This window comes from Artibeus jamaicensis, unplaced genomic scaffold (assembly GCF_021234435.1).
Source record: "Artibeus jamaicensis isolate MK-2021 breed Jamaican fruit bat unplaced genomic scaffold, CSHL_Jam_final contig_240, whole genome shotgun sequence".
NCBI lineage: Eukaryota > Metazoa > Chordata > Mammalia > Chiroptera > Phyllostomidae > Artibeus > Artibeus jamaicensis.
Genome location: NW_026521506.1, coordinates 9667295 through 9792845, shown reverse-complemented (window position 1 = coordinate 9792845; position 125551 = coordinate 9667295). Strand labels below are relative to the sequence as shown.

Sequence of the window (125551 nt, the reverse complement as noted above, 5' to 3'; positions counted from 1 at the left end):
GTTTCCTTGGATGAAAAAAGTCCTCAAAGGGAAATGTTTTGCTGATGCGGAAAGAGGTGAAACAAAAACCAGCAGAAGCACTGAAAGGCATCAATATCAAGTTCAAAAACTGTTTTGAGCAGTGGAAAAAACATATTTATAGGTGTATTGCTTGAAATGAAGAGTACTTTGATGGTGATTGAAGTTTAAACATGTAAGAATAAATACACAACTTTTAATAAATACATTTTGGGTTTTTTGGATTCCCCCTTATAGCTCTGACCATTCTTATCTATCAGATGGCATTTTGTCTTAACCAAATAAAGGTCTTGTGCCTTGTATTTACATGCAAGAGTCATCCAATGCATTAAACAAAACACAAATAAATAAAACTCTAGCTTCAAGAAAACACAAGGCTGCCCTGGCTGGTGTTGCTCAGTGGATTGAGTGCTGGCCTGTGAACAAAAGGGCCACTGGTTCAATTCCCAGTCAGGGCACATGCCTGGGTTGCAAGCCAGGTCCCTAGTAGGGGGTGCATGAAAGTCAACCACACATTGATGTTTCTCTTCTTCTTTCTCCTTTCTTTCCCCTCTCCCTAAAAATAAACAAATAATTTTTTTAAAGTATACTCTGGTTTCTCTTCAGATCATATAAATCTTTCACCTTTTTTTAAAAAGTAAAAAAATTACTTCTGCCCCAGATGGAGGCATAGGTAGACACACTGTGCCTCCTCACACAACCAAAAGAAGGACAACAAATTAAAAAAAACAAACAAACAGAACTGACAGAAAATTGAACTCTATGGAAGTCCAACAACCAAGGAGTTAAAGAAAAAACATCCATCCAGACCGGTAGGAGGAGTGAAGATGGGCAGCTGGGTTGAGAGGACTCTTGGCAAGACAGTAGCTGGTGAACCCAGTGAGGCATCGTATTGCGAACTGGGCGGTCCCACATTCCCGTGCAGATAAACTGGGAGGAACAACTAGGGAGCGAGACAGACCATACAACCCAGGGTCCCAGTGCGGGGAAATAAAGCCTTAAACCTCTGATTGAAAACACCTGTGGGGGTTGAGGCATCAGTAGGAGAAACTTCCAGCCTCACAGGAGAGTTTATTAAAAAGACCTACAGGGCCCTAGAATATACACAAACCCACCCACCCAGGAATCAGCACCAGAAGGGCCCAATTTGCTTGCGGGAAGCAGGGAAAGTGACTGAAAACCGGCAGAGAGCAGAGCAAGTAGCATTATTCCCTCTCAAACCCCTCCCCCATGAACAGTGTCACCACTGATGCAACGACGGGGGTTGCCCCGCCCTGGTGAATACCTAAGGCTCTGCCCCTTACTACATCACAGGTGCACCCAGAAAAAAAAATAGCCCAAATGAAAGAATAGACCAAAGCTCCAGAAAAAATACAACTAAGCAGCAAAGAGAAAGCCAACCTATCAAATGCACAGTTTGAAACATTAGTAATCAGGATGCTCACAGAATTGGTTAAACATGGTCACAAATTAGATGAAAAAATGAAGACTATGCTAAGTAAAATAAAGTAAAAGGTACAGGGAAGCAACAGTGATGGAAAGGAAACTGGGACTCAAATCAATGGTGTGGACCCGAAGGAAGAAAGAAACATTGAACCAGAACAGAATGAAGAAACAGGAATTCAAAAAAATGCCTTGGCTGGCATACCTCAGTGAATTGAGTGTGGGCCTGCTGAACCAAAGGATTGCAGTTCGATTCCCAGTCAGGGCACATGCCTGGGTTGCGGGCCAGTTCCCAGCAGGGGACGCATGAGAGGCGATCATACATTGATATTTCTCTCTCTAACCCTTCCCCTCTAAAGATGGAAAGTACATTTTTTTAAAAACCTCTTAAAAAGGGAATTCAAAAAATAAGGAGAGGCTTAGGAACTTCCAGGATATCTTTAAACATTCCAACATCTGAATCATAGGGGTGCCAGAAGGAGAAGAGGAAGAGCAAGAAATGGAAAACTTATTTGAAAATATAATGAAGGAGAATGTCCCCAATCTGACAAAGGAAATAGGCTTCCAGGAAGTCCAGGAAGCTCAGAGTCCCAAAGAAGTTGGACCCAAGGAGGAACACACCAAGGCACATCAAAATTATATTACTCAAGTTTAAAGATAAGGAGAGGATCTTAAAAGCAGCAAGAAAAAAGAAGACAGTTACCTACAAAAACTGTCAGCCTTTTTCTCAAAGGAAACCTTGCAGGCAAGAAGGGTCTGGAAAGAAGTATTTGAAGTCATGAAAAGCAAGGACTTACATACAAGACTACTCGATCCAGCAAAGCTTTCATTTAGAATGGAAGGGCAGATAAAGTGCTTCCTAGATAAGGTCAAGTTAAAAGAGTTCATCATCACGAAACCCTTATTATATGAAATAGTAAAGGGATTTATCTAAAGAAGATAAAAATAGGAACAGTAAAATGACAACAAACTCACAGTTATTAATAACTGAATGTAAAACAAACACAAACTAAGCAAACAATTAGAACAGAAACACAATCACAGAAATGGAGATGGCATGGAGGATAATCAGCAGGTAGTGGGAGGGGGAGAGAAGGGGAAAGGTACAGAGAATAAGTAGCAAAAATGGTAGATAGAAGATAGACAGGGGGAGGTTAAAAATAGTACAGGAGCCCTGGCTGGTGTAGCTCAGTGGATTGAGCACGGGCCTGCGAACCAGAGGATCACGGTTTGATTCCCAGTCAGAGCACATGCCTGGGTTGTAGGCCAGTTCCTGGCGGGGGACCCACGAGAGGCAACTATACATTGATATTCTCTCCCTCTCTCCTTCCCTTTTCCCCTCTAAAGATAAATAAATAAAATCTTAAAAAAATAGTATAGGAAATGTAGAAGCCAAAGATTGTATATGTATGACCCATGGACATGACCTAAAGTGGGGGAAATGTGTGTGGGAAGGAGTGTGCTGGGTGGAGGGGAATAGAGAGGGAAAATGGAATAACTGTAATAGCATAATCAATAAAACATATTTTTAAAGAAGTAAAAAGATAAGAATTTATAAAAAAACCCCTACAAGTCTCACCACTTTCACCATCACCCCCCAACACACACACACAGTTAAATAGGTGCTCAGTGCCTTCCTTTTATCCATTAGACAACTATAACTAAGTGCTTAGCATTTATGGGCTTTTTAGAGGCAAAATAAAAAATTGAGATCTTGGGGACTTCCGCCAAGATGGAGGCGTAGGTGGACACACTGTACCTTCTCGCACAACCAAGTTTAAAAACAATAAAGTTTTAGCAACAGACACACAGCCAAACCACACAAAAAACTGAACTATAGGGAAGTCTGACAACAACAAACCCTTCAGCCAAACTGGTAAGAGGAGCAGAGCCAGCAGCAGAGAAGGGTCAGGCAGGAAAGATCCACTGGACCGACTGGGGCTCGCAGGCAGTGGGCAGATCCCAGGTGTGGAGTAGCAGGCGGACCCACTGAGGGAGGACTGAGGTCACACATTCACTTGCAGATATACCATGAAGGAACGAGCAGTGAGACGGACCACACAGGCCCCAGCGGCGGGGAAGCGGCAGAGGGGACTGCTAGTGTGCCTCTATGACGCCGCCCCCATGTACAGCGTCACAAACCAGCGACCTGGGTGGCATCTTTCTGACCACGCCCCCACATATAGCGTCACAAACTAGCGACCTTGGTGGCCCCACCCTGGTGAACATCTAAGGCTCCACTTATCATATGTAACCCGCATGAACAGATCAAAACATGACTCAAGAACTCAGAGCCCCAGAGCCAATAAATCTAAGCAACCAAGAAATAGCCAAACTTTCAGATGCACAGTTCAAAACACTGGTGATCAGGATGCTCACAGAACTGGTTGATTTTAGTTACAAATTAGAGGAACATATGAAGGCTAAATTAATTGAAATGAAGGGAAATGCACAGGAAACCAATACTAGTGGAAAGGAAACTGGGACTCAAATCAAAGGAGTGGACCAGAAGGAGGGAAAAAAATGACCAAACAGAAAAGAATGTAGAAACAAGAATTCAAAAAAAATGAGGAGAGGCTTAGGAACCTCCAGGACGTCTTTAAACGTTCCAACATCCTAATTATAGGGGTACCAGAAGGGGAAGAGGAACAGCCACCAGTGGAAAACTTATTTGAACAAATAATAAAGGAGAATTTCCCCAATCTGGCAAAGGAAATAGACTTCCAGGAAATCCAGGAAGCTCAGAGAGTCCCAAAGAAGTTGGACCCAAGAAGGAACACACTAAGGCACATCAGAATTATATTAGCCAAGATTAAAATGAAGGAGAGAATCCTAGAAGCAGCAAGACATAAGGGGACAGTCACCTACAAAGGAGTTCCCATCAGACTGTCAGCGAATTTCTCAAAAGAGACCTTACAGGCAAGAAGGGGCTGGAAAGAAGTATTCCAAGTCATGAAATCCAAAGACCTACATCCAAGATTGCTCTGTCCAGCAAAGCTTTCACTTAGAATGGAAGGGCAGATAAAGTGCTTCTCAGATAAGATCAAATTCAAGGAGTTCCTCATCACCAAGCCCTTATTATGCGAAATGTTAAAGGGACTTATCTAAGAAAAAGAAGATAAAAAAGATGAACAGTGAAAGGACAGCAAACTCACATTTATTAACAACCACACCTAAAACAAAAGCAAACTAAGAGGACAGCTAGATCAGGAGCAGAACCACAGAAATGAAGATCACATGGAAGGTTAGCAACAGGGGAGTGGGAGAAGGAGAAGGGGGGAGGAGGTACAGAAAATAAGTAGCATAGATGGTAGGTAGAAAATAGATAGGGGAGGGCAAGAACAGTAGGGGAAATATAGAATCTAAAGAACTTGAGACACGTGGTCATAAACTAAAGGGGGGAATGGTGGGGGAGGGGGTGTGCAGGGTGGAGGGGAATGAAGGGGGAAATAGAACTGTAATGGCATATTCAATAAGATATATTTAAATTAAAAAAAAATTGAGATCTTACCCATGTCTGGTGTGGCTCAGTGAATTGACTGCCGGCCTGTGGACCAAAGGGTCACTGGTTCCGTTCCTTGTCAGGGCATATCATATGTCTTGGTTGCCAGCTGAGTACCTGGTTGGGCGCCTGCAAGAGGCAATCACAGACTGATGTTTCTCTCCCTCTCTTTCTCCCTTCCTTTCCCTATCTCTAAAAATAAATAAATAAAGTCTTTAAAAAATTGAGATCTTAAAAAGAGACTATAAAGTATTAAAAGAAAATGGAAAACCCCAAATAATGATTTAATTAAATGATTACAAAATATAACATTGTACCAAGTTAATTAACTATTAATTATGTATTTATTAAAAATCTATTCTTTGAAAATAATTTTTAGGTTGAATTGTTTCACTCTCCAAGAATTTCCAAGTATGCGTAATGATTATAGAGAAATCACAGCCAGTATCAAGTAAATTAGTTATGCACAAATAATTTCAAGGGCAAACTTTAAAAAGTCCTTTAAAAATTTATAGCAAAATATAAATATTTTTAATGCAGTATTTACATGCATTTTAATATGTTCAATTTAATGCTGGCTGAAGCTTTCACAAATAAGAGAGCTTTGGGCCTGCAAGGGCAAAAACAGGCCTGCCTAACACAGATGAGAGTGGGGAGGAAGATTTTGCGTAGGTGAGTCAGCAGCCAGAGGCTGGAAGGCAGGCCAGGCAGAGGCATAAATGATTCATTGATTTTTAAATCACCACTAGTTGAAAAGGCTTGCTTTTCATATGCACAAGTGCAATATAGATATTTCTTTCCATACAGAGAATCATAAAGAAGAGCTAATTTGTGTTTACATATTTCCATTTATGTTTTTTATTCCTATAGAATTTGGGGCAAGAAAGGCTCATTAGATGGTGACAGGCACCCTCCCCCTGCTATTTCATTTCTGCCCTGGCTAGTTCCTTAATTCCTTTTGTCCTATGTCATTCTCCTAGGCTAGGCTCTGCTATCTACGTCGTGAATCCCATAGCCAGGTATGTCATTACCCAGGCCTCCTTTCCTCTTTGCCTCAGAAATTGAAGATAAGAACTGAGAGACTACAGGGTTAGCTTGGCATTTAATGCTCCAAGAAGTCTGTCCTGAACAAACCATTTCAGAGTTGCCTCCCAAGACCACTCTTCACAACTCTTATGCCCTAATATTTCTTTCCCTTAGGAATTGAATATGTATAGTGGTTAGTGGCAATCAGATGTGTGTGCTCATGACTCAGATACTGGCTGACCAAGCAGCTGAGTGGTACTAACTTGCCATCTTGGTCTTGACCTTTATAAATTGCTAATTTTTTTTAAAAACCTGGTCATAAGTTGTTTAATATTTATGTGCAAAGAATGAAGGAAATGCTGGTTTTTAAGTATAGGCCATAAAATAATAAAAACTCTACAAATTCTCAAGATGCTCCTCACCAGACCCATAAGCTTCATTTATCTGATCAAAATTCTTACATAGCACATGAAGATTCCTCTAGTAATTTGAAAACCCTAAAATAGACAATAGAGTTATAGCTAAATTCAACTCGATTTTTCACTTATCGGGAATGAAAATTATCCACATCTGCCAAGTAAAACCATATCTTTAATCTCATCAATTAGAAACACAGAAATTATTAAAGTAAGCAAGCTTGTATTATTTAAAGCACAAAATTCAAACATTACAATCAGGTCTTAAAAACAGCTTTTGTCTATTTGTGACATTTAATCTACTGTGTGGATCCAGTGGGAAAATCCATGAAGATTAGCTGAGCTCCCTTAGAGCTTCCACACTGTGACCCTTATCAAGGAAGGCAGTGACACATGAGGCTGGCTCACCTGCATTGTAGTTGCCAGAAAGGAAAGGCAGAACACTCTTGATTTTAGGTTGTTTTCTGTTTCCATCCAGACCAGAGTGTAAGGCAGAAAAAATTAGTGAAGAATGCTTGCTGGGCAAAAGGTGTCAGGTTACTCACCCCATCCCTCCACCCTAAAAGGTAAGAATCTCTCAACTTAGAAGAAGGAAAGTAGAAAAAGAGAACTTAGAAGCCGGAGTCTTGTGGTCATGAAGAGGTGAAGCAGCATTGGGTGGCAGTAAGGACCAAGCCAGTAGAATCCTGATGAGGAGTTGGCCACCTTAATAGATGGCAGCATGGAGGGATGACAGGGTGACTACATTTCAGGGAAGGCCAGTACAGAATATATTAAGAGCCTAAGAAATGGACACCAGCTTCCCACTACTGCTATTTTAATCTTACTTAAACTCTGGAGTTCAAAATCAGTACAAGGGTCATGAAGGAGGGAGAGGATGATCCTAAATTTGATTACATTTAATCATGAAATCACCATACACACATACATAAGCAAACAACTTTGTGTGGATGAATCTAGATTGTTTTCTGCTCTCTGGAAGAATGGTGAAATTAAACCCAGATATAGGCAGTGTAATCTTTAGAACCTTGTCTGTCTTGTCAGGATGGCTGTATTCCCAAGCACCTAGCAGAATAATTATTCAATAGGTATCTGTGGAATTTGTAACTATTCTTTCGAGAAAATAATGTATGATTTAGAATTTTCCTAAGGGTGTTGAGCACCACAACAATTTGGGAGATGCTACTATAATGAATTTGATTGGTATTTAATTTCTTGATCGCATGCTACTTATTCATACTTCCATCTTGGTAGTGCTGTCTTTTCTTCCAACCTCCTCTGCAACTGTACCCACTGGAATTCCCTCTATTCTTCAACACTCACCTTAAATAGTCCTTCCTCAGTGAATCTTTTGTCCCGTCAACTAGGCAGCTGGAAATGAATGCCCCCTCTTCTGAACAACAGTGTCTCTGTGTACCTCTTGAAGGACTTCTACAAATTTCTCAAGGTTGGTTTGTCTTATTACCGTATTGTTACAGAATACATGAGCACATGATAGCTCTGATCATTATACTGTTCACTTCCCCACAATCTACTTGGGCTTTATAATTATACTTTTAAAATTAAAACATTTATTTATATTTTCCAATAGTATGTCTGTATTTTCCTTCTTTCAATGTGCATATTATATACATATCATATATGTATATGTGTGTTATATTATACATGTGTATTATATTATACACACATGTAAACAAATGATTTTATGTAAACAAATGATTATAAAGTGAATGTCCATGTAACTTTCACCCAAGTCCAGAAATGGAACATTGTTAGCATTTTGGAAATCTCCCTCTCACGCGCCTCTGTCTCTGACCACCTCTTCTTCCCCTACCCAGAATTAAACCAGAGCTGGTATTGAGCCAGCATACTCTGATGAAGTATAAAACTACTGTTTGTTTGGATTGGTCAGGATGCAAGTCATACTGCTTGTATAAAATTAATCACTGTGATAATCATTTAATTGCTTTTCTTTATAGTTTCACCATTTGTAAATACAAACATACTCTTACATGTTCTTGAGCTTTATATGAATGGCACCATGCAGTATGCACTCTTTTAAAAGGTTTTATTTATTTATTTTTAGAGAGAGGGGAAGGGAGGGAGAAAGAGAGAAACATCAATGTGTGGCTGCCTCTCACGTGACCCCCACTGGGGACCTAGCCTGTAACCCAGGCGTGTGCCCTGACTGGGAATCGAACTAGCGACCCTTTGGTTAGCAGCCTGCACTCAATCCACTGAGCTACCCCAGGCAGGGAACTATACACTCTTTTTATATTTCACTTATTTCACTCAATATTATGTCATGCATGTAGCTGTATATTGCTGCTGTTTTCATCTGTATATTATTTCATCATATGAATATATCATAGTTCATTTGTTCTCCCACTGATGGACATTTGGGCAGCTTCCTGTATTTGGATATTATAAACAAAAGCTGCTATGAACATACTTGTGCATACTTTTGGTGCACATATGAATTATTTTCTCTAGAGTATATTACCCTAGTGGAATTACTGAGTCAAAGATGTTGCATATTGGGCTCTCCAGAAGCAAAAGATGAGGTGGAGTGTTGAGTACAATATGCTTTCTAGGGACCAGAACCAATAAATGTAAGGCAGAGGAAGTATAATTGTGCAGAGGGAGAGGATGAACTATGACACAAATCTGACAAAGCTTGGGTAAACTTGACATGGAGCTGGAACAAGTAATGCCCACCAGTGTATTCTGCATCAGGCCTTGCTCATTTCCACTCCTACCTTGCTCATTCACCGTAAAAACAGAATGACCTTGGGCAAAGCAACTCTCGGCACCTCAATGTGCTGGCAGCTGGTGGCTATCTATTGCTGGAATTCTTCATACCTGTGAAGAATGGCCTTTCCTGCAGGAGAATATGGGTGGTACATCTCTGTTTCTCTACCACGATAGTATACAGATGTATTTGACTCTAGTAAATAATGCCAAACTGGTTTACAAAGTGATTGTGTAATTTACATTTTCACATGCGTTGTACAGGAGTTCCCACTTCTTCCCATCCTTACCAACTGTTGGTACTGGTAATCTTTTTTTTAAAAAAATTGGCCATTCTAGTGGATGTGTAGGAGTATCTCCCTGTGATTTTATTTTGTGATTATTTTTAATCCTCACCTAAGGATTTTTTATTGATTTGAGAGAGACAGAGAGAAAGAGAGTCAAAGATAGATAGAGATAGATAGATAGAGATAGAGATAGAGATAGAGATAGAGATAGATAGAGATAGAGATGATAGAGATGTGAGAAACATCAGTAGGTTGCCTTCCGTGAGTCCTAACCAGGGATTGAACCTGCAACCTAGTTAGGTGCCCTGACTGGGAATCTGGGAATTGAACCTGCAAACTTTTTGTGTGTGGAACGACACTTCAACCAGCTAAGCCACCTGGCCACGGCAGGTTGCGGTTTTAATTTGCAGTTCCCTGGTGACCATAAATGCTAAACATCTTCTGTTTATTGCTTTATGTCTTTTATTTTTCAAATTGTGTAAGGGTCAGCAAACACAGCCTGATGCCCATTTTTATATGCCCCTCAATATAAGAACTGTTCTTATATGAGGTCTTCCCAGAAGGTATCCAGCTATGTAATATGAAAAATAGAGACATTTATTGAAGAAAATATAAGATACAAGAAACATCTTCAGTCTCCTTCCAAGTAGGCACCTTGGGACCTCACACAGTTCTCCCAACCGCCATCAGCTGCCCCCTCGCAGTTTCCTGAATCTCATTGATGGTCTGAAATCTCTTCCCTTTCAAAGGTGATTTTAGTTTTGGGAAAAGCCAGAAATTGCAAGCTGCCAAATCTGGGCCATAGGGGGGCTGAGTCACCTGGGTGATTTGATTTTTTGCCACAAAACTCTGCACAAGACATGATGCATAAGTGGGTGTGTTGTGATGAAGCTGCCAATCACCAGTGGCCCATAGCTGCGGCTCTCTGAATCATCCAGAGAGTTTCTGTGGAGGAATATTCAAGTTTAACACTAAATTTGATGCAGATTCATTGCTCTACTCACTCAGTCATTTTTAATGTGACTGCCACACAGTACACATGCTCACTCAATGGTGTCTACCATCCCTTACTGACTAGTACCTTGAAATAGTCATTGTTCGCACACATGCATTCCAGTCCACTCTCTTTGGCTGCCAGGTCACACTGATGTTGCACAAACTGTTCTTGCTATACTAACAAAGGCCGAACTTTTTCTAGACAGACTTCACATTTTTAAGTTGTTGAAAAATCAAATGAGGAATAATATTTCACTATACAAGATTCAAATTTCAGTGTCCATAAGTAAAGTTTTATTGGAACCTGGCCATGCTCATGTGTTTACCTATTGTCTATGGTTACCTTCATCCTACAACAGCAGAGTTTAGTCATTGTGACAAAGACCTTACAGTCTGCAAAGCCTGAAATATTTACTATCTGGCCCTTTACAAGAGAAATTTGCTGATCCCTATTCTAGGTCACTGGTTCTAAAGTGGGGTCCCAGACCATCAGCATCAGAACTAGCATCATCTGGGGACTTGGTAGAAGGGTAATTCCTAGCCATACCCCAAACCTATCAATTCAGAAACTCTGGGAGTGGGGTTAGCCATGTGTGTTTTAACAAAGTCCTCCAGGTGATGCTAATGTGTTAAAGTTTGAGACCCCTGGTGTAGGCCCAGAACAAAGACTTAATCCATTTTCTTTGCAAATCATCATAGTCCTTGATATCTCGTTTTACATGCAGTGGGTAAGCTGTAAAGGAGTCTTACAAGGTGTTCTATAAATGTCTGATTATGCATGTGAAATCTGGCCAAAATGGACACCTAGGGCAAAATTAAAGAAGAAAAATGGGATAAGCCACAGAAGGCAAAATAAAATCTGAAGGGTATGTGTGCAGGGTGGACGACTCAATGTAGCTAGGGAACCAGCCCTCAGACCTCCTTCCATTCACCTCATTTTAAGTAGCTTTTTAACAAAGATGAATCAGATATGGTCCCTATCCTCAAGGAGGTCATAGTCTAAGTAGAGAAGCGTCCTGTCATCCCTCTTCTCCCTCACTTACTGCCTTTCTCCAGAACTGCCCTGTGAGGAAATGTAATCGCACCAAATTGCTGACCCTAGTAAACAAAAATGAACAGAAAAAATAACTTGGCAAACAACAGTTTTGCCTTATTCCACTTTAGTTTAGGACTGACTTCCAGAGTGGCTTTCTCATATCCTGGCTTTTTCCTTGGCTCACTCAATCTGAAATTCAGAGTATCATCATGGTTTTTTCTGTTTGTTGACTACCATCCATTGGTGCATATTACATGCCAAGGCCATGCTAAATGTTTTGCCTATACTTTTACATTAAATCCTCAAAAAGCCACTTTGAGTTAGGTATTATTATATATTTTTTTACAGATGCAAATCTGAGTCATAAAGAGATTAAATAACTTTGTAGAATTGGAACACCAAATCTTTTTGACTGTAGAGGTCAGACTGATAATAATTGTGCTATTGCGCCTCTAATAATATTCAACATTTGCAATATTGCAAGACAATGCAAATCAAACTCAGGTTACTTAGCATGTGCTTCATGTTTTAGGACATGCAGGGCTGTGTAGTATTTCATGTAGGGAAATATTTAAAAATCAATTGTATTCTTTTCCTGAGGTAGATTTGTGTGATAATTTTTGAAAGTAGAAAGTTCCTGCCAGCATGGCTCAGATGGATGAATGTCATCCAGTAAACTGAAAGGTCATGGGTTGGATTCCAGACCAAGGCAAATGCCTGGCATGTGGTTTCAGTCCCTTTTACATAAAACTTAAAATAATAATGTCATAAACAGTTCCTTAACCAGGTGACATTATTGTAAATAGCACAATGATTTATATTACTTTTGTTACAGTACACATTAAATAAGTACATTGTCTCTTTAGTATAAAATTGTTCCTTTTTTTGTTTTGGACTCATTCTACTTACACCTACTGTTTCCATGTTAGGGACTATTTCCATAGGTCCATTTTTGAGCAATAGTTTTCAAAACATCTTTTAAAATGTTATTTAGTTATTATATAAGTATATATAACTTCATCAAAGAAAATTAGAAGTATTATCAAAGCAAAAATAAAAAGGCACTTATAACCCCATTACCTTGTTGAAACTACTGTTAATATTTGCAGGAGAACTTTCCAGATATTTTCCTTTGTGGAAATTTATTTATGTAAATAGTTTCTTTCTTTCTCTTCTTTTCTTCTTCTTTTTTTAAAAATGGGACCATTCTATTTTCTTGCTTGCCTTTTTTCATGCAACAAAATATTAGGGCATATTTCCGTGTGTGTGTATATAATTCATATACGTATTCTACTTAGAAATAAACTGTATAATATTTTGCCAAATAATTCTTCTTGGACATCTTAGGTGTTTCTGTTATACTTTCCCCCTTCCTGCACTTTAACTGTCCTGAGTCCCCTTAGTGTTCCAATAATTTACTTTGGGTACATGCAAGAATCCCAAATTATTCTCCAACTTCCATGTTATAATACCTTTTATATAGACCTAAAGACACAATCTAGCTATACATTACTACCAGAGACTTAAGAGTGACAATGTTTTCTTTCTTTCTCTTTTTAAAGATATTTTATTTATCTATTTTAGAGAGAGGGGAAGGGAAGGAGAAAGAGAGGGAGAGAAATATCAATGTGTGGTTGCCTCTCATGTGTCCCCTACTAGGGAACTGGCCTGCAACCCAGGCATGTGTCCGGACTGGCAATTGAACTGGCGACCCTTTGGTCCGCAGCCCACGCTCAATCCACTGAGCTACACCAGCCAGGGCCAATGTCTTCTTATAAACCCAGAGGGAATGCCATAGAGATAATGCCAAAAATATTTCTCATTTTCTCAATATGATTTCTACTATCCAGGAGAAAGCCCTGTGAATGACAGAGAAATTAATAAAGGTGAAGTGAAAAGATAAGGTTTTCAGCAAAAAAAATCTGAGATTTGAATCTGACTTCAGTCACTCACTAGCTGTGGGACCTTAGGTAAATTATTTAGTCTCTCTAAATCTCTGTTTTCTGATATGTAAAATAGGGGTAACTACAGTTATTTCATAAAATTACCAGGAGGATTAGCAATATCATATGTGAAGAATCTAGCGCAGTGCCTGACACAATAGTGGGTGCTTAAAAAATTGTAGATGTACACAAGCTATTACCATTACCTTTTTCTTAATATACAGAGCATTGAGGAAATATCACCTTTTCAAAAATGCTACTATGACAAATATCTTCATGAGGAATAGTGAGAAATCCTACTGCTATGAACAGAATGGTTACTACAGCTCTAAGCAAGATACTGCTACCAGAATCTTTTGTACCACTTTCTGAAGAACACTGATTAGTGGGATCACAATGTGGTTTTAAGTTATAATGTGATTTCAACGATAAATTTCAGATTCAGGGTAAGAGAAGGGACACCAAGCCCTCGACTTTGCCTTTATGGACTTTATAAAATTATTTAACACCACCTTTGGATATGCATCCTGGTAGCTACCAAACAGGTCTGAGTATACAAAAATGACTACTGAATAATTTCTAGAATATTCACAATCTGACAAAATGGATATATTGTCCAATAGACTAGGATTCATTTTGAAGTTCCCAAGCATGGCCCCAAGGTTCTTTATAAAATTTTGCTTTGTTCTCTAACCTCAATTAAAGACCATTTCAAATGAAAAGACAATAAGGGAAAGTAGTAACAGATAGAGCAAGGTGTTGACAAGAATCAGAAACCAGGTGACTGTTGTTGAACAAAGTCTACAGATCATGAATTTTAGGCAGATTTGCAAATAAGGATAGCACATGCTCTGCAAATAGCAGTTGTTGCCACAAGCCAAAGGGCAATATTTACATGAATCCTGTGGCAAGGTCTATGGATCAAGCTTTGACCTTTCCAGTCAAGCTCATATACTTGGTAGCACTTTCAGCCATGTCATCTTGAAAAGAAAGAATCACATTATACATACATGGAAAATTGCCAATGTATAAATATGTTCTGTCCCCCAAATTATTTTCTAAATTCTTTTTTTGGAACTTGGAACACATGTTTGCACAGAAGAGGTGTTATAAAGGGATGTGACTTTCCCGAATTTCTTCACAAAAATGCATTTAGCCCATAACGTAACTGAAATATTGTATATTGGCCATGAGAAATACAATGAAACAAAGTACCTTTGCAAGCAGAAACACATCAATACACAACAGATATTTCTTGAGTCTTTCCCTTTGAAGCCCCAGGCAATGAAAGAGGAATTCTATCCTCCCATAGCTGCAGCTTGGTGAAAAAGAAATCCTCCACTGCTCTTGTCTGGAAGGGTCCTTCTCAAGACAGGTGGATGCATGCATTTCAGCATCTCTCTCTTTCAGTGCTCTTGAACTTTCTCACCAAAGAACCTGTAATGACTGAGATGACTGAATAGGTAGTGGGGAAGGGGTAGGATGTCTAACTGGAAGTCTCAAGCTTTTGTTTGGAGACATTTCAAAGTGGGCAGTTCATTCCTTAACACATATGCACATTTTAATAGAAAATATCATGCTTAAAATGATCAGTTAAGTGAGTTAATTCTGTCCTACTTTTTGACTAAAGTTGATGCTCCAGAAATAGAAATCATATTTATACTGATACTCCCTATACCTGATGGATAGTACACCTGTGTACTTCAGGATGAGAAACAAGGGCACCATGGAGAACATCTAAAGCAAATGAGAACATAATGAAAGAAAAATCAGAGCAAGGTTAGCTAGCACCACCAGCCCCTCCTTTCCCCTTTCAGTGACATATTCCTTCAATCACCAGTGTCTTGCTCTTTTAGGTTTTTTAAGACTTAAAAAAAAAGATTTTTATTGATTTATTATTTAGAGGTGAAGGGAGGGAGAAAGAGAGGGAGAGAAACATTAATGTGTGGTTGCTTCTCACATGACCCCCAGTGGGGACCTGGCCCACAACCCAGGCATGTGCCCTGACTGGGAATTGAACCAGCGACCCTTTGGTTAGCAGCCTGTACTCAGTCCACTGAGCTACACCAGCCAGGGCTTTGCCTCTTTTTCTGTGTTCAAAAGCAGTCCCCGACAGGATCTCACATTCTCACTCACTAAGGTGTAAATGACCAACAATGGCTAAAATGTTACAAGGTTTTTTAATATTAAGCATACAACTTTAAAACAAAAAAAAATTTAGGGTGTTATCCCCAGGAAAAAGGAACATATTGGGGGGACAATTGTATGCCTTCCTGGTTTTGCAGAATTTACACTTGATTTCAAATTGGTAATTTATGAAGATGTGTTGAGGGAAATTAATCATGATTTCTTTACACTTTGGAAAGTATTAGCTTCATTTAAGAAATTGTAGATTTTGTGATTGCTGTTTGCTATACGTTTTGCTATCTTTTGCCCCTGAAATTTAAAAAGTAGGAGGTAAATCTTCCCGTTATTAATCAAAATAAAGGGTGAGGAGAAAGAGAAAATATATTTGATAATAGACATTTGCACACTGTTGCACCCTTTACCAAATGCTTTTACATTCATGGTCATGTATATTGTTGATATTGAATTATTACTAAATAATAAGGATGATACAAATAGAACACACAGCAAAAAAATCACAGTAATTCAATTCAATTACCAATATTAGGTACTTACCACGAGTTACCCCGTTTGTGGGGACCTTGACCTTGCCCCCAAGGATTTTTACAATTCAGTCGTTGTAGCAAAAGAAAGGCTCCTTGCCCCTTGGCTATCTGAGAGGTAAGAGTTGAAAATAGAACATACGTAAAACCCAACAGTCATGCTTTGCCTTGTAAAAGAATGTTTGCAGCTGCAATCGAGATTCAAGGAATGCTTTTCGTTCCACAGAATTTATGAAGGTGGGAATAGCACCACCAACCCCCTGGGACCTGGGAAAGGGCAGTCCCTGGCAGAGGGTAGGGATTGGTGGTGGTGGTGGTGAGTGTGTCTGGGTTTTGCAAATGGTGAGAAAGACCTTCTATGGTACAGTTAAAAGCAGAGGAAAAGTTCTTTGTGCAAGAAGAGGAAAGCACCGATGTACAAAGAGCAGATTTAAGGGAAAGAGAATTCCTTGTGCATACATCTGCGAGGGGAGCTCAGGCTGACTGTTGGGGGCCTGTGGGGAAGCAGTTTAGCAGGGGGCTGGGGGCTCTGGCTTCCCGCCTCCACTCCAGTCCGCGCCCAACGCTCAGGCAACAGTTGGTCGTGCGGGGCCAGCTCGGGCTCTGAGTGGGGAGGGGGAGTCTCGCGATCGTTGGGGGGGGGTGGAGGAAGGGGGGAGCGTGACGGGGGAGGCCATGACGTAGGGTGGGTGGACGGAAGTGGGGCAGGGTGAGGGTTATTTAAAGAAGGGGGGCGAGCGAAGGGTTTGGAAACGGAGTGATTCCCCACCCAGCCCCATCCAGCTCTTTCCAGTGCAGCCGCTGCCGCCGCCCAGGAGCTCTCGTCCACTCCCTCACCCCTCTCCTTTTCCCGCTCCAACGCCATGGAGCAGGACACCGCCGCAGTGATAGCCACCGTGGCAGCGGCTGATGCGACCGCCACAATCGTGGTCATAGAGAACGAGCAGCCGGGGCCGGGGCCGTCCACCTCTAAGGAGGAGGGATCGGCCGCCACGGCCACCGAAGCCACCGTGGCCACAGAGAAGGGCGAGAAGGAGGTAAATCGGAAGGGGGTGTGTGTGGGGTGGACAAATCTTGTGCCGGGTCCCTCAGAGGGACCCAAACCCTGACCTTTTTGCGCCGACAGGTACCCGCGAGCGTGGCGGGGATGGGGGCTGTGGGCGCGCGGACTTGGGGGGCGGTGGAGCAGTCTGAACACTCACTCCCCTCCCCCTTTCCTTCTCGCCGCCTGGAGGGCGGGGGCGGGGCTCAAGCGCGGGCGCGGCGCGGGGTGCTGGGCGCCGTTATCCAGGGGCTTGAGAGTCTCTCGGCAGCCCCCAGCCCCCTTCACGTTCCCGGAACTGGGGTAACGCGCGGGGTGGGGGATGGGGCCGTGCAGGAATCAGCCTCCGCCTCTCCCTCTCCTCTCACTCCCTCTTCCCCTCTTCCCGTCGGCCTCTGCCTGGGAAATCTGGGCCCTTCAATCCCACACTCGAGCAAAAAGGGTTTTGCTGGGGCTTATTTTTCAAAATTGAATTTCAGGGTGCGGGTGGTGGGAAGGCGGAGGACGATGGGAGAGACTTTTACACCTTTGACTGGCAATGTGGCCTTTTGGGTGGCAGGGGGAAAAAAATCCCTTGTTCGTTGGGTCCCCGCCTGCTGAGGTGGGGGTGTCACCCCGAGAAAATGAACTCTCCGCGTCGTACTCTCTCCCCTCCCCCCAGTTCAAACCCCAAACTGAGGAACAGTAGGCGCTGGCTTAGGAAAATTTCCAACGTGTGCACCCTTACCCTCTGCCCCGCCCCCGACGGTATAGTGTTTCACTCCAGGGCCACCCAGATGGTCCCCCAATCCGGCCCCAAGCCTTTCAGGCTTCTTCCTTCCTCTCCTAGTAGGCGCTGCTGCCTCCTGGAAACAGGCAGGTTTAATTTTTTATTTTTTTTACCCTGCTTCACCAGGAGGACCTGCTGCTAATGTACATAAGGGGACCGCTCAGACACTTATTAAAGCCAAATCCAGAAAATATGTATTATCTCTATAGGGCACATTTCCTGTGGATCAAGACATGCTAATAAATTATGAAACACATTGAAAATTGAGATAAAAGTGGGATGGGGCATGCGGATTTTTGATATATAATAAAATTGTAGGATGGATAATTTATGCACGGATGGATTTTTCCCGTTTTTGAATAGACATATTACACTTTAAAAAAGGTAGGTAATTAAAATTATGCTTAAGAGATCTCAAGTGGCTTTGTCAGAATCATTATATGAAACTATACCACCAGATGAAAAGCTTTTGAAGGAACATCTTTTGCTGTGAATTAGAATAATTTAAAATTCAGCAGTTGCTTAAATGACATATTTCACTGTTACAAGGTTGACTAAACAAAAAGACAGTTGTAGTGTTAAATGGAAACCTTAGAAAACATACACATTTAAACACCCACATGATACTTGAATCAGTAAGACAATATTGATGATTAAAGCTGGGCCTAATACCAGGTGTTCATAGAAGTCAAATGTTGGGAAATTCAGAAATGCATCTAGGTGCCTTTTATTTCCTAGACTGGGTAAATGTAACTGCTAACCTGTCTTTTGTATGACAATAAAAGTTGTTGAATTTCCAGGTTGTATAAGTTTTTTGAATTGTGAAAAGACTGGGAATCAATAAAAAACCCTACATAATAAGCACTGAGTCGATACAAGTGCCTTAATAATTAGTATCTCATTTGTCTGCTCAGCATAGGGAAATGAGGTGCTGTGTGGCAGGAACTTTGTGGGTATCTGAAGCTTACTACTTTACTCATTACTTCTTTTTAATTTTTTTTCTTTTGAAATCTAAATAGCACCACAATGTCTACTTAAAGTTTTTTCATTTCTACCATTCCTTCAAATAAACTAATTTGGTCCCCACCCCCACAAAAAAACCCCAAACTACTCAATATATTGTATACTAGCTTGACTCCTTAAATGGTGTACTGAAAGTGCAGAGTAACCTTTCCTTAATATCAATTATTAAGGAAATACCATTAATTATTGTATCAGTTATTGTACTCTGACAGTGAGTGATACAGAGGCATTTGAGATCTAGGATGTTGTTTATCCTCAATTAAGTAACTACTTCCCAGACACTTCCAGTGTTGTGTTGGGTTTTTTTTTTAAGATTTTATTTATTTATTTATTTTTAGAGAGAAGGGAAGGGAGGGAGAAAGAGGGAGAAAAACATCAGTGTGTGTGTGTGGTTGTCTCCCCAGCACCTCCTACTGTTGACCTGGTCCACAACCAAGGCATGTGCCCTGGCTGGGAATAGAACTGGTGACTCCTTGGTTCCAAGGCTGGTGCTCAATCCACTCAGCCACACCAGCCAGGGCTAGTGTTGTGTTTAAGTAACTTCTCAGTCTCCTCCCTCAATTGTCAGGCTGTGCACTATCACTTTTAAAATATGTCATCTACTTTCATTAGAAAAATTTGTTTATGATAATGGACATAGATGAAACAAAACCGTGAAATCATTTGTTTATGATAATGGACATAGATGAAACAAAATGATGAAATCATTTAAAAAATGTAAAATACAAAAATACAAGTGATGCATACAAGAGGGAAATAATGCAGCAGGGAGAGGGAAATAGTTATACCAGAACATCAGGGAAAAGGGACTTGCTGTGGTGGAGCTCTCACATTCGGGGCTTGTGCCATCCCTTCTTGCTGTTGACACCGTGTCTTTTTCTAGTGGTCTTTCTCATGTCATTTGCTGCTGTTTTTATCCTGTGTAGTCTGGAAAGCCAGATTATTAAATTCGCCAAGAATTGTATATCATAAAAGACAATAGGCTCTGCGTGAGAGTACTTTCACAATGTGTAAAGTAGATGAGATTTGGTGAATTAACTTGTGATATTTAGCTACAGAAAAGTATTTTTGCTTACCTTCTGGTTCCTAAACTTATTTGGTTTAAGCGATAGGCATATAACTTCAGTGTTAGGTTATCTGTAAACTGGAGTTGGTGTTTTTGGGAGTTAAAAACATCAAGGAAAAGGTCATAGTCTTTAAGACAGAACATCTTGATGACTGCATTCTCATGGTATCTAGATTTCTAGATGATAAAACACACAAGAAATTTATTGGAATAGCATAGTCACCTTTTACCTTTTCTTGTATGAGAAGTATATTTTTGAAAACATACACATGCAAGTAAGAAGTTATGAGGGCAGATTTAAAATTTCTTGTGGAAGATAGCACCAATTATGTTAATTGCCTATAGCTTTTAATAGTACTGTTCAAGACTAGGGATTTTAATTAGCATATAATTAAAATTTTACAGCTTTTACTGCAAGGTAAACTAAAAAAGTAATGAATAAAATGTTTTTCTAATATTAAAGCTTTAGTTTTGTCTAGGTCCCACATTCTTAGATACATAGTTGTGTATATGGAATAAAGTAGTTTTCACTGTTTTGAAATTTGAAAATTATAGACTTCACATAGTATTTTAGGGAATAGTAAAGGTGTGGGGTTTGTTACCCAAATTTCCTTTTAATTATTGCTTTGAAAATAAAATAGGATTTATAGTATATGTGACATTTTAAAAGTGCGGGGTTGAACCCTGGCTGGGGTGGCATTGTCCAGGCCAGTAAACCAAAAGGTCATGGGTTCCATTCCAGTCAGGGCACATATGTAGGTTTCAGTTTGTTCCCAGTCCAGGTATGTGCGGAAGGCAGCCAATTGATGTCTGTCTGTCTGTCTCTCCCTCTCCCCTCTTCTTTCCCTCCCTCTCTAAAATCAATAAACATACTCTTGGGTGAGGATTTTAAAAAGTGTGGGATTGAGGGGATTTCAGCAGTTTTTTATTCTCACCCACCCAGGAATACATTCAAAACATCTGACATAGATGATACATACATAAGAGATTCTGCAAATCAAGATGGCTGTTATTTGGGTTAAGAATAACTGAACAATATCAGATCAGTACTCCAAAGTACAAATCTGGGACCAGGATCAAATTTCCTGATCTTAGTTTTGATTTCCTTAGAATAGAAATTTTAGTAAATCTTGGAAAGATACATTTACTATTGGAGCCATGTTTTTCTTATGTTTAAGATCACATTCTGTTTGTGATTTATGATTTAAGTTTTTCAGGAAAGGCTAACAAAACCCGTGATAAAATGAACATAATTTCTTCAGTTTTCACAAACAGATTTGTATTTTGAATTATATAGTCCTTGTTAAAATTGAAATACTCTCTCAGCTTTGGTACTAATGGGTACATTTGTTTTTACTCTTTTCTTTCTTGGTTTCTTACAGGGAAGGACTTGTATTCTATATACCTATTTGTACTTACAAGTACAAGCTTGTATTTATAAAGGATAGAATGTATGAGATTAGTGTTTCTAAGTAGGTGATTTTTAAAGTTTTAACTAAATTACAACTTTTTAATACCAAAGGTTAATAGTTATTAGCCCTGAGAAACTGCTTCTACAAAATATTTACATAATATAAATAGTTATAATAGTTTTCTTCCTGGTTGGAGAAATTAACATAAGGCAAAAGTTCGAAACTGTACTATTTCATTATTTTAAATATTAATGATCACACTACATAAAAAGCTTAAATGTTCTAATTAGAATATGGAAACAATAAAATATAGTGTCATTTCAGAAACAGAAATCACATTCTTTTCTTCCGAAACTCTGGCTTGTTTCAGTTACATAAAGTGTTATTATTAATATGTACCTTCCTTGAATTCTTTGTTTCGTGGTTGATAATATTAGTATATTCTAGATTTTAAATTTTTATTATATTTTAGTATATTTTAGATTTACAATCTCCTATGAATGGGCACACATTTTCTTATGCTTTAAATTAAAAAAATAGGCAAAAAGGCTCAGTATTTCTCCTTTTGGATTTTGTTTCAATTAATGTTCTTTTTCTGGCTTTCACAATTCTTTGGATTTTTTTATTGGACCTCAGGTGCACAGAACTGGATTAATCATAAGCCCTGCTTCATGACATGCTCTCATCATTGATCCATGCATGGCCCATGTTGATTTATTTATTTAGTATTTAATTATTTTTTACTTTCTTTACATGAGAATGTTGACCACTTTTAAGACTTTACTTTGCAATTTGATGATTGGTTTTCTTTGAAATTCTAGAAAAGCGTTTCTCCATTTCAACTCAAACTTGCTGCTAAAGCTTCTAAATCTGAAAAGGAAATGGACCCAGAATATGAAGAGAAAATGGTAAATATATTCTTGGGTAGGATAGTGAATATTGTAGTTGATTTTTATAGAGGAGATGTGAAAGATTAAAAAATACATGTGTATGGATAATGAGTACAGAATTATAAATTTTAGAATTAGAAAGTAATTTAATATTGTAACAGGTTTTTTTGGTTGAATAAATGAATCTCCTCATTTTCAGATGAGGAAATAAAAGAGCAGAGAAGCTATATATGGAATAGTTGGGACTAGAATCCACATCTCTTCGTTTTTGTTCGGTGCTCTTTACTCCATAAGAAGGTGTTTTGTGCTAGAAGTACTTTATCCACTAAGTGAAATACCTGTGACAATATCACTATGGCTGAAAGAAAGCAAGTCATGAAGCTAAACTCACGTGTTTTTCTCCCTCTTTCCTTACTTTGGATATATGAATGCATTGTGAAACATAATATGGTAATGCATTTTCTGGAGGGAAGGATATGTGCCCAGTGCATGAAAATACTACATGTTTAAGCAGTATAATCTTAGTTATGCCCACCTACTGCTTTGCTATGTACATTTAACTATTTAAATTTTAGCCTGTAAATCCGTATTTTAGATTTAATTTAACTATAGATTTTTATGCTTTGGATGTTTTAAAGACTAGTGAATTTGGTCAGTTCCAAAGAAAAATGAACAAGTAGTGGGAATATAGCTTTTTGTGGAGGGGTTTTTTTGTGGTGATATTATAAAAATAAATAGAGATAAAGTATATTTTTGGGTTGTTTGTAGTGATTTCACAAAACTCCATGCCTTAATGTTTAAGGCCACATCTAACATAGATAGTTAATGTTTTAACAACTCTAAAAACAGCATTCCAGTGAGGATAACATAAAATGAAAAGGTTTTGGTCTTCTTCCAGCTGCTGGTCTGAATATATTTGTCTAATTATTGAATTTATGTTAATAAATTCTTGTAAGTTTCTGGTGTCATTAATTACACATCCTTCATTAGCAATCAAATATCCTTTACACTGTGAATAAAAAATTTCTTTTCTTTATCTAGAATGGAGTAAATACATCTTTTGGTCTTTTAAAAATTTTTTTAGTGAAAAAATTTTATTACATTTATGTGGTACAAGTTGTATGACCTTTGATAATTTATTGAGGGGTTATAATACATACCAATTTTCAGTACTTAACATACTATTTCACATGTGTGTGCTTTCCTCCAAATTCCTGCTTACTTTGCAGAAAAACTTTGTATACTATTAGCATAAAATGTAATTTTCTAGATCACTATAATCGAAGAGATACATGTATTTTACATTGTTGCGCCATAACATTGAAAATATTTTGAGACAAGATGATACTGTATTCTAAGATTCCAATTATTTCTAAGTGCAGCTTGAAAATTCTTGAGAGTTCAGTTTATGATGTGTGTGTGTATATATATTTATATCATAATTCATTTATATTTCTATATTTGTGTTACATTATATATTATGAAACTTAATTTTGTTAACTGTTTAGGAAAAGAAAATTGTTGTGGTTTGGTAAGAGGGATTTACTTTTTGATCCCAACTCTTTAAGCAAGGTACTACTTATTGGGATATTTACTGAGTCTGGCAGATCATTTTGATTTTATTCAAACTGTCTGATTTGGCTACCTACTAGCTGTGGGAGCTTGAGCCAAGCTATTTACTCTCTCCGCACCTCAGTTTTATCTTCTGTAAAATGGGGACAATACTAGTAGCTATCTAACAGGTTTATTAAGAAAGTTAAATGGGTTAGTATGTTTAAAGCTTAGAACATAGTACAAATTAAGCACAATATAAGTGTTTTTTAAATAACTTTGAAGGAATGAAAAAGAAAATCATTACTTTTTATTTTGTTTTGTGATCTAGAAAGCAGACCGAGCGAAGAGATTTGAATTTTTACTGAAGCAGACAGAACTTTTTGCACATTTCGTTCAACCTTCAACACAGAAATCTCCAACATCTCCTCTAAATATGAAATTGGGACGTCCTCGAATAAAGAAAGATGACAAGCAGAGCTTAATTTCTGCTGGAGAGTATGTTGGCACCTCTCTTTCTTCCCTCCGTCTTCCTCCTGTCTCTCCTTCTCCCTCTCCTTTTACACTCTTTTATCATATATTAAGTACAATTTTATGTTCAAAAAATAAGGTTATTAGTGCAAGTATGTCTCATAGGCAATAATATATTTTCTTATTACCAGTTAATCAGTGAAACTGTAGGCTGATTCTACAAACTTCTGAACAAGACCCTAGATAACTCTTTTTTTTTTTTGCATAAAAGATAGTGGCAATGTATAGTGACTTAATTGGCACTTCAGCATTTGGGTTGAATATGATGGTGTTTCTTTTTTCATCTCAGCTACCGCCACAGGCGCACAGAACAAGAGGAGGATGAAGAGCTACTCTCCGAGATTCGGAAGACGTCTAATGTGTGTGTGAGATTTGAGGTGTCACCTTCATGTGAGTACTTTATCATGGTGGTGTTTTTTCAGTTTGGTTTTAGAAAAAGTTTAATTGAGTGTATTAATGGAAGTATGAGACATCATTGACATTGATTTTGTTTTTCAGATGTAAAAGGAGGACCACTGAGAGATTATCAGATTCGAGGACTGAACTGGTTGATTTCTTTGTATGAAAATGGAGTCAATGGTATTTTGGCTGATGAAATGGTAAGGAGTTGGTAGCCAAAAACACGTTCTTATTTTTCAGTAAATTTTTTGTAAATTAGAAATAACCATGCCGAACTGCCACTCTGAGGCTTGGAGGCTAATTTTACTTAATTATCGTAACATAAAAGTCATTTGTAAAATCTAGAATTATTTCTTTAAGTAATCTCTAGAACATATACTTTCAGTGGCCACAAAATTCTTTTTTTTATCCTCACTCAAGGACATTTTTTCATTGGTTTTATAGAGAGAAGAAGTAGGGCACAAGGGAGAGGGGTAGGGGATAGAGCGAGTGAGAGAGAGAGAGGGAGAATGAACATCGATGTGAGAGAGAAACATCGATTAGTTGTCTTCTCAGATGTACCCTGACTGGGGATCAAACTGCAACCTGGGCATGTGTCCTGACCAGAAATCGAACCAGTGACCTTTCTACAGGACAATGTTCCAACTAGCTGAGCCACACTGGCCAGGGCAAGCCACAAAATTATTACTGGGATTTCCTCAAATGGTATATTTTTTAAAACCTCGTAGTTTTGTTATTGTTTGCACTTTGGCTTGGAGGAAACGAAGAGTCAAAATGAATGACAAAAATGGAGCATTTGTGTTAACTTATTATTTTATTTATTTATTTATTTAGTTAGTTATTTATTTATTTATAGACAGAAAGGAAGGGAGGGAGAAAGAGGGAGAGAAACATCAAGGTGTGGTTGCCTCTCATGCGCCCCCTACTGGGACCTGAACTGAATCTCAGGCAATGTGCCCTGACTGGGAATCAAACTAGTGACCCTTTGGTTCATAGATGGGCGCTCAATCCACTGAGCCACACCAGCCAGGGCTGTGTTAACTTTTAATGATCTGTTTACTAAGTCCTTTGTGCCTTATCCTGTTAGTGTTACTTTCCTTGATCCCACTTTATTTCTGTTTTAGCATTAATTTTTGACCCATGTTTTCATCGTAGGCCACCTGAAATCGGTTTTCATTGTAGGCTACCTGAAATCCTTTTGGGAATGAGGCAGTATGTATAAACCAAACACTAAATGAATGAATAAAACAAATAAACAAACAAATGCATGCATGAATGAATGTAAATGCCTCTGTGTGTGAGCGAGCAGAAAGTGAACAGATAAAGAAAAAATAGTACAGTGTTGAGTCTTGACAGTTGAGTGCCAGGTGGGGATCAGGAAGTAAGCCAAGAAATTACGTAAGTAAAATGATCAAAGAGAAAAAGTAAGGTTATTTAAGATGATGTTTCAGCCTATCAGGAGAGTATCTGAAGGCTTTGATTGCTATTTTATGACCAGATAAATAAGATGGGGTTTGAGAGAGGTCAAGGGAGAGTTCCAGATCTATATGACCCAATGAGGCTCATTTATGTTGCTGCTCTTGGCTACAGCCTGTCTAAACATGAGGACTCCAAAGAGTTTTCATATTGAATATATGCTGACACAGAATATGACTTAATTACTAAAAAGGGAAAGATACTTTAAAGAATATAGAAAAATTGGGGAAAAAACGAAAAATGTTAAAAGTTAAGTTTAATTTTGCTACCTAAAATTAACATCATTTAACACTTTGGGTATATTTCTTTTTAGTCTTTTCCCTTCAGATATATTTATTTCGCATCATTAAGATCATACTGTATATATAACTGGGTATTTTGCCTTTTTTCACTTTCATACATATTTTCCCCATACTTTAAACATTTTAAAGAAATGATTGTTGGTTATTGCATAATAATTAATCCTAGGGAGGTACCATCATTTATTCACTTCCTTATTGCTGGTCATTTGGATCAGTTGATATATTGTGTGTATGTATATGTGTGGCATATAATAATATTATGAGAACCATTGTAATTTAGTTATTCTCTATTTCTCAAATTATTTTCATAGGATTCCTAGAAGTGGAGTTACTTGGTTGAGTATAAATATTTTAAGCTTTTGATGTGTAATATACATAAAACCCAAATATTAGGATAAACCCTATAAAATAGGTTTATGTTTAGAGTTTATAAAAGAAGCTAATGTACTTTGCATGGAGATAAGGCTAGAAATTGTTTTAAAAGGCCATGTAGCACAAGACTTTGTTCCCTTTCCCATGGGTTAGATGGTGGGTTCATAGGTGGTAAATATGTTGTTTTTAAAAGTCCACTGGACTGGGTAATCTTTAATGTCCTTTATGGCTTAAGAGTTCTGTTACATTCTGTTCTTTTATGGTTCTTTAGTTCTTCCAGGGAGTGATATACTCATACAGAGCCACATGCCCCTTGAAATGCATAGTCTGAATATTTCATGCCTATGTTGTAGTGTTGGGACAATAGGAAAGGAAGACTAGCATCTAAGGCTGGTAAAAGAAATGCGTGTTTGTGAAATACATACTCAAAATTCTTAATTTTGCAACTAGTAGAAAAAGTTACATAGTACAATAGATTGCTTGCTTTTTTAGAAGTAAAAATCTCCTAAATAGGGAGTTGCTTTGTTGAGCAACTTTCTAATTGCAAGTTCTTGGTGTTTTTTTTGTGCTCACAGTAACTATTGAATTGAGATGTTTATTCACTTTAGAAAAACAGTCTTTTAAGTTTTCCCTATGTGAGATAGTTGACAAATATTTTTTGCAATGTTGTTAATAACAATGTTTCATTAAATAAAAATGTTTATGGATTTTTTCATTGTGATGATAATGCAGGGTCTTGGTAAGACTCTACAAACGATTGCTCTGCTTGGTTACCTGAAGCATTACCGAAACATTCCTGGACCTCACATGGTTTTAGTTCCAAAATCTACTTTACACAACTGGATGAATGAATTTAAACGATGGGTCCCATCTCTCCGTGTTATTTGTTTCATTGGAGACAAGGATGCGAGAGTAAGTGAGAAACAAGTTTAAAAAGGCAATCAAGAATAATACTATTTCTGAAGTTAAGTTGTATGCTTTTGCCACAAGCCATTTAAATTTACTACTACTACTAAACAACACTTAATTTGTGCTTACTGTAAGTTAGGGTCTGTTTTAGTGCTTTTTGCATATTAATTTCACTCTCACAATACTCCTATGTTATGGATGTGTTACATATTAATAACAGACAATTCATTATTGTGCTTATCTGCATTGACTTTTAAGTAGCATGTTTGAGTTGCACTTTTAGGTGACTTTTTATTTAAAAAGTTATTTTCTTGACAGTGTATCTTACCAATAACTATAATTTGTGCTATTTTGACAGCAGAAATGTGTAAATTTGCATCACTTAAGGTTTTATGTTAAACTTTTTGACTTATGACTTTGACTTGTATACATGCACACACATGTGTGTACACACACATGAATAGAACCTTTTCTGTTTGTACAGAGAACCTTGTGTTTTGTGTTTATGCATAGACACAGCTTTCAGCTTTGGTCTTTGAGTAGAAAAACGTGTATGCATGCATTCTTAGGTAATATAAGAAACTCTGGACTCTTGTTTAAATTAGCCATTTGATGATCTAGTAGGTTATAGAAGGAACCATTCAACTGAATGTCACAGAACCAAACAATGATTAGGTGTTTTCAAGACTGAATGGGGTCTGGCACCTTGGTTTCCTTTATTTTTTGTCTCTAATTCCGTAGTGTCTTAATTATTTAATACCATTTCCCAGGGTGCAACTGAGATCTCTACAAAGACTTTTATTTTTCTTTTCCTCTACTTTAGTGCAGGCAATCCTTTTATACATAGTGGACACTTAGTGAATATTTGTTGAATGAGTTCAAAATGTGTTGGTACATAACTGAATTTGTGAAGTAAAGACTTCACAGTGAACAGTTAATTTTGTTTATGTACTACACTTTCAGATTTATAATACTAACCAGCCCCTCCTCGAATAGATATTGCTGCTCTCTGTTAACTTCTGTGATTTTATTTTGATCCATAGCATCTGGAATTCAGTTTATACAAGTTAAAAACTCTTATCAGTCCATTTGGCTACCACGTCGGCCACTGTCTGTGAAGATTTGAAAATAGTTTTAAATAGTCTCACAGTTTTGAATATTCTTGTTACTAGATAGAGCAAGTTCCATTTATAAAGATCACATTCATAGCCTCATAACAACATCAGGAAGTTCACAAAAACACGAATAGGCTTTTATGAGCCCTTTTAACAAAGTATATGACTTGTCTCTGCTAGAAACAAAGGAACATACAAGAGATCTCAAAAGGTTAAAATCACTCATGTATATTGAATTTTTTCTATTTGTTGAAACTGTATCATGTTGGTAATACTTAGATCGTGCTAAGCATATGGCATTCAGAAAGCAGTTATATTGCCCATGTCCTTTTGGACCCCTGTGATATGAAAAGAGAGCTTAATAATTTAGTCATCTTTTGGTGATATGAAATTCCCTAGCTCACCGAATATGCTGTAACCGTTTAAGGGAAACCTTTGCTTCTCTTTTGTTGGTGAATATATTAGTGTGTCATCCCAATAATTGACACTTGGTGCCTCACTTTTTCTATCTAAAATGCATGAGTCCAGATGATTACCAGGGTTTCATAGAATTCTTAATCTTCATGCATTAATTCTATGATAATCTTGTCAGCATACTCTAATATAAGGAATGTTATTTTGCATTAGGCTGCTTTTATTCGTGATGAAATGATGCCAGGAGAGTGGGATGTTTGTGTTACTTCTTATGAGGTGGTAATTAAAGAAAAATCTGTATTTAAAAAGTTTCATTGGCGTTACCTAGTCATTGATGAGGCTCATAGAATAAAGAATGAAAAATCTAAGGTAAGCCAGTTCTCAATATATTTATTAAATTTTCTTTTCAACTATTATGTTTGTTTGCTTCTCTGGAATGAAAATAAAAAACTGATGGGAGATTGTGATTTTATTCATGGATAATGAATGAAAATCACTTTTAAAAATGGTTTTAAAGTTTAAATTATTGAATACAAGATAAATGCAAAGAGAGCACAGTTTCTAATATAATGAAAATTGGGAGTTTATATGCTATATCTGTTGTAGCTGAACTCTGTTCTGCAACAGTATTTTGATATTTTGGTAATAGTTGGCGTGCAAATGTCATTTGCATTGATTAATTTTTATTGAGGAGTACTCGTATATTCATATGGAGTAGAAAAAAATCATTTCCTGGAATTACCTGACTTGTGTGAATTAGAGTGTGGTGTTAACCTTGAATAATATATTCTTGCCATCCAACTCCACTGACATTTGGAAAAGCATCAATTATTATGATGAACTTCTCTTTGGATTACTGGGCTACTTCAGGGGAAACAGGGACAGAACTGGAACTAAACCATCAGATGGATCATAGTAATTTCAAATTAGAACTAATGACCAGTAAATGAATATGTGCTAGAGAATAATTTTTTATTTGAGAGCATTATAAAAATGGGTATTTTCATTGATAGGATTACTGTTCTTTTATCCTTTTTGTGCTTTCATTTTTGTGGTCATGTATTTTGAGAGGTAATCCAAGATAGCAGGGAAATTGGATTCAACTCTGGTGCTTAAAATTTGTGACTGTCAAATTAGAACTCGGCTAGGCATGACATGATTGACATGGTGAAGATATTACTGTGTAAAGTGACTAGCCTGAATTCCACTGTTTCTGTGCACCCAAAATGTAGAAAATAAATTTTTTAAAGTGGGGAGAGGGTCTCAGGTATGATTATGATGTACATTCTTGAAAGTGTAGAAATGCCTAGAATATTTTGTTCAGTTTTGCTTTACTGCAGCAATGTCACCTAAATTAGGATATTTTCCATAGAAAAATGTTAAAGTTTTTTTATTAAAAAAAAGTATTGGTTGGATAAAACCCTGAATGTTGAGTATTCTAATAAATAGAGTAATGTTAACATAACTACTATTTTTCTAGCTTTCAGAGATTGTTCGTGAATTCAAGTCAACTAACCGCTTGCTCCTAACTGGAACACCTTTGCAGAATAACCTGCATGAACTCTGGGCATTGCTCAACTTTTTATTGCCTGATGTCTTTAATTCTGCAGATGTAAGTTTAAGTCATATGTTTTAAGTATAATTTTCTTATGTTCACAAGTATGTGTTTTCAAAGTATAGAATGTAGATGGAAATTTATAATTCTGCCCTGCCTGGTGTGGCTTAGTGGGTTGTGTGCTAGCCTTTGAACCAAAATCTCACCAGTTTGATTTCCGGTCAGGGTGTCTTCCTGGGTTGTAGGTCAGGTCCCCAGTTAGGGGCGAACAAGAGGCAGCCAGTTGATGTTTCTCTCATACATTGATGTTTCTCTTCCTCTCTATTTCTCTCCCTTTCTCTCTCTCTAAAAATAAATAAAATCTTCTTTAAAAGAAATTTATAATTCTTTTTCATTTGTGATTATTTATCTCTGTGTTTTGTTTTTTTCAGAAAAGGGCTCTTAGGTACAAATTTTTTTAAGTGGAAATATCTAGAGAAATAATGTGGTTTTTCTTTGAGATTATCCTGCTTGTTAAACTTTGCTTATATCACATTGCTACCACAACTTAGGAGATAGACTAACTTCTGAGCAGTGCATCCACAATTTTCTTTTAATTCATTTGGAAGGGTTTATGCAGACTGGTTTGACAGATGGAGTCTTTAAAATGATCTTTGGTTACTGCAGGATTAACATTTGGTGAGTGCTAAAGAGCTCAGTATGTGATTTGAAAACAATAAATTTTGTAAATATATGATCTATATTGTTTTTTGTCATTAATGCAAGATTATGAATTGAATGATTTAGGGACTTTGGAGCTTGATTTTCCTCATTACTGATATTAATTGATCATAAAAGTACCAAGGTCAGCTATCAGTTGGTTTGTATACCTTATCTTGGTTTTGTTTGGTTTTTTTATTGTTTAAGATTTTCATTGCCATTTTTGGGGGTCTGTATTCATACACCTACTGGATATAATGCTACTAAGGTATGGGAAGCCTAATAAAAGCGTTATAAGAAAAAATTGCTGCCTGAGTTCCTGTATAATTTGTTAACTACTCCAGTATTTTAGCTATTTTCAGAAGGAAATAATATTGGTCATCACAGTTAACATATTTTGAAAGTGCTTTTAAAATGAATTATTGTTATGTCAATTGTATACAAATTTATAGAATATTGAGTTTGTTTAGAAAACAAAACTGTACTTAATGCAGAATTTTCACCCCATACAGGATTTTGATTCTTGGTTTGACACTAAAAATTGTCTTGGTGATCAAAAACTTGTGGAAAGACTGCACACAGTAAGTAATAACAGATAAGAAAAATTAGTAATTCCATATATATTAGCAAGCTGAGATAAAAACTAATATAGAATCTGTTTAAACTGTGGGTTTGCCCCTTGGCTTAGTCTCATCACTTCTCCTTCTCAAACTTTCTGACAACTTTGGGAAACAAACTGCACTATTTCCTCAGCCTCTCTGTGGAATAGCTCTTTTGCTTCTACTTTCCCCAGTGGATAATGTGATCCTCTGCAGTAGAGGTTATTCACTCTACACACCACTCAGGTCTTCAAGAGCACATCAGTATTCTAGTTTTCCAATGCCACTTCTGAGCCACTGCTTCTCCACTGTCATGTATAGAACTCTTCCTTTGAGGCTCAAGTTATCTTGCAGATTTACCCTCCACCCATTCTCTTCTCTGCCATCTGCTTATCACCAGCTGACTTCCTCACATTTATTGAACATCAGTTTTACATTCTTTGCTAACTTTTCATATCCTTCTAACACTTTCACTCATGTAACTCCTTTTGTACTTATTCCGTTACCTTACAGAGAACACTAGTTCCTGGATCCTGGACTCCGGCTTTTTCTCCCCATCCATCAGCCTATTGCTGTCATTACTTTTTTCTATACCCAGTGATGAGCCCGTTTTCTATCACTTGAACCAATATTTTTGCCAATACTTCCAAACTCCCTTGCTCTCTTGATCTGCAATTTCTGCCATAAAAGCCCTACACTGGAATAATGTAACCATCTCTGTCCTCTGGGTTTAAATTAATTATTTTTAAAGTATATTTTTATTGATTATGCTATTACAGTTGTCCCATTTTTCTTCTCCCTTTTATCCCCTCCACCCTGCACCACCCCTCCCACCAGCATTCCTTCTCTTATGTCCATGGGTCGTATATATGTTCTTTGGCTTCTCCATTTCCTATACTATTCTTCCCTCTGTCTATTTGTACCTACCATTTATGCTTCTTATTCTCTGTACCTTTTCCCCCATCCTCCCCCCTCCCCTTCCCCACCGATAACCCTCCATGTGGTCTCCATTTCTGTGATTCTATTCCTGTTCCAGTTATTTGTTTAGTTTTTTTGTTTTTGTTTTAGGTTCAGTTGTTGCTGGTTGTTTGTTGCCATTTTACTGTTCACAGTTATGATCTTTTCTTAGATAAGTCCCTTTAACATTTCTTACACTAAGGGCTTGGTGATGACGAAGTCCTTTTACTTGCCCTTATCAGGGAAGCATTTTACCTGCCCTTACATTCTAAATGATAGCTTTGCTGGATAGAGTAATCTTGTATTTAAGTAAGTCCTTGCCTTTCATGACTTCAAATACTTCTTTCCAGCACCTTCTTGCCTGTAAGGTTTCTTTCGAGAAGTCAGCTGATAGTCTTCTGGGAACTCCTTTGTAGGTAACTGTCTCCTTTTCTCTTGCTGCTTTTAAGATTATCTCCTTATCTTTCATCTTGGGTAATGCAATTATGATGTGCCTTGATGTGTGTCCTTGAGTCCAACTTGTTTGGAACTCTCTGAGCCTCCTGGACTTCCTGGAAGTCTGTTTCCTTAGTCAGATTGTGGAAGTTCTCCTTCATTATGTTCTTGAATAAGTGTTTCATTTCTTGCTCTTTCTCTTCTCCTTCTGGCACCCCTATGATTTGAATGTTGGGATGTTTAAAGTTGTCCCCGAGGTTCCTAAGCCTCTCCTCATTTTTTTTTGAATTCTTGTTTCTTCATTCTGTTCTGGTTGAGTGTTTCTTTCTTCCTTCTGTTCCAAGTTTTTTATTTGAATCCCCATTTCCTTCCCTTCACTATTATTTTCCTGTGTATTTTTCATTTCACTTTGCATAGCCTTTACTTCTTGCTGTATTTTGCGACTGTACTTAACCATTTCTGTGAGCTTCCTGATTATCAATGTTTTGAGTTCTGCATCTGATAGGTTGGCTATCTCCTCATCTCATCACTTAGTTCTTTTTCTGGAGTTTTGATCTGTTCTTTCATTGAGGCCCTATTTCTTTGTCTTGGCATACCTGTTAATGTTGTATGGAATGGAGCCTTAGGTATTCACCAGGGAAGAACAACCCACTTTGCTGTGTTGTCAGGATGTATGTAGGGCAGAGATCAGAGAGGGAACAATGCTGTTTGCTTGGCTCTTGACCCACTTTCAGTCACTTCCCCCACTACCCACAAGTAAATTGGGCCCTTATGGTGCTGATTCCCAGGTGGGTGAGTTTATGTACATTCTAGGAACCCATGAGTCTCTCCAACAAACTCTCCTGTGAGGCTGGGAGTTTCTTCCATTGCTGCAACCCCCACAGGTTGTTAATAGCCAGGGGTTTTCAGGCTTTCTTTTCTTTAGCTGGAACACTGGGTTGCTTCTGTCTTGTTCTCCAGTTGTTCTTCCCAGTTTATCCACATGCAAATGTAGATTATCCTGGCCCACCAACCACCACCTCACCTACCTGGTCCTCCAGCTGCTGCCTTGCCACATGTCCTCTCCACCCCAGCTGTCCATCTCCACCCCTCCTATCAGTCTGGATGAATGTTTCTTCTTGAACTCCTTGGTTGTTGGACTTACATACAGTTCAGTTTTTGGTAGTTCTGGTTGTTTTTTTGTTTTTAAATTTGTTGTGTCCTTTTGGTTGTGCAAGGAGGTAACATGTATCTCCCTAAGCCTCCATCTTGGCCAGAAATCTGTTTCTCCCATTTACTAGCAAAGTGACCTGCTCTGTGCTGGGGCTGGTCAACAGGAGCTACTATGATTTAATGTTCCCTAGCATAAGCACAGCTATTTCATACCTTCCATAATTTCCCCAAGATTTTTGTCCCAGGTATTCTATACCCTCCTCCTTTCTCAGCAGGTAATAGTATTCCTTTCTCAAAGAGAAAATAGAAGTCATTAGGGTAGGAACTCCTTCAAGGATATCCATCTTCCAAGGATATATATGTGTGTTACCGTCTCTCTAAATGGAATATGTGTTCTTTCTGTGGGCAATGGCTGATTCTTCTAAATTGAACCAGGGATCTCATCTCTTTCTGTTTTCTTATGGACTTTGTCTCATAATTTATCCTTTTTACTAACTCAATTTTCTACCTTTCCCTCCATATTGCCTCACTTCCCTTAATGTGTAAACATTCTCAAGTATGAGGGGGATCCAAAAAACCCTAGAAAGTTTATAAAAAATTGTGTATTCTTACATGTTTAAACTTCAGTCACCTTCAAAGTACTCTGTGTTTGATACAATACACCAATTGAGATTTTTTTCCCACTGGTCAAACAGTTTTTGAACTCACCAATTTTGATGCCTTTTAGTGCTTCTGCCATTTTTTGTTCATGTCTTCCACATCAGCAAAACATTTCCCTTTGAGGACATTTTTCATCTGGAGAAACAAAAAAAAGTCATTCAGGTCAAGATGGAGTGAGTAGGGAGGATGGGGCATGGTAGACATGCTCTTTTTGGTCATAAACTGCTGAACACTCAGTGCAGTGCAGGTAGATGCACTCATAAATCTCCCATTATGAAAAAGGCAAATGCATTGAAAGAGTCTTCAAAAAAATTCACCGAATTTGAACGCAGCCTCTCACACAAGGCCATTTGGTAAACTGATGCACACGGGTTCCTAGAACACTCACATAGCGGGGGAAGCCTATACCATAAGGGACCTGCCCTCCAGAACATAATTCCAGTTTTTTGGGTCTCCCCCTGTAGCTCCCTTGTTAAGTCCAAACCCACACCCACACTCAACCTCTCTCACACATATACACACAGTAAGTACCCTGTCAACACTGTTTCTGTCGGTGATTATGCATTTTCCCCTTGATAACTACACTTCTTAAAAGATTAGTTATCCTCTCCATCCATACTACCTAAATTTCCTATTCACTTTTTAAATGTACACTTCTAAATTAAAAAAAGTCTTAGTGGAGTTTTATGAGGATGTGGGTACAAGTGCATGGATGCTGTTGTTTTGTCTGCTGTTTTTTTAAAGATTTTATTTATTTATTTTTAGAGAGGGCAAGGGAGGGAGAAAGAGAAACATCACTGTGTGGTTGCTTCTTGCACGCCCCCCACTAGGGTCCTACCTAGCCCGCAACCCAGGCATGTGCCCTAGACTGGGATTGAACCAGCAGCCCTTTGGTTCGCAGGCCGGCACCCATTCCATTGAGCCACAACAGCCAGAGCTTGTCTGCTGTTTTTAATGAGAATCTCAAGCTTTCTTTACAAATTACAAAATAAAAATAAAAATGTCCACCTCTCTTTCTCTCCCCTTACCCTGGCAAAATGTAAGCTTCATGTGGCAGAAACCCTGTTTCCTGCCACATTATGTCCTGTGTACCTGGTCTAGAATAACTGCTCATTAAATAGTCATTGACCTAAGTCCCCAACAGTCATCATGCTGTAAATATTTGTTCAGAGTTAAACAGAGCAAGTCAGAAAACAAATGACTTAAGTAATGAGGGCATTTATTGTAAGAACGCAGAAGAGGAGTTGAATACAAATCTTCAAAGAATCTTGTAATACAAGTTGTAGTACATCTGGGCCTCATATAGCAAACCTGGTTAGCTCTGGGGACTGGTTGTTCTGTCTCTAGTGGGTCTTATCAGTCCTGGATCCATTGACCTCTGGCTCGTATCCATTCCATACAACTGAAACTTACCTCACAAGACTTCAATGATTTTCATGTTGCTGTATTCAGGGTACACCATTTGGCCAGTATCCTGGCTTCCTGTAAAATTTAGCATAACTTACCACTGTTCTTGTTTGAAACTTTTTCTTGCTTGATTTCTGGGATACAGAATGGATTTTCTCTTCTCTTAACTCTTTGTTCCTCTCAGTCCTCTTTATTGGCTTTTATTTCTCTGTCCCTAAAAATTTAGTGTCTTGTAGAGTTTTGTCTCTGACTTTCTTGTTCATACATGCTCTTTCTGGGGATCCATTTCTATTTCAGCTACCACCTATATACTTATAACTCCCAAATGTCTCTCTCCATATCTCTATCCTAAGCTCTAGACTTCTATATCCCACTGCCTTCTTTGTCTTATGGCTAAATACCTCACAAACACTTGAAACTCTTAAAAATCTCCTTTAGACATATTCTTAAAACCAGAAACCAGAAGTCTGCTTTTACTTCTTCCTTTTCCTTGCCTCTCATAGATCTCTAATAATAGCCACAGTTTACTTAATGTCTACTATGATTAAATTCTATACGTGTACTACTACGAATTGTCACAGCAGCCTCAGAAATAGGTATCATTGTCCCCATTTAAATGTTTGGCATATAAATACTGTAAATATATATATATATATATTTTGGATGAATGGATCAGGAAACAGGCTTGGAAAAGTTACAAACTCCACCAATTCAAGACACAGCTAATCAGGGACTGAGCTGATTGTAGAATCAGCTTGATCGGGTTTGAATTCTGCTTCTACCCCTTACTAGCCAGGTAACTTTGGCGATGTTTTTAAAATTAAAATAATCACATTTCCCTAAAAGATTTATTGTAAGGATTCAATACTTGTTATGTGAAATTCATGGTGCAGTGTCTGGTACACTGCAGGTAGTCTGTAGATGGTAGCACTATGATTTTGTGATAGAATTTGCCTTGCAGGTATATACTAATATTTCATGTTTTTTCTCTGTTCAGAAATATTTTCCTTAACATTGAACTTTTTTCTCCTCAGTCATATATTTAACCATTTTGAAATTGCCTGAATTTTTATTTCACTTTTAGAGACTCTTTGATCCATATTCTGAATTCAGATTTCCTCTAAGGTTAAAAAATCCTATATGACAGCAGAGATTTGAAAGGCTCTTTTGTACTTAGTTCAGTAGTCAGTCATCTTGTTTTAATGTGTTTTGTGCTGTCATATTATGCATGTCTAATTTAGGTTTATGTTTTAAGTGTCTGATAAACTCATAAAAACTGTAATTTTTTAGGTTTTAAAACCATTTTTGTTACGTCGCATAAAAACTGATGTAGAGAAGAGCCTGCCTCCTAAAAAGGAAATAAAGATTTACTTGGGACTGAGTAAAATGCAGCGAGAATGGTGAGCTATTTTATTTTTATTGGAATTTACTTAATGTGTATGGAGTTATTAAAAATTAGATTTGTAGTGGTACAGTTATGCCTTTTATTGAGAAATTACATTTTATGTTTAAATGCCAAGTTAAATAGTTCAAATATTTCAACAGCAAATTGATATTTTATTTAACCATTGGGATATTGGCCTGTATTTGAATCCTGTGCTTTTCCTCTTAATGGCTTTTTAGCTTAGGCGAGTTATACAGTTTTTCTTCTGTAAAATGAGGGTAATATTACTTAGTTTATCAGATGATCTCAAGGTTAAAGGGGATAATGTCACTGACACATTTGTTAGTTTTTTTCCCATCAGTGAAAATAATAATAACCAGTAATAATGAGTGAAATATCAGTGACTGTGTATATTTCAAAAATAGAAGTTGGAATGGTTTAATAAATACAAGTAAAGCAGGAAGTTGATAAGGGGGGGCACAAGGAATCATAAATTAGGCATGTTAATAGTGTAATAATGCTGTGAAGAGAGGCAAAATATAGCTTATATAAAAACATTAGATCACTTATAATATGTAAATGACTTCTCTACTATTGAAACCAATATATGGTAGTGGCGAAATATGTATTTTTCTGGACTCAGACATAAGAGTGAACCTTGGCTTTGTCCTTTTCTGTGGCCCTGAGTAGGTTGTTTCACTTCTTTTAGCTGCCTGAATTTCTTATCTGTAAAAAGGGGGGTGATACTAGTACATATATTAGCGTTTTATGAAGCTTTAACGAGATGATTCATATAAACCCCTTGACATGCATGATACCTGGCAGTTGCACTCTGTACAGGTTAGCTCTTATTGTAATTAAATACTCTTACTGTTCAAGTGGATACATTGGTCTATTTTCATCTGGATGTATAGGTCTAGAAAAGATAATGAAAATGTTTATAGGATCAGGAAAAAATGAACTATGAAGACAAATATGAGAAATTGTGATTATTTTTAGCTCAAACAAGTAAAGGTTGCATGCTAATTTTCAGTAACCACTGTAGTTATTGAACAGTTATCAGATACTATCACCTGAATAGTTATCAGCTGATTATAATTTCTAGTACTGGAAAAAGCATGAGGAAACAGGTTTATAGATAACAGACAAGTTAAAATGTTTCCATCTTCACTGCTTTCTTGGTTTTGCTCACTGGATTTACTCTCAAATCTTACTCATCTTTAAACGGAAATTGAAACAGATCTCCAAAGATGCATTTCTTGATGGCATTAAACCTTTCTAATAATCAGTGGTTAATTAAAGTTTAAAATTTCAGGTATACGAAAATCCTGATGAAAGATATTGATGTTTTAAACTCTGCTGGCAAGATGGACAAGATGCGACTCTTAAACATTCTGATGCAGCTACGAAAGTGTTGTAATCATCCTTACCTGTTTGATGGTGCTGAACCTGGTCCACCTTATACTACTGATGAGCACATTGTCAGCAATAGTGGTAAAATGGTAGTTCTTGATAAACTGTTGGCCAAACTCAAGGAACAGGGTGAGTTACAAATCTTTCTATTAACATGAAAACAATATTATTGACTTGTATATGAATAAAATTTTGCATAATCAGTCATCATTCATTCACTTGTTCATTTGGCAAACATTGTTGAGTACTTAGTATTTGTCAGGAATTGTCCTACAGACTGGGTGTACAAAGGTGCATAAGACACATGGCAGTCTTTGCCTTGGAGAAGCTTACGATGTAGCGAGGAGGAATAGCTGCAGTGCATTGTGTTAAGTGCTATGATTTATTGAGAAACTTGGAGTTGGGGAAGTGGTTACAGAGATGACATTTGAGGTGACCCCTGGAGAATGTATAGGAGTAATCCTTGGGGAAAAAGAGGGGAAGGGTTTTCCAGAGTAATGGAGCAGGTGCGAAAGAAGGGAATGTGGAGCTTATGGTATTTGGGTACCATAAGAAGGGAATGTGGAGCTTATGGTACTGCCACTCTAGTGGCAGTAATGAATCTGGGAAGATGGATGGGGCCATATTACAAAAGACTTTTTAAATCATGCTTTGAGGAATTTGGGCTATTTTGAAGGCAGGGTGGGGAGCAGGGAAGTTCACAGAAGACTGGGCTATGGAAAGTGACACAGTTAGACTTGTATTTTCAGAAGAGAATGTTGGAAGCAGTATGGGGGAATCTACTAAGGATGAGAGACTAGAAAGAGGAGACTAGTTGGGAGACTGTTGGAGTAGTCCAGTGAAAGATTATGTGGACCCATTGCTCATCCTCAGGAGAGAGTAAAGGCAGACTTTAAATTATCTCAGTATGTGTGGAAGATTTTGAAGCCCTTCAGAATCCATAACTCAACAAATGTATCATTCTGTATAGCATTCCTTGAGGGTGTATGTGTGTGTGTTTAGTGAAGTGTTCATATGCTATATATTTATGTTGCATATGACGTTTACTTTTATTTTTGTAACTTTCCGGTTACTTTTACACAAGCTGAATAACTTGCTTTTTTGGATGAAATGTTTTAGGTTCAAGGGTTCTCATTTTTAGCCAGATGACTCGCCTGCTGGACATTTTGGAGGATTATTGTATGTGGCGTGGTTATGAGTATTGTCGACTAGATGGACAGACCCCACATGAAGAAAGAGAGGTGAGGATGAGAAAATAAAATAAGACTTCAAAAATTAGAGTTCAATTAAGCCATGTTTTCATCATTATGTAGTTTTGAACTTTGGCCTTTTCTTATAACGAGGTGCATTGAATTTCTCACTGCCACTCTTCTCTGAGATCTTCAATTTGGCTTCCGTTACACTGACTCTTTACCAGTCATTCTCTCCAAGGTCTTTAAAGACATTATCACTTATCCAAAGGATACTACAGCATTACATCCTTACCTCCTCTAACCACTGCTATCTCTGACCTTTTGATTACTAACTGTTTCTCAGTTAACTCTTTGACTTCTGATTTTATGTCATTTTCTTTTTATTTGCCTCCTACAGTAGACCCTCACTGTTCGTAGAGTTTAACTGTTGAGATTTCTCCACTTTATGAGCAACCCTAAAGACTTTTGAAACACATTAATTTGTAAAGGGAATAATCTCATCCTTATAGAGATTTTCTAAAAGTGAAATGGGATAACAGGTATAGGTGTTATATGTTTATATTGAATATAAATATATGCATTTGGATCTTGGAATATTAAAAGTTTCGTGTGCAGAAAAGAGTCATTTAGCTAGTAAGGAAGCCTACCTAGCACCCAGTATCTTTTTCAGATTTGGAAATTCTTCTGCATCTTAGATTTTTCCTCACGAATGTCATGGGTCTAATGTAGATTAAGCCCTTTAAAACACTTTTTGGGGAGGGCTTTGCTAATTTTTCTTCTCTTTTCTGTGATCCTTCAGGACTCTGTCTTTGGCCTCTGTTTTAAGTCTGTACTCATGCTCTGGGCAAAGATCGTGATTTCATGGTATAGTGGAAAATGCATTGAACTTGGTTTCAGAAGACCTGAATTTTAGCACCAACTCCACCACTTTGTAGTGTATGCAAGCCATTTAATTCTCTGAGCCTCAGTATCTTTAACTGTATTATAAGCGTAATATTAATTCCTAGGCTTTTTTCTGACAACGTTGTGGGGACCACTTGGTATAATAGGTAGGAATACAGTTTTTAAATTGTGTAGTGCGGTATATACCACATATCATAGAATTGCACACAGGTCTTTTTTCCACTCGGCTTTAACGTCCCTTCTCAGGCCACACAGACTCAGCCCATGGTACTCTCCTTCCATAGCTGCATTGGCCACTCTGTCCCTTGTGTGCCTCACTGAAGCCAGGCTAGAGCACAGGATAGTGTCCACAGCGAGCATATAGGCCATTTTCATGTTAAGGGTTTGTTTGCTACCCACTCTGGAGAACACTTGGATTAACACTTACAAATGTGGGACATTTCAGAGCTTACTCTGTCCTCTGCTCTATAGTATTTTAGTCTTTCTGAAATGGTAACTTGGCCTTTTGCTGATTTATTCCTGAGAATGGATTTCTCCAAATCCACTTTAAGCATAGGCCATATAGTAGCATTAGAGATGACCCTTCTTCATGGAGCAAAGATGATACCAAGGCAGAAGGATGCATGCTTTCTGACTTCAGCTAGCCAATTTGCATTTGATTGATTTCTCTGCTCATAAATAAATAACACGGACTTTACCTAATTATGCCCAAATTCTTGTTTTCTTAAAACTTCAAATAATGTTCTCCCTTCAGGGAATTTAAATTGCATGTATTGACTTTAGATACAGCAAAGTCAGAGCTGTTCATATTTTTTTTTGGAAATGTCCCCGCTTTCCCATTATGTGTTGTCCACACAATCATTTCAATCATTTGTTATTATTTTCTAAATAAGAAGGGGAAGACCATATTTGATTCCTTACTTTGTTTACTAGCTGTTAATAAACAATTCTTTCTCAACAACTCACAGATTTGCCCTTTCTCCATTGCTACAACTAAGTCTTTGGTTATCTTCTGATGCAGTTCCTATAATTTTCACTTAATTGGCATCCTCATTTTTATAGGGAAAGGAACTAACATTTGTCAAGCAACTGCTATAAGCTTACGCAACTTATAGTTCCAATTGAATTCTTCCGGCAGCCCAGTAAAGTATTGGTAGAATTTTCTCTACTTGAAACTGTGTCTCAGAGAGGTTAAATGCTTGCTCAGATTCACATATGTAATAAATGGTAGAGTTATGATTCACATCCAGGTTTTTGCTATTTCCTCTACACCAAATTGCCTCTCACTACACCATGCTGCTTTCTGTACTGCCCCCTCTACATGCTATACTGACTGTGGCAGTGGGAGTCACCTTTTCTGCCTGTAGCTTTTGACCATGCCATTCCATTCATTAAAAATCTAACTTCCTGTATTTTGTGATTATAACAGTAATTAATAGTCAATTGCTGAAGGAAATTTGGAATATACAGAAAAATATTTCTGGCCAATCTTTTAATGTATATATTAATGTACAAATTATATATATAAATATAAATGTATATATAAAATATCCATTAAAAGATTATAATTGATATACTATATACACTATGTACAAAGTTGAATATCCTGATACTTTTACTCAATGTCAAATTGTACTTTATCAGTAAAAAAATCACTGTAAAAATAATTTTAGTGTAGTATTTCATCTTAGGGATGTACTAGAAATAATTTACCCCCCTCTTGTTGATCATTTACATTGTTTCCAATTTTTTACTATTGTAAATAATGGTAAAGTGAAAATCCTTATACATAAATCTTTGTGCACATCTCTGATTATTTCCTTAGGATAAATTCCTAGAAGTGGAATTACTGGGTCAAAGGGTATGAACATTTTTAAGACTCTTGATGCATATTGCCAAATTGCTTTCCAGAAAGGTTGTACCAATTTACACTCCTAGCAGCAATGTATGAGAGTGCCCGTCTCACCGCCCCCCTCGTCAACATTGAGTATTATCATTTTTTAATCTTCAAAAAATGGTATTGTTTTAATTTGTATTTATTTGCTTACTAGTGGATTGAACATTATTCTTGTGTTTATTAGCCATTTGTGTTTGTTACTCTGTTATCGTCTTTTTTTTTTAGCTCATTTCTCTTTTGGGGTCTTAGTGGGTTTTTTTAAAACTAATTTGCATGAGATCTTTATATAGTGAGGAAATTATTATCCCATTAATTTTTAAGACTCTTTACTAAATATCCCCTAATTACCTTCCTAATTTTTTATTACTTTTATGTTTGCCCCTTTTCACCATATGGGAATAAATCTACTTACCTTACCCTTATCTCATTCCCAGTTCTAGACCTTTTTTTTTCCTCTCGATTGGTCTTGTAAACTGTACCTACTTTATTAATCCTTCATAAACTAATGGGAATGAAGTTAAGTTATTTGACATTTTTCCCCCTAGATATATATGTTAGCTCTCACTCAAAACACTTTCACTATTGTTTAAAATAATTGGAGTGATTTATTACTTGTTTAGTTAAGTTTGCTTATATGATTATTATAAGATTGTTTCTATTGATGTAAGCTTATAAAGATTAGGTACTTTGTGTAATATACTTTCTATAGCAATTCACACAGTACAGTATAGAGATAGATAAATGCTTAAATATTTTAGAAAGTGAAAGAATGTTATAAAGTGGGGTTTTAACCCTGCGTGTTAAAGTGTTTATTTTTTAAGGCTCTGGTAATATAATTTGATTTTTCCTTCTTTTTCTTCCATTTCCTATGTTAATTTAAAAAAGGAAGCTATAGAGGCCTTTAATGTTCCTAATAGCAGCAAATTCATCTTTATGCTGAGTACCAGGGCTGGAGGTCTCGGAATTAACTTGGCCAGTGCTGATGTGGTTATACTATATGATTCAGACTGGAATCCACAGGTTGATCTACAGGCTATGGTTAGTAATCTTTAATGATGTCAGAAACTTATCTTCGCTCACAATCCTATTGTTATTTATATAGCACAGAGGCAATTTATGATAAATGGATAACAATTTTTGGGAGGTTTTGTAGATGTTAAAATAGAGTATCCTGGGAAATAAACAATTTTGCAGTTGCTGTGCCAATTGCAAAAACAAACAAAATGAAAACAAATATACCCCAAATCCAATGATAGCATTTGTGTGTCCATTTTGGCTCTTTGTTATGAAACAGAAATGTCATTTTTCCCACTTCTAAATACTGAAGAGGGTTAAAAAGTCTCTCAATACTATTCTGCTTAACAATGAAATATATTAAAATTCCTAGTACTGAAATTGTGAGAGTTGGGATTTTAACTTTTGTAATTAAAATATTTGGGCCCTCACTGGTGTGGCTTAGTTGGTTGGGCATCCTCCCTCAAAAGCTAAAGGTTTCTGGTTCTGTTCCCATTCAGGGCACATGCCTTGGTTGCAGGCCAGGTTCCCAGTTGGGGTGTGTAGCAGAGGCAACCCGATGGATATTTCTCTCTTGCATCAATACTTCTTTCCCTCTATTTCTCCCTCTCTTCCCCTCTCTCTAAAAATAAATAAGTAAAGTCTTTAAAAAAACATTTGGGTTGAGAAGGTAAGAAAATAAGAAGGGAAAATATTCCAGGGGAACATTTATTTCCAAAAGACACAAATGAATGGAATCAGAAACTATTTTGCCATTAAAATTTTTTTCCACGGAGCTATTTCACTTACCTTTCATCATGATGTCATTTATTGAACCAGAGCTATTTTTGTTAATGTGACACATTTTAAGATAAATACAATTTCAGAAGTAAAAAGATTGAAAAGAGTTGTTTATTCAGAATTGCAAGAATTTATGGAACTGTCTTTGGAAGTCATATGCCCCTGAGGCATAGCTTAGAAGTCCTTCATTTTCTTTTATAATAGAGAGCTGAAAAATAGTGACCATGGGGACATTTAAAAATCACCGTGTATTGGCATAATTATTATTTTAGCTTGGTACTGAATTACCTATTTGATAGGACTAAGTAGAAGTAAGACCTGGTAAGTTACAGTGTTACTGTATTGGAAAAGTTACTGACAATAACTTTTATTTCCATAAAATTGTTAGCGAATAGCTGTTTCACGATTTCCTGATTTGAGTTTGAAATTTTAAATATGTGTAGGGATGTTGCATTGTCTTTCAGTGCTCTGGGTTGAAGGTGTCATTAGGCTCTAGTGTTTTTATATTTCATACGAGGGCTGTATTGAACCTTATTTCTTTGATTTTTTTCTTAACCACCTACCCTCCTCCTTTCACCTATTTGCTGTAGCAGCTTCTGTGTTTTAAAAAAACTCTACCCCTAGATATTTTTATATTATCACAACTTGCCACCTCTCACTTTTACCAATATAAACCAGAGGACCAATTCAGACCAATATATAGTAAGGCTATAGTATCCCATTAATTTTTATGACCCCTTACTACAGATTCCTGAATTGCTTCAGCAAGCAGAAGGAAGTGTTTGATGATGAGATAAAGCTGAATTTTGCTATTGTGGCAACCTTTGTTAAGTACTTTTTTCCCTTAACTTACAAAACCTGCTTGTGTGGAAGATGTTTGAATTTAGTGGCTTAAAGTTATTTAGTAACTTAATCTAGAAGCTTCCAGCTCCTTCTAGTCCTTATATTTTTCAAAAATTAAGTTTTAAATTATAGCTGACATACAGTATTATATTAGTCTTAAGTATACAACATAGTGATTCAATATCTGTATATCTTATGAAGTGATCACTATGATAAGTCTATAAAGTTATAATGAAAACTTTATTACCTTATGCTATACATTATACCCCTGTGATTTATTTTATAACTGAAAGTTTGTACCTCTGAATCCCCATCTTTTTTGCTCATCCCCTTCCCTATCAGCTGTTAGTTTGTTCTCTGTATCTATGAATCTATTTTTTTAGATTTCACATATAAGTGAAATTATGAAAATGTCTTTCTCTGTCCAACTCCTTTCATTTAGCTTTAATACCCTCTAGGTACATCTGTGTGTTGCAGGTGGCAAGAGTTCATTTTTAATGGCTGGGTAATATTTCATTGAATATATATGCCACATCTTTATCCATTCATCTATTGATGGGTACCTAGGTTGCTTCCATGTCTTGGCTATTGTTAATAATGATGCACTGAACATAGAGGTCCATATTTCTTTAAATTTTTGAAAAATCCTTACCCAAAGACATTTTTTCATTGCTTTTAGAGAGGGAGGGAGTGAAGTGGGGGAGAAAGAGAGAGAGAGAGAGAGAGAGAGAGATAAGCAAGCATCTATGTGATAGAGAAACATTGAAATTGAATGGCTGCCTCTGGTATGTGCTCTGACCAGGGACTGAACCCACAACTTAGGCATGTGCCCTGACCAGGAATCAAACCCATTACCTTTTTGGTGCACAGCATGGCACTTCAACCATCGAGCCAACTGACCAGGCCCATATTTCTTTTTAAATTTGTATTTTTGTGTTCTTTGGATAAATAATCCAGAAGTGGATTTCCCAGGTCATATGGTAGGGCTTTGCCTATTTTCCTTCTGTGAATTTTTCGTTAATGGTACACCAGAATATTTGTATATTTCTTTGTTCCTAGGGGTCTCTAGGTATTCTTTTAAATTTTTCTTACAGTTTACTTTTAACATTATTTTGGATTACTTTCAGGTGTACAGCATAGTAATTGGACAATCATATACTTTACAAAGTGATCCCCTTGATATTTCTAGTACCCACCTGGCACCCTGCATAGTTATCACAATATTATTGACTATATTCCCTATGCTGTGCTTCACAGCCCCATGACTGTTTTGTAACTACTAATTTGTACTTCTTAATCCCTTCATAGCCATTATCCTTTTTTCAAAAGTGGCAGGTATAGAGAGATCAGGAACTAATTTTATTTTCAGAACTTTATAGCATATGGTGGCTATACGAGTTTTATCTAGGATACCCAATATCTTACAATACATTGTTTTTCTAGGATCGAGCACATCGTATTGGTCAGAAGAAGCCAGTACGTGTGTTCCGTCTGATCACTGACAACACTGTTGAAGAAAGGATTGTAGAAAGAGCTGAGATAAAACTGAGACTTGACTCAATTGTTATACAACAAGGTATTTAAATGTATAAACCTAATTTAGGTTTTTTATTTTTGCAAAAACACAATTGTCTTCAAAGGAGATTACTTTTAATGAAAGTTGACCAAAATTTGCAAACTTAGAGAAAAATGGCAATTTTTAAAAACAAAATGCTAATTTAAATCTTAAACTAAAATCTTGCATTCATTATATGCTAGTTGAACATTAGTGGCTTGGAGCTGAATGTCAATGGTATGTCTTTTGAAGTACCTGAAGTACCTGATATTATTTAGCAAACAAAACGTTCAGTTAAAAAAATTAAACATGTACTCAAGGGTGTTTTTCCACACAGAGAAATTTGATAAAAAGTGAAGTTTGTAACCGAAAATATATTTTTGTCCTTGGTTTTAACTGAATCTTACAGAAGGAAATCTATACTGAAATGGAAGGTATGGTAGAAGAAAAACTTGCAGGGCTATTCATTGAAAATAACTTTAAAGCTCACTAATTTCCTGTACTCAGAAAGTTTTATTTATGGGTAAATGTAGTAGTGTCTTATTAGGACTGTTATGCCATGCTTTCTCTGGGATACAATAGAATATATAAAACTTTTATTTTTACTATTAGGAAGACTCATTGACCAACAGTCTAACAAGCTGGCAAAAGAAGAAATGTTGCAAATGATACGTCATGGAGCCACCCATGTTTTTGCTTCTAAAGAAAGTGAGCTGACAGATGAAGACATTACAACTCTTCTGGAAAGAGGGGAAAAAAAGGTTAGTTTAAATGGCATTTTGTTTTGATGATGAATTGTTTTGAAATCAATATGCTTTAGCATGCTTTCTGTATTTGCATTGTTCCAAATGCATGTTTTAAAACACATGCTTCAGTAGGCTCATGTTTTCTCTAAGAATTTGTAGATTTACATCCAAGGGTAGTTAGGTTTCTTTAGTTTAATTTTTGGTGAGAAAGACTAAGGGAGCTCATACCACATGCCTACTGAAAATAATGTTGGTATTTATTCTACGTAAAAAATCAAATTTTGTGTTTAATCACATGTGTCAGGACTGTATTTTTTGCACTGGTTTAAAAATTGTTTGCTGATGAGTTGTGTTACCTGAAAATGTTTTGTAAACATTTCATGAAATATTAAAGCATTATTTGTTATGGTATAATAAGTTGTTTCAGAATATTGTGGTTTTGTGTTGAATTTGCTTTTTATTACAACTTATTTTGGATAATTTCAAACATAAGCAAAAGTAGACAGATCTATCCATGCTGTTGCAAAAGGTAAGATTTCCTTGTTTTTTTATGGCTGAGTAGTATTCCATTATGTAAATGTACCACAGCTTTATGCTAAGTGAAATAAGCCACTCAGGGAAAGATAAGTATCTCATGATTTCACTTATATGTGAAATCTAATGAACAAAATAGAAACGGGCTAGATACAGAGAAGAGACTGACAGATCTCCAAGGGGAGGGGAGGGGAGTCGGGTGGCTGGATAAAAAAGGTGAAGGGATTAAGCAAAGAAAAAAAACCCTCATAGACACATTTAATAGTATGGTGATTACCAGAGGGGAAGTGGAATGGGTAGGGGGAGGTAGAAGAGGGTAAAGGGGGGATAAATGATGTTGGAAAGAGACTTGACTTGGAGTGGTGAACACACAATACAATATACAGATGATGTGTTACAGAATTGTACTGAAACCTATATAATTGTATTAACCAATGTGACCCCAATAAATTCAACAAATAAAAAACATTTAAAAAGATGTTTAAAAATATAAGAACTCTTTCTAAAAACGTAATCTTTATAGTATTGTCCCACATGAAAAACCACAACAATTTCTTTAATAATATCAAATATCTAGTCAGTATTCAAATTTCCATTTGTTTTATAAATAGCTAACTTTAAAAAAAACAGTTTTCTTAAGTTCAAGTGCATACAAGGTCCACAAGTTCAAGTGCATATAAGGTCCACATGTTGCAGTTGGTTGATGTGTAATCTGTATCTTTTTAAGTCTGTAGCTCTCCCTCCACTTATTTATTATTTCCTATATAGTTTATTTGGTGTAGAAACTGGGTTATTTCCCTTTTGTGTTGGTCACAGTTTGGATTTTGCTGATTCCATCTACAAGGGGTATTTTTCCATGTTGACTTATTTACTATATTTCTATATATATATTTTATATTTATGTTATATATTCAGGACTTATTTTATAACTGACCCCCCCAACCCTGACTCTGGCAACCACTTTTCTGTGTACAAGGTTATTTTATTTTTTAGATTATATATGCCAGTGAGATCATATGGTATTTTTTCTCTGTCTGACTTATTTCATTTAGCATAATACCCTCAAGGTTCTTTCATGTTGTTGGCACATAGCAGGATTTTCCTTTTTATGGCCAAATAATATTCCAACACACACACACACACAGACACCACAAATTCTTTTTTTTTAAATATTTTATTTATTTACCTTTAGAGGGGAAGGGAAGGAGAGAGGGAGAGAAACATCAATGTATGGTTGCCTTTTGTGCGTCCCCTGCTGGGAGCTGGCCTGCAGGGAACTGGTCTGCAACCCAGGCATGTGCCCTGACTGGGAATCGAACCTCGATTGTCTGGTTTGCAGGCCCGTGCTCAATCCACTGAGCTACACCAGCCAGGGCCACAAATTCTTTATCCATTCATTCATCAGTGAACACTTAGGTTGTTTCCACATCTTGGGTATTGTAAATAATGCTGCAGCGAATATGGGGGATGCAAACATCTTTTTGAGTTATTATCTTTGCTTCAGGTAAATACCCAGAAATGGAATTTCTGGGTTGTATGGTAGTTATATTTTTGATTTTTTGAGGAACCTCCAAATAGTGTTTTTCATAGTGGCTGCACCAGTCTACATTCCCACCAACAATGCACAAGGGTCACTTTTCTCCCACATCCTCACCAACACTCATTATCTCCTGTCTTTTTTTTATCATACCCATTCTGACAAGTATGAGGTGATATCTCATTGTGGTTTTGATTGGCATTTCCCAGATAATTGGTGATGTTGAACATCTTTTCATGTGTCTGAGGTCATATCTTGGATTTTGAGCAATCTTGTGTTAGTATGCAAAATGTATTGTTTAAACCACATTTTCCTTTATTTTAGTATTAGCTATTTGTCCCATTAAAGTTATGCAATAGAAAAAATAGTATGGCTATATCTTCAATGATAAAATATTTTTTTAAAAAACCTAAGTGGATAATATTATGAAGAACATCTAAGTATTTAAAACACTTGGGACATGTTAAATTTATATTCAAGTTTCATGTTAGCATTGCATCCTTACCTTATAATAAACGTATTGAGTATTTCATGTCAACACTTGACTTTTTCAGAAAAACAGAGAATACTCAGATTTTTTAAGTAATTCAGTGATAATTTTCTAATGTCAATGCATTGAAATTTAGACCGCAGAGATGAATGAACGCTTGCAGAAAATGGGAGAGTCTTCTCTGAGAAATTTCAGAATGGACACTGAACAAAGTTTGTACAAGTTTGAAGGAGAAGATTATAGAGAAAAGCAGAAGGTAACTTTTTATCCTTAACCATTAGCCTCTGAAATGAGCATTTCTTCCCATAACAATCATAAAATTCACTGGCACTTACCTATTATAATACTGTACAGAGAAATTTCATGTAGGTCAAAAGATCTCATGCAGGGCTATCTTTAATATATTTGCTGGCTTATTATTATTACCATTATTGTCATGATTTTTGCTGCTGTTGTTGGTAAGACTGTTACTTTTGTTTTTGAGAAGCACTGTAGGAGTGTAGTTGAGTTCCTGGATTCCGAAGCTAAAATCTCAACTCTGTCACTAAGTAACTTTGGGTACCCACTTTTCTCATACTAATTACATCTTTGAATGATTCTGAGGTTAAATGAGTTAATGTTCATAAAGTAATTAGGATAATGTGTGGCACTTAGTATTAAACATATTAGTGATAATATTAATGTACATAAGTGATACAGAGACTTTGTTAAAGGTGGTCTCATTTATGAAATAATGCCTTATATTATACTACATAGACAGCAAGAGTCCTTTTAAGAAATGGGAATTTTCTTTATTTTGTTTGTTTAATTGAATTGTGGTTGTAATTTTTAGAACTTTTTATTTTGAAATGACTTTAGAGTTTATTGCCAAAAAATAATGCTGAGTTCACATATGTCTTTCACTCAGCTTTCCCTGATGTAGACAACTTACATAATTACAGTATAGTAATCAAATCCAGGAAAAATTAACACATCTTCCCCTAATGTCCTTGCCCTGTTCCAGGGGATACAGCCCGGGATCCCACATTACAATTTTTAAAAATGGAGCTTTATGTTGTAACTACCAGTCTGTACTCCTCAATCCCTTTACCTTTTTCACCCAGCGCCCTCAGCCCTTCCGCTCTGGCAACCATCAGTCTTCTCTGTATTTGTGAGTTGGTTTCTGTTTTGTTTGTTCATTTATATTGTTCTTTAGATTCCACATATAAGTCAAATCATATGGTATTTGTCTTTCTGTGACTGACTTGTTTTGCTTAGCATAATACCCTCTAGGTCATGGAGCTATAAAGTATAGCATAGGAAATACAGTCAATAATATTGTAATAACTGTATAATGGTGCCAGATGGGTATACCAGAAATATCAGATGGAACATTTTGTAAAGTATGTGATTGTCTAACCACTATGCTGTATACCTGAAACTAATACAAAAATAATATTGAATGTAAACTGTAATTGAAGAAATAATGAATTGTAAACTGTAATGTTAGGTTCATACCAAAATTGAGCAGAAAACATATAGTTTCCATATTCCTCCTGTCCCCACACAAACCAGCATCATTCACTATCAACATTCCCCACCATAGTGGAATGTTTGATACTATCAAACCTACATTGACACATTTATGTTAGGGTTCACTTTTGATGTTCTACAGTCTATGGGTTTGGATAAATGAATAATGAATGACATGGATCCACCATTACAGTATCACACAGAATAGTTTTAGTGCCCTAAAAATCCTATGTGCTCTGCCTGTTTATCCCTCCCTCCTCTCAACCTCTGCAACAACTGATATTTGCACCTTCTCCATAGTTTTGTGTGAGTGCGTGCCTTTTCGGGAATGTCATATAGTTGGAATCGTATAATATGTAGCCTTTTTGGATTGGCATCTTTCACTGAGCAACATGCACTTAAGATCCCTCCAGGTCTTTTCATGGCTTGATAGCTAATTTCATTTTAGTGCTGAGTAATATTTCATTTTCTGGATGTACCACAGTTTATTTATCCATTCACCCAATGAAGGACATCCTGGTTACTTTCAAGTTTTGCCAATTATTGAACAAATATGCCATAAACATCCATGCGCAGGTTTTTGTGTGGGCACAGATTTTCAACACCTCTGGGTTAATACCAACCAGCATGATTGATGGATTGTATGGTAAGTATATGTTTAGTTTTAGAAGAAACTGCCAACCTGTCTTCCAAGTGGCTGTACCATTTTGAATTCTCATGAACAATGAATGAGAATTCCTGTTGCTATACTTCCTCACTAGCACTTGGTATTGTCAGTGTTCTGGACTTTTGCCATTCTGATATGTATGTAGTGGTACCTTGTTTTAATTTGCAATTCCCTGGTGACATATTATGTGGTGCATCTTTTCATTTGCTTATTTTCCATCTATATATCTTCTTCAGGGAGGTGGCTATTCAGGTCTGTTGCCCATTTTTGATCAGATTGGTTTTCTTATTGTTGAGTATTAAGAGTTCTTTGTATATTTTGGATAATAGTTCTTTATCAGATATATCTTTGCAATTATTTTCTTCCAGGCTGTGGCTTGTCTTCTCATTGTCTTAACCCACACTGCATTTTTTGTTTCTATGGCTCCTTAGTCTCTTCTAGTCTGTGATCTCAGTTTGTCTTTGTCTTTCATGAATTTTACACTTTTGAAGAGTATTAGTCACTTATTTTGTAGTTTGTCTCTCACTTTGGGTTTTTCTGACATTTTCTTGTGTTTTGATTGAAACTATCATTTTTGGCAAGAATACAATGGAAGGGATATGATGTCCTTCTCAGTACGTCATACCAGGGAACATGTGTCACTATATCTTGTTACTGGGGATGTTAATCTTTATCACTTAGTTGAGGTGGTGTCTGCTGGGCTTCTCCACTATAGGGTAAGTCTTTCTTCCTTTGTACAATACAATATCTTCAGGGAAGATAACTCCTCAAACTTCTATGCACTGATTTTAGCATCTCTTGTCAGAGTTTGCCTGCAAGTTATTATTGTGGTGTTTGCCTAATAGTAATTTTAAAAAATTTCTTCATTAACAAGTCTACATTTGTTAATTGGATTTTGTTGTAAGGAAGAGCTTTCCCTTATTCATGTTTATTTATATACTCATTTATTTATATCAACATGGACCCAAGGATAGTTATTTTATTTTTTGAGTTATAGTAAAATTCTCTCATTATTTTATTGCTCAAATTGTTTTATCAAGCATATATATATATATATATATATATATATATATATATATATATATTTAAACTGACAAGTGAACTTTATTTTTTAAAAAGCTTATTCTTGGGTATTGATTTTAATGAAAACAGTAAGAGTTGAGCCATTTTAGTTTGCAGTGCAACAAATATGCTGACAGTGCTTTGTGATACTATGACACTCATTATTTATGATAGTTTTTAGTGTCTTGACTTACATCTGTCTAGTTATATCTATAACCTTAATTCTGACTGTTTACTTTTTATTGTGATGAGATAGAGGTGATGACCTACATGCACAGGGTGGAAATTGCCTTCCTACTGTGCTTTTTAGATCTCATTATGTGATACGAATTTTATAAAATAGTTATTCCCGTGGGCTTACTGTTATTAAGAGTGTTTTACAAAGTGAAAAAATACTACACAGTGAAGAGACTAAATATCATTGGAGCTTATCTACATTTTTAGAGGTAAATTAGACTTAGTATAAGTACTATCTTTTTCTAATATAACCAGTTTTTTCTGTGTTTTCTAATTCTAACAAAATAATGACATACAGAGAAATTTTAATAATGATGGTGATATATATTTTATAATTGAATTCTGACTAATCAGTTTTTTTCTGAATATCTATGAGTTGAGATGATATTTTACTTGTTTTTTCATATTTCCTAAATAGATTCTTAAAATAGGTTCATACTATCCTTTGAAGGAATTGAAAATTTGCAAGAATATTGTTTATACATAAATCATGGGAGTTACACAGTGAAGTAGATTTTCATATATTATTTGTTGAACCACTTGCAATCCTTTACGACCATACCTGGTAGATTAAGTCAAAATGGTAGACATTGATACTGAGTAAATTAACCTGAATAAGTTTGTATTAATGTACTCTTCTCTAAAACAAACTAATTCAACATGATTTATTCTGATTTTGAAAGTTCAAGAATTGGTCTTTAATGCTTATTTCAAATTTGAATACCTAGACCTTCAACCAAGTAGGTTAAATGGCCAAATACTTTACCTTAAGAAAGTTATTTTAAATTATTGATTTATTTTTCACCCCAAATGAAACAAATAAAGTATTGATTATTTATGAAATATTACTATTATCCCACATTAACTCATTTGAGGAGGGGGCCAAAACTCACTGCTCTGCGTAGTTCTCATTTTATGTAAATGCACATTGCACTGTCCATATCTTGTAAGTCTAAATTTAAAAGAGAACTTAAAGCTTATTTACTCTAACGTTTTTTTGTAATTAAGAAGTCCCATTACAGTATCTAGGACAGTTATCCAGCCTCTGAATGTGGTCATGTTGGGAGTTCTACTCCTTTTAATATAGTTTATTTCATTTTTTATACTCTCTGGCTGTCAGAAGATTTCTTACTTGATTTATAAGTTCTTTTAAAAATTATTTATTTATTTCTAGAGAGAAGGGAAGGGTAGAAGAAACTAAGGGAGAGAAATATCAACGTGTGGTTGCCTCTCGCACGTACCCTACTGGGGACCTGGCCTGCAACCCAGACATGTGCCCTGACTGGGAATCAAACTGCTGACCCTTTGGTTTGCAGTCTGTGCTCAATCCACTAAGCTACACCAGCCAGGGCTATCATCCACTCTTTAAATATGATACAAAGATTGGAACTCAACCCTTAGATAAGATCAAATATATTGGGATTGTTAATTATAGATAATGGCCTGTGTTGTGTAAAGGCACTAGGCTAGGCACTATGAAATCAAGAAAAATGTCTGAGGAAAAAAACCATTTTTGTAGGCTCCATAAGTTTGTATTGTCAGTTTTATCTATTTATTTTTAATTGTATTTTTGGGGCGATACTAGGGTGAAGTTTTGTAAGGCTACCAAATCACTGTTCATCCTGCTTTGGATGTTTAATAATAACTTAACATTGAAGTCTTGGCACTTTACCTAATGTTTTCACATATATGGTCATAGGTAATCCTTAACATAGGTATTATTTATTCCCATTTTACAGATGTAAAAATAATTTCCCCAAAGTTAAACAACTGGTAAAGTTGGCAGAACCTGGTTTCAAATTCAGGTCATTCTTATTTCACTGGTTTTACCCATAGCTAGCTTACTAAGTTGTCTCATTTAAAAATTTACCTTGATTTTAAGGATGTCTGCCTGTCATATTGATATTCATCATTTACCCTTTTCATCTATTTTTAACACAGTCACCGGAATCAATGTTAATCATCTTTTTTTATTAGATAGTATTTATTGATTAGGCAAAAAACATTAGCCAGATTGTGAAGATTCTTCTGAAGTAGTAAGGAAGAACCAAGTTTTTAAACGTATTTCAAAAAAAGAAAAAGAAAGAAAAGAACACCATCCTTGTACATAAACTTGGTATGCAGGACAAGGCTTTAGCACTTGGGATGCTTAGTTGTGTGTTTTGATTCTTCCTAAAGGTTTTGGTTTTCTCATGCTTCTGCAACCTTATGTGCTTGGTTTTAATAAAACAGTTCAGAGTAATTAAACTTGTCCTTGTTCTTGTTTCTTGTGTATAGCTCGGGATGGTGGAATGGATTGAACCTCCTAAACGAGAACGCAAAGCAAACTATGCAGTGGATGCCTACTTTAGAGAGGCTTTACGTGTCAGTGAACCAAAGGTTCCAAAGGTAAAAAATAGTAAGAGGCCAATTTTTATGTCCTACAGCAGAATTCTTTTGTAACATGGTCTGTGATTCCGATTTACTTACATTAGTGCTAAATCATAGTCCCTAAAATATAACAGTAATACAGAAGAGTAGTATTTGATATGGCCCAGCCATATCAATGGATTTCATTGCATTTATTTTTCTGTATATTAAAGAAATAGCAAAATAGAAACATGTTCACTTTATGTACTGAAAACATATACATACACAGGTGTGTGTATGTGTGTGTATTTATATCTTTATCTGTGTGTGTGTGTGTGTGTGTGTATATATATATATATATATCATGTGTTTTTCCCCCACAGGCTCCACGACCTTCAAAACAGCCAAATGTTCAGGATTTTCAGTTTTTCCCACCACGTTTATTTGAGCTCCTGGAAAAGGAAATCCTTTATTACAGGAAGACGATAGGCTATAAGGTAACATTTCAATTTTTAGACTAGTGTAATGCAGTCTTTTAAGGTAATATAATCTATTGAGCTAGACTAGAAGGTGTTCATTTTAATTTGAGAGGATGTAAGAGTAAGTCAAAATAATGGTGTTTTTTAAATCAAAGAGGTTTAACTAGAAGTAAAGTATTACACTGCCAAAACACTAGTAGGGTCGTCACTACATAAGATCAATGGAGAATTATTCATTGTTAGTGTTCAAGTGATTAAAGAATGTGTAGAAAGAACAATAAGTATGTGTTTAGTTAAAAATGAATGTATGATAGATCATATGGAAGGTTTGATCATTTTCCTTAATATGACCCAAAAATAGTACTTTTGAGTTTATTGCTTATAGTTAATGAAAGCCCTGTTGGTGATTAGTTGACTGTGGTCACTAGGTATTAATGATAAACATGATAATGAATTACATCATTCAAAAATGACCATTTGGAATTCAATATTCTTTTTATATTTTTTCAATATTACTTATATAGGTGGATAAGAACCCATTTTTGTGAGTAAAATTTAATGTTTGTCACACTAAAGCTATCACATTGAGAGAGTAAATGTACTAAGTTATTTCTATATGGTGAAATTGACTCCCTAGTGAACACAAAGGGATGACCAAAAGTGTAATTATCAGTAGGGTGAATTAAATTATAAAAATAGTAACACTATTATAATTTTATGAAGTTTTCAGTTTTATGAAGTGGGAGCTGTATTTTAAAATTTATTTTCTGAACCTAGAAAAGCTCCATTTATATAAGGTACTTAGTTAGTTATATTTTGGAACTAGAGTGGATCTCTAGAGTGTTTCTACTATTATTACAGAATGGGAGCATTGCCATTTGAAATAGTAAAAAAGCTTTGCCTGCTCTTAATGTACCAAAGTTTAAATATATGTAAATAGGAATAAGAAGCTCAAGGTGAATATAAGTAGTTAGTTATAATCTAGTTTGGGAAATATGATTTAATTTGAGCGTATTTAACCAAGATGACTAGATAAAATCCTTTTGAGGAAGTTGTAGAGGAGTGTAGTAACCATGGTTGAACATTCAGACCAGGCATAATACTGTTTCAAAGGAAATGAAAACAGTGATATACTGAGATATACAAGAGAAACAGGCAAGATATAGGTACAAAATGTGAAACAAAAACATGCGAAATAGGAAAAATGTGAAATGGGAAAATTAAGGAAGTAGTTAACAAGATTTCATGAGGTAAGCAAATATATATAATCTTACTAAAGATTATAAAATTTTATTTTATATTTAGATTAGTATTTTCTGTTACTTTTATTGACTGTTACTGGTGAGACTTGAATGAAAGATTAATTTAAATGTTAGAACTCATACTTCATTTGATTACCAGCAATCCTGTGGAATAGGTGTTGTTATCACCTCTATATAATAGGTGAGGAAACTGAAATTCAGAGAGGTTAAATGACTTGTTTGAGGTCGCACAGTTAACAGAATTGCCAGGCTGCTGGTCTCAAACCCAGGTTCTCAGTGTTCAAATGGTATGCTCTTTCTACTCAGACGTTCTGAGCTATTTCTGCATGTGACATAACCCTGCTTCTTTCTGCAGTCCTAAATAAGGACTGTGTTTACAGTGGTATGACATGTTGTTTGGGAGGTGAGCCAAGTGGTAATCAAGAAGCAGCCATAAAAGAAATCATCTTTGCTGATAGAACTGTTTATGCTCTTTCTTTGTAGATATTAAAATTTTGTTCCCTGTGATAATACAGTGTCCATCACATTCTCCTCACAGCTCTGGCTTTAATGTAAACAGTGCTATTCATTACAGGCAGTTTGTGGCTAGGGGTGAGGTCTCATAATGACTGGTTGGGTGGTGGCCAACTGGAAGGAGATGGAAGAGAGAGGAAACCTTAGAAGAGGGAGGAATTATGACAGCTGCAGTGGGTGATAGGAAGGAAGAAGGTGTAAGAAGAGAGGAAAGGGATGAATGAGGAGAGGGAAGATGATACAGAATCCATGCTGTGGCACTTTACTGTTTTCTCTTCTTCTCCCAGAAAACAAGCAATAGGACGGGGAGAATGAATTGAAAATGGGGCTTTTAAATTTTTTAATACGTATTTATTGAGTATTTCTCTGTGTCAGATTCTATGCTGAGCACTGGGGATAAAGTGGTGAGTAAGAGAAAAAATCCCTCAGCACATGGTCTAATACAGACATTAAGCAGATATCACAGAGTAATGACACTGTTATTTGTGTGTTTCAGCGATACCATAAGGGAGCATAACATGGATGTCTAATGTGGACTACAACACCAAGACAGTGGTTCCTAAGGAAGGGTCATTTAGGCTGAGATCAGAGAGCTGCACCAGAATTAGCCAAGTGCAGTGTGGGAGAAAAGAGCTCAGGTAGGGGGACCATAGTTGCAAAGGTGTTGTGGTAGGAAGGAGGATTGTCTCTTTAGAAACTGAAAGCAGGCCAGTGAAGAGGAGAATGAATTGACATGCAGCAGGTAAGCAGGTGGAGTTGGATCATGTGAAGCTGTTATAGGGCATATTAATGAGGCTGAACTTTAGCTTTAGAGCAAAGGAAAACCATTGAGATGTTTTTAAGACAGATGGATTGGTGGTGAAATAATAATAGCAGCTACCTATTTAGTCCTTACTTGTGATGCTTACTGTTTTCACTTCTTTAAGAAGATTAGCTTATTCTTCTCATAACATCCCTGGAACTACATCCTTGTTTAATAGATGGGGAAAGTGAGGCATAGAGAGGTTGAGTCTGAATATTTTGGTAAAGGTCAAACAACTTATAAGTAAGTGGTAGAGTATCATTAGATTTATACTTTTAAAAGATCACTCTGGCTGTGACACAGAGAATGATGAGTTTCTCCAGGGAAATCAGCAAGGGGGCTATTGAAGTGTGAAGATGAGAGAAGATGGTGGTGGCTTGGAGTGTGGCTGTGGTGGTAGTGGTGGCAGGGTGGAGGGTTGAGGAGGATGTTGAGGAGGTGGAGGAGGAGGAAGGAGAATGATCCCCTACCACTCTACTCTTAGCCTGTATTCTCTTCAGCCCCATCCTGAATTGCTTCTGTATCATCTTAAGACTTGCCTTGATCCTCTGTATGCATCTGTAGCTGAGGATTTATAAGACAAATAAGAATACATTCTGGATGTTGATTCTTTCCGAACCTTGTCTCTTCCATTTTTTACCAGAAGCTACAGACCTCAGTTAAGGTGAGTGCTTTAATTCGGTGGGTTTCATGTTTGAGTTCAGAGTAGAGAGAGAGAAGAGCATGGCATGTTAATCATATGCAAAAGCTTCCTTTCAAGGACAATGTGATATTGATAACTGTTAGACTTATTTTGTCATGGATATCTGGAACCCCCTGTCCTGTACTTCCAGAAAATTCAACAGAGCCACAAATGAACAGAGCAGTAATTCTCAGATGCCCTGAACTGCCGTGGTACAGTTACCCAGTATTCTCTACACACAGTTATGTTCTCAAAAGGGGACTGCTTCCCTCCTTTCTGCTTAAATGATTGTTTGCCCAAGGGAGAAAGGTGTTGTCTATAGGTGGGGCACTGTGGTGCATGGTACCCTTTTGTCCATTTTCAGTCCCTCAGAGTCTAATTCTGTTGTAATTTGGGGTGGGGCTAGTGAGGGGCCCAGTAGTTTTGAAGCAGTTGGGAGAGAGCATTTTTCTTGAGAGCCTGCTTATTTGAATTTTTATTTTCTGTTTTGTTCTCCCTTCTCCCCATGTTCAGCACAAAGTCACTGCAATACTGCTGATAAGATCTGTAATTAAAGAGTTTAATTTGAGGCTGAATGAAATACAGGTTTGTTGTGCCCTAACCACTTGGTGGGTAGCAGCACACATGCACCAGTTCTTTCTGCTGCCTTAGCTTTGACCTTGATTCAAGTTAGACATATTTAGAAGCTTCATTGCTTTTACAACTTAAAGGAGTTACTTAATGCATTTAATTGCTTGTTCACTAAAATATTTACATGGGAACAGATGACTTAATTGAAATTTCTACTGCAGAATAAAAAAATCCAGAGCATTTAGAAATTACATTGAATCTAAGATCTGGCGTGAAAGACTTTTGCCATATTTGGAGATAAAGAGAGCTATAGAGCTTTTTAACATTTATCCTCAATAAAAAAAATCTTTAGGGATGGTTATAAACATTTGACAAATGGGGGAAATTTCATAATCTTTGTGAGCCTTGGTAATGTCATTGTGGGCCACCTGTTTTGCAATGGTAGAACTAAAATGCAGTGAGCTGACTTCAGTTTACTGCTTTCATTTTGTGTGCCATCACATTTAATTCAGTAGTTCATATTTCTATGAAAGGCTTGCTGAAACGGCTAAGAAACAGGACCAAAAAACATTTTTTCCCTTCTCCATGGCATATAGCTCTTAGGTACAAATTCCTTAAGGTCTGACTAGAAATCCATATAGTAATCGAGATGCTTCCTTTTGAAAGGTAACTTTTTCTGTATTGTGGTTATATTAAGTGTTGCTGGGGGCCATCAGTAAGAGTTACAGTGTGAGTACTCAAGACTTTTGAGGTATCTGGTTAGTACTATTGGTTTGTAATTTTTCTACTTAATTATTATATAGTACTTAAATCACTCCAAGAAGGTTAATGTTGATAAGAACCTCATGAGGTAAAAATTGAATACCTTTTTAAAATGATGAATGTTAATGAGATGTGTTGGTAGGAGGAGATAAGGAATTTAGGAATGGCGAGTCATTTATAATTCTAGAAAAATGAGCAGCTATGTATTTGAGTAATTTTTAGAATTAAAGTAGTACATGTGACATTGATGAAGGCATTCTGAAATTTTGCTGCATTGAAAATAAGACTGATAATTATGGAAGAAGTAGTTCGCAATGGATTCTAAAATCTAATGGTATGATATAACATTCTGATTTTGTTTTTATTAAAGTTCAATGAGGGACGTTTTAGTATTGGGGATATCTGTGTAGGAATAAAGAGTTTATTTTTTGTGGGTATTTTCTATTTTCTGTTTTAAAATTAGATGCTTATGAAATACTTGATTTGTTTAAAGTATGGTTTGTTGGACATAGAAATTTTGAAGGTATTTAATAGAGTAATATCTTATGATTAAAGAGGTTTTTCTCAATTAAAATTGGAAGCCAAAATAATTTCACATGTCAGCAATTTAAAGGTCTGTTAAACTTGTAAAGCTATGTCTGTAATTTTTTCAAACATTTTATCGTGAAAAAATTTTAAACATACAAAAACGTTGAAGTAATTGTACAGGGAACACTCATATACAGGCCTCACATATTTTCCAGTTTACATCTTACTGTATTTGATTTATCACCTATTTGTTCAGTTCTCCAGCCTTCTAAATGGATATCTATCTTACTTTTTCATGCATTTAAAACTTGCAGACATAAGTATATTTTACCCAGAAACATTTACTATGCACATCATTAATGTGAGTTCAGTATTTACATGGTTCTTTCTTAAGGTAAAATTTACATACAGCAAACTGTATACATCTTAAATTTGATGTATTTTGAAAAATGCTTACATCTACATAACTGAAACCCATATGAAACATTACTGTCAGTCTAGAAAGTGCCTCTTCCCAGTCAATCCCCAGACCCAGACCCCAGACACAACCACTGTTCTGATATTATTTTCTTCCACAGATTAGATTTTTTTGTTCTAGAATTGCACATAAATGGAATCATACATTATGTGTAAGGCTCTTTCAGTTACCATCCTGTTTTTGAGACTCATTCATGTTGCCCCATTGTTAGAGGTTTTATTCCCTTTTTTATTGATGAGTACTGTTCCATTGTAAAGACATACGTACTATAGCAGTTTGCTTATCCATTCTTCTGTTGATGGACATCTGTTTTTTTTTTTCTTCTGTTTTTTGGCTATTATGAGTACAGTTGCTGTGAACATTTATGTAAAAGTTTTTATATAGATTTCTTTCTTTGGGTGGATAAGAATGAAATTGCTGTTGTGTCTGTAATTTTTAAAATTGAATTATTAAAAATTATATTTTTATATGCTTACCACTGGAATACATTTCAGTTTTAATTTATGCCTTCTCTTTTTTCATTTCTATTTGCTACTATCCTAGGCCAGGTGATCATAGCTCATGAGATTACAGTAGTTTAATTGGTTCTCTTGCCTCTAGTTGCTTCCCCACTTCAGCACAAAGCTAAAAGGTGCAAATACTATGTTTTGACACTTTACTTTCTTGTTCATAAGTCTCTGGTGGTTTGCTGATGTCTATTCTGTAGTTTCAAAAGGCTTTCTAAATCTGTCTCCAACTGGCCTTGTTTCTTATTCCTTCTCAACATAAACCCCGTGTGTTCTTTCCTGTACATTTGTTCCTTCATGTTTTTGCTTATACTGCCCCCACCTAGAATATTCTTTACCTTCTATCTCCCCAGATCCCTTGAGTTCTTAAGGTGCAGGTCAACATTTCACAAGTAGGTTGTAAGCTCCCTGTGTGCAAGGGAGCTTACATTATTTCTTACATTATTACATTATTTCTTTACATTATTTCTTATATTGTTTCTCATGTCCATTATTTCTTTTTTTTTTGTATTTTATTTTTTTAAATTAATTTTATCGAGTATGCCATCACAGTTGTTCTGTTCCCCCCTTCATTCCCCTCCCCCCTCCCCCACCATTCCCTCCCCTTTAGTTTATGACCACGTGTCTCAAGTTCTTTGGATTCTATATTTCCCCTACTATTCTTGCCCTCCCCCTGTCTGTTTTCTACCTACTGTCTATGCTACTTATTTTCTGTACCTTCTCCCCCTTCTCCTCCTCCCACTCCCCTGTTGCATTATTTCTTTTATATTTCAGTGAACATTCCTCATAGTTCTGCAGACATAATAGACATTTAGGCAATGCTTAATAATTTGATTTTCTGTATTGATGACTACAAATCAGTCTTTTTTTTCAGTATTCCTTTTTAATGCCCCGTTAGTAGGTTTTGTATTTAAACAACTGCTAGATATAATAGTTTTTAAAATATTTCTTTTTAAGTTGCAATGATATAGTTTCAATCTCTATGAAATATGTATCAAAATTAGAAAAATAATATATATTATAATTACATTGTAGTAAAACCATCTATTACTTATAGGGAATAAGTCATTCATTATAGGTTGTGCATTCCAAAACGGTGGAAGGCTTATTGTCAACCCTTTTCGTGTATAATGGCATGCTGTAAAATGTACAATACATGTATTATGTACTTACCTTTTAAGTCAGTGTGCCATGTCATCATTGCAGATGCACATAGAAATGGTGTGAGGCTTTGGGCTGAGTGACTTAGTTTGTCATTCATACAATGATTGCTGCTCCAAGCTGCTGAACCATATTGGTTTTCTATGTTCACTGTGCCATACTGAGGCCTCTGAGGCTATGGTTTTGAGATACAGGACTGATTGCTTCCTTGCAGGGCTGAATTTCTGCCCTCAGTCTTTTGAACTTGAGCTATCTTCTCCTTAGTTGTGTGTTTACAGCTCTCTACCCAGAACACTATAATTCTGTTAGTCATTATTACTGTAGTCCTTTTCCCTTGACTGCAGGTCCCATGGAAGATGTTTGTGTGCTCTACTATCCCTACCTTATATTCCTGGTGGGGCAGAAGTAGCTGTACAGTTGTTTGTATGGAAAATAACACAATAATTAATAAATAATACTACAAGAATAAACTCTGTTTCATGTACTTAGAACTGTAAACCTGCTTTTGCCCCACCTTGTATATTGTCTATTTTTTTTTGCTTCTCCATTATCCTGTCACTTCTTCTAGACTTGTTGCATTGTATGTGAAGATGGTCTCCCTTTCCAAAGCTGGAAGGCAGTAAAAACATGCCTTTCCTTTTGCACAATGAATTGGTCAAGAGCATTGGATGCAATCTTCAGGTGCATTGCCATTTCTCTACTGCTGTCTTTATTGCCGGGTGAATATGGGCTCTTTTTGTACTGCCAAACTCTGTTTCTTCTGGGCTTGAGACTTTATTGTATAAAGTTGGTATTGGGGATAATGATATTATTATTATTTTTACCATGTATTACAATATAATAAGGATATATTTTGTTCCACAGTATAACTAAGTGTAGAATATAATGTGGCATTTAGCAATGGGTTTTAACTCTAAAATACCATGTGACACATTTAAGGTTGTTATTTTGGTGATAACATGGTAGTAGGAATGTGGAGTGGACCATGTGTCATTCTGTCATACTTTATATTGTTTACTATTGAAATAACTCAAGATTGATATGTATACATATACACCTTAATTTTTCCCAACAGTTTACTCATAACTCATTTCTTAATCTGTAGGTCCCAAGGAATTCTGATATCCCAAATCCAGCTCTGGTTCAAAGAGAGGAGCAAAAAAAAATTGATGGAGCTGAACCTCTTACAGCAGAAGAGACTGAAGAAAAAGAAAAACTTCTCACACAAGTAAGATATTTTAAGTGACTGTGAAATACTTCTAAGCAACCAATAGAAAAAAGAAAATACAGATCACTTTTTATTAAGTTCAGTACCTTGATTGAACACAGTAAAAAAACTTAGGGCTATTTTTTAAATGCTTAGACCAGATATCCCTATTTTTTATCCTTTTCTTAAATAAGTTTTAATCTTTTTCTTAAATAAGTCCCTTTAACATTTCAGATAATAATAATTGCTGATGATGAACTCCTTTAGCTTTAAACAGCCATCATTATATGAAATGTTAAAGGGACTAATTTTAAGAAAAAGATTAAAACTATGAGTGATATAAATGTCAAAAAATCATATCTATCAAACATCAAACTAAGGAAACAAGAACAGAGACAGAATCATGGCTACAGAGAGTGTTTTGATGGTTGCCAGATAGGAGGAGGTGTGGGAGAATGGGTGAAGAGGTGAGGGGATTAAGAAATACAAATGGCTAGTTACAGAATAGCCATGGGGATGTTAAAGTACAGTACAGGAAATGGAGTAGTCAAAGAACTTACATGTATGACCCATGTATGTGAACAATGGTGGGGGATTGCCTAAGGGAGTAGAGGGGTGCTGGGTCGAGAGGGGCAAAGGGGGAAAAATCAGGACCACTATAATAGCATACTCAATAAAATAAAATAAAAAAATAAAAGCTAAAAGTTGCTAAATAGGGAACATTTCCATTTGAACAAAATATAGCTTTCTGGTCATTGTTGCTTTAATGAGTTTTATGAGTGTTATACTTCCAAAATAATTTGCAGAAGATTAAAAAGTTATAGCATACAAAAACCCTTGAAAAATAATAAACAAAAATATATACTGAATGATATCACATAAATATAAAAAGTTGACAGCAAGGTTTATTTATTCAACAAATTATTTTGAACAATATGCAAGGTACAGTGCTAGGATATGTTCCACATTAATTATTGATAGTTTTTATATTTATATCTTATTTATAGGTTTTTTCTTTGGTATGTTTTGTAATTTCATTGAATACATTTTTAGAAATTATATTCACATGCTTTTTAACCAAATGTCTGGAAGTCATAAATTTAAGTGTGAAATATTATTGCAATTGGATGAATATTAGGAATTACCATAGAATAAAACATTTAAATATTCATGTTTTATTTTTAATATTTAGTTCCTGAACACAAAACTGAATTTATGGTTCTTAGAATGCTACTTGGGTTGCAGTATATTGTGATTATATAATATAGTGTGACTACATACATTCTCAACTGAGAAATTGCTGCTTTGTAATTAGAAGCACAATCAATTTTTTGTCCCTTTTAGTAGTTGAATTAATCTTTTGTTTTTTATATTTTATATTTTGTATTTTTTAATGTTTTTATTGTTGTTCTTGTACAGTTGTCTCCATTTCCCCCCATTACTCTCCCCTGCTCTCCCCACTCCCACCTTCCACTTTCAATCCCCCTACCTGTTGTCTTTGTCCATGGGTCCTTTATACATGTTCCTTGACTGACCCTTAGCTGCAGCCCTAAGTAATTGTTTTTAAAAGAATTTAATTTACTTAACCTGGCTGGCGTAGCTCAATGGATTGAGCGCGGCCTGTGAACCACACGATCGCAGTTCGATTCCCAGTCAGGGCACATGCCTGGGTTGCAAGCCAGTTCCCAGCAGGGGACTCACAAGAGGCAACCATACATTGATATTTCTCTCCTTCTCTCCTTCCCTTCCCCTCTAAGGATAAATAAATAAAATCTTTAAAAAAAAAAGAATTTAATTTACTTAAAAAAGAAACCTAAACAGTTCACCCATTTCTCCTACCCTCTCACTCAGTGCCTCTGGCAACTGCCACTTTTCTGTCTCTGTGAACTTAGTTTTTTTTTTTTTAAGACTCCACATATAAGAAAGATCATATAGTATTTGTTGTTTGTCTGACTTATTTCACTTTACCTAGTACCCTGAAGGTACATCCATGCTGTCATAGCTGGCAAGATTTTATTCTTTTTTAAGGCTGAATAATATTCCTGTGTGTGTGTGTGTGTGTGTGTGTGTGTGTTACAATTTCCTTATCCATTCATCTATTGATGGAGAATCAGATTGTTTCCACATTTTGGCTATTGTAAAATAGAGCTACAGTGAACGTGGGGGTGCATATATCTTTTTGAAAGAGTGGTTTCATTTTCCTCAGATAAATACTCCAAAATTGAATTACTGGATCATTTGGTGGTTTTATTTTTAAAATTTTGAGGAACCTTCATACTGTTTTCTTTAGTGGCTGCACCAATTTACATATCCACCAACAAGGCACAATGGTTCCCTTTTTTCCATTCCCTCACCACTTATTTCTACAATACTCTTTTTGATAATATCCATTCTAAAAGGTACCAACTAGTTGATATCATTGTGGTTTTGATTTGCATTTCCCTGAAGATAATGATATAGAGCATTTTGTCATGTGCCTGCTGGCCATCTGTGTGTCTTCTTTAGTGAAATGTCTATTTAGATCTTCTGCCCATTTTTAAAAAGATTTTATTTATTTATCTTTAGAGGGGAAGGGAAGGAGAGAGGGAGAGAAATATCAATGGATGTTTGCCTTTTGTGTGTCCCCTGCTGGGAACTGGCCTGCAACCCAGGCATGTGCCTCTGGCTGGGAATCGAACCGCGATCCTCTGTTTCACAGGCTCACACTCAATCCACTGAGCTATGCCAGCCAGAGCATCTTCTGCCCATTTTTAGTAATTTTTTTTGCTATTGAGTTCTCTGGGTTATTTATATATTTTGGACATTAGCCCCTTGTCAGATACATGATTTGCAAATATTTTCTCCCATTTAGTAGGTTTCCTTTTCATTTTGTTGATGGTTTCCTTTACTGTGTAGAAGCTTTTTATTTTGATATAGTCTCACTTGTTTATTTTTACTTCTGTTGTTTTTGCTTTTAGTTCCTTGGTTGAGGGTTCAGTCCCCAATAGAGACACAAGAGGCGATGGATCAGTGTTTCTCTTCCTTTCTTTCTCCCTCCCTCTCCTCTTTCTAAAAATAAAAAAAGAAAAGAAAAAAAAACATTGAAGTTCTGGAATATCTGGACTTCATTTATATTAGTGTTTTAATGCATTTGTATTTTAATGTAGTAGGGATATATAAAATATGGGATTAAAAACTGTACAATATCTTGAAACTGTAAATCAGTTTTTAGTACTTAGAAGTACATTCTCTTCATGATGGAAAAGAAGTTATTTTTATAAATAAGACTCATTCAATTTTTGATTCCAAAATAAAACCCTGGGATTTTATGAGGAGAAACATTTTATGTCTTTTAAACAGTTTTTTTTGGAAGCTCATTTTTAAAAGATTTATTTATTTATTTATTTATCTTTAGAGGGGAAGAGAGAGGAAGAGAAATATCAATGCATGGTTGCCTCTCAGGCGTCCCATGCTGGAAACTGGCCTGCAACCCAGGCATGTGCCCTGATTGGGAATCGAACTATGATCCTTTGGTTTGAAGGCCTGCACTCAATCCACTGAGCTACACCAGTTAGGGCTGAACAGTTTTAATGTATCATTGTATAGAAGTAAATAGAACAATAAATGGATTTGTTCATTTAACCTTGATTGATGATGCTTAATTTTTGTTAACAGGGGTTCACAAACTGGACTAAGCGAGATTTTAACCAATTTATTAAAGCAAATGAGAAGTATGGAAGAGATGACATTGATAATATAGCTCGAGAAGTGGAGGGCAAAACCCCTGAGGAGGTCATGGAATATTCAGGTTTGTATATAACTTCAGATCTGGTGTTCAGTTTTAATGTTATTCATTTCTTTAGTGTCAATTTAATTGTGCCATTGTCCAGAGATCTTTTAAACTTTTATGAATAAAGTACATTTGAGAATATACAATATAAGTACTTTGCTTTGATATTTTAAGACTTACCAAAAACGAAGTGACTGCTATTGTCTATAGTGGTTAGCTAACGCAGCAAAGTAAAGCCCTGATGAAACAAGCTATTGGATGAGTGTTGACAAAATACATTTTTCTCTTTCCCATCTTTGGAATTTGGTATTTTGGGGGGCAAGTCTGAGACTTCAGGTTCAGCAGATTGAATCAGTGTCTTTCTAGGTCATCCTCGAAATAGAGAATCCTTATTAGGCCCTTTTAGGTCCTCAGACACTGTCAGGTTTCCAGTCAACTCCAGGCACATCATGTGGGTTCCATTAACTCCAGGCAAGCTGGAATAGATCTAAAAATACTGCTTGAATAAATCTGCTGATTGATCCTAGAATTATGTCCCTCTTTTATTCATCTGTGCCTTTGGTCTTGACCAGAACTAGATTAGCTGCTGAAACATATGGAGTTAATATTATAATTTCTATGTTATAAATATGCTGATATTTAACATCAGGCTTCTGAAACAAATTTTATTACAAATAGGTAATTAGCCCTAGCTGGTATGGCTCAGTGGATTGAGTGTTTGCCTGTGAACCAAGGGGTCACCAGTTCGATTTCCAATCAGGGTGCATGCCTGGGTTGTGGGCCAGGTTCCTAGTTGGGGGCGTGTGAGAGGCAGCCATACATTGATGTTTCTCTCCTCTTTCTCCCTCCTTTCCCCTCTAAAAATAAATAAGTATTTAAAAAATAAAAATAGGTAATTATGCCTAGGAAATTTTCTATATGTAGGATAGGAAGTTTGTAACTTTCGAATAGGTCGAGCTCTTAAATGTAGTCTAAATATTAGCTGTTTAGCACTTTTTTCTCATAGAAACAATGTTACAAAGTAGGTTTAGGTTTCTGCACTAGCCCCTCAAATCCTATTTAGCTTAATTCAAATTTTATAGGAAACATTACAATACTAATAAATATATCAAGTATATTAATATAGGCTAGGATCAGCTTTTAAATTATCTATAATGTTAGTACTTGAAGAAATCCAGGTTTAATTAGAGAATATTTTAGAGGTTGATTATATTAAGTTTTTAGTTCATATAAAGTTTATTAACTTCCTTTTTCTTGATACCAGCATATTATTTCTATTACTCTTAAGCTTTATCATACAAGTTGAGGACATTTGGGGGCTGAGAGAGGAAAAATAGATAAGAGGGAGAAATTTTAGCAGTAAGAGGTAAATGAAAAGAGTGGAAAAAGATATGTGCCGAGTGATTTTCTGAAGTAGAATTTTCTTCAAGATAGTATCAGTGTATATTAGGTTGGAAGAAAACAAGTGATTCAAAAAGATATAATGTCAGATGTTTTCTCAAATTTGACACTAGGTCTAATGGCATGACTAGCTCAGGACAGCTTAATTGGGTCTCTGCCAGAGGGTGGGTATTGGAATGGGTTAATGCATTTAGTTGCAATAAGAGAAGAAATGAGTGGATTGAGCGCAGGCCTGCGAACCAGACAATCGCGGTTCGATTCCCAGACAGGGCACATACTGGGGTTGCAGGCAGGTTCCCTGCAGGCCAGTTCCCAGCAGGGGACGCACGAAAGGCAACCGTACATTGACGTTTCTCTCCCTCTGTCCTTCCCTTCCCCTCTAAAGATAAATAAATAAAATCTTAAAAAAAAAAAGAGAAGAAATGAGTACAGTTATACACAGCAGGTATTTATTTAAATGTGTATTGAATGAATAAGTGAGGGAATGAGTAAAGAGTGCAGGTGCTTATAAAAATCAGGGCGGCCTAACATTTCTTTCTTGATAGGCTTTGAGAATGTAGAGTTTGTCATTAAAAAGGTTTTTCACTCAAGTCATATTAATGCAGCCAGATTATTTACCTCATTTGTAAAATTTGGGTGGTTTGGTCTTTGTTTTGTTATTTAGAAACTAGGGTATTCCAAGTGATTTAAAAAAAGAAGCTACATACAGGCCATTGGAAATATTGTGAGGTCAGTGAATGATTCCAAAAATGAAGCAATGGCTTCAGTAGAATTGCTGCCTCATGTTTGAATGATCTGTTGATAATGGTTTTATTTTGCTTTTGCTTGCTAGGAAGCTATATTTTCTAAGTTAATATAGTAACCCTCTCTCCTGTGTCACATTATGTGTTTGGTCCCTTGTAGGGAGCCATTTTACATTGTACGGAAATGTAGCTCAGCCTCCATGTGGAAAACCAGTGGGGTATGTGTTGGCATATGGGACCATGCCCATGGAGAGGTTTTCCCATGGGGAATTAGGCCTGCATTGTACCTAGACTGCTATGAGGCTTGCTTTTGCTAAAACTTTCTCACCCTGAATTGAGGCAGAAGGGCTTACTAAAACTTCCTAAAATCCGAGCTAAACCTCACAAGTATGGAGTGTGACCAATACAACCACTTTCCCCCTTAGCCTGCAACATCCTTCTCTTTGAAGTAATTAGCAACATTCTTTCCTTTGTTATCTGCAAAAGGTAATCGCCTGCAGCGAACCTGTGCATGGTAAATGAGGACCATCCTCCCATGTAATGTTCCCAGAAAAGCAATAAAAACCTCTCCAGGCAGGGGCTGTGGCCCTCTCTTTCTCTCAGAGAGTGGCCATGCCATCCCTTTTTCTCCACAGAACTTCTGTTGTCCTTGTGTATTTGTTCATAGCAGCCGCAACATATGGATCCTTACAGCCAGGATCCACATTAGTCTCCTCTATATCTTGTTTGAATAAAAACATCACCTAAATCAGTATTTGTAGTATCTAGAAATCCTATCATTGGGGATGGATAATTAAAAATGCCATAATATCTCATGAAAGGAAACTCAGTAACCTGAAAACTTCTTGTCAATGGTCTTACTTTTAAATGAAAAGTCAGGGCATTTAACAACTGAACATATTATATACAGATGAATCTGAATCTCAGTTTTAATTGTAAACATAATTTTATTGTATCCTTTTCTGTTAATTATTTGTGCTCCAGTTCTTTGGATTCTTTTTCTTAAGATGATGGCATTCTAAAGTAATAACTGTTTTTCAGCTGTATTTTGGGAACGTTGCAATGAGTTACAGGACATTGAGAAAATCATGGCTCAAATTGAACGTGGGGAGGCAAGAATTCAACGAAGGATCAGTATCAAGAAAGCCCTGGATGCCAAAGTACTACATTTCATAGTTGTAAAATTATTATAAAATTGTTTTAATTGATATGGTGATTAGCTTTGACATGTTAATGCACATTTAGTTAAACCAATAATTTGTTTAAATCCACAGATTGCAAGATACAAAGCTCCATTTCATCAGTTACGTATTCAGTATGGAACCAGCAAAGGAAAGAACTATACTGAGGAAGAGGATAGATTCTTGATTTGTATGTTACATAAAATGGGCTTTGATAGAGAGAATGTGTATGAAGAATTAAGACAATGTGTACGGAATGCTCCTCAGTTTAGATTTGACTGGTTTATCAAGTCTAGAACTGCTATGGTATGTATTCCTTTCTTACTCTTTTGTTCCAACTTTTATTTTGGAAATCTCAAATATTATATATCCTTCACTTAGATTGTCTAATTGTTAACATTTGCCACGTTGGCTTTCTCCACCCCCACCCATGTATGTGTGTGTGTATGTGTATGTGTGTGTGTGTATGTACTTAGAATCTCTATATAAATGTAGAATCTATATTTTGAATTCAGAAATACATATCTGTACTCTCTATATATAACTGAACCATTTGAAAGTAAGTTGCACCTACCATTAGGGTTCACCTCTAAATATATCAGCATTCATCCAAAAATAAGGACATTTTCCTACATAACCACAATATCGTTATCCTACTTGAAAATGTTAACATTGATTCAGTAATGTTATACAGGATACATACAGTCCATGAACAAAATTTTCAGTTGTCCTAAAAGTGTCTTTCATAGTTGTTGCTTAAACTTGATGATCCAAAGATCACATATTACATTTGGCTGTTGAGTCTCTTTATTGTCTTTTAACTACAGCTTTTGTTTGCTCATTGTTAGATTTAGGTTAAACATTTTTGGCAAGAATGCTACATAATTGATTTGGACTTTTTATTGTATCACATCAGGAAGCACATGATAGGTTGTCAATCTTTTGATGATGCTAAGTTTTTTTTATTAATTTTTATTGTATTTTTTCCATTATCACTCAGTTCCCTTATACCTCCCTCCCCCCAGCAATCACCACACTGTTGTCCATGTCCATGAGTCCTTTTGCTTTTTGCTCAATCCCTCCACCCCCTAACATCCCTGTCACCCTGTTCTCTATCTATGAGTCTGGCCCTGTTTTCCTGTTTAGTTCAGTTTGCTCATTAGATTCCACATAAGAGTGAAATCATATGGCATTTGTCTTTCTCTGACTGGCTTATTTCACTTAGCATAATGTTCTCCAGGGCCATCCATACCATCACAGATATTAAAATTTTCTTTTTTATGGTCAAGTAGTATTCTGTTCTGTAAATGTCCCATATTTTATCTACTCATCTACTGGTGGATAGTTGGGCTGCCTCCATATTTTGGTGATTGTAAATAATGCTGCAACGAACATAAAAGTGCTTCTGTTCTTTCAAGTTAGTGTTTTGGGTTCCTTCAGATATAGTGTGAGAGGTAGGGTTGCTGGGTCAAAAGGCAGATCTATTTTTAATTTTTGAGGTATCTCCATACTGCTTTCCACAGTGGTTGTGCCGATCTGCATTCACACCCACAGTGCAAAAAGGTTCCCTTTCTCCACATCATCACCAGCACTTGCTTGTTGATTTATTCATAAGATCCATTTTCACAGATGTGAGATGATAACTCATTATGGTTTTAATTTTATTTCTCTGAGGATTAGTGACATGGAGCATCTCTTCATATGTCTGTTGGCCATCTCTGTGTCCTCTTTGAAGAAGTGTCTATTCAGTTCCTTTGCTCATTTTTTAATTGGCTGGTTTGTTTTTTTGGTGTTGAGTTTTGTAAGTTCTTTATAAATGTATCAGTGAATATGTCCTCCCATTTTCTGGGTTATCTTTTTATTTTATTGATGATTTCCTTAGCTATGCAATGTTTTTCTACTTTGACATGAACCCTTTTATTAAGTTTTTGTTTCCCTTGCCTGAGGATATATATCTGATAAAATACTGCTACAAGCAATGTCCAAGATTTTGCCGTCTATGTTTTCTTCTATGATTTTTATGGTTTTAGGTCTAACTTTAAGTCTTTGATCCATTTTGTGTTTATTCTTGTGTGTGGTATAAAAAGGTGGTTTAGTTTCACTTTTCTGCATATATCTGTCCAATTTTCCCAACACTGTTTATTGAATAAACTATCTTTAGCCCATTGTATTTGCTTCTTCTGTTGAATATTAATTGGATATAAAGGTGTGATGTGGGGGGAGGCTCTGCCCATAGGGCACCCCTGGCCGCCATGGATGAGAGTAAATCTATCAAGACATGATCTGTTTGGGGAGGAAAGGTGGCCAGTCTTTCAAAGGAGAAGGGCCAGGAGCCTGTTCCTCAATGGGCTTTTAATGGGTTCAGTTTGCACAGGAATACAAGGTAAAGCTCATCAATCATTGTCAGGCAGTAAGAATCAAACAATAGATAATACACTGAGAACTCTGAGGGCTTATTCTGAATCGGTCAGTTAGCTAAAGGGCTATAAAACTTTGGGAAATGAACTAATTTCATGCTTGGACCCTTATCAGAAAATTGAGGGCAATCTTAGCAAAGCAGTTTTCACATGATTTTATGCATTCTTTCTTAGGCCTGATTGCCCTGGGGAAATCTGCCGTTTGCAGCACAGGGCTGCACCCACCTCCAGCATTGTCTCAGGCTTAAGTCAGGCAAGGGAAGTAAGGCAGCCAAGAGATCAGGAAACTTCTGGTAGACAGAATGAGGACTCAGGCTATGTCAAAGCCGAGGGGTGAGGGTTCATCACCCCCTTTTGCTATAGCCCCCCAAGTCCTTTCCTGAGAGCCCCCTCATGACCATGCCTGTGTTAGGTTGTCCCTTGTTTGAGGAATCTTACCCATCATTGGCTAACCCATCAGGCTTGGGACCAAGCAGGGTGAAGTAAAGGGGGCAGAGGCAACACCCCTGCCAGGGAGATAAGCTTTGTGTCCTTAGTGGCTTATGGTCCCAAGTGTCTCTTGGAGGCAGCACATATATGAGTCTTGTCCATTCAGCTACTCTATGTGTTTTGGTTGGAGTATTTATATGCCATTTACATTTAAGGTGATTATGGATAGATATGTATTTAGTGCCATTTTATTGTCAGACTATTTTCATCTTTCTCTTTCTTCTTCTTCCAAAATGAAGCCTTTAACATTTGTTGCAGTGCTGTTTTTTTAAAATTTTTTTATTGATTATGCTGTTACAGTTGTTCTATTCCCCCTTTCATTCCCCTCCACCCCTACCCCCCTATCCCCACCATTACCCCCCCTTTAGTTTATGACCATGTGTCTCAAGTCCTTTAGATTCTATATTTCCCATGCTATTCTTGCCCTCCTTCTATTTTCTATCTACTGTCTATGCTACTTATTTTCTGTCCCTTCTCCCCCCTTCTCCTCCTCCCACTCCCCTGTTGCTAACCCTCCTTGAGATCTTCATTTCTATGTTTCCACTCCTGATCTAGCTGTCCTTTTAGTTTGCTTTTGTTTTAGGTGTGGTTGTTAATAACTGTGAGTTTGCTGTCCTTTCACTGTTCATGTTTCTTTAACTTCTTTTTCTTAGATAAGTCCCTTTAACATTTCATATAATAAGGGCTTGGTGATGATGAACTCCTTGAATTTGATCTTATCTGAGAACCACCTTATCTGTCCTTCCATTCTAAATGAAAGTTTTGCTGGATAGAGCAATCTTGGTTGTAGATCTTTGGATTTCATGACTTGGAATACCTCTTTCCAGCCCCTTCTTGCCTGTAAGGTCTCTTTTGAGAAATCTGCTGACAGTCTGATGGGGACTCTTTTGCAGGTGACTGTCCCCTTAGCTCTTGCTGCTTCTAGGATTCTCTCCTTCATTTTAATTTTGGCTAATGTAATGATGATGTGCCTTGGTGTGTTCCTTCTTGGGTCCAACTTCTTTGGGACTCTCTGAGCTTCCTGGATTTCCTGGAAGTCTATTTCCTTTGCCAGATTGGGGAAATTCTCCTTTATTATTTGTTCAAATAAGTTTTCCACTGGTGGCTGTGCCTTTCCCCCTTCTGGTACCCCTATAATTCGGATGTTGGAGCGTTTAAAGATGTCCTGGAGGTTCCTAAGACTCTCCTCATTTCTTTGAATTCTTGCTTCTTGACTCTTTTCTGTTTGGCCATTATTTGCTTTCTTCTGGTCCACTCCATTGATTTGAGTCCCAGTTTCCTTTTCATTGCTATTGGTGTCCTGTGCAATTCCATTCATTTCAATTAGTTTCGCCTTCATATATTTGTCTAATTTGTGGCTATAATCAACCAGTTCTGTGAGGATCCTGATGACCAGTGTTTTAAACTGTGTGTCTGAGAGTTTTGCTATTTCTTCATCACTTAGATTTATAGGCTCTGGGGCTTTGAGATCTTCCTGAGCCATTTTTGGTCTGTTCTGGCCCTTTAAGTGTGAGGAGCGGCGCCTAGGACTCCCAGGTCGCTGGGTTGTGACGCTGTATGTGGGGGCGTGGTCAGAGCGGGGAAATGGCGACCCCCTCTGCTGTTTCTCACAGCTGGGTGAGGATAAGCGCCTTAGGTGGTTCACCTGGGCCAGGCCACTCAGAGTTGCTGGGTTATGACGCTGTATGTGGAGGTGGGGTCAGAGCAGGGAAATGGCGGCGCCCTCCACTGCCGCTGGCCACGGGACCTGCCGGGCCTGGTCCAATCGCCCACTCCCTCGCCTGTCTACCCGCACACAAATGCGTGACCACAGTCAACACGCAGCCCTGCTCCCCCCACTGTCTCCCCCGAGGTCGCTCGCCTGGTCGCTCACTAGGTCCAACCCTGCGCCTGGATTCCACGCGTCTGGATTCCGCGCGCCTGAGTCCATCTGACCGAGTTTTCCTGTGCAACCCCGCTTCACCAGTCACTGGTTTCGCCCCTTACCGGTCAGGCTGAAGAATTTGTTGTTAACGGACTTCCGAAATTTCAATTTTCCGTATTCTGGCTGTGTTTTCTGTTGCTAATATTTAGTTGTCTCTAAACTTGGTTGTGTGAGAAGGCACGGCACATCCACCTATGCCTCCATCTTGGTGGAAGTCTGCAGTGCTGTTTTGATGTTAACAAACTCCTTTAGTTTTTCTTTGTCTGGGAAGCTCCTTATTTCTCCTTATATTTTAAATGATAGTCTTGCTGGGTAAAGTAGCCTTGGTTGTAGGTACTTGATCTTCATCACCTTGAATATTTCACACTACTCCCTTCTGTCCTGAAATATTTCTGTTGAGAAATCAGATGATGGCTTAATTGATGCTCCCTTGCGAATAGCTACCTGCTTTTCTCTTGTGGCCTTTATGATTCTCTCCTTGTCTTGAAGGTTTGGCATTTTAATTATGATGTGTTTTGGTGTAGGCCTCTTTGAGTCCAACCTGTTTGGGACTCTCTGAGCTTCGTGGACTTGTATGTGTGTTTTCTTCACCAGATTAGGGAAGATTTTGGTTATTATTCCTTCAAACAGGTTCTCGATCCCTTGCTTACTGTCTTGTCCTTCTGATATTTATATGAGGTGAAAGTTGTCAACACTTCACTTACTGTTCAAAATGTTTCTTAAGCTCTTCTCATTTTTAAAAAAGATTTTTATTTATTTATCTTTAGAGGGGAAGGGAAGGAGACAGGGAGAGGAATATCAATGTATGGTTGCCTCTCGTGCATCCCATGCTTGGAACTGGCCTGCAACCCTGGCATGTGCTCTGACTGGGAATCGAACCGAGGTCCTTTGGTTTGCAGGCCTGCGCTCAATCCACTGAGCTATACCAGCCAGGGCTCTTCTCATTTTTTAAGATTCTTTTTTCTTTTACTGCTGTACGTGAGTGTTTTTTTCTACCTTGTCTTCCAAATCAGTGATGTGATACTTGGCTTCTTCTAACCTACTGTTTATTCCTTCCAGTGTAGTATTTACTCAGATATTGCATTTTTTATTTCTGACTGGTCCATTTTTATGGTTTTTATGTCTTTTTTATGTTGTTGAGTATCTTTTTTTCCCTTACTCTTTTTAAAAAGATTTTATTTATTTATTTCTAGACAGGGGAATGAAGGAGGAGAGGGAGAGAAACATCAGTGTGTGGCTGCCTCTTGATTGCCCCCAACTGAGGCCTGCAACCCAGGCATGTGCCCTGACTGCGAATCGAACAGGCAACCCTTTAGTTTGCAGGCCAGTGCTCAATCCACTGAGTCATACCAGCCAGGGCTGCTGAGTATCCTTATAATCATTACTCTAAACTCTCTCTATGTTAAATTGCTTTCTTCCATTTCACTAAGCTCTTCTTCTATAGAATTCTCTTGCTCTTTCATTTGGGATCTGTTTCTTTGCCTTCCCATTTCGGCTGCCTCTTTGTATTTGTTTCTACATATTACATAGATATGCAAAGACTCTGATGTAAGTTTTGTCAGATGCTGCTTGTTACTGGTCCTGGTTAACTTGTTTAGAGCTACCAACAATCTGCAGCATGTGGCTCCCTCTAATTGGGCTGTTTGTTTGCAGAACGAACCAGACTGCACACCAAAGTTGGCTTTTTTCAGCACTGGGCCTGGGGTAGAGTCATCTGAAGTCACATAGAGCTCCCAGAGATCCATCTTAGTTGTTAAACTACTCATTGATATAGCCTCAAGTTGTAATAGCAGCCTGGCTTGAGCTCCACTGGGTGGGTCAGAGTGATTTCTGCAGGCAGGGCTATTGCTTCTTGCCAGGCTTATGACACTTTGAGGTTAGTGCTCTTCTTGAGAAAGATGGCTTCTGAACAGTATGGGCTTGATTCAGCACAGGGATGGTGGTGGCTGTTCCTTCAGTTCTCCCCCCAGAGACACCAACCCCAGGCTCTCCTCAAGTATCTCTAGTCCACTCTGTCCTCCCTCTGCTGGAGCCCAGGGTAAGTGGCTACAAATGGAATTTTGTGTTGCCCCTTTAAGAAGCTCTGTGAATCTCCAGCCATCTCTCTCTGGCAGACAGAACCCCTGTTGCTTTTCACAGCCATATGTTATCTTCCTTTCTTTCTTGGCTCTGGTGCTGTAGGCTGGGGAGTCCAGCTTGGGGTTTAGACCCTGTATTTCTTAGGGGGAGTTCCCACCCAGATGCTGAAACATCCCTCCAGAACTTTAGCTGCCACCTGTCGGTGCCCACCCAGCCCTCTTGTATTTCCTCTGCGTTCCCTACAAGTCTCTTTGTGGTAAAGTGGTTTCTTGTGTTTGTCCTTGGTTGTAAATCTTCTCTCCAGTTAGGGTTCAGTTTGTTACTCAGTATGATTTCTCTACAATTTACTTGTAATTCCAGATTGGTCCTAGGAGGTTGTTAGTGTTGGTGATGCTAAGTTTGGTTACTTGGTTAATATGGTGACCACTAGAGTTCTCCAATTTAAAGGTACATTTTCTCCATTGTAATTGGACAGATGATACTTGACACTATATGTATAACTTAAGGATTTATTTCATTTATTTTTAAAAGAATTTATTTGTTTATTTTACAGAGAGGGGGAGGGAGGGAGAAAGAGAAAAATATCGATGTGAGAGAGAAACATTGATTGTTTGGCTCTTGCATGTGCTCCATTGGGGAACTCAACCTGCAACCCAGGCATGTGCCCTGACCAGAAATTGAACTGGCAACCTTTTGCTTTGCAGGATGATGGCCAACTAAGTGAGCCACACCAGTCAGAGCAAGGATTTATTTTTAATGAGAAAGAATTAGTGCCTGTCGAGTTTTTAGAAGACTGTTATGGGACAGAGAATAATTAAGTAGAAGAGATATTTTTATTTTAGCTGTATGTAATTCACTCTGGTACTTTCTTTTTTTTCATTTTTTAAAATTTTATTTACTGATTTTTTAAAATTAATTTTATTTAGTTATTTTTCAAGTACAGTTTTTTGTCTATTTCTCCCATCCCAGCCCCCCCACCCCTTGCTCCCCACCTCCCTCCCTTTTCCACCCCCCTTAGTTCTCGTCCCTGTGTCCTTCCTATTTATTCCTCCAAATCCCTCCCCCCTTTTCCCCCAAATCCCTCCCCCCTTTTCCCTTTAACTTCCCTTCCTTCTCCCCTCTGGTCACTGTCCCCTTGTTCTCTATTTCAGTGTCTTTGTTTCACTTTGGTAGTTTCTAATGTAAATTGTGTTTCTGTTAAATTCTAGTGCTGCTCAGTAGTGTTCTGATATTGAAATAAATGCAACACATTTTTACTGTGGGCATCATCAGTCTTTTTCCAGCTGAGATAGTTAAAACAAAAATAGCTTTATACAACCTAAAAAATTAAAAGTAAACAGAAACTAACAATCCAAACATTGAACATTTTAAAGTATTTTGTATAAGCCATGAATATGTTCTTGACCAAAGGTTTATAGAGGTGCAAAGATTTTGTTTGGTTTTGTATTTGCAGTTCAAGTTGAATAAAAAAGAAAAGAAAAAAATCTGAGTTGCTAAATTGAAGATGCTAATATTGGCAGATGCTTTACAAGATCAGATATTCCTTAAAACTTGAACACAAATTTAGAGTGTTTTTGGATTGTTATTAGAACATGTCTCTCAAGTCTATGGAATATGTAATGCTGGGAGAGCTAGCAAATTCTTTGAATCAAGCCAGGATGCAAAAGGAACTAGAAAGACTGGAATGATGGATTTGTTGAATGTCATAGCATGACATTTAATGGAAATAAATGTAAAGTGTTATACTTGTTAAAAAATGAAGAGGTACATGTGTTAATAAGATGCAGTAGAAAGTACTGGTAAGAGAATTAAAAAGATAAGAATTAATCGATAGAATAAAGGGCTGACATTGGATGTAAGGAAGAATTGTTTGGCAGGATTCTTTGGATCATTGACATAGATTATTAAAGAACAATGTAGAATAGCTTTTTTATTAGATTTGAAAATGAGATTCTGTTGATTGTCTGAAGGCTTTGGCAGTGAGCTACTTAGCCTTTTAAGGTGCCTTCTAGCTGAGTGCATCTGTGACCATGTTTAGCAGAGAACTCCTTTCAAAAGGCATGCATTTTTAAAGTTATAATTGATATATAACATTAGTTTTACAAATTTCAACAACGTGTAAAAGACAAATGCCTACTTGCACTTTTTGGTGAATCATATTTTAGATCATACATGTCCTTTTATGTGATGGAACTTATGCTGAATTTCCAGTATTATTTTCGTGATATTATACTATTTTTAAAAAGGTTGAGAGTTTAATGCTGTTTCCAGTTAGTGTAATCATTAAACAAAAGCAGTAGGACGAAACAGATTCAGAAGTTCAAGGAAAATCTTATATTTCTTGTAGAGTGAGTATGACTGTAGAACTATATACCCTTATTTTATTTCCAAGAAGAAAAACAAGTATATTATTAACAACCACTAGATGTCTCTGAACTCCCTTGTAAATATTTTTTCCTCCATCTTTTTTCTACAAAACATTACCTTTCTTTACTAAGATACTTATCTCTAATGTATATTTTTAAAAAGAGCAGGTATTAACTATATAGGTGATTGCAAAATGAAACCTTTATTTTGTCATTTGAAAAATGAAGACATCTTTTTCTTTAATTACCTTCTGGAACATAGAATTTATGATTTCTAATGAATCTTTTAAAATATATATATATATATATAATAGTTTATTTTATGTTTAAATATTATAATACAAACTATTTAATTTTTCTCACATTGTTTTTATTTTCATTCTGGGTAATGGATCATTTTTGCTTATATATCTGGATTTAGAGTACAGGTAATATATTTCTAAATATGTATATATAAAGACCATGTTTTTTGGAATATTTTTGATAATATCAGTTATTGGAGAAGTGAAATAAGTCAGAGAAAGGCAAATACCATATGATTTTGCTTACATGTGGAATCTAAAGAATAATGTAAATGAATAAATGAAACAAATACATTCATAGATGCAGAGAATAGACTGATGGCTGCCACATGAGAGGAGAGTTGGGGGACTGGATAAAAAAGGTGAAGGGATTGATAAGTACAGATTGGTAGTTACAGAGTAGTCACATGGATGTATTAATTTTATTTATTTATTTGTGTTTGTTTGTTTTTAAGTACAGTTGTCTCCATTCCCCCACACTCCCCCACACCCCCATACCTCAGCCATCCCCACCTCCCACCCCTGATCCCACTCCCTTGGTTTTGTCCATGTGTCCTTCATATTTGTTCCTGAAAACCCTTCTCCCTTTTCTCCCCATTATCCCCTCCCACCTCCTTTCTGGTTACTGTCAGATTGTTCTCTTAAAAATTTTTTTTATTGTTTTTCAAGTACAGTTGTCTCCATTTTCCCCTCACCATTCCACCCCACCCCAGCCATCCCCACTTCCCACCCTTGATCCTACCCACCTTTGGTTTTGTCCATGTGTCCTTTATAGATGTTCCTGAAAACCCTTCCCCCTTTCCCCCATTATCCCCTCCTTCCTCCCCTCTGGTTACTGTCAGTTTGTTCTTAAATTAAGTGTCTCTGGTTTTATTTTGCTCACTTGTTTTGTTTTGATAATTAGGTTCCACTTATAGGTGAGATCATATGGTATTTGTCTTTCACTGCCTGGCTTATTTCACTTAGCATGGAATACTACACAGCAGAAAGAAAGAAGGAGTCACAGGGATATAAAGTACAGCATAGGGAATATAGTCAATAATATTATAATAACTGCATTATAGTATTGCCAGGTGGGTACTGAAAATTTCAGGGGAACACTTTAAAGTATATGATAGTCTAACTACTATGCTGAAACTAATACAAAATAATATTGAATATAAACCGTAATAGAAAAAATAAAAATAAAATGAAAAAGTAGATTATTTGTATTCCTAGGTGATCTCTCTGCCTGCTCATTTAAAAAAAATTGTTCTTGTACAGTGAATCATATTAAAAATCTAGGAAGATTGAAAGAGGTAGTTGTGATTTCCAAAGTTAAAATTATTAGTTTCATTGAAAAATCCCATCTTAGAAATACAGAGGATGTAATTTGATTCATTACATATGTCACTGTGTTCTAATTTATGTTTATTTATGTTTAAACTTTAAACATAGCTTACTAAAGAAGCTGTCTTTAAGCCCTGGCTGGTGTGGCTCAGTGGACTGAGTGCCGACCTGCAAACCAAAGGCTCGCTGGTTTGATAATCAGTCAGGGCACATGCCTGGGTCACAGGCCAGGTCCCTAGTTGGGACATGAGTCAACAACACATTGATGTTCCTCTTCCTCTCTTTCTCCCTCCCTTCCCCTCTCTCTAAAAATAAATAAAATCTTACAAAAAGAAAAAAGAAGCTATTTTTAAAAACATAATCTTGCTGAAAGATAACTCTCTTCTTTCCCAGAGATAGCAATAAATAGTATGAAAATACTTAGAAAAAAAGTAGAAACCTTGGTAATTATGTTTTATTCTGAGATCTCAAAGTCCATTCATGGCTTCTGACTTAACAGTCTTAAAGTGCTTAAAGTCATGAATCTCCACTTCTGAATATGCCTCACTTTGAAAGCCTTAAGCTAAAGGTTGAAGATTTCTCTGACACTGTTCTCCATTTTAAAAGTCTTACTATACAAAAGAAAAAAGAGTTTTAGTTTCATTTCTCTATGCTAAAGAGATTGTGATTTCTTTCTCTGAAAACTTCTGTAGTCTTTAATCAATTTCTATTGAAGTACATAAACAATTAGGAAGGATATGATCATTTTTAGATTTTTAAGCTGAGAGCATATGAATAGTCCCTACCATTTTCCTTCTAAGAAAAATGTCTCAAAATGGGATCTTAATCTTAGGACATTCAAAGACTATCGGAATGAAGGACTTTTACCAAATGACTATATTAAACTTCATATTTATATACTAACTTTTATATAATGCTTGCCAGTCCTTTTATCAACAGTAGCCCATTAATTTTCTTGCCCTTAGTTTTAGGGCAAGGTATTGCCCTAAATGGATGTCAGGGTATTGTCTCTGTTAATTTAGGGATAGACTAATGTGACTGGGAGATTTGAGAATAAGAGAGGTTCAAAAGAACTAGCACATTAGTCAGTTTACTGGAGGAACAGGTGAAAAATACCTAAAGCTTAGTCAGTACTTCTTTGGACCTCCTTAGGTCCTTCTAAGTACTTAAAGGAGAAAAGCAGAATTTAAATCTGAGATAAAGAACAGTTCTTCATAACAATTTATTGTATCCTTTTTAGGGTTACTTTGACTCTTAATATTACTAAAAAAAATCATACCTTCTAACTTGTGGGGAGCTTTTTTCTTTTTTCTGTTAGCCAGCTAAATGAACTGTGTGCACGTTGCCTGTGGCCATGTACCTTGGAGTTGAATCAAGGCATTAGTAATTAATTATTACAATTACCCTGCCTTTTATAGTAGTTTAAGTGATTTTTTCTGATAGCATCTCAGAGAGAATCAATCACATAGTGTTATATACAATGTAATAAAAATTTCATGTTGTTATTGTTTGTTTTTAAATCAACCTATTGATAAAGAGTTCTTATTTAAAATTAAGAAAATTAAATTCTTCACTAGAATTTTAAGGAAAAAATACTTTTTATAAAATATCACTACAACTTTTTATAGGTGTATCAGTGATAGTTGGTGTTATTCAGGATATTAGTTCATCACAGTCAGAGAAGGATTTCCTTTATAGGTACATTAAAAAAATGAAAGTAAAATTCAAAAATTTCAACCATATTCTATAGTCACAGTAATATTTTTATTTGTTGCTTATGCAGCATGGTCTAGAAAATTTCATAAAGCAGGCCACTCACAATTTTTTATACGTCAGTTTACTGGAGGTTAACAGCTAACATTGAGATTTTAGAGCCTTATATTATTAATGAAATGGGAGAAATATGAATTAATTTATTATTGTAAAAAGTGGTAAACTGCCCTGGCTGGTGTTGCTCAGTGGATTAAGCACGGGCCTGCGAACCAAAAGATCATGGTTTGATTCCCTGTCAGGGCACATGCTTGGGTTGCAGGCTAGTTCCCAGCAGAAGAAACAACCATACATTGATATTTCTCTCCCTCTCTCCTTCCCTTCCCTTCTAAAGAAAAATAAATAAAAAATTTAAAAAAATGAATAAAATTATTTTTTAAAAAGTAGTCAACTGTGAAGTGTATTGAGCTCTTGACTGTAGAATTATTAAAATGTTAAAAATGCAATTTGGTTATGCTCATAGAGATATGTTATTAACTCATGCACTTAAAAGTAAAAAAATGTCCCTTTACAGCCTTAAATTTGAAAAGGTTTTATATAGAGAAATGTACGGAGGAAGTAGTGTTTAACTTTGCCTTGAGGGTTAGATAAGAGGAATAGCTTCACAGAACAGGCCCTTCTTGGAACCAAGTCTTAAAAAACTAGAAAAAGTTGGCCATGGAATTACATTTAAAGTTGTGGAAACAGGATGTGAGAAGATATAAACAAGCAGAGCATATTCAGAAACTGCAAGTAGGTTGGTATGGTAGGGTGTAAGTAGGGAAGTACTGGGGATAGCTGGCAGCCAAATTACAAAGGGCCCTGTCTGCTATATTGAAGTCTTTGGCCTTTAATCTATAGGAATTGGGGAGCTATTGCAATATCAAATCAGTGACATGATTAGATTTACATTTTAGAGATACTGCTCTGCGTAAGTGGACAAATGTCTCCCTCAACTTCCAACTGTAGGCTGATAATCCTACATTTATATCTCTCTATCTTTTCTCTGTTTCTCATCTTTTTTCTTCTGTTGGCTAATGTATTACCATCTGCAGTTCACTTAATTTTTAAGTGCAACTGTTTTTTCCTAAAGGTACCAATGTAGTACCTCTCTGGCTCAAAGATCATTAATGAGATTCTTTTGTCAACTGAATTAAGTAAAAGTTTCTTAGTTCTTTGTTCTTCATTTCTAGGTTTTTTGTACTTTGATCCAAATTTAGTCTGACTGCACAGCATTTCCCCAGTTGGTTTCTACCAGACAATTGCACTAGGATTTGCAATTAGGTGATGTGCAGAACAAGGGTTCTGTGTTCAAGTAGATTTGGGAAATTCTGATACCGAATCCTGCTTTGAGAAATCCTGCCTTGAAGACACTTGTTCAACCTTTTTAAAATCCAGCATTTCCACACATGCGTGAACACAGAATACTTTCTTCTTTTGCCATAGCTCTTAACGTTGCAGAACTGTGTTCCATTAGTCGTTTTCCTGTTGTCTTTATTGATTGAGCATCTCTCTTCTCTGAGTGCTATTTTTCTTCCTTCAACCTCATTCCTAAATTCAGCATGGGGAAATGGTAAGAGAAAGAGATAATTAGAGTAGAGAATTGTAGAAACAGTTTGAGACTGCATGAACAACTTTAACCCCAGGAAAATAAGGATAAAGATTTATAAACATTTAGAGAGTTCTGGCAAAGGTGTAGGTGTAGGTAGAAACACTTTGCTTCCTTGCACAACCAAAAGGATAACAACTAATCTAAAAACAATAAACAAACAAGTGCCAGAAAATCAAACTGTGTGGAACTCCGACAACCACAGAGTTAAGGGAACATTTACCCAGATCAGTAGGAGGGGTGGAGATGGGTATCTGAGTGGAGAGGACGTGCAGCAAGGCAGAACACTTCATGGGCAAGGCAGGAGGGCTGGCTGAATGGAAAACTAAAGACTCAGAGCTAGCTGTAAACTCCTGAAGGGGTTGTCACCATGGGAGAAACTCCCAGTCTCACAACAAGAGAGTTCATTGGAAAGTGGGCTAGAGCAGAGCAAATGAGCAGCATTGTTCCCCCTCTGACCCCTCCCCCACAGCACCACAATGCAGCAAAGAGGGTTGCTTCACCAGAGTGAATACTTAAGGCCCTGCTCCCTTACACCATAACAGGTGCACCAATACAAAGAAACATGGCCCAGTGAAAGGACAGATCAAAACTCCAGAAAAAGAGCTAAGCAACAAGGAGATAGCCAACCTATTTGATGCAGAGTTCAAAACACTGGTAATCAGGATGCCCACAGAACTGATTGAACTTGGTCGTAAAATGAAGGAACAAATGAAGGCTACCCAAAGTGATATAAAGCAAAATATACAGTGGATCAACAGTGAAGGGAAGGAAACCGGTACTCAAATAAATGATTTGGAACAAAGGGGAGAAATAAACATCCAACCAGAGCAGAATGAAGAAAGAATTAAAAAAAAAAAAACAAGGAGAGGCTTAGGAATCTCGAGGACAACTTTAAATGCTCTAACATCAGAATCATGGTGCTATTAGGAGAAAAGGGAGAGCAAGAAATTGAATTATTTGAAAAAATAATGAAGGAGAACTTCTCCAATCTGGTGAAGGAAGTAGACTTTCAGGAAGTCCAGGAAGCCTTCAGAGTCCTAAAGAAATTGGACCCAGAGAGGAACATACCAAGCCACATCATCATTAAGTTACCCAAGATTAAAGATAAAGAGAGAATCTTAAAAGCAACAAGAGAAAAGATAGTTACCTACAAAGGAGTTCTGGAGGGCAGTCAGCTGATTTCTCAAACCTTACAGGCAAGAAAGGACTGGAAAGAAGTATTTGAAATGATGAAAGGCAATCCAAGATTACTCGGTCCAGCAAAGCTTTTGTATAGAATGGAAGGCCAGATAAGTGCTTCCCAGATAAGGTCAAATTCAAGGAGTTCATCATCACTAAGCCCTGATTATATGAAATGTTAAAGGGACTTATCTAAGAAAAAGAAGATAAAAAACATAAACAGTAAAATGACAACAAATAACTATCAACAACCAAACATTAAAAGAAAAAAAAGTAAGCGAACAACTAGAACAGGAACAGGATCACAGAAATGGAGATCACATGGAGGGTTATCAGTAGGGAGGGGAAGAATGGGGGAAAAGGTACAGGGAATTAGAAGCATAATTGGTAGACATAAAAATAGATGGGGAGGTCCTGGCTGGTGTAGCTCAGTGGATTGAACGCAGGCTTGTGAACCAGAGGATTGCAGTTCGATTCCCAGTCAGGGCACATGCCTGGGTTGCAGGCCATTTCCCAGCAGGGGACCCACAAGAGGCAATGATACATTGATGATGTGCCCCCTCTAAAGATAAATAAAATGTTTAAAAAATAGATGGGGAGAGGTTAAGAATGGTATAGAAAACGAATCAAAGAACTTACATGTACAACCAATGGACATTAACTGGAGGGGGAAATGCTGGATGGAGGGTTGGAGGTACAGGGCAGAAGGGTGATTAAGGGGGATAAATTGGGAAAGCTAATAGTGTTGTCAAGAAAATATACTGAAAAATTTAGTAGACTAAAAGGAAAACGTATGTAAGATAAAAGTGCATTTGACGTCATGACATTTTTCATAGTCATTTCATAGTTATTCAAAAAGTACAACATTTTAATTGGTAACCTGGCTTTTCTTATAATTTCTAGTTTTAGCCAGTGTTCTGTTTATGATATCATTTGTTTAGTTAGTCTTTAAATGTGTGAATAAAAATGGGGTTGGTATCTCTAGAGAAAGCAATAATACCTAGGTTAGCAAAGCAACATTTATACTCTCCCATTCCTTATGGCCTTTCTCCAGTAAGATTAAGATTATTTCTTAATGTCTGGAGTAGTTAGTGACAAGTTAAAAGAAGTGAAGTTATGAAGTCATTATATAGTCTATTTATAATCATTTTGAGATATTCTACTTCTCTGCATATGAGACTGTGTCAAAAGTTTTATTTTATTTTTTTTGAATCACCCACATGAACCATGGATCTGTATCTAAACATATCTGCAGTCACAGGCAGCTGTTACATATTGGGAATGATAACAGCCAGAGGGTATGGCTTAATGGTTTAAGAATCAGCTTCAAATAAAGACTTGATCTAGTCTCCCTAGAAACCAACAATCAAATCTCATCAGGGTCAACTTAGCCCTTTCTATAATAGATAAATTGAATAACATGCTGTTTAATTTGTATGTGTGCTATTGAATGAAGCTACAAAGAGTATTTGGTCTGCATATTAAAGATACCAGTATATTATACTCTGGTTTCTCTTCAGATCATATAAATCTTTTGTCTTTTACTAAAGATATTGTTTTAGTAAGTAAGTAAAACTTCGTTATTTTTGTTAAATTATTTAACCTTGAATAATTGAATATGTACAAGAGACTTGAATATAGCAGTGTTTTGTAAGGTTCTTTTTAATTGTTAAACAATAACTTGTTAATGAGGAATTTTTTTCTGGCTAGACTATCTCTGGTTTTCTGCCTCCTTTTGGGCTTGCATTATAAAGAGTAGGAAATACTTGGATAGTTGATAATATTTCTGTATGTAACAATATACCATTTTTCTAGCCTTTTGGACAATAAAACTCTTTACAAAACCACTTTTCATTTCTTTTTTAAAATTTTTATTTATTTATTTTTAGAGAGGGGAAGAAACATCAGTATGTGGTTATGTGGTTACCTCTCACACGCCTCCTATTGGGGACCTGACCCACAACCCAGGCATGTGCCCTGTCTGGGAATCAAACCAGCGAGCCTTTGGTTTGCAGGCCAGCACTCAATCCACTAAGCCACAACAGCCAGGGCCATTTCTTTAAAATGTTACAGATTGACCAGCGCCTCAATGTTCACTGCAGAAAATTTGGAAAATACAGACTAGTATAAATAAGAAAATATAAGTTACCATTGGTTGTACTCTCAGAGATACATACTGTTAACCACTAGTAACTCTGTAGTTAATATTCACGTAGCTATTTCTCTGTATATAAGAAGACATGTTTGTGTATTTCCAAATTACCAAAAATTTAGTTTCTGGTACTTTCCTGCTATAGATAACATTGATCGAAACATTCTTTTGTAAGTCTTTGTATATATTTCTTATTTCCTTACATTAACTCTTTTTAATAATAAGATGCTTCATTGATATTCCCAAATTGTTTTCTAGAAATATAGTGTATTAGTCTGTAGGTGGCTTAAATGGAAATTTTTCAGTTTTGGAAACTGGAAGTCTAAAATCAAGGTGCTGTTAGGGTTGGTTCCTGGTGAGACTGTTTACCGCAGACTGTAGATGGCACCTTCTCATTGTGTCCATCATGGCTCTTTCTCTGTTGAAATGTAGAGAGAGAGATACCTCTGGACATCTCTTCCTCTTTTAAGAATACAAGTCCTATGGGATTAGGGCCCCACCCTTATGACCTCATTTAACCTTAATTACCTCCTATGGGCCCTACCTCCAGTCACATTGTGGGGTGTTAAATTCAACATGAATTTTGAGTATTCAAAATTCAGTTCATAACATTGGCATCTTGTCATTAGTGAGTTAGAGTTTTCATTTTGCCATCCTACTTGATGACACTGAATACATAGACCACAAATACATGGGTGCACATACCATTGCTAATTTGATAAAGATGGTATTGTTTACTTTGATATTTGAAGGGAAAAATTTAAATGTTTGGACCTTTTAATTTTTAGGAGTTCTCTATTCTTGTACTTTGACAATTTTTTGTTGGGGTTTTAATTGTCAATAAACATATATTTTCATTCAAATATTTAGCTATTTTATATTTTATCAGACAATTTTTGTTTATACAAAAAGGGAATCATAGTTTCAAATATTTACCCCTTGCCCTGGCTGGTGTGGCTCAGTAGATTGAGTGCTGGCCTGGGAACCAAAGGGTCACCAGTTCAATTCCCAGTCAGGGCACATGCCTGGGTTGTGGGCCAGGTCCCCAGTAGGGGGTGTGTGAGAGGCAACCAGACATTGATGTTTTTTTCCCTCCCTTTCTCTCTCCTTTCCCCTCTTTCTAAAAACAAATAAATAAAATCTTTAAAATTTTTTAAATGTTACTTATATTTTAATATTAAACTATTATTTACCTTTAAAATATAGCAAAAGTATATAGGGTCAATATATCTCAGTGTTTGATACTCATCATACATTAATAGAAACTGTTTATATTATAGTTGGATAAATTGATTTGTTGGCCATGAAATATAGGTAATGGCAAAACTAATGCAAAAATTTTTCAGCTATTGTTTGCTCCAAATTAAATACAGCTGTGTTTCCTGAGATTCACCCCTCAGAACTTTGATCCCACAATATGTTCTGTGAGAAGAGAGTTCTGTTGGCTAAATAGCTTTGGGGGAGGTGCTTGCATTCTATGTCTCTCACCTCATGGTTGACAGTGCTTGTCAGGAACTTGAAGGCTTTGAGGTGCTCTCTACTAAAGCAGTCTGTTTTACTTTTGTAAACTGAGTAATCCCAAAACTTGTTTTGGCAATAAGGTATTCCCTTACAATTTTGTTTATGTGATTTTAACTTTTTAGTTTGAAATATTTATAGATTCACAGGAAGTTGTAAAAAAAATGTACAAGGAGGTCCCATGGACCTTTTACTCAGTCCTCCCTGATGGTTGCATAACTATAGTATAATGTCATGACCAGGAAATTGACATTAGTACAATCCACAGAGCTTATTCAGATTACATTGATTATACATAGACTCATGTGAATGTAGGACAGTACAGTTGTATCACATGTAGATTCATGTAACCAGCACTACCACATGACTTCCTTGTGCTAGCTCTTGTTAGCCACACCGACTCTCCCCCATTTCCCTAACCCCTGGCAACCATTGATATGTTCTCTACTTCTAAGCTTTTGCTATTTCAAGAATGTTATGTAAATGGAATATGTATGGAATTTTTTGAGATCGGTTCTTTTCATTCAGCATAAATTCCTTGAGATTCATCTAGATTGTTGTGTGTACCAAGACACTTTTTATTGCTGAGGAGTATTTCATGGTATGCATGTACCACAGTTTTTTTTACCCATTCACGCATTGAATGACCTTTACCCCTTCCTATATTTTTGGTTTAATCTATTAATATCCAGTATGAATATTGTTCTGAAGAATACTAACTTTAGAAATCTGTACACAGAAATGATACATTTAAAGAATTATCACCCTTTAAGGATTATTCCTGGCTTACAGAAATTAATCTTTAACTATTTGATTTAGGAATTCCAGAGACGCTGTAATACTCTGATTTCATTGATTGAGAAAGAAAATATGGAAATTGAGGAAAGAGAGAGAGCAGAGAAGAAGAAACGTGCAACTAAAACTCCAATGGTAAAAATTTCAGCATTTTCCTAACTTTTAGGTAGATCCCATTTTTTACATAATTTAAATGCCTATATTAATGCTTAATACCTTAGTGATACCTATTATAAAAACTGGTTTTATGAGCTGGTAATTTGTTTTTGACAGGAAAGGAATTACACTACAACCATGTTTCACCTATTTGTTTATAGAACTTACAGTTAGGAACTCCCTAGTAACAGGACCCAATATTTAAAAAACATTCCTCATGACTTTTAAGAAAAAGTATAATGCAAATAAATTTCTTCAACTTGAGGCCGGAGTTGTCATGGGGAGTAGGAGGGTTTGGGATGGGATGGGGCTGCAATTGAAGCAGAAAGTTCTGATTTGATCAAATAAATGTTTCTTTGTGGAACTATGCGTTCAAATGAGAACTTTGAGCGGACTTTAGTTTACTTGCTAGTAAGTAACTGTTGAGTAATAAGATGACTTGATTTTAATCCAGTCAGGTTGCTTTATATAGCTACAATTTAAAATAGTCCTTAATAGATCATGTTATTTGAGTGTGGTTATGGAAACTACCATATTTTATCAAGTCTCAGATGCCTTCCACTCTAAGACACAGCATATTTTATGTACCACTGAGAAAAACTGTTGCCAAGTGACTATAGCTAGTCATCAATTGTAAGATGCATCCTGATTTCAGAGATGCTAATGTGGGAAAGAAATGTGCATCATAGAATAGTATGAAATGTGGTATTTTCCATCATACAGTTTTTGAAAATAATATACTCATAAATAACATTTTGCCCATACAACTTTAACTATTAAGTAGTTAAGATGAGTACATTTATAGTACCATGTGTAAGTAGACACTTGATTATTTTTGGTTCATATTTTATGTCTTTTCTTAAAAACAAACATCTTTGAAGGTTATTTTACATTGGGTTACATAGTTTGTTGGGCTATATAGAGCATTAATTGTGACTATAACATTTAAGTGAATATTCATGTTAAAAATTTTTTTCAATGCATTTACATCCTAGATTTAACATTGTTGGGCCATTTAAAAATGTCCATATTGGAGCAGAACATTAAATCTGTTTCCATTTTAGTCACAGAAAAGAAAAGCAGAGTCAGCTACTGAGAGCTCTGGAAAGAAGGATGTCAAGAAGGTGAAATCCTAAAGCCTAGAAATAAAGTTTTAAATGGGAAACTGCTGTTTTCTTGTTCCCATCTTCAAATGTTAATTGCCAGTTCCAGTGTATTCATGGTACTCTTAAGAAAAATCTTTCTCTTTTTGATTTTTTGCATATTTTATATATTTTACAATGCTTTCTACTTGAAATGTGTAGCTTTATATTTTATGCATTCTAGTATTTTTGTGTACTGTATTTTGTGCATTTCATGTCTTCATCAAAATCCTCTCAGTCCTTGTTCTTTTGAATCTTGTGCTGGGGTTTTAGCTTTTCTATGTTTTATATGCCGCTGCTTTGAAAGAGAACCTAGATTCTATAGCTGTATTGTTGTTTCATACTTTAAATTTATATGGCTGTGGAAAAAATAATTAAAATGATTTGAGGAGAAAGACTTTTTCACTTCTCTGTTGCTTTCTTTTCTATTGAGTATGGGATTGTTGTGTTACTGCATACTGTGATTAGCATAATAATTGTTTCTTTGAGGTCGTCTAAATATTTTTTCCTAAAGGAATCAAGGGTGAGAACAGAAAAATATTTAAAAAACTAATATTTGATACCGTGCTTGCTGTCAGTATGAATCACATTTAAATTATTCTCTATTCAAGTGGGAAATACAATAAAGAAATGTCTATAAGAAATTTAATTATTTCCTGTTTTTTGTGCAGCAGAAAATATTTGTGTTTACTGAATTGTATTGCTCACTACTGTGTATTTGGCTGAAAGTTAAAGCTTTGCTTGCTGACTTGTGCATGATCTTATGTCCAGTAGAGCCAGTTCAGAGAAATATGGGTTTAACATGTAGATGTATTACTGACTAAATTAAGAGTATGAAATAAGCATTATGCATACAGGAGAATGAGGAATGCCTTCTTGGGAATACAGTTATGTTCAGATAATAAACAATCTCAAAGTGTTACAAGTTTTACACACCAGAAGTTCATTTCTTGTTCACATGATAGATCCCATTGCTGGTGAGAGGGATCTGAGAATGGGAGAGAATCTGCTCCACACAGTTACTGGAGGTTTTAGGCTGACTGAGATTCCACTGTTTTGTAGCTGCACTCTTTGGGACATGTAGCCTGTTCAGCTGCCACTGTAGGAGAGAAAGAGGGGCTGGAGAATCTCATGTAGGCGCTTAATTGCTTCAGCTCAGAAGTAACACAAGTTTCATTGTCCAGAACTAGTCATCTGGCCCTGTGTGTGCAAGTGGGCTGGCAAATACAGGGGGAACAAATGGAACGTTTTACATTATTGCCTCTGCTACAGGGGCTGTCTGTTCAGGGAAGAACCTGGTTCCGTCACATGAAAATGTTAGTGTATAGTTAATCAAAGTCAAGGTTTAATTTGTAAGGGGACTGATTAAATGGATCAGAATCTAATGTGAAACACAGAACAAATAAGAGAATCTGGGAATAGGGGACAGTAGTGTTAGTTTTCAGAACAAGGTTTGGACCAATAAAGAATTGCTCCTTTCACCTATCAAGATCTTTTGCATTTCTTGTCAGATTCTATTTAGTGTGCCACTGGCAAATCTCAGTTACGTCTGAATGCTAGTCATCATGTTTCACATCTTTAGTCTTTTCATAGGGGTTTTGATCTAGAATGACAGTCCACTGTCTGCTGGACTTTGCCAAGTTTTGATTCATTTTTCAGATTTCTTTTTTTTATTTTTTAACGTTTTTGAAGATTTTATTTATTCATTTTTAGACAGAAAAGAAGGGAGGGAAACGTTCATGTGTGGTTACCTGTCAAGCACCCCCCCTCACTGGTGACATGGCCCACAACCCAGGCATGTGCCCTGACTGGAAATCAGACTGGTGACCCTTTGGTTTACAGGCCAGCACTCAGTCCACTGAGCCACACCAGCCAGGGCCAGTATTTCATCTTTTCTTACAGCTGGGTAGTATTCCATTGTATATAGGTACCACATCTTTAGCCAATCATCCATCGAAGGACACTTAAGTTGTTTCCATATCTTGGCTACCATGTGTACTACTGCAGTGAACACAGGGCTTTATCAAAGAGAGGCCTTGGGAAGAGGTAGAGGGTAGGTCTCAACCAGAAACTGATTGGAGTTGGTATATAAGTAACCCAGCTCTCTTCACTTCTTGAGCATGGTTCCTTTAAGGTATGTGATTTATATGGTTTTCCATGGATTAAGCTCCACTCACCCACAGTAGTAGCTGTGTTGATAACACACTATTGACTGCTTTTCTTTCCCTGTATTACATCCTCACTTCTTACAGGTTTTTCCTAGGATCAACTCTTAAATAAACTTGCATTAGAGTCTTTGTCTCAGGGTCGGCTTCTGAGGAAACCCAAATTAAGACACTAACGTTGCATACGTAGCTCTTCTTAACTCTTAGTTATTTCATAAAAAAGTTATGTGGTGTTTAAGGAGAGTAATGATTGGGTAGTATATCATTGCTCTGTTCTTAGAAAATTTACCTCTCTGTGAAAGTTGGTGGGTGATGTGAATAGATCAGGATAGTCTGCACTGGTACAAACTACTGGGTTCTGATTTCTCTCCATTAACAAGTAAGACTTTATCAGCAATAGCTATGATATGGGCATTATTATTAGTCAGAGGTTAAAGGATTCCCAAGTTTTTGGTAAGGTCAAAGCTGGTGACCTGGCTATTAAGTGTGCTCCATGCTAGTTGGTGCCCCTTCCCTGTAGCAGTGTTTCATTTAGATAATTGGAGAAAGTGGTGGCCTTTCTCTATGTATTGTGGCATTTAACCATTACAGAAACCTGGTGATACCAGGCCTCTCCATCACCACCATTGGTTGGCCTAGTAACCTGATTATTTGTCCCTTTCCTGATACATTGCTTTCGCACTAGGGACATTTTCATCAGGGCCATTGCCAGATTCAAGCTGTATCTTTCCATTGACTTTCAACCTTGCCTTTTATAGTGCCCCCAAGACATGCTGGGTTAATATCTGATCTTCCTGTTATATGGATATTAGAATTTGTTCATATGTAGGAGTAGCAAATTATGTGCTCTATTTTTTAGGGTATCCTTATGTCTGTGTGAGCTTGATGGTAAGTACTATTCTATTCATGTCTATCTGTCTACATCCCATCATAAATAGTTTCGAACTAACATATCTCCATCAGTAGTTGAGAACAAAGCCTATTTGCTATATCCAAGACAGGGAACCCCTTTGCATAAGGTCCCATCTTTGCTAGAATGTTTGATACGTGACCATTATCATCAATTAGGATTGATACCATACTCAGTTTTCTTCTGAAATCAATTGTAAGTTTCCAAAATGTCATTTAGTTTTTGTACTAGCCATATGAGAGCATTGTTGAAATACGATAATTACTCATTTTCTATTAAGAGCATCAAGATATTCCACCTAATGTTTCTTAGTGTGTGTTAGCTATATTGTTTACAGTTGGGTAGATGGCCTCCCTTACTTTCATGAGAGCTGATTGCAATTAGGTCTGGGTGTATCTTTATAAGCATGTCCTCTTTTCCTTTATATATGTCTATTCTGATTTGTAAGAGATCCAGCTTTCTTCTTTTCCTTCATTTCTAATTCTTAACATAGTTTGCTTCCCATTACTACTAAAACTCAAATTGAGTACTGGACAAGAGTGTTTAGTTCATTTAAAATATCCTGAAATCATTCTACCCACTCACCAAGAACCTTCCCCTGTTTTCAGGCCAGACCAATTCTGAAAGCCAAGGCATTCTGGGTACAGGCATTATTTAGTGCCTTTTTGACTTTTTGATTTATTCCCCACTAAATTTTCCTCTCTACCTCAGTCCAAGAGTACTTTCTCCATGCAATAAAGACCTCCATTCTTTTTTTGTTAGTAAATGGTACCTCCCTGCAGTGATTGCATCCACACTCTGAAGTCTGAAATCACAACCATGTTTAGATGCTTGGCAGTGCTCACTGAAGATCCATGGCAAGGAATATACTGTCTCTTAAGTTTTATTTTTTGTTAACTCCCATTATCTTCCACAAATTCATATAATGTTCAAATTAGTGTCAACATGAGAACATATGGTGGGGGAGGGACTCAGAAAACTTTAGAGAAGGTGTATGGCACCCAGAATTTTAACTCACCATCATTCTTTTTTCCCTGGATGCAGATTAGAACAAGATTAAGAGGAACAGAATCTAGGCTTACTGTCTAGTTGGCCATAGGACTATTTAGATCTAACTATCCAGTAGGCTAAAAATGTCACATTGTTTACTTTGAGAGATCTAGGTCATGTTGCAGACCTTGCTACTGCTGTGATTTGAAGTTAAGGACAAGACTACCCCAGCTCTAAGTGAATATTTGCACCGATATCAACATCTGCCTGTTACATAGGAGATTATATTCTAAACCTATGGAAGAAGAGCCTCAAGTTTGAGGACTGAACCTCAGCCTCTTTTGTGAGAATTTGCTTTCCATTTATCAGTTCTCAGAGCATACTATCTGCTGAGACCATATCAGCCTTAGGGGCAAAAGTGAGAACCAGGTACTGTTAAAAGATGCAATTATGATGGTAATAGGCCAGGGTACTTAGGAACACTTAAATCCTGCCTTGGCCCTACCATCCTGTGTGTTCCGAAAAGGGTACATGTGCATAAGAGTGACAAGAGAAGTCAAAAGAACATTTTATTAACTGTGACATTGGCTCCAAACCCTAGTTTAGCACTCTACTGACTACAGTGGAACTCAGAAGCAAAGCAGGATGAATGGCTTTAGCATTTCCCTTGAGTCAAAGTCAGATCTCAAAATTTGCCATTGCAAAATTTGCCATCGCAATGGGGAAAACACACACACCTTTCAAAGCTACCAGCTCCAGAGGGAACGAGTCCAGAAAGAGGCTTTTTACTGATAATGAGATTGTTTATTTTTCCAAGGTTCCACCCAGTAGACACTAGTTCAACAAGTGTTTAGAAATCTTACCCATTAGTTCAGCAGTCCTCCACTACTTGTGTAGGGGGATAGGGAGAGGACCAGAGAGAAACTTTGATTCTGTTCCCCAAGAGGCCAATATGGGCTATGCTTAGACTGCTTAGATGCTCAGCTTCTGGAGCCTGGTCATTTGCTACAGCTTGTGGTTGATTACATGTTGATACATGGCTAGAACATTGAATAACAAAAGCTATCACAAGAGGTACCATTATAAAGTACAAACTTAATAACTTTTCATGAGAATTACATTACCTATGTGGGATTTCTTTTTATCTACCATATTTCATTATCATATTTCATCAGTTTGCCAGTAAACTTGAGTCCTTAGGAAGAGTGGTTTCCTATACAACAGCACCACAGTACTTTGAGTCTTCTCTTTCGGAAGATGGCAACTGTTGCTGGTTATGATAGTAGGAGAAAAAGTGATGCTTTTATATGCATTATAATTGTACATCTGCTAAAATTTGAGTATGGATGAACTATGTTTTTAAAAGATTTGTTTTAGATTAATATAAAGCAATGTAAACTATGTATGAATAATTTACATGTCATAATCTTCCTCACATGTAGATCTTTGACAATGCTAGGTTGGTGCTGGATTATGGCAAGCTTCTCTGCCCATGCCTCATAGAACTATGATTAGTGGATGGTATATCCCAGGATACAGGGATTTGGACTTCATATGCTGAAGGAGAATATTCAGAATTACATGCTGAATTATCAGCTCAGGCTTTGAAGACAACTAATCTTGGTTTGAGTTTATTTTATTTAGGTTCTGTATCCTCTGTATCAGCTTTTGCTGCATAACAAACCACTCTAAAATTGAGTGGTTTAAAACAATCATTTATTTAACTCACAATTCTGTGGGTTGGCTCTTTGGGTTGGGCTCAGATGGGAGGCTCTTTTGGTCTTGGCTGGGCTTTGCATCTGTGGTCAACTGCTGGTCAGCTAGGTAACTCCTGATTGTGGAGACTTGACTGATTGTTGGCTTGGGTGGTGGAGGACAGCTCAGCCACTTATCTCTTATCATCCAGCAGGCTAGCTTGGGCTTCTTCACATGGCAAGGGTAGCAGAGTTCTGAAAGAAAGAATACATGCTTGCAAGGTCTCTTGAGGCCCAGGCTTGTATTTCACACAACTTCTACTAGATTCTACTGATGAAAGCAAATCACAAGGTCAGACCAGATTCAATAGGCAGGGAAATTGACTCCACTTCTTGATGGGAGATGCTATAAAGTTACATTGCAAAAGGCCTGGATACAAGATGGGAGTGGAGGGGAATCTACCACAGGCTTTTTTTGTTGAGGTGTCCTGATTAATAGTATAGCATGACAGTCCTCGACTAGTGTGCCAAATTATAACCCATGAGTCCCCATGTACACAGTTCAGTGGAAAGTTAAGAGTCTATCACTTTGTGTCTTCCTTCCTGATATGTCCATGAAGGGCACAAAGGTATTTTGTAGCTACCTTTTTGACTCTATAACATTTTGAACTCGTGGTTTTTATGGTCCAGCAGTTTGGATCCCCCATATATGTTGCCTACAAGAACATTGGGATTCCCTGTTTTGAGTAAAAGCATATATATTGAAATTATGCTAACAGAGACAGAAACTTCCAATTGTCTCCCTAGGCACATATTTTATTTCTTGCTTAGTAATAAGAACATCTTTGTTTAGCTGTTCACATTGCCACTTGGCTGAAAGAGTACATTATCCAGCTTCCTGTGTAGCAAGGTATTACCAGTACTAAGTTTTGGCCAATGACATGTAAATGCAATTGATAATTGCAACTTTTGGAAAGTATCCTTAAAAGAAGAGGTTTGCTTCATCCTTTGCTCTTTCCTGCTAGTAGGAATGTGGACTCGATGGTTGGTGTTAGAGCAATCACCTTGAATTATGTGGATGCACATCAAGGATGGTGTAGCAGCTGGAGAGAAGGAGTCTGTGTCCCTGATGACCATGAAACTGCTTTCCAGCCCTGGGGTGCCTCCAGTTTGAGAATTTTTCATCTTGAAAAGAGAAATAATTTTCCATCTGTTTTTAATTTGTTATTGTTTTTAACTTTATTGTCATTGGTATATTGAGCTGTATCCTAATACTCCAACTTTGATGATTTTTTATTAAGCAAATTTTTATTGAAACATTCCCCTAAACTAACTAAAGGTCCTTGTTAGATTTTTAAACTGTACAGATAAACTATTTCCTTTTTTTCCATTTGTATTTTTAATGTACCAAAATTATTTTCTTTGGTATTGATTAGTTTCATTTTAACCTTACAGAAAGGATTTGCTTTATCAACAAATATTTTCATAGTAACATTTACCTTGAATTATAAATTTTTACTATTGGACATTCTTTTTATCAAGCTGTATTTTCCTGACTCAAATTTTACAGATATAATATTTTCAAGAACATGTAATTTTTTTTCTGTAAAATTATGGCCAACAACAAAATTTATCTTGTGCAATCTTACCACTTGTCATTTTTTCCCATTGTGGTTATTTTTTATGAAATCTGAGTTTTCTCAGGTTAGTTTTCACAGTTTTCAATGTTACAAATGACCTTTAGTTTTTCAGTTTTTTCTTTAACAAATTTTACTGTATGCCATTTGAGACATTGACCATTTTGTGTTGATTAGTTCTACCAGTTATATTTATTATTACTTAGAAATTGATATTAATTTCTTGGTGATTCTATGAGGACATTGTGGTCAAGCCCCCTCAGGTGTTCCAGAATTTTCCCATTTTTCAGGATGGATCTATGCTTTTGCCCATCCAATACTTCAAAGTGGCAGTACCAATTTTTATTTTTAAAAAATGATCAATGCTAGAGACAGAGAGAGAGAGACAGACACATCAATGTGCTGTTCCATTCATTTATGCATCCACTGATTGATTATTATACATGTCCTGACCTGGGATCAAACTGCAACCTTGGCACATTGGGAGGATGCTTTAACCAACTGAGCTACCTGGCCAAAGTATCATTACTTTAAATGGGAAAAATGTTATGCATCTTTGAGCTCCCAAATTGAGACCTATTTTGTTAAAATACTACCAAATTTCCATTACAATGAATTCATGATTTAATAATTGACATTACTTATTGTAATATAACCTAATAGGCAGTTTTGCCTAATGTAATTACAGCTATTTACCTATTCTCCTTAAACTTGTAGCTATGGTATGCTCAGCATATAAAACTCTGTTACCCAAAATCATAAATATGATACTGAAAGTGTATAGCCTTCAACCTTTAATGTAAAACATACGACAAGACAAAATAAATGAAAAGAATTCGTTTTAGGGGTGTGCCAATGCTCTTCTGGTAAAGCCCATCAGGAACACCTGCACTGGAATAAGGTAGTTTCATTATGTGTTTCAGGGTGTGAGAATAAACACCATGGGGAACAATGGGGTCTCTCAGTGAGAGCATAATAGAAAGAAGCTATTAGATGATTTGGGCTTTGGTTAGGTGATTGAAAGAGGCTCTAAGAAGGTGAAAGGTTCATTCCAGGTTGGATGCTGCCTGAAATCAGGGGTGATTCTATAACTGGGTATCTCAATGAAACTTTATGGGGAGGGCCAGCTATAGAGTGAGAAACTGATAATTGGTGAATAAATAGCAGTTACTCATTTGAGCTGAGAGGGAGTGATGTTTACTAATTTGTTGGGGTTACACTGGCCTTGATTTTGTGCTTAAGACAAAATTATGAAGTGGCCTTGTTTTGTATCACATCCTTATGTGCTCAGAATAACCTTGTTTGAAGTTGGTATTGTATGATATTTTTAATGTCCAATAGGGGAATAACACAGTTTAGCTGTGAGCATCAGGCCAGCTTTCAGATTTCAGGGGCAGGTTTTTTTTTTCTTTCTCAGGCACCATGCTTCAGGTTATCATAGGTATAAAGTGGTAAAGCAGGAGTACTGTTTAAGAAGTGAATGTAATGAAACATTTGCCAGCTCTATAACTGGGAAGATCAACACATGGTATCTTTCCTCTCACAGGCTCAGCTACTTTCAAGGACTCAAATCCCTATTTACACATTCAAAGAAATCTGTTAAGTCGAAGTAAAGGTTAGAAGAAGTTGAATTCTTCTAACCGGAATAGTCCATACTATGGGTAGAGGAGCAAGCAAAATGAGGAACACAAATGTCCTTGTGGTCAAAATGGCGGAGTCAAAATAGGCAGTATGAGCAAAGTGTACTGTGTTACCTGGGAATGCCCCAAGGTCCAACGTGTCCTGGTTCTACTACTCCTCTCTTGGCACTGGGTCAGAACTTAGACAATACCCTTTGAGGCTGGAGACCTTCATGTTTCCTACCCTCAGTGGTTTGCTTCAGGCTTTCATGCCACTTATGCTGCCACTGAAATTGGCAAGATTTGTGATAATGCCACTGTTGCCATTGCTGGTGCTGGATTGTGCATTGACACCTGTTATGAATGAACTGATGTGTTTGGTCCAGAACACTCCCACTTCCATCACTTCCATGGTCCCTGAGTGAGATCCCCACCCAGGCCACTATCCAGCAAAGGTGCTCTGGCAAAAACTGGTCTGGAATTGAAACACTTGAGTTCTCTATAAACTTTAACTAAGTTTTCTTCAGGACATCAGAAGAGCTAGGGTGGGATTGGTTGCAGGGCCTGCTACCCCTCGGATCTGGTACTTCTATTCCTCTTTGAATACATGGCTTGGGGTGAGGGCTGGCCCATGGTGCCAATGCTTTCTAATCTCATAGTGATTTGATTTTACAAGCTTTGTCGCTCTTCTGCCATTGGGCTTTGCCCAGAGTCACCTCTGTCCATCTTGACAAATGTCATTAACTTTATATATTAATTTAAAATAAATTTATTTATGCACATGTGCATTCTTTCTTTCATTTTCATAGTTGGACTTCAGGTTAAACTCCTGGGAGAAGGAGTTGTGGTCACGAGTCATTCTCCAACGCACAGCCCTTCAAGCTTTGTATCCCTACCATCTTTCTCTGTCTCTCTTGCCCTGTGCTATGATCTGTGTGTTATCTCTCAGTTTATTTCAATGTCTTTCTCTCTCATTGACTCTGAGTCATGCTAATCTTGTTAATTGACCTCACCTGCTCACACTCAAGCTAATCTAAATAGTTTTGTCCTCAGACATCCCAGTAACTCCAACAACTAACATGTGAAAAGGTAAATATTGTAGGGATGCCAACCAGCAGGAATACAGGCAGTTATGCTTTCCATTTCTCTTCAAGGCTACATGACATCTCCCTTAATGTCCCTGTCATTGTCATTCTTTCTTAGTAGTTCTGCTGTCACTATACATGTCTATAGCCTTAATGGATAGCTTACTGGTTTTGTTTTTTGAACTCCCGTGCTGTGTGATGCATTTTGCTTTTATGGTTATTTTGCATTACCATGATCCTTAATCCTCTTCCTAAGGGCATTTTTGGTAAGCTCTAGCTTTCATTTCTAACTGCTGCAAACTCCAGGTTTTTGAGTGAGAGAATCAGAGGAGTACAAATCATCTTCCACATCAGGCCACATTGTACACCAGGTAAGTGGTTTGACTGACTTGGCTGTACCTGAGTCAAGGGTACAACCTTTGGCTAGAGGGCATTGCAGTCATGTGATATAAAACTTGACCTGAATCCTAGGGCTCGTCTGTGGTTGCTGATTCTCAGAGTATATATTGTATTATATTGTATCCTGCAACTGTTTGGGGATGGTGATTTATACACTGGAACTGGTAGGCATACATATATTGTAGAGGTGGGTTCTTGGTTAGCAAATCTGACCAACTGGAGAATCTGCCTCTGGGAGCATTACCCCTGAGATGATGCTCTAAGGGAGGCAGCAGTACAGTTTAAGGGGCTGGTTCTGAAACCGGAGCTTGGATTAGGATCACCTGGAGGGCTTCTTCAAACACAGACTGCTGAGCTCCACCCCTAGCATTTCCGCTTCAGTGTAATTTTCCTTTTACCAAATTTCCAGGTAAAGTTGCTGCTGGTCCAGGAATCATACTTTCAAAACTGCTGTTCTAGGGTACTTGAATGAGATCTTTGGTGGTTAAGTACAAGTGGGGTTTTGTTAGTAGTTTCAGTCCTGGAAAATGTCTCCAGGTCATCTGTCAATTGTGTTTTTGAGGACCTCTCAATTTGTAAACCCAAAACAGGTCTCCCTGTGTTGCCCCTCCTCACACCTGGATTGCCACCCTTCCTCATGTGCTGATCACCATACTCACTTCTGTGATTAACTGCTGCCACTTGTGTCTAGCCCTGGCTCCTACTATCTTCTGCAAATTTAGTGATACTTTTGTTATCAACTTTCCCATTCTCATTTCTTGCAAAGAAAGGACTAACTTCTACTTGGGTTAGTCTTTTTGCATTTCCTAACTCGAATTTCTAAGAATGGGAATCTGATTCATTAGATAGGTAATCTCTTTTTGTCAGGCTCAAAAGAGTTGCTGGCTGACCTATGGATTCTCAGCCTGATTGAATTTTGTTATTTGTGGTCAGTGAAGGGCTGAGTAATATGGTATATAACATGGCTATCTGGGCAGCAGGGATTAAGAGTAGGGTAGTTGGACAAGGGTCTGGGGTTTGGCAAGCATACATGGGCATTTTGACTGGCAGGGTTGATTTTCAGATCGTACCTACCATACTGGTTATTTTTAATAATATAGTGATATTTAATGTAATACTAAAAGGTAATAGAAATTAAAATATATTGCTGATAATTACTTAATAGCCAGTGGTACTGGTTACTACAGTATTGAATACTTAATGATTTGTAAATAGTTCCTTCCCTGAGCCCCTCAAGTGCCTCCTCTCTTCCAAGCTGACCTAATCCTTCCCTTGAGACCCCAAGACCTTCTTACTACCCAGCAACTAAAGGGTTAATCTGTGGTATAACAGAGGGCTCTGCTCCAGGCTAGAGTGGATTCTATTTTGATCCACTGGTGTCTGTGCCATGCAGGTTGTGAATATTTTGAATGCCACTCCCATGACTTGCATGGAAGGAAGATCCAAAACCCATGTTACAAAAGGCACATATATGTACAATGTTTTCTATGTGTATTTGCATCACTGTAATTGTAGATAATGTGTTTCATAGTTTGGTTTATTTCTTCTAAAGCCATGTCAACATGTCTTTCTATACATTTACATTTTAAAACATTCACCATTTACTTCCTTAAAAAAAGAATAAATTGTGTATTTAAAAAGACATTTTACCTGGCTGGTGTAGCTCAGTGGATTGAGCGCGGGCCTGCGAACCAGAGTATCGCGGTTCGATTCCCAGTCAGGCTACACGCCTAGGTTGCAGGCCAGTTCCCAGCAGGGGACACACAACAGGCAACCATTCATTGATGTTTCTCTCCCTATCTCTTTCCCTTCCCCTCTAAAGATAAATAAATAAAATCTTTTAAAAAAAGACATTTTAAGTGACAATCTTTCCTTAGGTTCACTTTTTAATTGCCAGAAAAATAAATTTTGGTCACAAATCAGAATGAGTTGATTGCCTATAGGTTAATATTACATTCCAATAAAACTGACCTAAGGAAAAACATCCCTGTTCCTTTACAGAGAAGAAATGTTTACATAGTAGAAACAAATGTATTAGAATCTCCTACAGGGCTGTAATGGAAAACAACCTCAAAGCAAACCAAACATTGTTGAATGTGTCTATTCCCAGTAGGGATGTGGCATGATGCATAGTGTCTGGTCATATAGCTATGCAATGGCTGATCCAAGGATTGAGTAAATAACAGGATCCTGAAATGAACATATGTTCAGAGAACATATGAGGTCTTGAAACAAACTAGAATTCATCAACCAATAATAAAATGTATAAGGAAATGTGTTGCCCTGAACTTTCACAGAACAAATTACATTTGGTATATTCTTCAGCAGATGAAGTGTATTTGCTGAGAGAAACTGCATGATGTAGTTCAGATTTAAAGATTCCAGACTAAAAAATGCAGAGGGAGCCAGGAGCATTATTTAAGAATTACCTCCTTTTACTAACCCTTTCAAAGTATAAAGTGATAAAAATGTCCCATTCAGATTTATTAAGGTATGAAGCGTGACTCTAAAGCAAAATCACTATTTGTTTGGTGTGATTTGTAGAATGAGGGTTATTACTTTAGAGTTATAAACAATGGTTATTCCTCTTTGGGGTAGGGAAGTAGTCTGGTGAATAAACGTTGGGTTAGACATCAAAAAACGTAGACCCAAATTCCTACATTCCTGCTGTGCTATAATGACCAGGGAGAATCAGACTTATCCAGGATCTAGTCCTAGCTTCTACACTTACTAACTATGTGAACTTGACACATTAGTTTACCTCTGAGCGTTTATTTGCCCATCTGTGATGTGGGGTTAATATTCTCAAGGCTAACATTCAGTTCATATTTACCAGCATGAGTTGAACTCAGGATGGGCTCTCTTCTGATCAGGCCAGTGTTCCCTCTGATTCATGGGTGCCCATGCTATATAGGCTGGTAAATATTTTAACTATGACTCTTAATGACTAGGAGTCTTATTATGACTCCTAATAATAATGAGTGCATAGAGTTATTTGGAACATAAAATGACATAGTAGCTACTCATGAAATATTAGGTTTCTTTCTTTCTGTTTTCTGTACAAATTTTTTAAAAAGTCTTTTCAACCTAAACAGGGGGAGAGAAAAATGCCTGACATTTGTTTTCACTGTGATATTAAGACATTAAGGGAATTGTTTATATCTTGTATTTATTCAGGACCAGTTAAACAAGCAGTAAATTTTTACTCTGTGCAAAGTCCTTGATGAATTCACAGTTTAGGAGGAGTAATAGTAAACTCTGATTTCAGTCCAAACAACTGTCAGTCCATGTGAACCAATAACATGTCTTTGTGAAGATGTAATAGGGATTTCTCTAGGTAGGTACAGCCTGGCTTGGCAGCTGAGCTCAGGAAGAATTTAACTCCCTCATCTGGGTGCCTTTGTGCAGTGTACAACCCGCACAACAGTGGCCTTAAGAACTGTTAAAACATGTAAACACCAAATGCTATAGGCCTGTAGTGACAGGGAGGGGCTGGGTTCAGCCAAGTGACTGGCATTTGTCAAAAGTGTAGATAGACGAGGTAGAAAGCATTAGGGTGTGTGCCAAGCACAGGTTTGAAAGAGATGCAAGATTAGGAGAATACTGGATGTTCCTATCAGATAAAATTTTTGGACTCCTTGTTTTGAAGAAAGGGATGCCATTGTAAGTTATATTGACAGCCTCTAAGTAGACAATTTACCATTATTATAATTAAATACTAAAACTACTTTGTGTGTAAACTGATGTTTCTCCATTGCCCTCAGATTAGGTAGCATCCTTCCTGTTTTGAAATTTTCATTTGTATTGACAAAAGTTGCTTTTGGTTGATGAAAGTACACACTGTCTTTTAAGGTTAATAATTTGAGGTCATCTAGTGCTTTTTAAATAGGCATTGGGCTTAGACAAAGATCAGTGATCAAAGTGAGGCTAGAAGATTCAGTGAGGTATGATTGTTTTTTAAATATGGAGGCTTTTATCACTGAATTATGGATATGTATTATAGACTATTAAATCCTAGATGTTTAGAACTTGGAGATCTTTGGAGACCTTTGACTCTAATCCCTTCATTTCAAAATGACTTTATTGTTCTAAAAAATGATACATGCTCATTATAAAATATTTAAGCAGCTCCAAACTGGGGAGCTGTACTTGAGTATGTGATGTCCTGAAACTACTTGCCCCAAGGGCCAGCAGATGTGGACATGCTGTGGACATACTGTTTATTATTCATTTCACAGCAAAGTGCACTGATGGTGGCATATCAGGAGAGACACTGCTCTGGTCTTGGCGCTACTTATCTGATTAAGGAGGGACCAGTGGTAGTGAGGAGGGAGCCACAGTAGCCTGTGAAAATGCTACAGTGTTATGATAAACACAGGGGCCTTGAGAAGGCTGGGACTCCAGATACAGACTGTTTTCCTTGTTCCTTGTGGATGCTGGCCAGGCAGCCACCTGTTCTCTGAGGTTGTGCAGGGGTCATGTCCTGAGCTACCCCACAAATTCAAAGTAAAAAATTGAGAGCTAAAACTACCTCAATTCCCACCATCCCGATACAACTACCAATAACATGGAGTTAATAGCATTGTGGATAGCTCACTGCACACATACAAATTTTGGATAAAATTTTGACCATATGTATTGTTAATCAAAATTATTCATTTTGTATTTAGCATTTAACATTATAAAGAGAAAATGAAGTCAATCTGAAGAAATTATATACTTTGGAAAAATATGTATTTGCCACAGGGAATATCAGTTTTTAATAGATCCTTCTAAGGTTGAGGAAAAAAATTGATGAGAAAACAATGACCAGAGGGAAGAGGGGGATAATCATGGAAAGAAGGGGAAGGGACTAGTCAGGGAACATGTATGAGTGACCAATGGACAACGGTGCAGGAATTGACTGGGAGCTGGGGTGGGGTGGGTGGAGAAGGGCAAAGGGGGGAAAATTGGGACAACTGTAATAGAATAACAATTTAAAAAAAAAATCAAGAAGTTGGTGTTACGCTTTTCCCCTTGTCATCACCTTTAATAATATAGACTGACTCTCTGCCATCAAAGATAAAGTTACACTTACAATTTTCCCTCTTCTCCAATTTTTGTTTTATATAATAATTTAGCACATTGTGAAGGTTTGTAACACTTACTTTATGTTCTAGGAATTATGATTAGAAATTGTTTGACTGGCAGATAATAGAATCTTGATTATAGTGCTTTAAATATGTAAGGATTTAGTCTCTCAACTCAAGGAAGACTGGAGTCAGGACATGGCCAGAGTTCCTTGAACTCATTAGGAACTGAGCTTGCTCTATCTTCCTGCCTTGCCAAATTTAGCATGTGACTTTTCATTTCAAGGTTATAGATGGCTTCTGGACTTCTAGTAATCACAGTTATATTCCAAGCAAGAAGCAGGAAGAAGGGGGGAAGGTAAAAAAATACATCTTCAGAAGTCCAACTGCCATTTATATTCCATTGCCCACCACCCCATCAGCCCTCCCCCACATCTATAGGAGAGGCCGAGGAATGCATTGTATTTTGCCATGGATAATGCACAGTTTTTGCTCAAATTTTTTGAGGAAAAAATAAAGATGCACATTATACAATGGGTTTAATGATTGTATATCATTGGTATAATAATCCCATGTATAATGCATATAAAAACGTGGGTGTGCATCATACATGGCAAAATACAGTAGTTTTCCCACTCACCACATTACCTAATGTGGGAAATGTGCCTAACCTCAATTTCCATAGTTGCTTGCTTTTAATTTTATATTTACGTGGATTTAATGCTTAGAACACCAGCGCATTTTGCCAAAGAATCTCCACTTATAAGATTTTTATTTTGCATGTCTCTTACCTGCATATATTTTAATCTTTAGTTCTTTCCAGAAGGGTCCATTGGCATTGTATTGCTTGCTTGCTCTCTTAATTTTCAGGCCTTGTCTACCTTTATTATCTCCTTAGGTTGTTCTAACTTTTTCTCTTGTGGCTTTTAAGATTCTCTCCTTGTCTTTAAACTTTGCCATTTTAACTATATGTGTCTTGGTGTGGGCCGCTTTGGGTCCATCTTGTTTGGGACTCTGTACTTCCTGAACTTACATGTCTTTATCCTTCACCAGGTTAGGGGAGTTTTTGGTCATTAATTTTTCAAATAGGTTCTCAATCCCTTGCTCACTCTCTTCTTCTGGTATTCCCATAATGCAGATGTTGTCCCAAAGGTTGCTTAAACTCTCCTTATTTTAAAAAAATTCCATTTTCTTTTTGCTGCTCTGCTTGGGTGCTTTTTTCTACCTTGTCCTCCAAATCACTGATTTGATCCTCTGTTTCTACTACTATAATGTACTATATATTCCTTCCAGTGTATTATTTATTTCAGATATCACATTCTTATTTTCTCACTGGTCCTTTTTTTATAGTTTCTATGTCTTCTTTCATGCTGTTGAATAGCCTTATAATTATTACTCAGCGTTTATAAACTGACAAATGGCTTGCCTCCATCTCATTTCATTTCCAGTTTTTCTTCTGGAAAATTCTCTCATTCTTTTATCTGGGGACTGTTTCTTTGTCTTCACATTTTGGCTGCTTCTTTGTGTTTACTTCTAAGTATTAGGTACATTAGCAAAGACTCTGGTGCAGTCCTATGTCAGATACTGCATGTGACTGGCTCTGGGCAATCTGTTTGGAGCTATTAGTGATCCACAGCTTATGGGCCCCTCTTCTGGGCCTGTCTGTATGCAGAAAGAACCAGGCTATGTACCAACACCAGCTTTTCCCAGCACTGGGACTGGAAAAGGGTCAGCTAAAGTCTCAAAGCTACCAGAGATCCATCTCTGTCTGCAGACTTTCTGTTAGGCTAAATCACTGAAATTGCCTCCAGCTGTACTTCTCAGCAGCCCAGTTTAATCTCCATAAGGTGGGGCTAGAGGGATTCCTGTCGGTGGGACTGTTTTCCCTCTGGCTGATGCCACTTGGAGAGAAGTGCTCCTGCCCTAGAAAGATGGCTTCTGTAGTATGGGGGGATGACTGAGCACAGGGATGCTTCAGCTCTCTTCCCAGAGCCACCAATCCCAGACTCTCTTCTCACAGCTCTAGTCCACTCTGACTCTACCCTCTATCCGCCAGAGCACAGGGTAAATGGCTGGAAACATAATTTTGTTCATTGGCCCTGTAACAGGCTCTCTGAGTCTCCAGCCTTCTCTCCCTGGGTGACAGAAACCTCACTGCTTTTCCTGGCTGGATGTTATCTGGGTTTCTTTCCCAGCTCTGGTGCTCTAGGATGGGGATACCGGCTTGTGGTTTAGACCCTACCCTTCTCAGGGGGAACTCTCCTGCTGCTGAGATATCCCTCCAGAACTTTAGCTGCCACCTGTAGGAACCCAGCCATCCCTCTTGTGCCTCCTCCACACTTCCTACCAGTCTCATTGTAGTGATCTGGTTTCTTCCGTAAGTCCTTGGTTATATGGCTTCTCTCCTAGTGTTCAGTTGGTTATTCAGGATGATGTTTCTATAATTTAGTTGTAATTCCAGTTTGGTCCTGGCAGGAGGTTAGTGTAGCTTCCACCTACTCCCTCTTCCAACTTTTTAAGGATAGTATAAACATCTCTTGATTCCTGTTATTTTCCATGGATAACTCACTCTTGAACCCTCTGTCACCTTGCTCCTATCTGGCCTGCTCATTCTCCAGTTGTGATAAACAGCAGTTATCCTAGGACTCCTCTGCAGTCCTTGGATGGACCTACTGGTTCTTGGATCTCAATGTCTTTTTTTTTCTTTATTATTTTTTCTTGCTGGAGTAGATCCTCGAGTATCTTCCTAAGAAAGGATGTATGAAAGATGAACTTTCTGAGTTTTAAGTGTCTGAAAAAGTTTTGATTCTATTCTCATGATTGATAAGTTTGTAGATGCACACTTCTCATTTGAAAGTAGTTTTCTTTCTGAATTTGAAGGTGTGGCTCAGTTGTCTTCTGGCATCCGATGGTGCTAATGAAATATGATCTCACTTATAAGTGGAACATAATCAACAAAACAAACAAAAAAAGAACCAGAGGCATGTAAGTAAGGAACAAACTGACAGGGACCAGAGGAGGGAGGGAGACAATGGGGGAAAGAAGGGCAGCATGTACAAAGTACCAATGGGCAAGGACAATGGGATGGGGATTGTCTTCAGGAGCAGGGGTTGGATAGGGCAGTGGAGAGCAAAAGCGGGTTGGGGCAAAATGGGGACAACTGTAACTGAACAACAATAAGAAATAGAGAAAAATATGATGCCAGTCTGATTCTTGTACTTTTGTAGATGACCACTTCTGTTTCCTTTAGAAACTTTTAGCTTCTTCTGATAATTTTTGGCATTCTGAAATTTCATAGTGATGTGGCTTGTTGTGGAATGTTTTTGATTCATTGCTTGGGGAGGCCCTTTTGATATAGAAACTCTGTTCTTCATGAAGCTCTATAAAATTTTCTTATAAGAGTTATTCTGATGATTTCTCCCCCTCTTTATAAATTTTCTTTTCTGGAACTTCCATGAACAAGGGTTAGCATATGTGGGTTGATCCTCTAGGTATCTTATTTTTTTGCTCAGATTCCTTAGTTCTTTGTCACTTCATTTTATTTTCCTGAAAATTTCTTCAGCTTTCATTCAGCCTTGTCACTAAATTTTATTTTGAAAATCACATTTTAAATTTTCACAAGTTCTTTCTCTCTGAATGGTTGGAACTTTATGGGGATGCTACTTAAAATTATTTTTCTTTCTCAGAATTGCTTTGACTATTTGGGACCTTCTGTGGTTCTGTATGAGTTTTAGGACTTTTAAAAAATTACTATAAAAATGTCACTGGGATTTTGATAAGAATTGTATTGAATCTGTAGATGGCTGTGGGCAGTTTGGACATTTTAACAATATTAAGTATTCCAATTCATGAACACAGGATGTCTTTTCATTTATTTGTGTCTTCAATTTCTTTTATCAATGTCTTATAGTTATTAGTATATCGTCTTTCACCTCCTTGGTTAAATTTATTACAAAGTATTTTATTCTTTTTAACACTATTGAGAATGGGATTCAGAAGATGGAGGCGTAGGTGGAAACACTGTGCCTTCTTGCACAACCAAGTTTAAAGACAATAAAGTTTTAGTAACAAAAAAACACAGCCAAAACACAGAAAAGTGAACTATACGGAAGTCCGTCCGACAACAATGAACTGTTCAGCCAGACTGGTAAGAGGGGTGGAGCCAGCAGCAGAGTGGTCTGGCAGGAAAAATCCCCCAACCCAGTCGCATAGGCAGCCATGGGAGGATTCCAGGTGTGGAGTAGCAACGGGCAGACCCAGTGAGGGCGCAAGGCGGCAGGCCGACTGTGGTCATACATTCGCGTGCAGATAAACCAGCGAAGAGGAGTGAACAGTGAGACAGACCAAGTAGGCCCCAGTAGCAGGAAGCAGCAGAGGGAACTGCCATTGCCCCTCTTTGACCCCACCCCCACATACAGCATCACAAACCAGTGACCAGGGTGGCCCTGCTCTGGTGAACACCTAAGGCTCCACTCCTCATATGTAACAGGCACAAACAGACCAAAACATGGCTTGAGAAGAACTCAAAGCCCCAGAGCCGCTAACTCTAAGTGACCAAGAAATAGCCAACCTATCAGATGCACAGTTCAAAACACTGTTGCTCAGAATACTCACAGAACTGGTTGATTTTAGTCACAAATTAGAGAAACAAATGAAGGCTAAACTAATTGAAATGAAGGGAAATGCACAGGAAAGCAATAGTGATGGAAAGAAAACTGGGACTCAAATCAAGGGAGTGGATCAGAAGGAAGAAAAAAAATGACCAAACAGAAAAATATTAAGAAACAAGAATTTTTTAAAAATGAGGAGAGGCTTAGGAACCCCCAGGACATCTTTAAACGCGCCAATATCCAAATTATAGGGGTATCAGAAGGGGAAGAGGAACAGCAACAAGTAGAAAACTTATTTGAACAAATAATAAAGGAGAACTTCCCCAATCTGGCAAAGGAAATAGACTTCCAGGAAGTTCAGGAAGCTCAGAGAGTCCCAAAGAAGTTGGACCCAAGAAGGAACACACCAAGGCACATCATAATTACATTAGCCAAGATTAAAATGAAGGAGAGAATCCTAGAAGCAGCAAGAGATAAGGGGACAGTCACCTACAAAGGACTTCCCATCAGACTGTCATCTGATTTCTCAAAAGAGACCTTACAGGCAAGAAGGGGCTGGAAAGAAGTTGTGAAAGGCAAGCACCTACATCCAAGATTGCTCTATCCAGCAAAGCTTTCATTTAGAATGGAAGGACAGGTAAAGTGCTTCCCAGATAAGGTCAAGTTCAAGGAGTTCATCATCACCAAGCCCTTATTTTATGAAATGTTAGAGGGACTTCTCTAAGAAAAAGAAGGTAAAAAATACAGTGAAAGGACAGCAAATTCACAGTTATTAACAACCACACCTAAAACAAAAGCAAACTAAGAGGACAGCTAGATCAGGAGCAGAACCATAGAAATGAAGATCACATGGAGGGTTAGCAACAGGGGAGTGGGAGGAGGAGAAAGAGAGAGAAGGTACGGAAAATAAGTAGCATAGACAGTAGGTAGAAAATAGGGGGGAGGGCAAGAATAGTATGGGAAATATAGAATCTAAAGAACTTGAGACACACGATCATGAACTAAAGGGGGGATGGTGGGGGAGGGGGGTGTGCAGGGTGGAGGGGAATGAAGGAGGGGACAACTATACTGGCATAATCAATAAAATATATTTTAAAAATAAAATAAAATGGGATTCAAGGGAATGAAACTCGACATCTTACACCGTACATACAAAGCATCTCAAAATGGTCCTGGTTGGGTGGTTCAGTTGGTTTTTGTGTTGTCCCATACACCAAAAGTTTGCATATTTGATTCTGGTCAGGGCACATACCCAGGCTGCAGGTTTGATTCCTGGGGTATATAGTGGAGGCAACTGATCCATGTTTCTTTTTTACATTGATGTTTCTCTCTTTCTCTCTCTCCCTCCCTCTCTCTCCCCCCTCCATCTTTTTCTCCCTTCCTCCCTAAAACCAATAAACATGGGTGAAGATTTTTTAAAAAGCAATTCAAAATGGATTAAATATTTTAAAAATTGAATCTATATAACATGAGAAGAAATTTTAGGGATAAAGTTTTATGGCATTGGTCTAGGTAATGATTTCTTGGGTATGACACCGAAAGCACAGGCAACAAAAGCAAAAATAGACAAATAGGGCTAAATTAAATCAAAAGAGTTTCTGTACAGTATAGGAAACAATCAACTGAATGAAAAGGCAACCTACAGAATGGGAGAAAATATCTGCAGTCATATATCTGGTAAGGGATAACTATCCAGAATACATAAGGAATTCCTACAACTCAATACCAAAAAACATAAATTGATTTAAAAATGTGCAAAAGAATTAAGTAGATATGTCTCCAAAGAACACATAAAAATGGCCAACAGATATATGAAAAATCACATTTTGAATGATATGATTATTCAAACATCATGAATGATCAGAAAAATACAAATCAAAACCATAATGAGATACTGCCCCATACCTGTTAGAACGATTAACATCTAAAGAACAAAAGGCAAGAAATATTGGTCAGGATGTAGAGAAATTTGAATTTTTGTACATTGGTGGTGGGAATGTAAACTGGTGCAGCCACTGTGGAAGAGAGTATAGAGGTTCCTCAAAAAAATAGACCTACCATGTGAACTAGCACTTCCACTTCTGGGTATAACTGTATATCTGAAATCAGGATCATGAAGAGATATTTGCGCTCCCATGTTCACTGCAGCATTATTTGCAACAGCTAAAATGTGGAAACAACCATCATTGAATGATGAATGGATATAAGATTAAAATATATGGTATATGTGCACAGTGGAATATTATTCAGCTTTAAAAAAGAAGGAAATCCTGTCATATCCTACAATATGAATGAACCTGGAGGACATTATGCTAAGTGAAGTAAGCCAGTCACAAAAGGACAAATGCTGTATGATTTGACCTGAGGTATCTAAAACAGTCAAACTCAGAGAAGAAGACTTAGCAGGTTCATGGGGCTCCTCCACAGACACAATGTCAGTAACAAACCAACTCCGTGGCCTGAAATGTCCAGGTGTCACCTCACCTCTGCCCATACAATTCCAATCCGTGTCTAAGTGCCTGACTCAGTTGGAACCATCCCATTGCTGGATTGAGGAAGAAGCGAACAGCATGAGCCAACACATAAAATGGTATATACACACTGGAGAGTGGACACACTCCTGAAGTTTATGGCTCTGAAACAACTTCAAGTCCAAAATGAATTTGGAGATTCAATTCAAACAAAATGACAAACAACATTGCAATGAACAACATTGATGTAACATGATGGGTGACAAATGGGTAACATTCAGTCACCACTGATGGCCTTAATATTGCACCAACTGGAATGTGGGAGATGGTTTGATTTTAGCATGCTTATCTTGCTGTGGCATGTATACAGTGATTCTTATAGCATTTTCCTCTAGTTAAGCTGCTGCAAAGCTTTGGTCCACACAGCATACTGGAGGATCAGTTGACTGTCTCTTGGCATAAATGTATGATTTACCTACTGGGTGGATCCAGGTTTCGTGGGGCCTGAGTAGTCTACAATTTAGGTGGCTTTCTTTTTTGAAAGTACAATAAAAACAAATGCCTCTTGCACCCCTCCCAGGGCCGTCAAAAGGATCTATGCACATGATAACTCTTGAAGCTCAAGTTTAATTACCTTCATGCTAAATCCATCTGTTTTCATTTATCAAGTCCTTCTCTATTGTTTTTCCCTTGTGGTCAGTCAAGCAGTATGATTGGGCAACAATCAAGAGTGGCTTTTTCATTTTATGTTAAGAAGATCAACTTTAAGTGACATATTTGTGCTTTTAATATCCTTCTCAAAAATGAAATTAAACATTATCATTGACAACACAGGGATAGTTGAAGAAGATATTCCTATTAAATCCTTTCCCCTTTATAAATTCCTCAGAGGAGAGATACAGAGACAAAATTTTAGGGCTCCTGCTATACTTTGCTACAATTGACTTACAATGGTCAACATTTGGGATGGAAATACAGAGGTGAGCAGTTCTCTGGAATAACTTTTCCCAGCCTGTGTGAATTCTTTTCAGTTTTGCATACAGCCCCTGTGAGTTTCCAACCCCTGTGCCCCATATCTTGTCCTCTTCCTGTCCTCATGTTAAGGTTGACAGAACCTGTAGGGCCAAAGTGAACCTCAGGCTAGATTATCTGTGGGGCCCGGAGGGATAAACAGAATCCAGACACCAGGATTCATTTCAGGGACAAAGGTGGTGATCAGATAGGTCATGAGTGAGAGCCTAGGAACCATCAAACAGAGGTCACAGGGGTACGCAAGGGCCAGGCAAGCAATAGAAATCAGGGTCAGGAAGAACTCACAGCCAAGACCTTGGCTGGCATGGTGGGGCAAGGATTAACATCGTGGTCACGCAATTCTCATGCTTTGGCAGGGTGGTCTTCCTGCTGCCCTTACCTGGTAGGGCTCAGGCCTTTAGACTATTTTGGGGCCCATCTGTGCTGGGTGGGTCTGAAAGCCTGGATGAGGACAGGGAATGGGTGTGGCGCTTTCTGACCAGGGAGATGCTGGAATTACTTTGGCTAGAGTCAGTTGGAGAACAAGATGTGGCCTCCCCCAGCTCTGAGGGATCTTCCTTCTAAGATAGGAAGATTTTCTGAGAAACCTTCAGACAGGAGCCCTTCAGGCAGGGCCCTGTACCAAGCACATGCATTCTGATGAGCTTAGTTCTGAGAAAGTGCTGTCTGGGAAAGCTTTGGGGATTTTCATTAAAAAAATCCTAACTTTCCATTTCCCTACCTTATGGGTTTACTATCAAGTTCAAATGAGGTTATACATGTATGTAAAAGTGTTTTGTACTCGACGAGGAGCCACCTGTATCAGTTATTATAATCCTATTTCTTTCCCGTGGGAAAAAAAGTCAAACTCAAAGAAAAATGATGCTAAATAACAAGTAGGGAGTTTAAAGGTGGGTTCCCAGGGCTGTGATGAGGGAGAAATGAGTTGTTCAGTGGGTATAAAGTTTCAGTCATACAAGATGAGTAAGTTCTACATATCTGATGTACAATATAGTCTCTACATTTAACAATACTATTTTGTGTACTTAAACATTTATTAAGAGGGTAGATTTCAGGTTAAGTGCTCTTACCACAATAAAAAAATTATTTGTTCATTTTGTTTTTTAAATTCTCTTTATTCCCTGAACTATTGCTGTTTTCTTGGGGTCATTTTTTGGTTATTATTGATCTAATTTTTGTTGCAAAAGTTTCTTCAAATGGCCCTGGCTAGTGTAGCTCAGTGGATTGAGTGCGGGCCTGTGAACCAAAGTATCGCAGTTTGGTTTCCAATAAGGGCACATACCTGGGTTGTAGGCCAGTTCCCACCAGGGGACGCATGAGAGACAACCATACATTGATATTTCTCTCCCTCTCTCCTTCCCTTCCCCTCTAAAGATAAATAAATAAAATCTTTAAAAAGTTTCTTCAAATGCTGATGAGCCCTGGGTATCTGTTCATATATAACAATAATGAAATGAAATAAAATAAAATATAAACAACTTCTTAGGAACTCTATGCTTTGATAAAGCCAATCAAATGGTATGTTTCATTTTGGGATGATCTGATGAGGAATCCCCTCAGATCAAAAACCAGAGGCCTTTTTCTCCAAGACTGTTTAATTTCTCCACTGAAGAAGACTCCTTTCCCTTGTCTGGGATAGTAGTCTGGTGGCTAGTATTTCTGTGTACGGGGAATTGGAGGTTGAAGATAGTCAGCTGTTCCATATAGAGACTTGAGTAATCCCTGTGCTGTCAGTTCTACATCTCACTCCTTTTGTTGTCTCTGGTACTTCTGACCAGTTAGCTTTCCTGGGATTATAGAGGACATTCTGACTTCTTTCTTGGTTCTATTCCTCTATGCATTCTCTAGGCTATTTCTTCTCTGCCACACTTCATCATTTACCACTTCTACATCTGCTTCAGAAAGCAGATGTAAATTTCTTCAGAAATTTATTGTTATCTCTGGTCCAGTGATGGTCTCTTTACTGTTGTCTTCATTTGGAGGAAGGTGAATAATGCCTTTGTATTTTAATTCATCACTGCCAAAGAATGTTGGCCATTTATGACCTGCTACTTGGTCATTTAGTCAACAAACACTTCTGGGTTCTCTATGGAGCTGGAGGGACAAGGGAGTTATCTATGTTTTGGTGAATTTGGAACCATCTTAAAAAGACGTCTGAATTCTCTTGAACACTTGGTGTCAAAATTACCTGAAATCATTGGATGAACTGAAAACACAAGATTTTGCTCTGACAGCATTGACACACATTGAGGACAACTCTCCACCAGATCCTTGTGGTTAATTTTATAACACGACTTTGGGTAGATTAGATTTTTGATAGGAGCAGCTAGAGTAGACACTCAGGCTTTGCCATAAGATCCTCTCTAGCTGTAAATTAGTAAAATTCTCAGAGCCTTACATTTCTTTATCTGAAAAATGATGCTAAATAACAATAGTTATTTCAAAGGGTTATTGGAAAGATTAACAAGCTTGGTGCTTAGTAAGTCTTCAGTAGATGTTAGCTGGGCAAACTCCAGAGCCTATGCTTTTATCACTGTGTTAAATTATTACTAGGAAAAAGTGAGCTGTTATGCATGTTGTGTCTATAAATACTTATTGCTTGAGACCATTTGTTTCCCCCAGGCAGAACATCATTGAACGCCATTTTAAAATGCTCTATCTTCGGCTCTGACTAGTGTGACTCTGTTGGTTGGGCATTAGTCCACAAAGTGGACAGTCACCGGTTCTATTCCTGGTCAGGGCACAATGCCTGGGTTGTGGGTTTTGTCCCTGGTTGGGACATGTGTGAGAGGCAGCCAATCAATGTTTCCCTCTCATATCAGTGTTTCTGTTCCTCTATTCCCCTCTCTATATATAAATAAATAAGAAAATAAGTAAATAAAAAGGAAAAAAGATGGATTTTTAAAATGTTCTATTTTCCACTACTATTTGGGAGTGAAAATGTTCTCTGAAGAATTGTGTTAGATGAAGCAAAAGGAGCCCAGTACTATGAAAACATTGATTTGGCTTCATAAAATAAGAGTGGATAACCAACATGCCTAATGTAAAATTTAAATATAAGTATATTTATATTAATATCAAATAATATAAAATAGCTATTATCATTCTTATTATTTCAGCAATGCTATCTTTAAGCCCTATATTCTTTGTTTTTTTTTTTTTCAAAAAGCAGTTAACTTGAGCCATTAGACTTACTGGCAGAAAACAGTGACTATGCCCCATCATTTTATGTTTCATTTTTATTTTTAAAATTTTATTTTTTTGATTACAGTTTACATTTAATATTATTTTGTTTTAGTTGTGTGTTAGACAATCATATACTTTACAAAGTATTCCCCCTGATATTTCCAGTGCACTCCCTGTCACAATACATAGTTATTACAATATCGACTTTATTTATTTTAAAGATTTTATTTATTTATTTTTTAGAGAGGGAAAGGGAGGGAGAAAGGGAGAGAAATAAATGTGTGGTTTCCTCTTGTGTGCCCCCTACTGGGGACCTTGCCCACTACCCAAGCATGTGCCCTAGACTGGGAATCAAACTCGTGACCCTTTAGTTTGCAGGCCAGTGCTGAATCCACTGAACCACACCAGCCAGGGCATTTTTTTCTTGATGAATCTGGTTAAAGGTTTGTCAGTCTGGTTTATCTTTCCTTTTTTTAAAAATATATTTTATTGATTATGTCATTACAATTCTATTTCCCCCTTCATTCCCCTCCACCCTGCACACCCCGCCCCCACCATTCCCCTTTTTAGTTTATGACCATTTGTCTCAAGTCCTTTAGATTCTATATTTCCCCTACTATTCTTGCCCTTCCCCCTATCTATTTTCTACCTACCATCTATGCTACTTATTTTCTGTACCTTCTCCCCCCTTCTCCTTCTCCCACTCCCCTGTTGCTAACCCTCTATGTGATCTTCATTTCTATGGTTCTGCTCCTGATCTAGCTGTCCTCTTAGTTTGTTTTTGTTTTAGGTGTGGTTCTTAGTAACTGTGGGTTTGCTGTCTTTTCACTGTTCATCTTTTTTATCTTTTTCTTAGGTAAATCCCTTTAATATTTCATGTAATAAGGGCTTGGTGATAATGAATTCCTTGAATTTGATCCTATCTGAGAAGCACTTTATCTGCCCTTCCATTCTAAATGAAAGCTTTGCTGGATAGAGCAATCTTGGTTGTAGGTCTTTGGATTTTCATGACTTGGAATACTTCTTTCCAGCCCCTTCTTGCTTGTAAGGTGTCTTTTGAGAAATCAGCTGACAGTCTGATGGGAACTCCTTTGTAGGTGACTGTCCCCTTATCTCTTGCCGCTTCTAGAATTCTCTCCTTCATTTTAATCTTGGCTAATGTAATGATGATGTGCCTTGGTGTGTTCCTTCTTGGGTCCCACTTCTTTGGGACTCTCTGAGCTTCCTGGATTTCCTGGAAGTCTATTTCCTTTGCTAGATTGGGGAAGTTCTCCTTTATTATTTGTTCAAATGAGTTTTCCACTTGTTGATGTTCCTCTTCCCCTTCCGGTACCCCTATAATTCAGATGTTGGAATGTTTAAAGATGTCCTGGAGGTTCCTAAGCCTCTCCTCATTTTTTTTTTGAATTCTTGTTTCTTAATATTTTTCTGTTTGGTCATTTTTTTCCTCTTTCTGGTCCACTCCTTTGATTTGAGTCCCAGTTTCTTTTCCATTACTATTGGTTTCCTGTGCATTTCTATTCATTTTAATTAGTTTAGTCTTCATATGTTCCTCTAATTTGTGACTATAATCAACCAGTTCTGTGAGCATCCTGATCACCAGTGTTTTGAACTATGCATCTGAAATTTTGGCTATTTCTTCATCACTTAGATTTATTGACTCTGGGGCTCTGAGTTGTTCTTGAGCCATGTTTTGATCTGTTTGTGCCTGTTACGTATGAGGAGGTGTTCACCAGAGCAGGGCCACCCAGGTCGCTGGTTTGTGACGCTGCATGTGGGGGCAGGGTCAGAGAGGGACAATGGTGGTCCCCTCTGCCACTTTCCGCCACTGAGGCCTGCAAGGTCTGTCTCACCACTTCGTTTCTTCACCAGTTTATCTTCCCTCGACTGTGTGACTTTGGTCAGCCCTCAGTGAGTCCACCGCCTTGCTCCCTCAGTGGGTCCGCCCGCTACTCCACAGCTAGGATCCGCCTACGGCTGCTGGAGCGCCTGGGTTGCATGCCCAGGTCAGTCAGGTGGATCTTTCCTGCCTAATCCCGCTCTGCTGCTGGCTCTGCCCCTCTTACTGGTTTGGCTGAAGGGTTTGTTGTAGTCAGACTTCCGTGTAGTTCAATTTTCTGTGGTTTGGCTGCATTTTTGTTGCTAAAACTTTGTTGTTTTTAAACTTGGTTGTGTGAGAAGGTGCAGTGCTTCCACCTACACCTCCATCTTGGCGGAAGTCCTCTGATTTATCTTTTCAAAGAACCAACTGTGGGGGTGACTTCTTTCACAAGTCCCCCTCGTGCCACGGACACATGTGAATGAGTAAATATGGCCAAGATAAGATGAGATCTGTTTAGGGGAGGAGGAGTGGGCTGTGGCCAGTTTCTCAGGGGAGACAAAGGCCAGCAGCGGCCAGTTTCTCCGAGGAGAAAAAGGCCCTGAGCGCCCTTTTCCATAGCCTTTTATTGGGTTGTAATACACAGGAATACAGGGAGGCAAGGATCAAACAGTAGATGACATTTCAAAAAGATCTGAAGGCTTCAGTCTGAGTGAGTGTATGTCAGGGAGAGAGCTGCAGAAACTTTGGGAGACATACTCATTTCCTCTTGGACGTTTATGATATGAATGAAAGCACTCTTAGAGCAGATTTCACAGGTTTATCAGCAAGTCTTTGTGGTGCCAGATTTTCCCCCAGGGCACGCTCTGGCAAGGCAAGGAGCTGCACCTCTCTCCAACAGGTATTCAGGCTTAAGGGGATTAGAGCCAGGAAGCGCTTCTCCCAGAGAACTCGGGGACTTGGGCTTTGACAAAGCCGGGGGGGGGGCGGCGAGAGTCCATTGCTCCTTATTACAGCCCTCTGAGTCCTTCCATGAAGGCCTCCCAAGTGATCGAGTCTGACTTAGGTTGCCTCCCCGCTGTGAGGGGTCTTACCCGTCATTGACTTCCGACCAAACTCTGGGGGCAGGGAGAGGAACTGAGGTGGCATTTGCTACCAGAGATAAGCTTTGTCTCTTGCCGCTGGCATTCCAAAGGTCGTCTCTAACCCTTAGCCACAAGGGGTAGAGATGCAATTCCTAAAACTAGGCAGAGAGGTCTACTACAACCAACTCTTGGATTCGTTGATCTTTAGCATCCTTTTTCGAGACTCTTTAGATTTCATTTATTTCTGCTCTGGTCTTTATTATTTTCATCTATTTACTCACTGTGGGCTTTGTCTGGTATTTTTTTCAAGTTCCTTTTAGTGTAAAGTGAGATTGTTTTTTTGAGCTTTTTTTTTTTGTGTGTGTGTGTTTTGAAATAGGTCTGTAATGCTATGATTTTCCCTCATAGGATTGCTGTCCCAGTGTCCCACAGATTTTAGATTGTCATGTTCTCATTATCATTTTTTTCAGGATAGCTTTTAATTTCTTCTTTGACCTTGTTGTTGACTCATTCAATTGTTTAGTGACATGTTATTTAGCTTCCATGTCTTTTTGTGTTTTCCAGTGTTCTTTTTGTGATTGATTTACAGTTTCATAGTGTTGTAGTCAGAGGAGATGCTTGTTGTGATTGCAGTATTCTTAAGTTTATTGAGACTTGTTTTGTGTCCTAATGTGTGGTCTATCCTAGAAAATGTTCCTTGTGTACTTGAAAAGTATGTACATGCTTTGTGGTGAAATGTTGTGAAGATATCAATTAAATCCATTTGATCTAGTGTGTTGTTTAAGGCCGCTATCTCCTTATTGATTTTCTGTCTGGGAGATCTATCCATTGAAGTCAAAGGGGTACTAAAATCTCCAACTATTTCTGTATTTCTGTCTATTTCTTTCTTTATGTCCATCAAGATTTGCTTCACATATTTAGGTGCTCCTATGTTGGGTACTGTGTAATGCTTCCTAGGGTTATATCCTCTTTTTGGATTATTCCCTGTATAGTTATGTAGTGTCCTTCATTGTATCTTATTATAGCCTTGATTTTAATGTCTATTTTGCTGAATATAAGTATTGCTACCCAGCTTTTTTTCCCCTTTCCATTTGCACAAGGTATATTTTTTCCATCCCTTTACTTTTAGTTTGTGTTTGTCTTGTAATTTGAGGTGAGTCTCTAGGAGGCAGCATATATATGAGTCTTGTTTTCTTATCCATTCAGGTACCCTATGTCTTTTGGTTGGGCATTTAAGCCATTTACATTTAAGGTGATAATTGATAGATATGTATTTAGTGCCAGTTTATTGTTAGACTATTTCCCTCCTTTTTCTTCTTTCTCTTTCCCTTCTTCCTCCTCCCGGCTCTTCCACCTTCTCCTCCTCTTCCTTTTCTTATTCTCCACCTCCTTCTTTCTTTTTGTAATGACGCTTTAACATTTTTTGGAGTACTGGTTTGGTGCTAACAAACTCCTTTGGTTTTTTTGGGGGGGTCTGGGAGGCTCCTTATTTCTCCTTTGAGTTTAAATGCCAGCCTTGCTGTTAAAGTAGCCTTGGTTGTAGGTCCTTGATTTTCATCATCTTGAATATTTCATGCCACTCCCTTCTG

The 125551-nt window shown here is 37.3% G+C and overlaps 1 protein-coding gene and 1 non-coding gene across 7 annotated transcripts; one reads left to right on the top strand and one right to left on the bottom strand.

Moving 5' to 3' along the window:
* Positions 1 to 16786: 16786 nt before the first annotated feature.
* On the top strand, positions 16787 to 94817 carry SMARCA1 (SWI/SNF related, matrix associated, actin dependent regulator of chromatin, subfamily a, member 1). Of its 6 annotated transcripts, none has more exons than XM_037147115.2 (25): positions 16787 to 17124; positions 22221 to 22307; positions 24172 to 24338; positions 24661 to 24761; positions 24870 to 24970; positions 27653 to 27832; positions 29572 to 29727; positions 30839 to 30970; positions 32125 to 32193; positions 38113 to 38222; positions 39522 to 39748; positions 40739 to 40860; positions 43541 to 43576; positions 44498 to 44650; positions 47693 to 47825; positions 48417 to 48565; positions 51248 to 51367; positions 56867 to 56977; positions 57322 to 57435; positions 65787 to 65909; positions 69543 to 69675; positions 72843 to 72961; positions 73076 to 73288; positions 92918 to 93028; positions 94114 to 94817. In XM_037147115.2, exons 1-25 carry the CDS (start codon positions 16951 to 16953, stop codon positions 94183 to 94185), a joined length of 3213 nt encoding a protein of 1070 aa, XP_037003010.1. In that variant the 5' UTR covers positions 16787 to 16950; the 3' UTR covers positions 94186 to 94817. The 6 variants fall into 6 exon arrangements, with proteins under 6 accessions (XP_037003010.1, XP_037003012.1, XP_037003013.1 ...); XM_037147117.2 differs by having other exon boundaries at positions 92918 to 93059; positions 94114 to 94197; XM_037147118.2 differs by having other exon boundaries at positions 94045 to 94134.
* Positions 22024 to 22095, bottom strand: LOC119050700 (small nucleolar RNA SNORD112). The gene has a single exon (XR_005082805.2). It is a non-coding gene; the product is annotated as a small nucleolar RNA SNORD112 (small nucleolar RNA).
* Positions 94818 to 125551: the final 30734 nt, after the last annotated feature.

Bases quoted from the DNA above. Each gene is read 5' to 3' on its own strand.
- SMARCA1 (XM_037147115.2), top strand. From the start codon at position 16,951: ATGGAGCAGGACACCGCCGCAGTGATAGCCACCGTGGCAGCGGCTGAT. The intron at 22,308-24,171 runs GTAAATATATTC...TTTGTGATCTAG, and splicing joins CAGAATATGAAGAGAAAATG to AAAGCAGACCGAGCGAAGAG. The intron at 24,971-27,652 runs GTAAGGAGTTGG...ATGATAATGCAG, and splicing joins GTATTTTGGCTGATGAAATG to GGTCTTGGTAAGACTCTACA.